Genomic DNA, 134,369 nt, shown 5'->3' on the forward strand with positions numbered 1-134,369 from the left:
AAGACACACACCATATTGTATATGGTTTCAGGGAGTCACGAGCGCTCTGGTCCTCCAGGGAACACATAGAATCATCAGATCTGAGAGCCGAGACTGCTCTGACAAATAAATGACCCTTTGCCTACCTCAAATACAGACCACTCTCCCTGCAGCACCTGAAACCCACTGCAGTGTGACAGGAAACAAAACAAAACAAAACCCTGGGAACTTCTTTCCTAGTCTTATTTATCTGGAAGGAGCCCGTTATGGTCCAGTCACTTGGAGCCGTCTCCTGCCCCCCTCCACCTGCCTACCTGAAGTGACACTTCCTCCATGAAGCCTTGTTGGAATTCCTGGGTCCTTTTCTCTGTCCTCAGTTTGGCATGGAGCTCCTGAGGCTAACAATCATGCCCAGAGCAGGTATCTAGATGTAGCTTAAAATATATGACTGATGGACATTATGTCAACTGGCTCTTGGTCAACACATTTCCCTGGCCAAATTATGACATCAAACCTTGCCCTTGATTTTTAGTGCTTCCAATTTAGTTGTGAGGATGAGACAAACATCCTTAATAATTAGCTGAGATAGTATTTGTCTTCACTATTTCTCAAAACTCAGAGGCAGGAAAATACATAAGCTTCAGAATAGGATAAAAAAGTATCCATTTTTTTTCCCTTCAACCACAAATAACGTAAAATAAGAGGAAATGAATTTTAAAATAAGTGAAATGAGATAAAACGAATAAAATAAAATTAAAAGTCAATTAATGGCATGAAGAGAAAATAAAAATAAAATAAACAAAAATAATGAAAAATCAGTAAAATCAAAAGAATATGAAATGAAATAACAGACCAAGTAAAATAACGAAGTGGAATAAACGGAACAAAAACGAAATAAAAGGAAATAACTAAAGTAAATAAAACTAAATAATTATAAGAAAATCAGTAAAATAAAAAGGAACGAAATGAATCAAACACCGTGACGACTGGAGGAGAGTGAGCATGTTCCTTGGGCAGGATCCCATTTTTCTGTCTGCATCCCTTGGCCCCTGGGGGTCGGCCAGAATAAAGTTCAGCCCTGGGAAATGCTGGGTCCCCTGCGCACTGCGCCCTCGGGTTGGGTGGCTTTCCAAGCCGGTAAACGTGGAGCATTGCTGGGGAGACCGGGTCCCCTGGGCCGCCAGTGTCTGGGTTCTTCCGGGGCTGGTTCACCGCCGGCAGGTGGCGCTCTGGGCCCCGAAGCCCAAGCGTGGCCCCCGCGGAGCAGGTCCCCTCCTTGAGCCTTTGCTGCGGGACCACCAGCCCGCTTAACTCTCTGGACTCTCCCCTCCCCCGGCCACCTGCGGGCTCTTGGCTGCTCCCTCGGAAGTTAGTTTGGAGCGCCTGCAAAGTGTCACATCAGACGCAGGGTTCTTGCCACGGGAACATCAATGGGAAACTGGACTGGAGGATGTTCATGCTACGCCTTGATCTTCCTCGATGGGATAAACTGTTTCATATAAAATAACTGAAAGCGTTAAATAACCTGTTGGAGTAAAAAAAAAAAATTCACCTGCCTGGTGCCTCAGGGGAAAGGATATTCTTTCAGAAAGTTTCGAATAGCTACCTGTGGCTTTCGCTGGGACTGAATGATGGCAGAGGGCCGTCGCGGGCGGCCTTCCCTCAGTCCCAGGGGTCCCCCGCATAGCCGTGCTGGGGGAGGGGAGCGGTGGGGGTGGGGACGGGGCCGCTCACATGCAAATGCAGCTGTGACAATCCGGTCGGGCGCCTCCGCACCTCCGGGAGGCCGGGGCTGGAACAAAGCATTAGCATTTTCTCCATGTGAAAAGCCCGCATTCCTGGGCGGGGAGGCCGCGAGGGCGCCGCCCCCCTCTCCCCATTCACACTCCGGACCACACAGAGCGCCTCTCGCGCCAAATGCTCGAAGGTTCGTTTCAGCTTTTCTTTTGACCAGGGCGATGCATACGAAATGTAGATATTTCCCTAAACGCCGGCTTTGACATTTAATGCGATCCTAAGTAGTCTGAAATGTGGACGGGATTAGGAGGAGGCTTGGGGCCCACAGGGACACTTGGCCAAATCCTCCTAAATCCTCCAGGACAATTGTTTGTCACCACACGGATCCCCTTTGCCCCAAATGAGGGGGCTAATGAACTCCGCGGCCTCCTCCCGCGACACTCCCACTCCCACCCCAGAGCCCGCATTTCTGCCGTTTTGCCCAGGGGGGAAGAGAAGCTGAGTGTGTAAATGGCTTGCCCGGTGTCTGTACAGGTCTGGTTACTTTTGGCTTGGCCAGCAGTTTGACCAGTAACCCACCCACCCTGGGCCACTGTTAAGCTCTCTCCGAAAAGCTCTGAGGGTCAAGGAAACTGAGGCCCTGTGAACCTTGGGATTATGTTAATAAGCCATCGCCACCTTGAAAGAAGTCACTCTGACACTGCCAGGCCCAGAAAGAAGTCACCCTAACTCCTGCAGATTTCATCGTTCATCTAGAATAATCCACACACTTATAAGGCACAGTCCTGTCTTCAAAGCACTTGCAATCTGGGAAGGGAAGGAAAACAGATGACAGAGAACAGAACAGTGACTAAACCCGAAGGTCCAACAGGTTATAGTTGGGGGGGGGGCTCACCTGAAAAGCTCGCCAGAACAGAACACGCTCCCCTGTAAACTCCTGTGGAATGAAGAGCTGAGACCTAAGAGGTATCTCCTTGGGAGTCAGGGACACGAAGAGGCCAGGATATGTGCACACTGGAACTGGAACAAAGTTTGAGGGGGTGGAGGAAACTGAGGCAAAGCCCTGAGGGTGGGAAGTGGTGACTCCTTTTGGGAGATGCACAGATTCCAATTTGAGTAACACATAGGGTATAAGGGAGGGACCGAAGGAAGCTAAGGGACAGTGGCACAAGGACCAGGTAGAGACCCCTGGTGGGAGTCAGAGCTGTATTATAGGCAGTCAGGCCACAGGTGGAGGTGAGGAGGAAAGGGTAGGGGAAGGGACCTCTTGTCATCAAGGGATAAGGTCTGAGGAAGGCAGGCGAGAATAGGGTGAGAACATAGGATGCCAGTGGACACTGAACAACTCCCACGGCCCAGACACTGGACACATCCAAAGTGAAGGAGGCAATCATCTGCCTCACGGAGTCCCCTGCTCTCCAGCACTCAATTCCACAATGTCAGTGGCTCAGAAAAGCCTCTGCTTTGATAATCCTTTCTATTACATAGTAAAAATTATAGAGTTCCCTTTCAAACATTTGGATTTCAAGGCACATCTGGCAACAGTAATAATGTCCAGCACCTTAGACCTCATTCCAAACCCACGAGGTAGGCACTGTTAGAATCTTGTTTTTAGAGACGAGGACACTGAGGCACAAAGAAGTAAAACAACATGTTCCAGATCAGTCTGTCCCAGCGAGAGAGCTGAGATCTGAAGCCAGTCCAAGAATCTGGCTTCGGGGTCCACAATGTCACTGGTCACTTTTCTCCAGAATGGCTTCCAAGAAGGGGCACGCTGGGAGGCTGAGAGGTGACGCTGAGATGAAGGTGTATAGGGTGACCAGGCTGAGCAGATCTTTCAGGCAGCAGCAGGTTAGGTGAACTCACCTGTAGTAAATGTCCACCAGTTGCTCTTTGATTCATTATCCCATTTCAATCTTCACACTGGGCCCTGAGGAAAGTTACCCTCATTTTGCCAACCCATCGAAAACCTTGAGAGATCAAGTCACTTTGGTTGGTCACAAGGGGCAGAGATCCCAGTGAACCAGTCAGTGAGGGTCCCTGCGTGGTGGGAGCACCAGGCATGCTGCCCTGAGGAGGGTGTGGGGGTGAGTGGTGTCCATGCAGGTGAGGCCGGGGGGCAGGAGAGACCCCAAAGTCACAGGCTGTCCTGTGGGGTGAGGGCCAGGGGCAAAATCAAAGACTACTCCAGCTCCTCTGAGGGTTCATGCCTTGCAGTTTTGGGGATACCTGCAGTCACATTCTCTGTGGGTCTGTGAAGGGGTCCACGCAGTGAACTCTGCCCCGTTTTGCCGATGATGCCGCTGAATAGGTGGCGGAGCTGGAAAAGAAGCTGCTGAGGCTCGTCTCAGAATTCACAACCCATCAAATATCACCCCGCCCTTTGAGCCTCACGCCCACAGCAACCCACCTGTTACACTACAGAAAACCACAGAACGCAAGGGGGGAAGGGTACAGCTCAGTGGCAGAGTGCATGCTTAGCCTGCCCAAGGCCCTGGGTTCGATTTTACCTCCATTAAAATAAAAAGAAAGAAAACCATATACCGTAGAAGAAAAAGTGTGTATCAAGAGAGACACAAAGAGAGGAGAAGTGAGGAGAAATCAGGACAGCCAGGAAAAACTCCAGGGACGGGGCATCTAAAACCTCTCAGCACAGTTTGCTTGCAGAGGCAGTGTGAACAGACTGGGGCAGGACAAACTGGCAGGAGGAGCCTTTCTGGCGTGTGGACTCAGGAGTATGGAGTCACAGCGGCGAGGAGCTGACACTCACTGTGCCTGGATCTGCCCAGGGTGGCTGCGGAAGGCAAGGCTGGGCTGCTCGGACGATAATGTGACAAGGCATCCGGCAGAGTCCTCCAGTGGGAGACACTCCACTGGCCTCTCCTGAAGTCGCGTGGGCTATCCCAGCAACCGCGGCTAAGGATGGAGCCTGGACGCTCCGACAGCAGAAGCAAGCTGGGGTCTGTGGGGGCTTCTGGGAAACTCTGTTCCTGAGGGTCTCCTATCAGCACAGGAGGGCTGCCTCTGCCCTCTTCTTTTTTGCCTTCAATGCAGCTGTACTGTGGGAACATTCTGTGACCACGGGGACAAAAGCCCAAATACCAAGGATGGTGGCATGGAAAAAGAGTTGATCCCTGATGGCATCACTCAGCAAAAAAGCCAAGGCCGCTGGCTGCCAATGTGCCCCCTTCTCCAGTGAGAGGAAAACTCTTTGTTTAAATTATGGGGCCATTTTTTGCCACTTGCAGCCAAAAGTATTCTTATTTAACATAGCACCTAGGGCCTAATCTGCCTCATAGCTATTCCTGCTTTTCCAAAAACCAACTAGGAAGCAGGGAAAGTTCCAATTTCTTGAGGTTCCTCCAAACATGTACTGTTCTCAAGTACAATGACAGGCTTTCCACCACCTGACACTACCTGAGACACTGTGGGATCCCAGCAGTTTACGAAGTGTGTGGACTCTGTCCTGAAAATGCCCAGGCCAAGCAACTCTGCTACCAGCCTGCAGCATGGGAGGGCTGCTGTCAGGGGCTGGGAGAGTCGCAGCTGCAGACCTGGACCAACACCAGTGCAGCTGACGGGTCCTACTCCCATCTCATTTGGAAAAGGCTTCGAGACGCCCAAGGAAACTGGGTCACCTGTTTTCCATATCCTCCCAGAAAGAATCTACTCCGTAAATAAAACAACTGCAATGTGGCAAAAGAGCAATCGAGCTGCACACACCCATCCCGTGCTCAAGCGGAAGGAGAATCCCCCTTCTCTGCGTCAGCCGTGGACAGTAGGTCCAGTCACACCACAAATCCTCAGTTCCGGTGTAGATCCCTAACTCAACTGATGTGAGCAACAGAATACCTCAGGTAACGTTCTGGATAAATCACATGCTTAGCCAAACGCTCCCCTCTCCAGCCGTGAAACCGAGGATCTTGTAGATTTAGCTGGTGTGTTTCCCTACCTGAACTTGGTCTCCAAAGTAGGGAACCGAAGAGACAGCAAGGGATGATCCTAACAACAAGGTTTGATGACTCTACCAAATGTGATCTTAACTAGGGGTCACCCAGTTTTTTTTAAAGCAAGTCTGTAGAGTGTTTCTTTTTCCTACTTTAAAGTTAGTGTATCGACCCTATGGACAAATTTTAGCCATGTCAACCACACAACACATACCTGTCTCTTGGAAAGAAGCTTTTAAATTCTTGTTTGCATTTGCAAAGGGGTTAGCAATGAACCTTGAACTCCCTGCTAACAGACTCCAGAACGATTGCTTCTGCCTCCGGGTACAGGAGGGTGAACAAGTGCCCTGAACACTGTTTGTCTTCATCTGTAATTTTTAAGCAAAACGATTGATTCCTATCAGATCAGTCATCTCTTCTTAACTCGTTTGCTAGCCCTGTGGGTCTTATTATGCATTTTCTGGTCCTTTTCGTCACAACTGTCACAACGAGGCATACAACACATCAGCTGCCCCTTCCCTCGGCCCTGGTCGGCCTCTAGACTGGCTACTCGTCTACTGCTTCTGTTCTGCTCTCCATTTTTAAAACTTTAACTCTAAATCTCAGAGGCCAAAACACTCAGTAGTTTCAAGAAAGATAAAATGCATTCTACAAGACTATTCTAATAAGATTGTGTTTTAATTGCCTATGACACAGGCATCTCATGTAATGGCTCAAAATTAATAGTCTAGCAACGATGAACGGAAAAGAGATGAAAATGAGTTTGTGAATCCTTAATTTTAAGTAAGCTCTGGCAAAACAAAAAATCACGGGTTAGAATCGTTTCAAAATTGTGTCTTCAAAACTAGCACCCTTCATCATCTGTCTTTTATTCATTTTGCTGTGATGCAACTAAAAACGTCTTGTAAATACTCCCCTGGGTCTCAGGTAACAGTTTTCCAAAAGCAAAATATCACTTTCTCTGCACAGTGAAAGTTGGCATTTGGATGGGCTGGATCGGATGGACAGGCTGAAACACTGGCTTCTTTCTCATTTCAGAGAGTGTTTTCACTGCAGGGAGCAGCTGATTCCTTTTGATGATCTGCAAGGCCAGCTGGGTATTACCTATAAAAACACTTCCCATTAAAAAAAGCGTATGACTGTGCCACCCCATACAAAGCCAGCCACGGGAACCCTGCAAGCGGGGCAGTGGTGATGTGGAGGAGCAGTGGTCTGGAGTCACAGAACACCACTGTCCCGTCCCCAGACTCCGAGGGAAGAAACCCAGTGTGACCTGGGCAATGGGATTTTTAAAAGTTCCCCACTGATTTGAGGGTTTAGCCCAGTTTGAGAACTTGCCTACAGGGAGACTGCGCAAAAGGAGGGCGCTAAGACCAGGCGCTGAGCGGTCATGCCTTGCAGGGGGACAAGGCCTGCCGGGGGCCCCTTCTTCAGCTGTCAGAGGGGAGCCCTGTGCGGAGTCCCATGGTCAACAGGAAGGTATGACTAAGAGCCCGTGCTACTTCCATCCTCTCTCCCTTCTCCCATTCGTCTCTCCGTTTCTGCTTCACTCCACCTCTCCTGTGGGGCCCACAGCCTTTCCTCTAGGAAGCTACATCCAGGAGGTGGTATATGCCTCAGAGCTGTGACCTGGATTTAGCTACATTCCTGTTGAGAAGAACTTGATGGGTAACATCTTCAAGGAAGGCAAAGTTTCCATTTTGAAGGGAAAAAGCAGACATCAAAAATCTTGGGCTCTTTGAGGGGATGGATACAGTCCTGACTCAAGAGAAGAACCTCTTACCATTCTGTAGTTCGAGGTAGACTGCCAGTAAGATGGCTTCAGGGGGCACTTCTTTGGGATGGATCATTGAAGCCGCCTTTGCTCAAAACAGAAAGGAGACCCATGAAAAACCAACAGCTTAAGATACAAACTCCAAGTAATGCCACACACACAGACACACACATGTCAGCCTACCAATGAATGACAAGGTAGCAAACTTCTTCAAGCCCACTGGGAACCACTATAGTTCTGCTCTGGTGGCCCTCAGCTGGCTGTCTTAATCCCTACCGATTAAAGCAGATGTAATTTTATTTATTTTATTTTATTTTATTTTATTTTATTTTATTTTATTTGCAGGGGGAGGTAATTAGTTCTATTTATTTAGTTAGTTTTTTGATGGAGGTACTGGGGATTGAACCCAAGACCTCATGCATACTAAGCGTGTGCTCTACCAGTGAGTCATACCCTCCCTCTAAAGCAGATGTAATTTTAAATTAAATATTAATCTCCCCTTACCTAGTCCACACTGAGTTCTTGGTATGAGAAAGCTTTTCTTCCCTCTTGGTTTTCACCTGCCAGGGGTTCTTCTGCCTCTTGGCTGAACTTGGTCGTGAGGTGGGTGCTCAGACACTCGTGACTACACTCCTGTCTGCCGGTACTTCTTCACCGCAGACACAGGAACACCTCTATCAAAATCTGCACGTCTACTTGTCTTCCCAAGTAACAACCCAATATTGTAAGCTGCCAGTTCCCAATGTCACGAGTAAGAATTCAAACTTAGAAGGTTGTAAATACAGGAAAAATATCTATCACTAAGCATGTTTGATGTCTCCCTTCTCAAGGACTGAAACAGCACAGTTTACTCAAATAAAATAATTAATTTGTTTAGGCAACATGCCGTCCTTTCCCGGATCTGAGAGCCAGAGCACCAGCCAGCAGCCACCTCTCTGATCCACTCCTGACAAAAAAGACGCCTGGGCCGCTCTGATTAAAGGTGCTGAGATTTTTGGTTTAACCGAGTCTGGGTCCTCCTGGGCCTCACGCTGCCTTTTCCTCAACTCCCCATCACCTGGTATCGCCCCCTCCAGGTTCAGGTGCTCACGCTTCCAGACTCTGCGTCTCCCCTTAATCTAATCAGAAAGTATCCTTTACAAATATTTACTGACCAGAGGGAGGAGTGAAGGTAAGACAGGGACTTACCCTGACAATAAACAAGCCTGCAAATAACTAAAAATAATCCAGACAAATTTTCCTAACTGTGAGGGAGAGAGGGAAGTGAATGTACTATGAACATGAAGAGAGAAAAGAGCTTCGAGTGGAGGTTTTGGGTGAGGGGAGCCTGCCTTAGTCCTCGCAGGATAGACATCCTCCTGGGAGCAGATGGGGAGGGACAGTACTGCGGGCCAAGGTGTGAACGTGGGAGATGTCTGGGGGCCCAGAAGCAAGCACAAGGCCGGCTCCTGGCAGCATCAGAAGGAATCTCAGGCTAGTGGAGATTCTCATCCAGAGCACATGCTCGCAAGGTCCTTGTGAACGAAGCTGGGAGGCTTTTATTTCTCCTGCCACATCACTGAGGTATAACAAAACTCAACTTAGAAAGTAAGATTTGATACTTTTGGCCTAGCTTTGTACGGGCAAGGCCATCTTTACATCATTTTTGTGGGTACTAAAATCTACATCTCCACTCCAGTTGGCTAGTTAACACAGGTCATTTATTGTTCTTTGCTCTGACCACAGTCTGTAGCTTCTTCTAAAACACAAGAATTCATGGCAACAACTTTACGAGAGAATGGTATTTTGCTTACTGGCTGTTCAGAATGGTTAGTGGTGGACAGGCAACCTTGGAAACATCTACTTGGAGCCCTTTCCAACTCTTCATACATCACTGTTCTGCCCTCCCAGGCACGGGGGGCCTCCCAATTAACAAAGGTCCAGCCATTGGATTAACCTAAAAACCAAGGGACCAAAACAAAACCCCCTTCAGACCCCGAACCAGGCCTGACCCCATCTGTCTCTCTCAGCGCGACAGCCGCCGGGGCCACCTGCTGCACGGGAACCCGAGCGGGACCGTGCACACGGTGACTTCCCATCACAGGCTCTGCGTGCTGCGGCCGCCGCTGTCCACGGGCACTTTCACCAGAGCTGTTAACTACCCTTGCCTTGCCACGGAGAGCAGCGCCCCATTTCTCTCACCCGACTAACTCGGGCACTCAGCTCCCAGGGAGTATCAAACACGCTCCCTGGACAGTCCATCACTTTATAACTTCCCTGATTTTGGATCAGAAATGCTGACCCGATGCCCTAACTTGACTAAATATTCATGGTCATTTTCTACATGGAAAAACTTCACTTCCAGACACAACAAGGTTATCTTCAGAGGAAGGAAATTTCCAAAAGCCACCTTCTCTCCCGAGAACAGGTTTCATCTCAGTTTCTGGTACCCTGGTAAACACCTGGTGAGATGCAGGCTCGCTTATGTGCTGCTGGTGAATACACCATTTGGCATAAACTTTCAACATTAGAAGCAAAATTCTGCACACCCTCTGATCCTGCAATGCCCTTTTGAGGAGGACAGCTCCTCACTGTAAGGTCCATGGGGCAGGGCTGTGCCTCTGCTACTGACTTACTGTCTCACTTCCTGGGCTCAGCCCAGCAGTCAGGGTGCTGAATTACACCCTTCTGAGGAATAAGCCCTTTCCAATTTGGTGAAGTCCTCAGTGGTAGTACTTGATCCCCTACTCCAGGTATGGGTCTCGTGATCAGTCCAGGGTGGGCAGGTGACCTAAAGAAGCCCGATCACAACCTTCCCTGAGACCAGCTGACAAGGCGCCCTTCCAGTGCCGGAAGTCAGAGATCTATTTTGGCTACACATCTCAGTCGCTTCCTTTACTGTATGTGCAATTTCTTTAGAACTGGCTTTGTGAACCCTTCTTTTTAAAAGGTGTAATATAACTTTCTGAATAGACAGAGGTTCATACAATTCAGAATTTTAAAAAGCACATGAGTATCCAGTGAAAAGTCTCCCATTTCAGTGTTCCAGCTACAGAGTATTTACCTTGCCTGCCCTGCAGCCAAGGTTGGCAGTTGCTGGTGTGTCTGTTTAGAGATTTTTTTATGCATATATAGGATTATACAAAACTGCTCTGCATCTTGTTCTTTTCACTTAATATGTCTGGGCTATCTTATCATTTCAGTCCACAGAGTTTACAGCTACACTGTGTTTAACTATATGGACACACCATTATAAGAGATCCCTTATTTGGATGGTTTCCAATCTTTTGAAATTTTCATGATTAAAATCATCAGGAAAAACTCCAATAAACACCCAGGTTCATTTGCAACAAGAATCAGCTGTTTACCTTGCAAGACTATGCTTGGAAGAGCAACATTCAAACGTTTAACAAATTGACCAGAAGCCTCGAACAAACAACGAAGCCCATGAACTCCAACCCTCCGCTGGCTGCCTCACAAGGGGGCTGGCAGCGTCCCTGCCTCACCTGGTGGAGACACTTCCGGGCTTTGTCATACTCGCTCCGCAGGCAGTAGGCGCTCCCCAGGTTGAACAGCATCACGGTCCTGGCTGAGCTGACGGAGCTGGGGTAGCACTGAGGGGCCCGCTTCCCGGCTGCGGAGGAGACCAGACCCAGGTGAAGAGGACGGCCAAGGGCAGGGGAGCAACCCAGCCCACTGCCCCCAGGACCCGCCCAAGATAAAACCCAGCACCACTCCTCTGGTGGCAAAGGAAAGACACAGAGGGTTGAGTGTAAGTGTTTGGGACGCAGGCCCGGCTACTTCAGTATTGACAAAGCTGCTTACTTACAGGATTCCATTGCTTCGTTTTCACCCTTGTCTGATCCTACAAAGACATGAAAATAGAATCTGAGGGGGCAGGATAACAGAATCTGTTTTCTAAAAACCTCCTTTCTTCATGAAATGGAAATCTACTATTAAAGGAATGTCATATCATTTTTCCTTTCCAGGTGCTGGAGGTTCTATTAAAAGACACTGGAATGCTCTCCCACTCACCACCACCCCATGCCTGAGAAATAACCCTGAACAGAGTGAATGCTGGTTTCACTCCTTCAAAAACTTAGCCATGATTGAAAACCGACTTATGAGTGCAGTATTTTTACTCTCCTTGGATTGTGGAATCCCTCCGAAGAGAAAAATACAGTATGAGAATCAAAATGAATTGTTCCAACACGACCAGCCTTTCAAAAGTTAGAATTTAGACCATGTGATAATCAGCTCCTAGGTCTACTTAGCAAACAACTAGTACAAAGTATAGCCCATACTGTAGAGTGCCGACCTAGAATTCCCTTCACTTCACAACCGTGCCCTTAAATTTCCACACATCCTAAGTTATAAAAGAAAGGCAGTGGAAATGGTGAACAGTTTTGATCAAATGTGTCCTCATTAACCTTGGTCCTGCTCATTTGAAGAGATCCCCAAGGAGACATCAGTGACATTCTCCGGGTTCAAGTGAGTAATAGCATCAGATATTCTGTCCAGAGAGATGAGGGCTTCTGCAGCATATAAATGGCCCAAAAACCTAAAATTTGGGGGGGGGAAAAAAGATTCCAAACTGAAAAGTAGATCATCACAAAAATACCCAATGCGTAATAAAATCTGGTGTTGTGTACGTTTCACATTTCACATATTTCAAGTATTTGAATTGAAATTTAAGTTTATAAATGGATTAAGAGTCACTTAAATTTTCTCTCTTTAAAAATATCTTAAAATATACAATAACTTTTATGTTAGCTGAGTAGAGGCAAATGACACATACTCATTAAGACAGCAAATTTATGCTGTTCTATGTATACAGAAAATAACACGAACAATTCTGAAACGAGAGGCATGACCGAGGATGGAGGCCCTCCAGAGGAACATCACAATTAGGGTCCTCCAGCCTCCGGTGCTGGAACACTCAAAAAGGCACGAGGCCTGGGTGGGATTAACTTCACAATGGCTTCCTGATGCCCACTTGGCAGATGTCCTGCCTCCAGGCTTCCAAGAGTCTGCTCCTTCCAGTGTCTGACTTTGAGCCATTTTCCCCATGATCATCTGATCGATTTTTCAAAATTAAACTAGTCTTAGACATATTACACCCTTACTAAAAATCTTAAATAACTTTTTCTACTTGAGAACAAGACAGAGCAAACAAAACTAAACTTTGATGGATTTAAAGCTCTCCACAATTCGGTCCCAGTTTCCTATATTCAGTCCACCCTCACTCCTCCGGAGTCCTCTGTTCCCACCAGACACAGTGTCCTGGGCAGGACACCCTGCTGCCGCCATGTGAGGGCTCAAAGCCAGGCCAAAATCCAACTCCTCCCTTTAAAGGACAGCTCAGGTGTCACCTCCTCTAGCCAGCCAGTCTCAGCTGCATCTGTCTACATAGATTTGGGTCCTTGAATCCTAGCGTCTTTATAATTTGACCATTTTTCTGGGATGTATGCACATCAATCACACAAGAGCTATTTCTTTTTTTAAAAAAATTCATTATTTTTGTTGTTGTTGTGGGGGAGGTAATTAAATTTGTTTATTTATTTATTTTTAATGGAGGTACTGGGGATTGAACCCAGGACTTTGTGCATGCCAAGCATGTACTCTGCCACTGAACTATATACTCTATCCTCAAGAGCTATTTCTTTACGAAGTAGTTTCTTCTAATGTGCAGTTGTAATGACCTTCTATTTTGCTTCCCCACCAAACACTCTTAACAGAAATGACCAAAAAACAAAAACAAAAACAAAAACAAAAAGTAACTTCAAATATATTCTGAAGTAAGGTATTTCAAAAATTTCATTAAAGCAGCATCCATAAGCCAATAATTATTACAAAACACAAACATATTCAAAGAACTACTTCAAACTCTTTTCTGTGAATTTACTTAAAATTAAAAAAAAAAAAACCAAATTAAATGCCTTCTTGACATTCAAAGCGCAGAACTCCTTGATGAGGTGTGTGGGAAGCAACTGTGGTATCTGGGCTGCCAAATGGAGAAATATCTGTTTATTTTCACTGGAAAGACAGTGGCCTGGCTATTAATCAGAAACCAACGCTAGGATAGAATAGTTAAGAGAATTAAAAATGAAACGATCAGACATGCCTTGGCCAATCCCTCAAAGTTGGCTAAGAAATCACATAACCTAAGAATTTTGTTGCTTTGACATTCAGAGGAAAGAAGCTGCTAAGTGAGGTTAAAAACCCTCCAACAAACGCCAGGTAGACAGTCTAATTGGGATTATCTGAGAATAGTGGCCACAATTTCAGCCAGAGGATTAAAAAAAAAGCAGCAAGGATCTGTGTTTCATTTTTGTTCAAAAGGAAAACACAAAGCACTGCTCTACCGATGCCACGCACACCACAGCCCGAGCGGTGCGCTCCTGGAGGGGCAGAGGCCACGGTTCTGGCCAGAATGCGCAGGGCTGGGTGATGGAAAGGAGCGGAGGAGCCGCAGACGCAACCAAGTGCCCGGCACTCAGCTCAGGCCCCTCCAGGTCTCGATATGAGACAGGGTTTTCTCTCAGAAGAGCACTCCTATCTGAATCAGGACAAAGTTTCTTACGTCCCTGGATGCTTTTCATTATCTTTTTAAAAACAAAAACAAAAACACAAGGCATGTTTGGGGAACAATGACCTGAAACAACCTTAATCAATGTTAATTTTAGATGTTTGTATAAAGTAACACATTTTTTAAAGACAAAAATAAATTTTTACAGACTTGCTCCTCAGAGTATGACCTCACAGTTCTAAGTGTTGCATGTTATACACAAGGCTACTTTTAAAAGGCAAAGGAACGTATTTTGCAGATTTTAAGTACATACCCACAGGGTGAGTGGAAAAACAATTGCCCTAATTTAATGCTATGCAGAGGACTTGTGGTCCTAGATAAAATTTCTAGTATCAGCATCATACCAAGATGAAAGAATGCTGCAACTTACTCTACTTCCATACAAGGAAGAATGAAGTGCTTTAGAAAAGTTAGAATGACAGTGACACTGCTGCTGAGGAGGCATCTGAGGAATCCGAATACAACTCATGTACTCAGGAAATGGTACAGTAGTTTGGAAAATTATTTTAAAATTCTTATTTGTTTACTTGAATTGCATTCCTCAAAGTTGACCACACTCCTTCTGGTGTGGGACTTCTCCCTGAGGACTCATCTTGTCTGGAGAGCTAACATGTGACAACATGCTCCGGCTGGGCCCAGCAGCGGACACTAGGGAGTCCAGAGTCCCTGCCTCCAAATGCTCAATGCAGCAAGTGCCACTTCCGCTAACCCCTGAGGTGCAACAAGTGAAAAAAATTTCACTATCAAATAAACAATTACCAAATCAAGAAACTCTGATGGGGAGGGTGTAGCTCAGTGATAGAGCATGTGCTTAGTATGCACGAGGTCCTGGGTTCAATCCCCAGTACCCCCATTAAAAATAAACAACCTAATTACCTCCCCTCTTCAAAAAAAAAAAGAGTAAGAAAAAAACCTTTGTGCTTTCTCTATAACATATATTCCAATGGGAGAGTTAAAAAAAAAAAAAGCAACAGCAGCAGCAGCAGCACACCACACACTAACTGAAGACCTCCAAACAAAACAAACGAGGAACATGCAGGGCAAGTCACACTTACTTAAGAGACCCTGACAGCTTGGGCTGCTGAAGGAGTTTATCTGCGTGATTCAGAGCCATGAGGTTATCACCCAACGCCAGAGCCACGTAAGCACTGCAGGCGAGAATGGAGCATCTGCAACACAAAAGGCAAGGGCTGAAAACCAGAGTTACAAATGACGATGACAACGTCTGTGAATCGGGAAAGGACGCCCTAATTACGGCTGTGGCAATCTGGACACCAGGAAAGAAGACAGGAAGCCACAATACTAATGGCAAGAATCAGAATGATGGCAAAAACTACAATCTGAGGCTCAGTTTAGCTATTTACCTAAATCATCTTTAGCTTTCATCCAACTGGAAGCTATAATAATCAACAAAATAACCAAATAGTTACAATATATATTTAGCCTGTAAAAAAAAAAATAATGTAGTTAATGGCCTAGTGACAAGTTCCTTTAACATCCAAGAAAGAAAGCTATAGAAGTACATCTGCTGCTCTAAGGAACAATTACCTTACTAAAAAACCCACTTAGCTCCACTTACTGTAAAGCGTTCTTCTCTGAAACTATTAAGAAGTCTATAGCTCTTGCTAAGCACCAGTGTTCAAAGTAACAGAATTTCATTCACATAGGTAGGTACTACTGTCCTATATGACTATTCAGGAGGGAAAAAAAAACACACACACAGGCTGAATAAATACACGCAAAGATAAAAAATTTAAGTTACACGGATTTTCCTAAGTTGTGTTGGAAACCTAAATTTCCGTTTGGTTTTCTACTTAACAGGCAGCTCATTTAAAACAGTACCAAGACACTAATAGATCATTTGAATGTTAAACAACCACTCCACAAAGCAATCTTAAAATAAACCCCTGTCAAATAGAAAAGGGGTCTGAATGGCCGACCACAAATGACCTGACTTAGATACAGGGTTTTGAGTGTTTACAAATTACAATACATATGTATATCATTAAGTGCATCTGGGTTGTAATTTCAGGCTAAGGAGGAATGTAAGCATCACAGAACCAGAGTTTTCTAACACTGAAATCCTCCGACTGCAAATGCCCATCTAGGAAAAGCACAGCCAGGCAAATTCAGAAGTAGCCTGCCGTTTCCCCGTCACTGGCTCACTTCTGGTTGCTGGCACCTTAGAAAATTATCCACTAAAGGAGAAAACAGGCCCTCGACCCCTAACAACACAGCAGAGTAGACTGGCACAAGGAAACAGATTGATGGCCTTACGCTATGATGTGAAGGGCTGAAAGATCGCCTACTGCGGTGCCTCATTCTATACGTGAGACCCAAAGTGATTAAACACATCCTCGAGCGTAGAGCGTGTGGTGAGTCAGGACCCACACCCCACACTGCGGACTCCCAACTCACTGCCCTTCCTGTCCTACCACACTGCTTCTGGGTCCATTCATAAGCCTGCCCTACCAATATAAAAGTAGAAAGAAAAGATTACATCATGATTTTCCCTATGCACACGTATGTAATCTAACCCGTCTTTTTTAAAAGGAAGAAAACAGAATTTAACTGAAATATTTCAAGTTTGAATTTTATTACTGAGCCCATGATTTAAAATCTGAGGAGAGTAATTAATTTAAGAGCAGGCAAGTAGCGTCATTTCCAAAGGGATTTTCCCGACACGTCTACTGTCACCCCCATGTCTTCAGTAGCAAGGCGACCTTGTGGCCACGGCCCCTGGAGGGAGTCCTCTCCCTGATGGAAGACTCAAGGGCCCAAAGGAGGGAGGCACTGGCTAGTTCTCTCCCCTTTCCAGACGCACTTCAGTGGTTGGCTCTGTGTGGAGAGATCAGGGTGACTTAATTACTCTTTTGGTTTATTTGTAGTCTTATTTTTAAATGGCAATAGACATTCACTCATCAGCCAGGTATGCACTGCTTACGAAGAAAAGGAATGACCTGGAAAGGCCTCCATCTCCAGAGGCCCTAGACCATCCTCAGCTCAGATGAGTATATGACTGACAGTCACAAAATTTAAAATCCATTTTCATTTATGACTTTGCCAAAGGCCAGGGCAAGACAAGCTCCTTAAAAGCAGAAGTCTGCATCTTTTGTTTTCCACATAAAGATGTGAGTAATCTCTCTGTGCTGCAGCAGGTGTTTAACAGGTAATCACCAAAGACAAGTTTTCAACGTTTTAGATTTACCTCTCCAGGAACCCAGACCTCCACCGCCTGGTGGTAGGCCACCTTGCTGACAAAGCCACCTCCTTCCTGGCCCTCAAACACAGGAGTCTCCTGCTCCCTCCAAGTCCTGGAGTCCAGGACTGGCCTCACCTCAAGGCAGGCTTGCTGGGAAAAGCCTGCCCCAGCCTCTCCTGACAGTAGGGGGGCTATTACTGCTCTAGCCCACTGTCAAGCCCACTTTGGGTCCAGAAATCAGTCATGTACGATTTGCAGCAGGATTCTGTTTCCCAAACTATAATTATGTACAAGGGAAAGATCTGTTTTCCTTAGCTTTTACCTCCTTTCCCGTTAAGATACTGTATCAAGTTACAACAGGGTGAAAGATTCTAATAATAACATAAGCTTCCTATTAAAACATACTTAAATGTGTGGGCTGGCATTCTGATCAAGAGTCATTGGATTCAACCAGTTTCACTACATGAAACTAAAACTAACACATGTGCCCCTCTTCTCAGGGCACCTTCCCCTCCAGCCTACCTCATCTCCCACCACCCTCTGGCTTTTGCACTCTGCATAATTTTCCACACTGCATAATTCCTGCAGACGAGAACACTGGAAACACGCACGGCACTACCTACTAAGCTTCTGGAAATCATTTTACTTCTGATAGTTGCTACTTAAAATATTGACCCCCCCAACCCTGCCCCACTGCTTCCTCGAGTCACTGTCCAATCTGCTTTAGCAGCCACTCAGTGGATCTGACAGTTCATCAGACTGGAAGAACTCTAGCTCAAGGGAAGGGACACCCCATCTCCCCCCGCAGATCGTCTGACACAACCCCACACTCCCTGCCACAGGCTGGAGGAGCTAGGTCTAGAACAGAGCACCAACCCTTGGAAAAGGAAAGAACAAAAAAGCTGAAGAAGAAGAAAGAAAGGTGAGACATGGGGAAGACATGTCTTAAAACAACCAAACTCTAGCAGCAAGCTATGTAAGACTTGGCGTTAAAAATTTGTCAAGCCATATATTCTGTGAGTAAAATGAATCTAAACCAAGTGTCTGAAATAGCTTAACCTGTATCAAAAGAAGCTAAAATGGGGTAAGTCCAGTCGGTCTCCATTTGTCAAAGGAACCTCATACAAACGTTATTTGAAAAACTGGCTCATAAAAATTCTATGAAGAATTTCTTCGAACAAAATGAATATGGTACTGGATTTTAAAATTTAAAATAATATATTTCAAGCTGTTTCCATTTATCTACAACAATCTAGAAAATGTTAAACTTGCCAACTTTTAATTGTTCAGAAAAATTTAAAGTTTTGGATAAGTTTTTCACTTCATGTCTTCCGTAAACACTCTGCTTTCTAGTAACAGTTCTGTACAAAAAGCATCTTACTGACAAACACACCCCAAACCCAACACTAATAGAAGCCCAGCTCAAACAAGCTGAAGAAGTTTTTCTCTTCAACCAAATCTAGCATCTCAAGGAACCCAGTCCTACTCCAGACAGAAAATAAAATGCATAAAGTCACAGACCCAGCATTTTATACATGTGCAGGACCTTAAGATCACTCACTCCAACTTGCTTATTTGACAAAAGGAAAAAGGCCCAAAGGGGTTAAACAATTTGTCCAATGTCGGCAGGAGCCCCATGGGGTTTCTACAGAGTGGGAGACCACTGAAGAATTATTCTAACCCTGGCTTGTGACCAGTCTGATCACCAGTTCATCTAAATGGGGTCCTGGGACTCTGATGTGAATTGTGCCATCATGAACACAAGCTGCTGCTAAGGTGAGGGATATGTCACACAGGCAGGTTCCCCTCTTTGGTAGAGTTTAGTAGATGAGCAACTTTTAGTAGGACCACATTCAGTTACAAGACTGAAATGGGGATGGGTCTCTAGCAAGAGCAATATGAGATTCAAAAGATTATTAGCCATATTCCTGCTTTTGGTATATCTCACGGGCTAAGACCAAAAGAAATATGATTCCTTAAGTACACTAAAACTGTCTGCAATATTTATGTTATCAACCATTTGTTTGACTCATCTTCTTTTATAAACACTGGGCCATGTGAGGTCCCTTTTAACTGAATGGGAAATAATTCACTTGAGTGTCACATCCGAGTCTAAATGAACTAATTAATTAAGGCTCCATAATTTATACTTGTGGAATAAGTGGGCCTAATTAAATTTTGGCTGAACATTTCTTTTTAACCATTTTGAGACTCTTATTAAAGAAAAAGACAAACTGAAGTTTCATTTTTATTTTGTATACTTTGATTTTAATTTCTCATACACACTATTTCCCAGGTTGGCCCCAACATTATTTCCTACCCTTTTCCAGTTCTGTTATACTCTTTTCCAGGTTCTAGAGAAGCCTCCAATTTAGTTTTAGAAATTAAGTTAGCTAATATCACAATCTCAGAATAAATAATAAAGACGTCCTGCAATATGCAACACGTAAGACTTCATACATACCCATGACAGTTATAAAAACACTGCGCAACTAGAAATGTTAATGTGACTAACCCTATGAATGTATTTCCTTACTATTAATAAGATACTAGAATGCAAACAATTAATTTGAGCCCTTACCTCATACCACACATAAAAATTAACTCAAAGTGGATCAAAGGCCTAAATGTAAGCACTAAAATTACAAAACTTCTAAATAACAACATAGGAGTAAACCTCATGACCTTGGATTTGGCACAGGAGTCTTAGACATGACATGAAAAGCAAGATCAGTAAAAGGAAACACAGGTATACCGAACTTCATCAAAATGTAAAATATCCGTCATTCAAAGACCACCTCCAAAACGTGAAAAGACAACCGACAGAAGGGGAGGAAATATTTGCCAATCACTTACCTGATAAGGGTCTTGGATCTAAAATACATAAACTCTTACAACTCAATAATAAAAAGATAAATCACACATTTAAAAAATAGGCAGAGGATCTCAATAAATATTTTTCTAAGGAAAAGATACAAATGTCCCATAAGCACATGAAAAGATGTTCGTCATCATTAGTCCCCAGGGAAACGCAAATCAAAGCCACAAAGAGATAACACTTCATACCCATTTCAATGTATAACCGAAAAGATGACTAACAAGTGTTGGTGAGGATGCGAAGAAATTACAATGTTCATACACTGCTGGCAGGATTGTAAAGTGGTGCAGCCGCTTTAGAAAAGTCTGGTCATTCCTCAAGTGATTAAACAGTTACTTATGACCCAGCAATTCTACGTCTAGGTATACAACCAAGAAAAAAAATGTGTTTACACAAAAACTGGTACATGAAGGTTTATAGCAGCATTATTCTAAGCAGTCTAAAGATAGAAACCACCCAAATGTCTATCAATGAATGAATGAACAAAATGTGATATATCCATACAATGAAATATTATTCTACAATGAAATGGCAATGATACATGCTACTACTTGGATTCACCTTGAAAACTTTATCCTAAGTGAAAGAAGTCAGTCATAAAAGCCCACATGTTACGTGATTCCATCCACAGGAAAGTCTAGAATGGGGAAAGCTACAGCGACAGAAGGTAGATTAATTAAGGCTGGGGAGCAGACCCGGGACAAAGGGGTCACAGCTAAAGGGTACAGGGTTTCCATCTGAGGTGATGAAAATGTTCGAAAACTGACTGTGGTGATGATTGCACAACACTGTGAATCAACTAAAAAACACTGGATTGTACACTTTAATTGTATAGTATGTGAATCAGATCTCAAAGCTGTTTTGAAAATATTATCAGTAGTCAGTCAATAAATGTCTCACTTCAAAAAAATAAGATATTAAAAGTACATCCTTATAATAAAAACCAATCACTGGATAAGAAAATCATTATCTCCCAAATGCTTGTGGAAACATTAATATTTAAATCAGCATATGTCCAAAATATCAATCACGCACATGTGTCTACATTCTAAGATTCATTTGGATGTTAGGCCTTTTAAAGACAAATTTTTCTGAAGAGATATTCAGCTAAATTTTGTGGTATGTGAGAAAAATGGCACGGCAACAATACCACACATTTGTAGAAACCACATAGCGACAAACACAGGCCCTTCAAACGTGTCTGAAACCTTAGAGCAGTGCTGCCCAACAGGGATTTAATTGGAGCCATAAATATAATTTTGTATTTTCTAGTAGACACATTTAAAAAAAACAGAAACAGATGAAAAGAATTAATTTAAATATATTTAAATTAATCCAGTATATCTAAGATATCATTTCAACATATGGTCAAAATAAAAAATTATTGATGTTTTGTATATTTTTTTAAGTTTTGAAATTCTGTGTGTATCGTACACCTGAACAGTGTAGCTTTCATGAGTCACATTTCCTGCGCTCAGGAGCCTCCTATGATGACTGGTGCTGGCACTGGACACTGCAGCCTTAGGGTCTGATGAATACATGATAAATACGCAGAGAGATGTTTCTCTGTTGTTAAGAAACCAAGTTTTCCATGTCATGTCACCTCTAAGTGATATGTAAGAGAAACTGACCATTTATTGATCATTAGTGATTAACTCACATTTTCAAAAATTATAAATTTACAATTATATTAACTGAAAAATTTCAAAATATCTTAAAAATGTTCAGCTAGGTATACTTTTTATGTATTAAAACGTATCATTTTAAGTGTAGAGTTTGAAGGGTTTGAATATACACATGTAACCACCGGCCCAATGAAGATACAGAACATTTCTTTCACCTCAGAAAGATTCCTTCCAGTCAATTCTCCAACCACTGTTTTGATTTCTATGACTATAAATTAGTTTTGTATAGTTTTGCCTGTTATACAAATGGTATAAATGGAATTATACAGTATATACCTTATACTGATTAAAGAAGAAATGGGAAATGTTTTGAGATTCATATTGCGTTGACTTGTGTACCAGTACTTGTTCCTTTTTTTTTTTACAGCTGAGTAGTATTCCAATATATAGAGTGGACTACAACTGAGTTGCCCATCCTCCCACTGATGCATACCAAAGGGCTAGTTCTACTTTTTGTCTATCTTAAGCAAAGTCGCTGTGAAATTCTTGTGTGGACAAGTCTTCATCTCTCTTACACAAAAAACTAGAAACAGAATCATCTTTTACTTAAAAAATTTCAAGTCATAGCATTTATTTAATAAGGCTACTATGTATATGTGTTCTTAATCAAAAGAAACTGATAGCTTTGCAAAGCTTTGGGTAGTTCGGGAATTGAAGCAACAGTCTAACAGTGTCATTATATTGTTGATCCATTGTATCAGTACCTCTAAGTTCATGTGAGCCTCACAATGTAACTATTTCGTTGATTTCTGAGACATCTTCCTGTTTTGGGGACAGATTTCTGTTTTAATTGTGAGAATATTTTTCTGAAAGCTACCTCGTTTTAATACAACATCTCACAACTGCTTCAGGTATCTCATGCCTTCTAAAGACATACTTGTTACTTGGTTAGAATAAAGTTTTCTTAGATCCATCTCCTTTTATGTACAAATGAAAAGAAAAAAATGAAAATACTCAAGAGGCTCAACCCATACGGTAAGAAGTGGCCATTAGAACAGTCATGATAATTTACTGCATATTAGTTATGCTGGAAATAGGAAATGAGGTTTTGCATTGGTGTCTTGGGTATTATAGAGCGCAAAGGGTCAAACATAATAGTCCATAAAAACTAAACTATATACTAGTCACACACATTTCCAATCACATAAAAGAATTCAGGTCAGAAGTGGATGAAATCTCTAAATTCCAGGATCTTAACAGAGAAACAGTGTGCTCAGCCTCCTCCCTTCTGTGGAAGACAGCTGGCTCCTGCCTCCAAACTGCCCTTTAACACACCCAACTGCACTGTGAGCTTTTATAGCTTTGAAAATCGCGACACAAATCTTTTGCGACTCCTTCCCCCACCCCATTTGTCTCCACATCACCATTACCACTGTCCTGCAGAGCAGTTCTTTTTTTTTTTTTTTTATAAATCTACCCTAAGGCTCCTTCCGTCTTGTTCCATTTCCTTTCTCCCATCTGCTCCATAAGAAAAAAAGGTTAATCTACATCAGCAAGCCCATCTTTACCTCACTTTATGATGATGGAATTCCCTATGGAGACCCTTTGCCCCTTCCCACAAAAATAGGGACATAATTTTATTTTCTCTGAAAAGCACCACTCCTCCTACAAGGATATGTGGAAAGCAAAGAGCTGTTGTGCCATGAAAGGCCACTCTGCTGGCACCCTTCTCTTTAATGCCATCTTCAGAAAGTAAAGTTAAATCACACAACTCTGCAGCTGTTCAACGGTATGAGATAATGCATGCATACATAAAGCAACCCTAAGGTTAGTACTCGTTCAAATAAATTTATAAAAATTAAATCAAGTTTAAAAATCACTTCAAATAACTTCATCACTAAGAGTTCCCCTTGAAAATCATGTCCAGTGATATACACTGCAGCATTACTTGTAATAGCAAAGACTGAAAACACCACAAAGAGCTAAATATAAATCAGTGTGAAATGGCGGGGGGAGGGTATAGCTCAAGTGGTAGGGCACAAGCTTAGCATGCAGGAGGTCCTGGGTTCAATCCCTAGCACCTCCTCTAAAAACAAATATGTAAACCTAATTACCTCCCCCTCCAAAACCAAAAGACCAACAATAAATCAATGTGAAATGAACTGTCATATCTATACACTGCAATTCTGTACACCCATTAGAAAAGGATGCAACAGAGCTCCGTGTACTGATACAGAACAACCTTGAAACCTCACTGGAAGGACACATAAGAAGCGGGTCAGTGGTTGCCCCTCAGAGGAGAGGAAGCAGAGGACCTGATGGGACAAAATTCACTTTACACTGTAGAACCTTCTGTCTTACTTGGATATTTACCATATAAAACAACCTATAAAAAATAGATGAACCCTGAGATAAATATGAAATGCAGGTGGCTCTATAAACAGACACCTACAGAAAATATTAGGCATATGGTGGAGGGGGATGGTATACTATTCTTGGCCATATCAAAGTGTTCTCTCAAATGCAGTCCTGGCTGAAGTTTACAATCTACCCCTTCTCACCAGCTTATTTTATACCAAATCCAGTTTAGCTTTACTTAATTTGCTTTATTCTTACACATTGCCACTCAGGACAAAAATCCAGCATAGTGAATTTATTTTAGTTCTATGTTTGGAATTTCGTTTTTTTAAATTCAATTTTCATTCAACAGCAATATTCTTTTGCATATTTTGTTTCTGCCATTGTTTCACTGGTGATCTGTCATAGTATTTTTTATTTTCTTGCTTCTTATGATTCATACAAGAAATAAGAAATCAAGAAATTTTAATATAACTGAAGATAATTAAAAAAAAATTTAATTACCTTTGCCAAGTTTTAAAAAACCAAAACACTGCTTTCAAAACCTTAAGTGATCAACTCCTCATTTCTAACTAAATTTGAGATTTTAGATTTTCCTCCACATAATTAGAAGATTAATGCTTTCCTCCAGACAATACAATACAGTAGGGATATACATATATATGAAACCCACGATAGAGAGGGTATTACTGCAAAGTGGGAATTTATGGCATATTTTGACAGAATGAAATAAAGAGGTAAAAAGCTATTGTTTTGTTGAACAGGGTGCCTGGAGCCCTGAGCTCGCTGACAGTCATACCCCTCTGTGAACCCACTGGTCTGACAATACAGGACCAGAAAAGGGCACATCTGCTGGCCAGTCTTTCCTCCAAAGGGATTCAGTAAGATTAATGAAGTATCTTCATCTTTTAAAAGTTGGAAAAAACAGATATGCAATAAGAAAATAAAAATCATCAGTTATCCCACCATTCGGGGCTAATCACCTTGAAAGTTTTGACATAGATCCCCTCCAGACTTTTAAAAAATGCAAACAGAAATACATATATGTTATCTTATAAAAATGTAATTTAAACCGTTTAGACACAAAATCTTCACATTTTATACCTGTTTCATGTTTTATTCGGAAAATTCAATGAAGCTATTAATCAAATGAATGTTTCAAACAAATATACTATGAAAAATCACACAAAATAAGGATAGATTTCCTACCTTATTTGCTTAGATAAATTCTAAATGAAACAAAATTTAGATTGGTGGTTATGACAGTGTAACAGTAAAAAAAAAAAAAAGCTAGAAAACATGGCTAAATTATTTTTTAAATCTTGGAGATAAGAAAGGCTTTTCTAAACTATGCACAAAAAGGAAAAAAGTAAAGAAGACATAAATATGATACTTAAAAAATGAAACTCTCCTTTAAAACTAAATGTCAGAAACAATGTTTCAGGACAAATGATAGAGGCCAATTTCCTTAATATAGAAGAACTCTTATAAAAATGAAAAGGATGAAAAAACCCAGTATGAAAATGATAAATCCTACAATCACAGAAAAGGTAACACAGGTAAACCTCGGCAGCAGACTGAGCACCTTGAATGGACTGGAAGAAGGGCAAAATTTTAAATGGGTCATTTTCCACTCGTCAGGGTGATCAAATTCTCACCAGAAGAAAAGAGATGCCCCAAATCTCACCACCTAGTAACTAATCTAACTAATATCATTTTCTCCTAAGTGTCTGCCATCTGCTTTTGAGGGCAGTGCTGCTTCTTTTACCTCTGATTCCCCTCCAACTACTACAAGACTAGCACTAACGTTTGTGGAAAAAAGAGGAGTAAACAAAATGCTTTCCAAAAGTAATGCATCAATTTACAGTACTACTAGCAACGTATTAATGTTTTAACTGTACCCATGTCATTTTTTTGCAACTTAATAGGTGAAAACAACTGATGATGGCTCTCTTTCCATTTTAATTTGCAGTTTCGTTATTGAAATTATTCTTAAAAGTAACGCTGTACCATTAATCCTACTTCCAAAAGCAACATGAAAAAATCATGGTAAAAGATATCCCAAATTTATTGAAAGATAAATTTATAGATTTAAGAAAGTCAGCTAACCCCAAGGAAGATTAAAAACAAACAAAAAATCACACTTAGACTCATCATAGTCTAAACTGCTGAAAAACAAAGACAATCAACGTTGACAGAGAGACGGCAGCTACAATACAGTGGCTGTGATCAGAGACAGTGGACAGCAGACAGCACAGTGACATGCTGAATGAGCCGAATGAAAGGAAAGCAAAAACAAAACCAAAACCTAGAATTCCATACTCAGTGAAAACATCCTCCAAGAGTGAAGCTGAAATAAAGACAATTCTAGATTTAAAAAAGAAAAAAAAAAAAAAACAAACAAAACACCGAAACTCTAGGAAAACCAACACCTGTACTATTAGAAACACTGAAGGAAGATATTCAGACTGAAGGGAACTACCTCACAAACGCTCGAGTCATCAGGAAGTGGTAACTGTGTGGCTAAACATAAAAGAATACTCTGTTCCTTTCAACTTATACCTGACTGTTCAAAACAAAAATAATGGGGCTTAGAATCTACATGGACAAAAACATAACTTACCCAAACTGACACAGATGAAATAGGAAATCCAAAAAGCCCTCATCTATTGAAGAACTTGAATTCATTACCAAAAATTTCCCACAGAGAAAACCCTAGGCCAGATGGTTTCACTGGTGAATTCTATCAAACATATGAGGAAGGAGAAATACCGATCTTACACAAACTAAAAAACAGAGGAAGCAGCACTTCCCAGCTCATTCATATGTTCAGCATAACCCTGAAACCAAAGCCCAGCCAAGACATCATAAGCAAAGCATGGACCACCCTTCCTTGTGAACACAAAATATTAACAAATCCAACAACTGAGGAAAAAGGTAATACATTCTGACTAGTAGGGTTTAATCACAAGACTGAAAGGCTGGTTTACCATCTGACAGTTCATCAGTGTAATTCACAACATTAACAGAACAAAGGAGATAATGTGCTCACGTCAACAGATGCAACGCTAATTTTGTGTAGATACTCACTTTAAGTTTTCTAATTCCTGTTTTCTCAATGGAGAAGAAGGTGGAGCTGGAATGAATTTATCTCCATCGTGGCTTTTACTGCTAAAATAAAGACAGATTCCTAACTATGAAGAGGATAAATAAACAACTAAATGTAAATTTTTGTTTCCCCATTCCCCACTCCCAATTTTTTATGACGAAAGTGTAAAAGAATCAAAACATTGAAAAATGTTTAGTAACTTGGTATCACTAACATGTTAAAGTGATACTGTATATTAGCCTCTTTTCCCCAGTACATACTACTTTCAAAAATCTCTAACAGAAAACATCTCTGCTATACAAAGGAAACCATTCCAGTACCTTCACACATTTCTCATTCTTTTAACTGTCTTTTACCAACTATAATAAAGCACAACCTCTTGATGGAGGGAAAAAAATTACACAATTTTGTTTTAATTTCCTACAATAAACATGTATTTCTATTATAATCAAGAAAAAATGTTGGAATGGGAGACCTGACTTTAAAGGTGCTGTGTGCAAAAAGAACTTTCTACATATAATAGTGTTTGTTTTATTACTACATAAACTCTCCCAATTTCTACAGATTAGCGTAATATGTAATTTATACTAGGAAACTAGAAATACATAGAAATATTCTGGAGGTTAGTGGCTTACAGTACGTTAAGAGAAAAAGTATAAGATAATAAAAAATGAAAAGTTTTAGGGATTTAAGTATTTATCTCAATAAAAGTTAAAAAAAAAAGCTGTCTCGTAGCAAAATGATTTCTTGCAACTATTCCTATTAGGGAAAAGTTGTTACTTTCCACTTTTCTCTTTCAAGGTTCTCTCCTCACTTAAGCCTTCACCTTATTTCTCTCTTCCAGAAATGCTTAAACAGTCGTATTTTCCTTTCTTTTACTCCAAACAGAGAATTTTGGAAACTCAGGCTGAAGATTTCAGGAACTCCTGTAAAGGCCAAGGGCTCACTCTGCCCAGGAAGGCAAAGGGCTCAGGATACCTGCAAGTTTCGCTGCTCTCGCTGCTCTCTGTGTTACCTCCTAACTGACTGCTATTTTTAGACCCATTTTCCTGCTTTGGATCTTGCTGTTCTTCAGGTAACAGCAACAAGGCGTTTCTGAGACAGATGGCTGCAAACTCCATACTGGCTACCGGAATGGCTGAAGACTGTCCATCACTGAAAAGAACAAAACCAGGTTAGCAGAGAAAACAACAAAACTAAATAAGACCTCTTCATTATCAGGAATGAAACCAATATAATTGTAAAAATAAAAACTTTGCCGTCTGATAGGTAGACATTTTAATATAAGTAGTTGTAAGAGAATGCTAAAGAACCCAAATCCTAAATGTTACACAGGCACACCTTAGACATATTGTGGGTTCAGTTCCAGACCACCACAATAAAGTGAATACCGCAGTACAATAAGACACATGAATTTTTTACTTTCCCAGCACGTATAAAAGCTATGCTTACACTATGCTGTAGTCTATTCAGTGTGCAGTAGCATCATGTCTAAACAACATGACGTACATACCTTAAAAAATATTTTATTGCTAAAAACTGCATCGTGAGCCTTCAGCGAGTCATAATCTTTTTGCAATACTATCATCTTTGATCACTGACAACAGATCACTGACCACTGACCATAGCAAGCAATAATGAGAAAATCTGAAATATTCTAGGAATTACCATAATGTGACACAGAGACATGAAGTGAGCAACTGTTGTTGGAAAAATGGCACCAATAGACCTGCTCTATGCAAGGATGCCACAAACATGCAGTTTGTTAAAAAAAAAAAAAGCAACATCTGCAAAGTACAACAAAGTGCAATAAAAGGAGGCATGTCTGTATATAAGATGAATGAAGTGTAAATAGTAGATTGCAAGTATACATACACATTATACACCACAGCGTGTCTGCAGGAATGGGACCAAGGCTAGGAGACAACGTGAGAGATACTTGCAGTATCAATGTTAACCCAACACAGGAGTTACAGATGGGAAAACTGTGAGGCCGGCCAGGATAGGTACTCTGAGAACTGGTCTTTTCAGGTAAGGAAATAGATTTTCACATTTGAGCCCTGTCTTGGTTGATGCTTGGTTTTGAAAATGCCTTATTGATAAGTTTTGAAAAAGCAGTGTTATCTGTCTTACAACTTTGCTGAGATTTTATGTTTCTATTGGTTTTATATATCAAACTGAGTCAGCTTTATTAGGGGAAAAAAGTAAAAAGCAGTAACAATTTTGAAATTGTCGGAATGTTTTAACTTGTCTTTTGAAAGAAATCTGCGTTATTGCTGAAATAAATCAAGAGCAAAACACTGTGCGCCAGAAACTTCAAAACTTTGGAAAAGTGAACAGCTTTTTGGAAAAGAAAGGAGTGAATTTTGTACAGAGCTTACTACTTTAGAAATAATAGCAACTCCACTTTGGAATCGTTATAAAACATAAACATATTTACACTGAAAAGCTGTTCAACTGCAAAGTTGTTCTACATGTGACAGCTTTATATTACTTGGGTTGCTATACGTACTATTACTTTTTTCTCCTAATACAAAGAATCAGCTTTAGGACTATGAGAAAATAACTAAATGAAAAGTACCATAACAAATAATAAACTATATAAAAAGTTAACCTCAAGATGCCCTCTTCTGGACATTCTGAATAACGGCACTGAATAGACCAGGGCGTCTCAGGCCACCAACAATTTTAGCACCCATGGATGTAATAAACCAAAATCAGATGTCAAATAACATTCCCTGTGGAGCTAGTATCAGGGTCTATTTATTGAAGGAGCAATAAAACCTAGTTACAAAGTGGGCCCTCCTAAGGAATAGTTCCGAAGACTATTTTTTATACACAAGTAACATTATTATGAAATAGCACTAACTATATACACTTATTCTTTGCAAAATACTTACTTATACACAGTATTCTGTATGGACTGTGATGCCAGGACGATTTTCCGATGATAGCCTTGACCAACAATAGATTGTACAATTCCCTTTTTACTTGGAAGACCTTTAGTTTCTTGTTCAGAAGTCTACAAAATACAAATCATTTCCAATTAACTTAATGGAGCTGTAAGATGGGGCATGAAAATTAATCCAATACATTTCATAATTACTCTAAGAAAGTTCTTAAGATCCATCAACGGGAGTTTCGAGTGATAAAGGAAATACGTTTGATGGCGAAGGGAAGAGTGCGTGAGGCTCAGAGTCTGTGATAGACGCCACATTTGATTAGCATGAGGCCAAAGGTAATCCTGAGGATAAAAAACAATTCAAGAATGACTTAAGCATTTATGTAGCATGATTTACACAGACCACTCTGTGCCCTAGGCACCATGCTGCATATTACCGGCACTTTGACATCAGAGTAAGGAAAATAAGAGGGCCCCAAATACACAGTGAAAAAGAAAAGGGAAGCAGCCCCACTTTCTAAAACACAGATCTTTTTCGTCTTAACTGAAAGCATCAATTAAATTGTCAACAACACAGAAACACTAACAAGCTACATATGTTAAAATTTACATGGGCGCAATTCTTACCTTGTAGGAAATATAAATCCTAAAGCCCCATTCGCAAACTGAAATACTAAAAGCTGCCTACACATTACATAGTATTTTAGGGATATCTCACTAAGGTACATCATCTCACTATAGAAGCTCACTGGTGCCAATTTCCTTTCTCTCCCCCTTCACGCTAAGGCTCTGATTTACCCGCAGGTAGAATCCCAACTAGTCATTTTATTAAGCCATGCAGAGTCACACACACCGGAACAAACTTGCAGAGGTAAACTCTGCCCTGCAGAAAGTCCTCCAAACACAAATGTTCCTGTACCGTTACTTCTTGCTCCCTAACATACCTTTACTATAGCTGTACTTCCACTGATGACCAACAAAACAAGGATTCACTTAAATATTCATTTTAGAGAGAAAATATTACACAATGCTTAAACGATACAATAAAACTGACTGGAACTAATTTTGTGTTGAGGAGGCAGCCAAGCAATATTAATAAAAAATAAGAGTGGATGTTCTGAACCATGATGGGAAGGCTCCCCATTCTGACCTCTTTTCCTAGTGGTGGTGATAAATTTGTAATATTTCATCCATATACTCTCTTTCCTGATGCTTAAGGCCATACAAATTAATCAGATGGCTAGATCTAGATGGAACAAAAAATCCACAATAATAAATCGTATCTTCAATAATACACCAATAGCCAGAAAGTGTGCCAGAACAGTCTTGATGTAGAACAGTAATATGTAATTAAGATATTTCTGATTTTACAGTGCCTTGGCAGCAACTGCACTCAAAAAATGTTTCAGAACTCAGAAAAATAAATGGCAAGTTTCCAGAGAATATTTTGATTTTTAAAGTAGCCTTCTCTTAAATACTCTAATTGAGTCTGGGTTTTTTTGGGGAGGGTGGGACTTAATTCGCTTTATTGGGTGATTCATGAATCAGGCAATGTCCCATCTAACAACTAGAAAGGGGTTCCAGGAGTGGTACAAAACAGAAGGTTTTACAGAATGGAGGGTGAGGCAAGAAAGTTATCAGCAAAAGAAAAGGGTTATTTTGGGCCAGGTCATCTTCTTTTTGAGGGGAAGGGAATAGCAAGGTTCTTTTTTCCTTTTCCTCCTTTACGCAGTGAACATTTATTGAATAACTTTAATATATCAGGTGCAAAATCTGCTATTTCTCCTCTCGCACTATCTCAGATGATAGCCACACAGAAATCATTTTTCTCTTCTGTGCACATAGACTCTTGTTAATTCCACCCCGGAAGTGTCTCCGGATTGGCACCCTCTTCTCACGTCTCCCAGTGAGATGAATTCTCATCTCTGTGTTCCAGGAGTGGGAGTCTGTTTTTAATTTAGCAAATCTTTTCTTACATATTATACACTGCCCAGGTAAACATGAACCCTGCATCTGCCAAAAGAGGTCTGAAACAACTTGCATCAGATAATCAGGACAAAATGACCTAATCATCACTAATTTAACAATTAAATTTAACAATTAAACTGGTTCTGTTTATTTAAAAATGGGTTTATTTTGGAAGGTACAAACTGCTTTGTTCAGCATCCCTTCTGTCCTGATTAAATGTTACGAAATTTTATTTTGGGTTTACAATCCTTCCTGTTGGGATTGTGCTCTCTGATTTTATTCAAGAGTCTTTTTTTTTTCTTTTCTTTTCTTTTTTTTTTACTGTCTTTTAGGTCACCTCAGGTTTTAGAAGGTGCAGAAGCACAAAGAGAGATAATTATTTCTGGCAAATTTCCTATTAGAAGCACAGACTGTGAGTATTCTGGTATCCACCAAGTTATGGTAACCAAGTCATCTTTATTATTTTTTAAAAGTTCCAAATTTGTAACTTTCTAGAAGAAAATGGGAGGAAAAAAAATCTCAGAATGCAATCCACTGAACAAAGACAATCCTAAAAGTACCGTTTCTAAAAATAATTTAAAAAGAAAATATTAAACCTTACTAAGGCCTCCAACACTGATCAAATTAATCAAATTAAAGAGAATAAGCAATTTCTAAAAATCCTTTTGTTTTCAAAAAAAGTATAAATTCTGCCTAGAGCTGTTTATCAGTTAATTTAAGAATTATCCAATTCAAAGTTGTCCCTTAAAAGGAAAAGTACAAGGAAATAAATTATTAAAGCCTTTCAGAAGACAACATTCATCTCTTTCCCCCAGTGGGGTACTCTCTTAATCATAAACTATTTAAGTATCAAGTGTGAAAGTCAGCAGGCAAACACACCTCTTTAATTCCTTTAGTTCCTGTAGCTGCTTCTGAGGAAGTGCTATCACCTATGGCAAGCCGGCCAGGCAAAACCTCAGGCTGCCCTACCTCCGGGCCTCCAGACCCAAGGAGCTCGGCAATGGCAAGGGGGCTAGGAAATGGGGTGGTACAGACATCTCGTAATTCTGATACAACCTGTCTCTCCCCTACCCTCTAGTGACCCCACCCAGCTTGAGATTCAAAAGGCTTTCACTAACTGCCATTTGGAGACAACCTAGGCATGGACACTAGCGTAAACCAGCCTATTTCTCATAGCCCTTGTGGACAAACGTGTGTCAGAGAGACACAGCCTGATAATCCTCTAACTCTAAAACATTTACTGAATCTAAAGTAAACCCACAGGCACTGGAGGAAAACACAGGGTAATGTGGCTCTTTCCACACTCACTATGTTATCAGCAGTCCTTCTTTAATCACTGGGCGCACACACCTCTCTCAGGTCAGCTGACGGCACGGCCCCTGCCCCAGCAGCGAGCAGACCACTGTTTCAACAGATACGACCCTAATGGCTTCAGCTTTCCAGTGTGACTGCTGATACAAGTTGCCATACTTACCAGGAGCTGGAAAGTGAACACATGACTTTATGAAACTAAATTTTGTCCAACTGACAGGGGAGATCTTTATGTTTACAAGTATTTTTTGATCTCCATGTAACAAATGGGGTAGGGAGGAAGGGTGAGTTCAAAAAGACACTCACCCCCTTATTGGCGGCAATGCAGCACTCAGCCAACCGCAGCCAGAGGCGGGGGTTTGCGTGATACACCTGAACGGCTTCAATGAGACACTCGAACGCAGCCAGAGGCCGTCCAATGTGGAGGAGCTGAATCCCACAGTTATACAGCAGCTCATACCTCTTGTTGGTTAGTAATGTACACATGGGTCTTCCTGAGAATTTTTTGCCTGATGATAAAAAAAAGTACATGAGAATAAATCATTAAATTTAAAACAACAGTTCCACTGAAAACACTTGCTCCACCGAGTACTCAGCCTCTACCTTGTTCAACACCAATGACCCCAATCTCCAATCTGAAGTTGTCAACAGCTCTCACCACAGTGATGACCTCTGCCCCCTAACTTCATGAATACCCTCCAGAGTCATCTCAGTTGTCTGCTGGGGGAGCCAGAGATGTGTCTTCTCATTTGCCAGCTCCTCAGGCCACAATGTTCCAGGAAGGCAAAGGAAAGAGACAGGACCCGGTCCCACTGCAGTGAAACTTACACTACTTTTCCACATTTTTAGAGCCTGTAAGATCCCACAATTTCACTTTCAGTTTAGCTACCCTTTTTAACATTATGCGTTTTCTTAACCAGAAGTATTTAGGTAATGTTAAGGTGTTAGGGAACTTTATTATGGAAATAAAAATAAAGGTACTATACCTACAGTGACTACTGTTCACTCATTCTGGGTTTCACAGGCCATGATAATACCAGACTATTTGTGGGGTTTTTTTGGATACATTTTTCATAAATTAAATAGTTTTTAAAATATTTTAAAAAGCTAAATAATTGCTTGATTTCAAGCATTTCAGATCAAGGATCCATATACCATGAGTATAAGAGGAACAGACTTCAGGAATTTGCTTAAAGACTGTTAGGTGCTGCCAACAGTATAACATGAGAAATTCTGAAAAGAAGCTATAATAAAACTAGTTTGGCACAGTCAAGAAATCTTAGCAAAACATTTTGCTTTATAACATTACCATATGGAATTGCTGATTTTCAAATCCATGAGAAAGTGAATGTAATTTAAACTTCTTTGATTATAATTCCTAACACTTTGCTATTCAAAGTAGCAATACCTACTAAAAATCCCCAGAGTCAAACTGTTGGAGCAGGATCAGTGTTAAGTGTATGCAAGTACACAAGGCATGTATTTTGACCAGATGCTTGCTCTTTAAAATCACACTTTTCTCAAGTAGTAAAATACAAACTGTACCCCAGTGACGGGCTTACCTGGATCAGGGCTGCCTGCACTGAGCTGCGCACAGACATTGTCATTCTCCTGCAGAGCCTTTTTAAAGTAGAAAATTCCCAAATTGTGTTTGCTCATGGCAAAATGGATACAACCAAGATTATTCCAGAACATGCATCTCAAGCATTCACCTGAGAAAAGCACAAATGAATTTACCCACAGATTAAAATTCTACTGTTGATACATGTCATACAAGAATCAGGTTTATCCAGCATGAGTTAACGCTGCATGCAATTCCACTCAGTCCCTACAGAACAGTTTAAAAGGCACTGGAAATTCAGGGAACATCTGAAAATTTTGTAAACTCCTTTTCTCTTAAAATATTTTATTAAAGGTGATGAACCAATCCTGCACATTGATTTTGTTAGCCCGTTTAGCTGGTTTTTTTGTTCTCATTTAATTTTTAAAAATCATAAGCAAATGATATAAAAATGTTAAGAACAAGAAATATTCTCAATTATATAATATGTGTGTACTGCATCCACACAACAAAATACTATGTAGAAACTGGAAGGAATGATGCACGTGTTTCGGAAACAGTCAAAACACTATGGTTTGACCATCTACCTTCCCGTGTTGGTTGGGCATTTGTATAATCCTGTACACTGCTCTTCACACTCATTTAAAAAATCTGGTTACAGATGTTTTTCCTATTGGTTACCTGCTAGTGTGTGTTACAGAAGCGTGCTGTTATGTGTTTCAAATATCCCCCTCCACTGCCAGTTTGTCATCTGTCTTGTGACTTAGTTCAGTGTGTGTATGTGCATGCTTACGACTTTAATTATAAAAAGTTTTACTTATTTATGTGGTCAAATTTAGTAATCTTTTCTAAACCGTATAGTTCTTAGATTTTGCATGATGTTTAATCATGGCTTCCCCACCACACAAATAAAATATTCATCCAAGTTTTCTTTCACTGTTTTATGATTTTATTTTTACATTTTAATCCTTCATCTGTTTGGGTTTTATTCTGGTGTAATGAAACCAATCCAGTTTTCTTTTTCTAAATGGTTTCCCAAATATTCCAAAACCATTTACAGTCTATCTTTTCCTCAATGATATAAAACACTTGACTAGGTTGATAAAATTAATAATCAGAATATTTACTAAATGCTTATTAATGCTAAAAACTAAAGGTTGGCTTCTGATATATTTTAAAATTAAGCCATAATATTTAAGAAAAAGAGTGGGAAATACACTAATATGTTCAAAGGAGGCTGTTCCTGAGAAGCAGCACTGTGAACAGTTTAAGAAAAGTTCTATTCCCAAATCTTCCCTAATAAGCCTATTTTTTCAGCAGCAAACACTAAATATGATAAATGGGAAACAAGCTGAAGATTTTAAAAATTAACTATGAAAATAATCAATACATAAAAGTACACAACTATATAAAACGTCTTTCCTATTAGATTATCACAACTGTCGACTAGTCAACTATATGCCCTGCTCCGTTTTACAGACTGAAGTATCAATTTCAGTACCAATTCTGAAATCTGGACTAGTGTCAATCCTAAGCAAAATTTCTGCCAAGTATATTATTTTTTTAGTCTAAGATCATTCCAGTTTGGGTGTCAGAAGGTCTGAGGGGAAATCATGACAATAAAAACGTGAAAAAAAAAATTCAGCAGAATTAGAAATGGGTACTCTGGGGGAGGGAATAGCTCAAGTAGTAGAGCACATGTTTAGCATGCATGAGGTCCTGGGTTCAATCCCCAGTATCTCCTCTAAAGATAAATAAATAAACTTAATTACCTCCCTGCCCAAAGAAAAGATTAAAAAAAAAAAAAGAAAAGAAAAGAAAAGAAAGAAATGGGTACTCACAACAGAGTACCCAAGAGAACTGCAGCAGAACAAACTGCCTTTCTCAGTCCTCTATGACTCCACTGAACTGAAGGGTAAGTGGGGGAAGGTCTGATTATCTGCATGGGTGTTCTGTGCACTGATCTGAGCAGAATCTAAAACAAAACAAACGCCATATTCATCCTTTGCATTTTGAACTTGGTACAAAACATTTTCAATAGTTTAACCTCATTTCTTGAATACACTGATTTTTCTCCTTTCTCCTCGTAAAACAGAAATGATACGAACTTAAATGACAGCCTCAAACTTTACCTTTCATTTTATTATTAACATTAATCAGTTTGGTAAAGCTTTCTAAATAGAGGAAAGAAGAGATAACAGCAATTAGCTTCCTAAGTTTATAAAGATATTTTTGATATAGTTAATGGCCTAAAAATATTGTATTATTCACTGCTTTTATGAGAGAGAAGGGAAAAGTAAAAACCAGTATCATCTCATTTCCTTAAAGGGTCTCATTTTACAAAGCAAAAGCCCAAAGACTTTATGCTCTGGACATAGTTTCTAAGCTGGTATTAAAACCAAAATGATAGAGGGAACATTTGAGGTGAAAGAAAGTAAAAAGAAGAATGAGGCTTCTATTAAAATGGAAACAAGTAATAATAAAATAAAATTCCAGGGATTTCCTGCAGCAGAAATAATAAAACATTTTCATTTAAAAAATTAGCAAAAATTGCTGAACACTGGAATTTGACACAACATTGTAAAATGACTATAAATCAATAAAAAATGTTAAAAAAAATTAGCAAAAATCATTCTGAAAAGCAGCCTAGAAAAAAAACAAAAAAACAAGCATCAAGGCATAGAAGAGTCAGGAAGAAAAAATAGCAAAACTTCCCATCTTTCTTTTACCTGTTTTCATGAATCCCGGATGCTCAGCAATGTTTGAACTATTCAATAGCTTCACAGCTTTTCGATAATTGCCTCTTAAGTACTCAAAATTACTTTTGAGAAACAGAGAAGGTGCAGACTGTAAAGAAAATATAAGTTACTTACAATTTGTTTTCAGATCATAATCATGCTGTGTTGTATGAGCATAAATGAATCACTTAAGTCATAGGCACGAAAGACTAAAGTCTCTGAGTTTCCCACTGCTCTCACAATCTTAAAAAAGGAAACCTGGCAGAGAGCACTCTATAAACTAATTATTAAAGGTCTACCTAAAAAAATACACACAACATATACGTATAAGAATACAGTCTGCAAAGTATCAACTGACTGTCTCTATCTATCACTGTATCAACTGAAAACCAACTCAACAGCACAAACCAGGTCCTTCATTTTAATGGTTATTAGAGAGAACAGTGATCTCTCTTATTTTTTTTGGATACAAATACACCTTCATTAGAACCCAGAGAGGTAGAAATAATCAAACGCTTTGCCAAGTAGGGAAAAAAGGTGTCATTCTATGAATGGAAAAATTTCCAATCAGAATGCCTTGTTTTCAAGGGCTAATGTTGCCATTAGAAAAAATCATGTTTTGGATCGCAGACCACATTTTGCTTCTCCTAAGAATCCTCGTGGTGAGGGTCTCCTTCATAGTAACTAAGTTTAGAATGCAAAAGCACGCAGAGATCTGGAGATCCTGGAGGACACCTGGGATCCTTGCCTCGTTATTCATTCACTTGAGCTTAGCTACAGGTTTTCCTTCCAAACCCTCCCTCATGCTCTGCTCTGCCTCCTGGTCACCAAGGGAACAAGGTATTCAAAGCTGATTCCAGGAGGCAGTGTTTCCTCCTGGAGTTTTCCCTGATTTGGGTGTGACGAACAATTACTTGTTTTCCTATCTGTCTCTTCCCTACGGCTGTGGCATCCTCTGAGGAAGGGGATCATGTCTTTTCTCCTAAAAAAGGTGTGTTAACGGCTGGCTGGCTAGTTAAGCCTTTCCCCCTTAGCCTGACGTCTACCCTACCCCCTCAGGTCTAGACAATAGTTGTTCTAAAACATCACCTAAGCACTACTGACCCAGTGGCTCATCTGGAACCTGTCTGAGGTTCCTGGAGTCACGTTCTTAAGCTGTACCTACTATAAACCATATCTCTTCAGGGTTTCACACTCTTTAATTAACAGGTTTCCTCAAAGTATCTGTCTCTTCCCTCTACTGTCTCAAAAATCATTTATCAGTGGAGGGTTGGGGTGGAGGAAAAGGAAGGAGTAATTATATCTGAAATACCGCTCTAGTATTAATCAAACTGAAGGTACCGTCGGGCCAAAGATCATTTGGAAGGGGCAAGTTAGGACGACAACTAGACTGCTTATTGTTAATAATTGTTTTGAGTATAATCTAAAAAAGTCCTAAAGTGTCTAATAACAGTAAATGTTTAAGTGAACTGTGACAAACCACTCACTGAATACTAGACAGCCATTTAAAATGGTGTTTTGAAGGCTACGTACCAAGGGGAGATGCTTGTTATAACTTTGAGTAAAGTATTGCATTAAATGGCAGACACAGAGTGAGCACTACTGCACAACTCAATATAAAGGTTTACAGCTGGTAGTGTACATACACTATAATCGACTATGATAAACTATTTAAGACTAGCAAATACCTATTAACTAAACAAGAAAATTTTAGGACATAAAAGCCACTAATTGAAGAAAAAAAAAAGTCAAGAAGAAACTTACATTTCCAGCTGTGTTCATGACCGACTTGATTTCCCTTTTGCAAGCCTTCAGGGACTTCATTTGGATATAAGCTCTTACTTTATACTGTCGGAAGGAAAGATGCATGTTTAAAATTATCTTAAATAGTTTATTTTTACTGTACTCTTGGAACATACTTTTAAAAACTAAAACGCGGTAGAGTGAAATTTATACTTCAGTTCCAAGCAAAAATTCTACCAATCCTTATCTGCATATGGCTAACTAACAATGAATTTTAAAATTCTACAAACTGATTTTATCCTCCAGTAGGTTCTCAGGTCATTTCTCTCAATTTTTCATAGAGAATTAAAAAATGACATTGCATTATCATCTTTAGCAAAATATATTTAGAAGGATAAATGTGCTTCTAAACTGTAATACTTCAAAGACAAATAAACACACCTGCCTTGAATTATTTATGGCTTTCCATGACCTATCACATCCTTCATCATCCATAACTACAAGGAAATACATGCGACATGTAGCTTCTTTTAAATTTACACTACCTGATGTATCTTTGACTTTGCAGCTTCTATTAGGGCTCCACTTTCGGCTTTATGATTAGATCCTTCTTTGTTGGTGTTATTACCAGTCTGTAGGGTAATGAAACAAAGTTAACTAAAATTAAATATTTTTGACCATAATTGAAATCACTAAGTTTCAAGAGAATTAATCTGAATCACCCAGAGAACATTTTCAAAATTCCAAATTCCAAGCTCCAGACATTCAGTTGTAACAGTCTGGAGTGGGTGACAGGAAACTCTACTTAAAGAAGCTCACAGTTGAGTGTATAAAACGGGCTGGGTTTAAAAAGCATAGATGAGGGGAGGTATAGCTCAGTGGCAGAGTGCGTGCCTAGCATGCACGAGGTCCTAGGTTCAATCTCCAGCACCTTCACCAATTACCCCCCCACAAAAAAAATTTTATATATATATATATATACACACACACACACATATACACACACATATATAAAAAGCATGGATATTACCTGGGTAAAACTCAGATGACCTTTCTGAAACCCAAAACAGATTAAGTCTTTCCCTCTCTAAAAACTTACTCTGGTATAAACACTACCAACAACATCATACGCTGAGCTCCTGGTAAAGCATTCCAAGTCCTCCATGACAGGACCCATCCCTGAGTCACCTGTCGCATCCCCCATCCCTGAGTAGCCCATCGCATCCCCCGATGAGCTCCACGACATTCTCAGGCACTCCCCACGTCAGATTACCAGAAATTCCAACACAGCACTCTCACGCTCTCTGTACTACCTTCCCTGCCAGGATGGCCATACTGCTCCACCCTTCCTCTCCCGACTTGTTCAGCTATCACATCTTCCGAGGCTCAAAGCAAACATCCCAACTACTCTGAAACATTCCCTAATGTCCTTCCTCCCTGTTCATGAATAGATGTTGTTCCATCTTTCTCTCCCCACAGACCTGAGTTTCTTGAAAAGCAAGAACTGTAATGTTTTCATTTTTGTCACCTTAGTACCCAGGAGAGCACACAAGTATCTGTTGAAACGAGTTATATTTCATAAACTGTTACAAGTATTGAATATGAAAGTGAAATATTTCACTACACAGTATTTGGGAACAATGCCAAGATTATTTAACTGATCTTTCTTATATACACACTTAAAAAAAGTACTGCTAGATTTTTTTTTTGATGTTTATTTTTAAACCTCAAGGGTTTATACAGGTAGAAAGAAAGGTACTGACAACCTGTTTTCTGCAAATACTCTTTGTTTTAACAAAGGAGGAGGAACAGGAAGAAAGGATCATGCCCGGGCAGTTAGAAGCACAAGCAAAATGAAAAAAACATGACAACCAAGACGTATTCTTAACGTGCACCCAGTCTCTTACCGGAACATGGTGAAGCTTAACTGTCATAAATGTGTGCTCTTTCTGAAGAGCTTTAATGATGAAATTTTGTCTAGTGAAAGCTACTCTGTTTAACCAGATTATGGAATTTTGTTATCTTAATTCTAATCTTCACATTCTGTAAAATTAGTATCCCACACATGAAAAGATTTCAACATATATCTCTAGTCATTAGGGAAATCAAAACTATTTTGAGAAACCACTTTACACCCATTAAGACAAAATTCTTAAAAAGACAGGTAAGGGACGGTGAGAATGTGGAGAAACTGGAACCCTCAAATGTTGCTGACAGGAATATAAAATAGTGTAGCTGCCTTGGAAACTACTCTGATAGTCCCTCGTAGTAAAGTTAAACAAAGTTACCGTATGATCCAGCAATTCCATTCTTATATAGATACCCAGGAGAACTGAAACCATATGCCCCCACAAAAATTTGTATCATATGAATGTTCATAGCAGCATTATTAATAATAGACAGAAGAGGAAAACAACCCAACTTTCATCGGCTGATGAATGGATAAAAAAAGTTGGCCTACCTACATAATGGAATAATATGTGGCCATGAAAAGCACTGAAATACAAGAAAAAAGAATGCCACAGGTTACACCACGGTAAAATTTGAAAATAATATGCTACGTGAAAGAGGCCAATCACAAAAGATCACACAGTGTATGATTCCACTTGTGTGAAGTGTCTACAACAGGTAAATCCACCAAGACAGGCAGATGAGTGGCTGCCCAGGGCTGAGGGAAAGAGGGGCAGAAGTGACTGCTCACAGGTACAGGGCTTCTTTCTGGAGGGATGAAAATGTTCTGGAATTTAGACAGTGGTGATGGTTGTACAACTCTGTGAGTAAACTAAGAACCACTGAATTCTACCCTTACAAACAATAAATTCAGTGTATGTGAATTATGTTTCAGTAAAGCTGCTCAAATAATACTTAATAACCACAAATGTTAATCAAACTTTAAATTTTAGCCTGATCATCTGAGAACACTCACCTCATTCTTTCCGTTTTTGTTATTGTTGCCCTGGGAAATCATTTTTTCTAGAACAGCAAGAAGATGTAGAGCTTTCTCAGCTTGGTAGGTTAATATATACAGGTCTACCAGCAAAAAACACACTGCTTGGGCAAATTTTTCTTCTAGGGTAAAAAAAAAAACAGGAAAAGAAAAGTCACAATCCAAAGTGAAGCAGACATCTCAGGTCACTCCCCCAACAAAAAGCTCTAAAAAGCAAAGCCCAAGTCTTTACTTATAGGAATGTTCATTACTGAGAGCCATGGATGGAGGCAAGTTGCAGTGTCAACAATGTGACTCTATGAAGCATCTCAAGGCCTCTCTTATCAGGGGTTCTAGTGACTGAACTTCCTTTGGCAAAATACCTACCAAATACCAGTACATGAAATGAAGAGTATTACTTAAGGTGGAAGAAAATCTCAATTCCAGTACCTGCTTGGCTACTTAACAGACATGCAGCCTCTGCACATCACTGAACTACTTTGATCTCAGCTGGCTGACCTGTAAGATGGGGAGAATACTTTACATGCCTGAAGAGAGGGGACCCCAGGTGACCTCTTGAAGTTCCTTCTAACTCTAAGGTGGTCTATGAGTCTGGAAAACAGACTTCCTCTCCAGGCACAGAGATGAGGAAGAAACACAGGCTGATTATAGAGACAAAAGAAACCAGGTGTGGACTGGAGGATACCAGAAAACTGAAATAGCCAAGAGGAAGAAATAAAGACAAGGACTTCAAAGGACGAGGAGCCTACTGAAGAGAGGAGGGGTAACCTGGCATATGACATAACACTATCTTCTTTTCTTTGAAGAAAAAAGATAAACAGAGAGTCTAAAAGAAGGCTGCCATAGTCAAGAACCAAACATTGCAAAACCCCTTAGGAGCCTCCTAACAAGTCTTCCTGACCTCATTCTTGGAGTGGAATCCGCTCAGAACGAACATCAGTGCAGCCGGTGTGCAAAAGGCCACACATCTCCAAGGGTCTCGCACCACACTTCAACAGTGAGTCCTCACCGAGGCCACAGCGTGCTGCCTGCTCCCCCAACCCAGCTCCAGTCACGGGGGCACGCCTGCTGCTCCTCCCCGACCCTGCTCACCTCCGGGCCCCTGCATGTACTGTTACCTCTGGCTGGGAGGCTTCCCACCCCCGACACTGCATGACTCACCTCTTCCCTTCATTCAAGTCTCTTGTCAAATACTGTCTTATCCCAGGCCTTCCTCAATTACCTTATCTAAAAATAACATCCCCAGTCAACCCTCTTACCCAATTTCAGCTTTTCATTGCAGCATTTAACTGCCTCACATACGCATTTACTGTACTGCTCTCCCTCCCATCAGAATATAAGCTTAATGAGAAGAAAGCCTTTCTCTATTTCATTCAATGTATTATGTATTATCTTCAGATCTCGGAACAGTGTCAGTCCATAGCACATGCTTGATAAACATACGCTGTATGAAGAACCAAGTAATAAAGTTAAAAAAAAAAGTTTCAAAGAAGAAGAAAAACGGTTCTGAACACTGACTCGCTGGTTGCCATATTCTGCTCAGCCATGGTACAGATTAACAGGATTTCATCAACTGCTCTGGAAATTCTAAAAACCAGTTTTATAGAAAAGATACATCTGTGCCATCCTAGAAGTGTAATTCTGATTTCCAGCTTTACAGGAGAAAGGAACAGGTCACTAGCGACACAATCTTCCACCCCTGATGGGACACTCCTGCCCAGTGTGTCAGCCGAGTCCCCAGGGCGGAGGGGAAGGAGGGCTCCCTGAAGAGGTGTCCAGCCAGCTGCCAGCAAGAGGGACCCTGGAACTTTCCCAGAGCGGCCATCACACTCCCCCACCTCCCCTTGGTGACCATAACAGCAATCAGGGTCTTATAAGTCAGGAATTGGCACTAGTGTTTTGAATTTAAAAGAAAATAGCCATGGAGAAAAAGCTGCAATCTGACAGCCTGTGGGATGGAAATATTTCCTCTCTAAACACTTCTGGGTCCAGCTTTGCTGCTCTCTTGCTCCCTCTTTCTTCTTTGCCCTTACTTTTCTTACTACTCTTATTCCAGGCTTGTAATTATAAACTAGGTAAGACAACAAAAAAGCTAGCATAGCCCTATACTATCTACTCTATGATTACCCACAAAAATTTCAGTTAGGCAATACACAAAATAAAATACTACCCTGTTCCCTAACATTCCAAAACACTCCTTCCTTCATGCCTACTCAAGTAAGGAGGGATCAGGTACAGTAACGCAGGATTTAAACAGCAAAGGGAACAAAAAAAAGAAATCAGCAAATCTTTCCAATTAGAAACAGCATTTCTAACAGTTATCTTCCAAAACTGGGGTGGTGGGAATGGGGCACACGATGTTAAAAGAAAACCTGGATTCATCTAAAAGTAATATAGTTTTAATTTTTCTGAACTATTATTAAGAAAACGTGACAAAGCTTTCTTTCTCTCTTTAAACACTCACACACAGTTCTGATTTAGATGGTCTAGGTAAAAGTAGCAGGGACCTCAGCAAGTACGAGAAGACAGGCACATTTCTGACTTGACGGATTAACATACCGAAAGGTTCTATGAACTGATAAAGTTTTTCACCGACTGATATGGCTTCTGTGTACTGCCGCAGATGATAGAGAATGACTGCCTGGTTGTAATACAGCATGCTGTTCTCAACATCATCTAATCCGTCCATTTCTTCAACAGCCGAGTGGACCTATAAAACACTCACCAGGAATTATATTCTAATAACACAGTGAAAGAATCTATATGAATAAACAGGCCAACATTACTTTAAAATTTCCCAAATTTTCAACAGGATTGTGCATTTCAATTACTCTCACATACTACAAATCATTTCATTCATAACAAAGTTCTGTTAAGTGAAACATTTTCTTGGGACTTTATTAAGTGCCTTGCATAAGGCAAGGTAAGTCTCTTCCTTGCTATTATGAAGACATCTTCAGTGCTTTTTAACAGCCAACGTGGCATCTGAGTCGGAGCCCCACTTTCTAGCCTCACGTATCAAGAGGCTACAAAGGGACTGGGCGAAACTCAAAATGACCTTTCCTGTGAAAACGTTATGAGGTACATATACATAAGCCTGATTCCATTTTGTACAAACTAAATTTAAACATTAACAAACAATAGCTAACTAATAACTAAGTGGTAGGCCTGCTTCATTAAATCCTTTACAGAGAACACCTCATTTAACCCTCCCCACACCTCAAGGACACAGATCACATTATCAGTTTCATTTTATAAATAAGCAAACCAGCACAAAAAACTTAATTATTCTGCCCAAAGCCATGTGGCTAGGAAGTATATTTTCTAGTTTTCCTATTATATTCAGGTTTTACTCCCATAATAAAAAAAAATAGATTTTTTCAAAGTAATGAACAACAAAAATACACTTTGTCATACGTAACAGTGAACACAGGCTTTAATAGCTTTACTAGAACCCTGATACCACATCTGACACCAAAAGAAAAAAAGTCACAACACTGCATTTTAGAGCTAGTGACTATCTGTATGCCCACTTTCTTTAGGCTGAAGCAATAGGCTTTTACATTTTAATCAAGTTTCACAACCATTCTGTGATTCCATATAGCACATTAAAATGGAATTCTACCTGTATTAAAACGTAACTTTGCCATTACAAACACTGCAATAAATTATTGAGGAAAGTGAAGTAATTAATTCTAAGACTGATATTTCCCTAAATTACACAGTAGAACTTTGATATACAGTTGGCCCTCTGTACCTATGGGTCTGGCATTCGTGGATTCAACCAACTGCAGTTGGGGAAAAAAAATGCCAGAAGTTCCAAAAAGCAAAATTTGAATTTACTGTGCACTGGCAATTTTTTACATAGCATTTACATAGCATTGTAAATGATTAGATGATTTAAATGTAAATGATTTAAAGTATATGGGAATGTGCATAGGTTATATCAAAAGGATTTCAAAAAGCAGTCTTCTTGGCTTAACAGGAAGTTTGGAGAAAACTCTTATTCTACAGAAAGCTTAAGGATGAACTTGTGCTCAAAGACCAAATGCTCCCTGCAAGAAACTGTCTATGGGGTTGCAGAGCACGTGTACCAGACAACAAACATCACTATTCCTTTGATTCTGGAGCTAAGTCATGGCTAACACTACTAGAGTAGTGATGCAATGTGATGACAGACATTTACAACAAAGACTGAGGCAGTTACGAGAACAGGTCCAGAAGTCAGGTCTGGGTCAAAGCCTGCTCCTCCCCTACTCAGCTGTAAGGTTAGGCTCTCCAAACCCCAGTTTAAAATTGAGATAACAAATACCTACTTTTATAGGAAGATTACATGATATACAGTGCAAAAAACACTTTATATGAAATTTGGCATCGAACAGTAAGCATTTAATAAATGTTGGCTATTAGTCTCACTTTTGTTGAAGAACAGTAATAGGGTTAAAAAATTACTTTACTTTTATGAAGAATCATGAAAAGCCCGAAGGGGTCACTTATTTTTAGCCATGTCACATTTCAGGTGATACTCTAAAGCACAGTGGTACTTGTGAAAATAGGACAGGGGCTCAAACCATCTCAAGACCTTTTTCTATAGCATGAAACAGTAATTAAAGGCACAGGCTCTAGCACCAAACAGAACTGGGTTCATGTAGCTTTTTTGGGAGGGGTATTAGGTTGGTTTGTTGGTTTGTTTTTAGACGAAGTACTGAGGACTGAACCTAGGACCTCGTGCATGCTAACCATGTACTCTACTGCTTGAGATATACCCTTCCATGCCTCATGTACCTCTTACTACTTAAAAGTTTGTGTCTTTGGGTTTTAGACTTGGAGGGACACCTGGGTATACTTTTATGGTATGTATTTTGGAAAAATAATCATTAAAAAAAAAAAAAAAGCTTTGTGTCTTCGGACAATTTACACAAGCTTCCCCATCTATAAAAGAAAAACTATAGTAGCTAGTTCACAGGGCTCCTGGGAGGAATAAGCAAGATGCCCCATACGAGGCTCTTAGCTACGTGGCAAGCACTGAACGTCTGCTAGCTGATCTCGTCGTCAGCCCTCCTGAATATCAAGCCTTGTCTAACCTTGTGATGCTGTCATGACCGGCCAGTGACCAAGGCAAGACCTAAACCATATATAAATCAGAGTATCTTCCATGTAATCAATTAATCATCTGAACCAAAATGCTAAAATAATTTAACACTGTTATTAATAATCAGCTCTTTACAGTTATAAATAAGCTATAATCTTAGCAGCTAATTCTTTTCATATGTTTCTATTTAAATTCTTTCTCAAAACTCCAAAGCTCATTCCAATTTGGTATATTAGTCCATTCTGCTCAAGTTCAAAACCAATAGAAAATAAAATAATGTTTCATTTCCTGGAATAATAATTTTATACAAATAAAAATTAATAGCAACAAATGTTTCAGATATATTAGAAACTGTGTTATTAATATCAGATAAGAAGTCACATTAATTTTACTTAACTAATTTTATTTCACAATTTAGAGAGCACCACAATATTTTTAGAGTGAAATTCATTTCTGTATCACCTGATTCTTCAGCTGGTTAAGTGTTTGTCTCAAACTATCTGTTGTTGTTTGGTTACTTTTAAAAAACTCAGCCACTGCTGTATTCAAAATTATTTTATAATCATCTTTGTTTATATCTTGTAGGCAGGCAAGGTGTTGCAGACAGACATCATAATTTCCAGCCTAAAACAAAAACACACAAACAAAATTACACACCAACTTTAAGAACTACACATTCACTTCCAATGTATTCCATTTATCTTTATTTAAAAACTGTTAAAAAAAAAGACAGATAAAATTTCACTAAATATACTAAACCATTAGATTAAGCAAAAGTCACGTCAATTAAGAACCTGTGATATGTCAGTTATATCTTAATAAAACAAAAAAACCTGGATATTCATTTCTTAAGACTCTAACACTGACACATGTGCATTGTATTTACAGGACATACACATACACATATTCGGTATATTATATACCGATATATATTATAATCACATATAATATATGAGTACATATTGGTATATATTGCTAGCAGGATATAATAGCCAAGGCTAGCTAAGAAAGGCAATATGATTAATTACTCCAAATTTTAATTTTTAGTATATTTTGAATACCCAGGTATCAAGTTCTTCTGCTTATATGTATATAACTGGTAATCAAATAAGGTTTCCTTTCATATTGTTTAATGTCAAAAAAGTTAAAGTTTTGACAATAAACTTTTGTTGGGGTTCCATTTTAAAGCACAGTCAAGGAAGAGAACTGAAGAGAGCAGTGAAATGAAAAAACCAACCCCTATATTTACAAATCTAAATTTAAGAGACTTAACAGTGAGAGTTAAAACATTATTTGTGGAAATACAAAAACTTAGGAATGGCTCAAATTACTCCCATTTGTCTTACATATTTAAACTCTAAAATTAAAAATAAAACAATTCGAATTAGTACAGAACAAAAATTATAAATTAAATTCACTGTAAAAAGATTTGCACTTGACAGATGCTAAAAACGGAGCAGACTGAGAGAAACCATTCTTACTGTGAAGGCTTGGAAAGCACTGGTGGACAACTCCTTCTCCTGATCAGTGATCCCAGAGGACTGACCTGTCCCTTCATGTTTCTCTGCTCCCTGATCTGCAAACACACAAGTTTTGTAGTTCTTTAGAAATAACAGCTATTCAGAGAATGTGTCCCTAGTTTTCTTCTTAACTGTCTTCTTCCTAACGAAGGTGCCAAGGTTAGACCTCTGTCAACCACAATGGCTAGTTAGTGTTGTAAGTGAGTAAGATGCCACTGCTTTGAAAACTTAGGAAATGTTTCTCTTTGTTGTGGAAGTCCTTATATAAGGATTACAGCCCTGTCCATCAGGACATTCAGGCTGAGAATACTGTGCTCTCTTGAAAATATTAGATCTGCCCTCCAAGCAATATGCTCCAAATCGCACATATTCAAGAAACTATGCCAGGCCCTGAAGACATAAGGAGATTATAAATATATGTACAATGCCTTCAAAAATTATAATCCAATTGGATTGTAGTAACATTTGACAATGAAAAAACTATACTGATAAGAACTCACAAGTAATTTTCAGGCAAAGAATGCTTTCATAGGCTTAAAAATTCAAAAGCCAAGTTTAATACATTTACAAAGCTTCCTTAACATGTGTTCATATACATTCTAAGATTAACTATATTTGCCCCTTAATTTACTGTTTTAAAAATTAGATTTTGGGTTTTTTTTAAAATTTTAAACAAGAACCCCAAAATAAACGTAAAAATCTCAGCTGAACCAACTCCTAAACTACTCTAGTATGACACCTGTTGAGTGTGAGTAAAAACTGGTACAACCTCCTGGGAGGTAACTGGCAACACATACCTACGTAATGGCCTTGACCAAAGAACCCCACTTCTAGGCATTCACTCCACAAATGCAAAGATGCTCACTGTAGCACTGTTTACGATAGCAAATGTCTAGAAATAACTTATATACCCTTCAGTTAAGAAAACTGCTAACAAAAAAAAAGAAGAAGAAAATTGCTAACTATAGAAAAATAATTGCACACTGAACAACCGTTAAAGAAGTTGAGTCTGCATATGTTGACACAGAAAAATATCTTCAACATCTTCTTAAATGAAAGAAAATAGACTGCCCAAGACATGGAAGCAACCTAAATGTCCACTGACAGATGACTGGATAAAGAAGTTGTGATAGATTTATATAATGGAATACTCTCGGCCATAAAAAAATAATAAAATAATGCCATTTACAGCAACACGGATGGACCTGGAGACCGTCATTCTTAGCGAAGTAAGCTAGAAAGAGGAAGAAAAATACCACGTGATATCACTTACATGTGGAATCTAAAAAAAAAGGACAAACTTATTTACAAAATAGAAACAGACTCACAGACACAGAAAACAAACTTATCATTACTAGTGGGGAAGAGGGTGGGAAGGGATAAATTGGGAGTTCGAGATTTGCAGATACTAACTACTATATATAAAATAGATAAATAACAAGTTTATACTATCAGCACAGGGAACTATATTCAGTATTTTGTAGTAACTTATGGTTAAAAAGAATAGGAAAATCAACATATGTATATGACTTAAGTATTGCGCTGTACACCAGATATTGACACAACATTGTAAACTGACTATACTTAAATAAAAATATATTAAAAATTTAAAATAAAAAAAGATGAGCACCACGTTCCTGGACACTGCTCTGTCACCCTCACCAATAACTAATCAAAAGAAAGTCATACACCTTGCAACCCCTACCGCAAATTTTGCTTGTTAAAAATTTTTCACTGAAAACCATAGGGGAGTTGGAGTTTTTTTAGCACAAGCTACCTGTTCTCCTTGCTTGGCCCCACAATAAATCTTTCTCTGCTCCACACTTTGACACTTTGGTTTGTTTGGCCTCACTGTACTTGGCACAAGAACTTCTGTTCAGCAATTTAAATTTTTATAATGAATACGAATTACTTTTTTAAAAAGTTTTATTTTTAAATGCCTGCCTAAAACTAATATAAGGTTTAGAAGTCAGGAAAGGGGTTACCTTCAGGAGTCTGGTTAGATGCGTCTGGTGGGGTTGGGTAGGTGCTTCTGGGTGTGTGAGAATTCATTAAGCTGTATGTACACCTACAGTGTGGGCATTTTTTTTGATAACTGCCTAGAAACCTGTATTCCAGGAGCACCTCAGAGAACTGATCCTCAGCAGCGCTGACTTTAGGAAGCCCTGGCCTGGCACAAGTCAGCAGTCAGTGAAGACCCAATTTCCCTCTCTTTAGAGGGTAACATGGTATAATGGAAACAAAAGTCTCAGAATCAGTCACATCTTCAGCCTGGTCTCCTCTTGGCCAGCTCACTCTCTGCTTAGAGATGCTAAATAAATATTAGCTCTCTTCCGCCTTTCGTTTTGACAGAACAACTAAGGATTCTTACAGTTTTTTTTTAATACTTATTTCTGCACTTTAAACATACAAATTAACAATGAAATTAGATTTAGTGTGAATAGCCCCTCAGATCACTGTGAAACTCCTATTGTTAGATCAAATGCTCTTTTAAGAATCACCACTTACACTTAAAAACAAAATATAACTTGTTTTTAAGTGAGTTTATCTAAGACTTAGATCTGCCCTAAAAAAAAGGTTCTGGTATTTGGGTTTATTAGAAGTTTATTTTTAGTTTGTTACTTCTGATAATTAAAGTTAGAAAATTAGTATTTCATTTTTTCATACAGATAAATAAGAACTGAGTCCTAAAAAGGAGGAAAAACTAACAGTTTAATAGAGAGAGCTTATCGATTAAAGAGAACCCTGTCAAACAGCCTTTTTTTAGAAAGCCAGTAATAATTAGTTACTGTTAACTCAGCTGTTTACACAACATTTCTGTTTTGCAAAACTTTCAAGTGCATAATAACAGTAAGGACTAATTTCTTTAAAATGTGTAAAACATGGGGACCCACGATTTCAGGATCTTAGGAAGCAAAGTATGAGTTTAGACTGAGACAGAATCCTTAACTCTATGTATATTCATCATAAAATTTTAACAGTAAACATAAATACTTTAAAAATTTTAGGAAACCTGAAGTGCTTTAAAAATGTATCTCCTTTCATAAAGAAGCACACTATGAACTATAACGCTGTGCACCAAAATTGACACAACGTTGTAGACTACACTTCAATTAAAAAAAAAAAAGTGATTTTTAAAAAATGGCATAATTACTAGGTTAAAAAAAAAGTACACTAAATTTAAACTAAATGCCAAAATTCTTAGTTTGCCATCAAGTTATCTCCATGGCTTCTTCTAAAGCATATCTTCTCTAGATTAGATGACATTCAATGGGACTTCCGGGCCCAACTGTCACTTATGAAGTGTGATTTATAAATACAGGGCAGGGGGAACACCCAACAAGTCACTGAGGCTCTGAAGAGGTTAAGCTTCTACTTCCCATCAAGAGCAGACTGGCTTATGGGGTCACTGCTATCATTATCCTCTAAGGACTGTAAAAATCTCCAAAAATCTTCCAAATAAGTAGAGAAGCCAACTTTAATAAGCTAGATTTTAAGGTTGACAAGACTCTGAAATTCCCATTTCTACAGATATTTTAGAGAAGTGAGCTCAATAAATAACCTTTTACATGTTAACCTATCACCTATATTCTTTTACTTCAAGATAAAACTTAGGGAAAAACCCACTTCAATGGGATTACTCTATTTTTATTTCTCTTATCTTTCTGTACTTTTCAAGTTTTCTGCAAGAACAGGTATTATTTTTGCAATTAGTTTTTAAAATACTTTTTTTTTTTGCAACTACTGACTTCTTACCAGAAAGAGTCTGCACATATTTCCACAATGTGTCTTTATTTGTCCAAAAATAGTCTCCATTGCCGATTGAAACAGTGTATGACCGTTCATCCATAAGCTTGACTTTCCTTTTACTCTGGCCTAATGAACACGGCTGACTATCCAGGCGTACAGAGCTCTTCGGTGCACAAACCTTGACGCTTTTTAAGCCAACGGGCTTCATTTCTAACCAAACAATTGCCTTTAGGTTTAAACTAAGTAGGAAAGAAATACACTGCTTTTTCAAAGCTGAAAAAAGTCAGTTAACTGAAAGCCCAGATACATTCCAGTACAGAATGTGAACAATTCAAATCTGATTGGAGGAGGGCTTTCCATAAAAGCTACACTTTTCAAAACACAGCTCTAATGATGCTCAAGAAAAGAGAAACTTTCTCCAAAGAAAAAAGAAATTTAAGGCCTGAGGAAATCTACAGGTACAATCACAAAGTAGTGTTGATGCCTTTGCGAAGGAAAATTTTAAATAAGAAGGATGCCATTTCAGAGAAAAATAATACAAGTTTACTAAAGCCACCATATAGCTAAGGTTCACACACCTCACACGTGGTTTTCTATCACTTGAACAAGTATCCCTGACATATCAAAGCCCCACATATAATGGCTGATTTCCATAGCTGAGAGGACTAACGTGTGACCAGCAACGCTATGGGCTTGAGCACTCTAACCAGCGCTGCAGAAATAAAGGAACAGAGCACCAAGCATCAAGAGTGTCAGTATACTTTGGGGAAGACAGCAAAGGAGAGCACTACCACTGCTGACGGGTATTTTTATTTTCCTATCTGAGAGTAGTTTTTACCTACAGAAAAGAGATTTACTCTAGTTTTCAAATATTAATACTTGACTTATTAATATTACAAATTCAAAAAGCCTAGATTTTCCTCAAACATTTTACATTCAACTTAGACATCTTATTCTATTTGGAGTTTCAAAGGGCTGTGATGCATGTTTGATTTCATTTACAAAGTTAAACACCTTCAAACATAAAATTTTAACTACTTTAAATAATTATATTCAATTAAATTATTTAATTAAATTGAATAAATATATTCCATTTAAAGTACAACTGTTTGACTTAAAAAGGCAAAATTTTCTGAGAACTCAAGTAACTTATAAATCTTAAAAATTAAGCTTATGAAAATAGTGACTCTTAGGTACCCTTAAACCAAATGCCAAAAATGTCCACGGAATAATACAGTAAGGCTTCAACTTACATTCACAAATATAAGTCAATTATTCACTCAATTATGTATTTTAAATTGGAATCTTGAGGCTCTAAATTCTTAAACATTAAAACACTTAAAATATCCAATGTAGGTCACTCCTTATTCTGAAAACCGATAAATGAAAAGGCTAAATTAAGTTTTTGTTTTTATTTTTGGAGGGAGAGGTAATTAGGTTTACTTATTCATTTTAATGGAGGTACTGGGGATTGAACTCAGAACCCTGTGCATGCCAAGCATGTACTCTACCAATGAACAATATGCCCCACCCCCAATTAAGTTTTTAACAATTAACATGCCTTTCTGGGAAAAATTATAGTTCATCCCCAGTTGACATGTGAGAGCTATTCTTTGCAGAATACCAGCTAATAAATGCAGACACAGTAACAGAACTAAGAGAAGTACCGTTTTGCAACTCCCCATGTTATAACTGATTAAGGCAAAGACCACCAATGGTGGATGTTTACATAATGCCAAGTTATTACCCCATAGATTACTTTTTTAAAAAACTGAGATTTAGTGGACATACAAAATTATATTAATTTCAGGTGTACAACATAATGATTTCATGTTTGTGTATATCCCATGGATTACCTCTAACTACAAACGGAAAAACCTGTTCCTATCTCCATTTAACTGATCAAACTGAGCATCACTAATAGTGAACAAAGTGACATTTGTACTTTATATAAAATACATGGCATCACCTACAAAGTACCTCAAAAATATGTTAAATCTAAGTCTATCAAGCCTGTAGAAAGAACTTTCAGTTTACAGAAAATACAGGAGATAAAGAATTAAAGAGTACCAGGAAGAAATAATCAAACAAATCCAGAGTATGGGGTGTTCTATGAGATAGCTGCCTTAGTTTTTCCCAAAAAAAAAAAAAAAAAAAAAATCTGTCATAAAAACAGATATTGGGAATTAAGACACTCAAGAGACATATCAAATACAATGAATGGGCTTTGACTGGATCTTATGTGAAAGGCACAGCTTCTTTAAAGCTTTAAATAACATTTTTGAAACAATTAGGGAAATTTAATATATTCAAATATTAATTTTCTCAAGTATGAGAACGGCATTGTGGTTATGTAGGTGAATATTCTTATTTTTAATAAACGCGTGGTGAAATAGTTAAGAGATAAAGTGTCACAATGTCTATAACTTATTTAGAAATAATTCAACATTAAGAATTGTAGCTAGCAGGGTGGTTATAGTTCAGTGGTAGAGCACATGCTTAGCATGCATGAGGTCCTGGGTTCAATCCCCAGTACCTTCATGAAAAAAAGAAAAAAAAAAAAAAGAAAAGAATTGTTGCTAGAGACAGGGGATGTAAGCATGGCAAAATGTAACAACTGTTGAACTAGGTGGTAGGTATTTGGATATTCATTTTCTTTTTTTTTTGATGTTTGAAATCATTTGCAATAAAAAGTTGGAAAAGATCAAATATGCACAGATTTTTGTAACTATATATGGTGGCAGATGTTAACTTGATTTATTATGGTGATCATTTCACATCATACACAAATATCAAATCATTCTATTGTAAACCTGACTGATATAATGTTATATATGTCAATTATACCTTGATTAAAAAAGGAGAAATATCAACCTACACTACACTACTGAATGTTCACTACATTATTTAAGGACCTGGAAAAGATAATATCTAACTATAAAGCTGTGTAAATCCTACCAAGGATGTTTTTTAAAAAAATTAAATTGATTGACACTAACTTAAAAAAAAAATGCAGAGATTCCTTACTGGACCTTGAAAAAGGCAAATGGCAGGCCAGTATTGCAGTTTATCTCCTCATTTGCATATACACACACTCACAAACATACATGTATATTTAAGTCAACGTGAGCTTGGGTAGGCATAGAAAAAGTTTGGGAAAACACACAGACTCAGTACTGGTTGCCTGGACAGTGGGACTGCGTAGAAGCAACAGAGGACTTCACAGTTCTCACCTTGTACACTTAATTACAACAGAAAGTTTTGAGTGTTTTAAATAAAATAAAAATAGCCTTGGCTTAAAGTATCCCCATTTGTTTGTTCTTCCTACCACCTTACAGTTGTGCTGGCTCACACTTTCAAAGCCACCTTTAAGTACTCTTCTCCTGATTCCCTATTACTTATCTGGTCTTGTCTTTTCCTTATTCACAATGTCATCAACCTTTTCCTAGTAAGTCTACTACCGTCATCCTAGAAGTCCAAATTCCCAGATAAATTCAAATCTAGGATTTGAGGTCCTAAATCCAGCCACTTCCTCTTTTCAAATAACTATCAAAAGTAAAGTCGAATAAATCATCCTAAAATACTGCTGGTATTTTAGTCAAAAATGATATTGGTTTCGCACCATTTTTACATATTATGTAGGGACATGAACCTTGGCACTTTCCACCGCCTCTTCAATCTCTGTCTTTGGTTGGTGCCCCATCCACCCCGGGACACCCCTCCCATTAGGATTTGGTTGAAATACAAATCACGGTGTGAGAACTGCGGGTTGATCAGTCACTAAGAAGCCACATAACCTAGATGCACATGTGAATTAGTTCTCCAGGAGGTGAGTCTTGACCAGTTGGAAACAGGAAATGGGAGAGAGCAGGACAAATAAATCATCCCTTCTTTCTCTCCGGTATGGATTACTCTGAAGTGCAGTTTCTCCTCAAAAACCTTAAAGAACAGTCCTATGTGCAAATGACCTGCTGTGTCTCTTCCCAAGTTGAGGTGGGTCAGTGGGCAGGGATGGAATGTACTGCATCTTCCTTCTCTCCCTCACCTTAACTCTTCTGGGCTGGCACCTTCATCGGGTTCTGCCTCCCAGAGGACGCGGCTAAAATATACCTCACCTCAGCTGATCCTCACAAACTACAATCCTGTGAGGCAGACAAATCAGAAAGCTACTAGGAATACATTAGGGGACTACTAGGCACTCATTTTACAAATGAAAAAACCGAGGCTCAACTTAGGACCTTTCCCAAGGCTGACTCTCTGCTCCCCAACTCTATCGGATCAGCCACAAATCCTGCCAATTTTACTCCCTCAACACTTCTCACATCTGCCTGTCCTCCAATCTCCTCTAAATCCACTACTCTAAAGTACTATCAGCCAGCATTTTTTAAAACCAGGGCCTAAGGTGGTCTCATTTAAGCGTTTACCAACATTGTGGTAGATATTACTACCATTCTCATTCTCCACATAGGAGAGCTGAGGCTTAAGAAAAACAGGTTTCTTAAAATTTGCCCAAGGTCACGCAAATACCAAGTGGTACAGTTAGGATGAACCTAGGCCATCTGATTTCAAACCATGCTCCCAACTCTTCGTCAGCTGGCTCAGTTAAAGCACAAACCAGATCACAGGATTCTAACAGCTTTCCATGAGGTAAAATGAAATTCCAGCCTCTTCTGCAGCTGCGGGGCCTAACTAAAGCTGTCCCTCGACACAGCTCCGACAGTGTCTCTGGCCATGCTTCCTCTGCTCACTATTAAAATGCCCAGCGTGCCTGTGTGCCAGACCCTGGCCTGGGCTCCGGAGACAGCACAGACTAACAGACAACAGCGCCTGTCCTCAAGGGGCCCTCCTGCTGCCTTTAAATGCCTTCCAAGGAGTCTGGACAACTGTGGCATCTCCAATACCATCATTCTTCCCCCACATGGCTTTGCCTTTAGGGTCTCTGTTCCCCTTCCTTCTCTAACCAGTCCAATCAAAACAGGGTCTCTGCTCTCCGTCATCTTCTATCCTCTTACTCATTTTTCTTTTCTTCACAAGATTTATCACAACTTGAAATCATAATTAATTTCTTCCTTTCTTTACAAGTTTCTCCGCCTTTCACACTACACGACAAGCCCTCTGAGGACAGAGACTTCGCAGTGCCTGGCAGAGCAGGCCCCTGGTGAATATTGACTGGATAAATTCCTATCACAACATTACCTGGTCTTAGCTAGTTCCTGGGTTTCCAGTCTTGTTTCATTTAAACCACCCTCTACTGCAGCCAGTGTGACCAGGTCATTTACTTTCTTAAATCCTTTCAAGAAGCTCTTTTCTCACCTAATGAAGAACAAGCTCCAGGATGAGGGCCCTGGGCTCGGGAGCTCAGAGATGAAGCAGCGTATAAACTAGATGGTGAATGAGGAGCATGCTCACCAGACAGAGAAGAGAAAGAAAGGGCATCACCACTCAGAAGAACAGGGGGCTTTCCAAGAGTCATTTCTGGGGAGAACAGCTAGATGTGTTGTTACAGAAGCATCAGCTGGAAAAAGATTGTGGGGAGCCTCACAAATGACATGAAGAACTGAGGACTTGATGCACAAAAAATGGTGTAGCCTTAGAAAGTTTACAGGCAGGGGAATGGTGTAATCTAATTAGCATTTTAGAAATAAAATGAAAAGGCAGCAGTCAGAATGGACTGGATAGGAAGACACAAAGCCACTGAGAAGGCTGCTTAAGGTGAAATAGACCACATCAAGAGAAAAAAGCCAGAACCACAGTAGCTGAAATAAGGATGGAGACCAGGAGCAGAGAGATTCAAGGGAGTCACACTAAACACTCATCTACTTAATGCACATTCAGCCTACTTATCTAGGTAGGAAGTTTCCTACAACGTTGCCTATAAGCTTAAACCAGTCAAAGAGATGGGCCCCAATTCCCCCCAACCTTACTCTTCTACTATACGTATCACATAGCTCTGATTCAGTGGGAGTACCACTGTAACAGGGCTGTCTCTAACACACTGAAGAGTAGGTCTGCAGAAGCAGGGAGTGTGCCATATCCATTTCTTCAACATCTAAGGCAGTGCCTGGCACTAACTCAGTTTTTGTGAACAAATGAATGAACTAGAAGAATGCTTTATGGCTGAGGCAGGACTTGGAAACTAGATAGGTTTTAGGCCTAAAAAGGTCATTCCAGTCAAATGTAGTGGTTTGGGCAAGTAGGAATGGTAAACCCAAGGGAGAGACGGTGCCCCAAATTAAGATGGAATATGATGGCCCCCTTTGTCAGGTCATGCTTATTCCCTGCCTGGAACATTCTTCCACCCACCCCTCACCATTCCATATAGCTCACCCCTTCATTTCACTGAGGTGTCTACTCAAGTATCACCACCAGAGGCTTTCCCTGAGCAGCCTACTAAAATTCTCTAGAACACTCTTTTAGCTTCACTTTCTAAACCTTTTTTGTTGTTTTCCTTCTTAGCAGATTACTGGAAAGATCCCCTAACGATTTTAATCATCTGTACCTGTATTAGTATTGGCTCACTTTAATTTCAAATCAAGTTTATCTACTAAATAAGCCTACAGCACACTGAGATTTTCTTTTCCTTTTTTTTTTAATTAATTCTACAGTAACAACTCTAACCGTTGACCACTTCTAAGTCCTGTCACTTAAGTTACTTCCAACAAAACCTGGATGCCACAGGGAACATTATTTTCTCACAGGAAATATACGCCAGACTGTCCCAGAAGTAGGCAGGAAAGAATTTTACATTCCTTAAAGGAGAAGACTCTAGGGATGGGGCAGTAATCCACAAAGAAAACTGTCGAGATTAAATTAGTTCATCTTGAGAAACTAGGGGAAAATAGGTTCTAAACGCAACATATTAGACGGCACAGACCGAATGAGACACAATAATGTTATGTCCATTTAAATAAGTGGTTTTCACAAAGCTAATCACACTGGACGTCGCTGACCAGAGGCCGGCTATGTGGCCGAAACCACCCAGGTGAGTCCTCCAGGCAGCTGTGTGCTGCGGGGTGAACTTTCTTTGCTCTGCCTTCCCCGGTGGAAAGTCGAAAAGTCTGTGAAGCGGCCACATAGATTTAAGCTTTTTAAACCTGAGATACTCTGGAGAGCGGGGCAAAGGCGGTCAGAAGCCGCTTCATGTTATACTTGGTAAGAAAAAAACAAAACTATCGAACCTGGGGCCCAAAGACTCACATTAGCGACCGCCAAGGAAGGCGAAGGGGAAGAGAAATGCACGCCCCAACTAGAGTCGCTCTCGAGCCCCCACCCTCTAGTTCCCACCTGGGGCCCCGCCGTCCCAGCTCTCAGGGTCTGCCTGCTCCCGCGTGTCCCCCCGCCCCAGCGCGCGGGGCGCGGGCGCCTCACCTGCAGGCTTGTCTGCAGCCATCTTCCCGCCTCAGCTCGGGTTCTTCCCCGCAGGTGGCGTGGCCTTCACCCCAGCTGCCCGGCTGGCTGCTGTCCTGGACCTCGGAGGACGAGTCTGCGCCCACCCCGGCTCCGGGCCCCTGGGTTCCGGCCTGGGGAGTGGGCAGACGGCGGGCTGAGGAAGTGACGAAGGCTAGTTCGCGTCGTCTAGCAACAGCAGCAGCGTCTCCGCCCCGGCGGCGCCACGGCCTACAGCCATACACAGCTTCCGCCCGGCCGCGTCCCCCCAACACTACTTCCGGGAACCGCGGCCGGCGTGGGAACTGCTGCTGGCCCCGCCCCACGCCGGCGTCCTCCGGCGCCCCGCCCCCCGCGGCGTGCGCGCGCGCCCGGCCGGACGTGCGCTCACCCGCGCCTCTGGGCGTGTCCTGGCTGGGCTCGGGGCGTGTCCTGGCTGGGCTCGGAGCGGGCTGAGTGCCGCTGCCTCTTGTTCATCCTAATTAAAATTCCTAAGTATCAGGGCTCTTGTCCCTCGTTTTACATAAATCACAATAACTACACCTGACATTTCTGTGCTAAGCATTGAGCCCTGCACTTGGCCTGTATAATCTTACTGACTTCTCACAGCTGTGTGAGAAGGCACTGTAACGGTTCCCCGTTTAAAAACAAAACATTTTCTTTTAGGATGGTTTTAGATTTACAGAAAAATTGCAAAAATGATACGTAGAGCTCCTGTATACCCCTCACCTAATTTTCCCTGTTGTGAGCATCTTGAGTAATTATTAAATTAGTATGGTACATCCATCACATATTATAAGAAACCACTTTGGTGCTTTACTATTAACTAAACTCGGCTTTTTTTTTTTTAAACCAGTTTTCACCCAGTGTCCCTTTTCTGTTCTGTGTTCTTGTCCAGGATACCACATTAAATTTATTCGTGTCTCCTTAGGCTATTCTTGACTGTGGTCGTTTCTCAGATTTTCCTTGTTCTTGAAGATTTTGACAGCTGTGAAGAGTACTGGCCAGGATTCTTGAATAATGGACCTTGATTTGGTTTCGTCCAGTGTTTTTTTCATGGTTAGACCAGGATTATAGGTTTTTAGGAGAAAGATCAGAGAGGTGACTTGCCTCACATCATATCAAGGGTACATGCTAACAAAGTGACTTGTTGATGATGCAGATCTTGATTACCTAGCTCAGGTTAGCGTTTGCCAGGCTTCTGTACTATAAAGTCACCTCCACACTCCACTCTTTGGAAGTGAGTCATTAAGCGCAGCCCACACTCTGGTGGTGGCAGGTGCTAAGCTCTACCTTAGCAGTGTGGAGTGTGTACATAAATTATCTTCTCTAAGGGAGATTCATCTCTTCTCCCCCATTTAGTCACTTACTCAATTTTTATGTCAGTATGGATACAAGGATATTTATTTTATATTGTGGTTATAATCCAATACATTATTTTGTTGCTCAAATTTTTTCAGCTTTGTTAATTGGGAGCTTCTTCAGGTTTTCTCCTCTGTTCCTTTGACATGGTTGCCCATTAAAAAACAAAAACCTTCTAATTCACATTAACATATCCACAGAAAATGCATACCTCATAAGCACAGGGTTTTGAATTTTCATCAGCTTAACACAGCCACCTAACTAGCACCCAAAGAAAGGGCAGCACATTGCCTGCATGCAGAAGCTTTCCTCAGAGCAGAAGCCTCCCCCGCCATTGCCTCCTCCCCTCCCTCCACAAGGGTAATTACTAACCCCCGGCTAACACCATGGATTAGTTTCACCTGCTTTTAAACATAATAATAGTGGATCATGCAATATATTTTCTCTAGAGTATCGCTTCTTTTGCTCAACTTTCTGAGACTCATCCACATTGTTGAGTGAAGTTAGTTTCTCATTGTTATGTAATGTTCCATTATGTGAATATACCGTAACTTATGTATTCATTTTATTGTTGAGAAATTGGGTATTTTGTCTATATTGTATAAGACCAACATGAATATTCTAGTATGTCCTTTGTTTTCACTGAGGTTGATTTATAATGTTGTTAGTTTCTGGTATACAGCATAGTGATTCAGTTACCCATGTATCTTCTTTTTCATATTCTTTTTCATTATCGGTTATTATAAGCTATGGAGTATATAGTTCCCTGTGCTATACAGTAGGTCCTTGTTGTTTATCTATTTTATATATAGTAGTTTGTATCTGCTAGTCCCAAACTCCTAATTTATCCATCCCCTTTCCCCTTTGGTAACCGTAAGTTTTCTATGTTGATGAATATGTCAGAGCCCACATAAAAAGACACATGAAGTGCTTCTTGATCTTGCCACTATATCTCAATAAGAAAGGAGTTAGGAGGAAACTTACAGAATTTCGGCTTTTGCTGGATGATTTTAAAGCGGGATTAGGGAATTTGGGGGGGTTGGCAATTTTGGATTGGATACAGTCGGGAAATAGACAATTCAGGGATTGAGTGTCTTAGCTTTTATCTAGGAGGTCAGAGGATTAAAGCAAGGCTAGAATTGTCACTGGTAAAGGGGTGGCACCACACATGTCAGAAGAAGGGGGTGTTCCCTCATTTTTGTGGTTGTGGAGAGCTTTGTTTCTGCCTTGTCCCATGCACAATCGTGGTGTAACCATCTCTGACTATCTTCACATTCTATGAATGTTATGTCCATCTGGGAATGTTCTGCTGGCAGAATTGTTCTTTTACTCTCTTAGTCTCCTAGCTTATCAGCAGAGCCATTTTTCACTTTCTCACACATGATCATACCTGTTGGTTCTTGAACCCCATTTCATAGATAAGGAAAACGGGGCACAGATATTAACCCACATTCCCAGGTAACAAGACTAGTAAGTGACTATTATTTTAACCATGACATTCAGCTTTGAAGGTTCCTGAATTTACCTATTTTGAAGACATCTTGGGTCTCTCACCTTTCAATGTAGGCAGCTCTCTCTTGTTCACAGCCAGGCTGACCTCAGTGATGGAGAAGAGTTAATTCAGAAGTGGGAGGTGGAAAATCTCAGTGAGACTTTGCTCTGTCACCAACCACAGCGAGTCACTTTGCCTCCAGCTACTGATGGTACCACTGGGCACCCACAGCACCTCCAACTGGATGTGGTCCTTGCCACTTACGGAAGACTATCTCCAAGGATGGCTGTCATCAGTTACTCCCAACCCGATATGATCATGCTGCTCTTTTCCCTTTGAATCTGAGTTGTGACTTGCTCTGACCAACAGAATGCAGAAGAGATGTGGAGCCAGTTTTGGGTGTAGCCCTTAGAAGGGATGGCATGGGAGAGGGTATAGCTCAGTGGTAGAGCACATATTTAGCATGCACAAGGTCCTGGATTCAATCCCCAGTACATCCACTTAAAAAAGAATTTTTTTGAAAAAAGGCACGGCAGCTTCCACATTTCCCCTTTTGTACTCAGTTACCATGCTGTAAGGCAGTCCTGCTGGAAAGAGACCATGTGAAGTAGATCCAAGATGCCCCAACTGACAGCCAGCACCAAGGTTCCAGACATGAGAATGAAGCTTTCTCGAACTCTCCAGCCCAACCCAACTGCCAGCTGAGTGTAGTCACATGAGTGATCTTAGCTAACATCATATGAAGAAGAAAAACTACTCAGTCAACCCCCAGAATGGTGAAAAATAGTAAGTTGTTGTTGGGGTTTTTTTGTATCTAATTTTAAAAATTGAGATATAATTCATATACCATGCAATTCACCCTTTAAAGGGTATGTTTCTTTGGTTTTTGTATATTCACAAAGCTGTGCAAATGTTACCAATATCTAACATTTTCATCACCCCAAAAAGAAACTCTGTACCCAATAGCAGTCACTCCCCATTCCTCCCAACCCCCATCCAGGAATCTGTTTTCTGTCTCTGTGGAGGGCCTGTTCCAGACATCTCATCTAAGTGGAATCATACAATATGGGACCTTTTGTCTATTCATTAATTGGCAAGTATTTGGGTATTTCCATTGTTTGGCTATTATGAATACTGTTGCTGTAAACATTCATGTACACATTTTTGTCTATACATATGTTTCACTTCTCTTGGATATATACCTATGAGTGGGATTGCTGGGTCATATGGTAACTCTTGGTTTAACTGTTTGAGGAACTGCCAAACTGTTTTCTAAAGTGGTTGCAGCATTTTACATTCCCACCAGCAGTGTATGAGAGTTCCAATTTCTCCACATCTTTACCAGCACTTGCTATTGTCTTTCTGATGATAGCTGTCTTAGTGGAATGTGAGCCCCTTGTGGTCTTGTTTTGCATTTCCCTGACAGCTAATAAGGCTGAGTTTCTCTTCAGGTGCGTAATGGCCATTTGTATATCTGCTTTGGAGAGATATCTATTCAAATTCTTTGACCATTTTTAAATGGGATTACTTGCCTTCTTATTGTTGAATTGTAAAATTCATATTCTTATCAGATATATGATTTGCAGATATTTCCTCCCATCTGTGAGTTGTTGTTTCCCTTTCTTGATAGTGTCCTTTGAAGTACAAAAGTTTTTAATGTTGATGAAGTGCAATTTATCTACTTTTTCTTTTGTCATACTTTTGCTTTTGGTGTTATACCTAATAAACCAGGTCATGAAGATTTATTCATGTTTTCTTCTAAGAATTTTATACTTTAGGCTCTGGCATTTAGGATTTTGATGCATTTTGAGTTAATTTTTATCTATGATGTGAGTTATGGGTCCAGCTTCATCTCTTGCATGTGGATATACAACCTGTTCTTTTAAACTACTAAACTTTGGGATGCTTTGTGGTGTAGCAGTAGATAACTGAAACACCATCTCCCAAGTCTTCATTCCCCATCTGGTTCAACCAATCAACCAAGGTCTGTGGATTCTAACTCCCTAGTATGGTGGATCCTTCCGTTCCCCCTGCCACTCCAGTCCCAAGTCACCATCATCTTTCACTGAGACAAGTGCTGCAGCAAACTTCTCATCGAGTCTCTCTCCCTCCCGAATGCCTTCATTTGGCCAGAGATTTTTTAAATGCTAATCCAATCATGTCCACATCCATTTACAACAATTCATTGCTCTTAGCAGCAAGTCCAAACTCCTTAAAACAACTTTTAAGGCCCTTTATTACCTGCCTATCAGCCCTCTTCAGCCTCCATTGCACATACACCCTCCTTTGTCACACATGTGCCATCTCCATGCCTAGAAACATGAGCATCATTTTTTCAAGAAGACTCTCCTGACTGCCAGAGGCTGTACTAATAACTTTCGTATCTTCTATTACACTACTGGGGAACACACCAATTGTAATCTCTAAATACTGTCTTCAAATAGCATCATTCTACTGATGCTGAGTAAGCACTCCAGTATCTATGAGGTATGATGCCTTTAAGATGATGATAATTCCTCAGTGTTTCAGGGGTGTTGATCCTCACTTTTGTATGGTCTTTCACAGTTTCATAAAAAGGTTTCACAATGATTATCTCTTTTTGTCCTCAACATCCTTTGATATGGATAGTCAAACCCATGTTATGGATGAGGAAACTGAGGCTCCAGAAAGTAAAACTCCTGAACCTGGCATTTAAAATTTTTTGAAAATTTTGTTCTCTGTGGATTTTTGGCATTAATTTTTATTTTAAAGGATATTGTATTAAGATATTATTTATCTTGAAGCTGGGGGTTTTTTGGTTCCTTGTTATACTTTGCACCCAAGGCAAGAGCCTCACTTGGTTCAGCCTATGCCGGGCCCCATATTTAAAGGCAATGTCCCCTGAATATTTGGAATGCGGTGGTATCATCCAATTCTCCAAAATAGTCCCTCTTGATCTTTAACAGATGCATAAGTTAGGATAAATTTTCTTTTTTGTATAGTTGAATGTACAAGTTCCTTTTGGCTTTAAAGCAGGTATCATTTAGAGTTATTCTTGGTATACAGTATACAAGATACTATTTTAAATACAGAATGCCAGGTAAACTTGAATTTCAGATACATAATAAAGGTTTCTGTTGTAAGTATGTTCCAAATATTGCATTATCTGAAATTCAGATTCAGCTGGCATCCTGGTTTTCTCCCCCCATAAATCTGACAACTCTAGGAATACAGAAATTGAGAACTGTTTATAAAATAAATATGAGCAACCGAAAAGTTTCACTATAACTCCTGAAGGTTATAACTAGTGGAGTGGATCCTTTCCGCCCTCCGATCTCGATCTCCTCTTCACCCTGCTCTGTTCTGCTCTCTGTGACAAGCCTGACTCCCCTAGGCTGGCTTTCCCAGTCTCCCACGTCAGTTGATCTCTGGCTAAGTCCAGCCAATGGGAAGCACTGTTGGGAAATCAGAGAAACCTGAGTGTTTCTCCCGTTCCTTCTTGGCTTCAGTCAAGTCTTTCTGATAAGGGCTTCATCCCTCACCAGGCTCCTGGCGGTTCCGGCTTTGCTCAATGACCCCTGGACTCCAGGAACAACTCCTCCTTCCTTCCCTTCCTCCTCCAGCAGAGGGCGGTAGTAGCCTCCGACTGTGCGAAGGTCTGCGTTGCCTCTCTTGCCTGATTCTCACCTCCGTCCAGCTCCCTGCATTAGATCCCCTCCGGTTTTTCTCTCATTTGCTTTAAGTGCTTAGAGTGGTTTCTGTTTTCTTCTTTAGACTCTGACCTGTATAAATCCTTTGGCAAAAGACTTAGGAAAAACATATCAACCCAGATGGTCTCCTGTCTCATCCCAAGCCCTCCTGAAAAGAGGTTTTTTATTCCTTCTAGAAACATCCTACAAAGTCTGTCTTTATCATTATTTCTAAACCACTATTGTGCAACTACAAGATATTGTTGATAGAAATCTTAATAGTATACGTGAGATGTTCACAATTGTATCTAGTGATTTCAGGAATATTCTATGTCAAACCGCCAAGGTAGAGGGTTTTTTTTTTGTTTTTGTTTTTGTTTTTGTTTTTGTTTTAATGACATGTTGGCATCTTCTAGAGGAGATTTCCAGTTTATAAGGGAGGAAAAAATATGTATGTTAAAAATATTTCTATTACTCTCTGAAACATGAATTCGAGATTATTTCAACTATAAATATGGAAAATTTGAGTAATTAAATCTTTATCATCATCGTGATGAGTTATTTCAGAACACAGAAAAGTACAGAATACATTATGACACGTTTGTTTACCACTCAGATTTGACAAATGTCAATGTTCTCCACATTTGCTTTAGGTATTTCTTTTGAAAATCATTACTGGTACTGATGAGTCAAGTTTATGTTCCCTTATTGATTGCATTTCCCTTACTCCCTTCCCAGAGGTAGCCACTATTCTGAAGATGGTGTCTTTCTAGTCTATGTTTAAAACATAATATACCCATAAACAACATTTATTTGTATTCATTCAACTTTACATAAATGTCATACTGACAGTGTCTTTCTGAAATGATTTTTTAACTCAACATTATATTTTTTAGATCGAAATATATATTCATAATATATAATATTTACATTAAATATATATGTTTGTATTAAATTACACGTGTAGTTTATTTTGACTACTGTTAGGTATTTCACTAAATGATTATACTTTTGTAGCATGATCCCCACATAAAAGTCTCATAACTAATATAGGCATTCATAAGTTCTCACTGGAATCTGCGGTAGACTGTTCCATCACTATCTCAATGACCCAGCAATGTCAAGAAGCAATTTGGCATCCATGGGATTCTTTCTGTCTTCCTCTTGTGGTCCCAAGACAATTGCCTCAGCTCTGAGCATCATTCCCTTGCCTCATGATATCCAAAGCAGGAAGAGGAGGAAGGGGGCAAAAAATTTCCTTTTCTAGCCTCATTCTCTAACAAATAGGCACCATATTTCATCAAACGCAAGATGCTATCAATTGTAAGTCACACTTTTTTTTGACTACTAAAAATAAAAACTGCTGATAATTAAACTGACTTAATGCTTTCTTATCCCTTAGAATTTTTACTTTATGCTTAAAAATAGCTCTTTTGGATCTAGACATGAATTTTTTTACATTATATATTACTCTTGAGTATAGAAAACAGGAAAACAGAAATGAAATAAATTGGTTATTTTCAGAACATCTTCTCACCAGAGTTCCACTCTAAATTACTTTTCAATTCAGTGCCTTCCACATCTGTGCTCTCCCCCAAGAAGTCACCCTCTGCGCCACCAGGAACACTGACAGTGTAGTATCTTCCCACAGCATCACCACCGTTGTCTCAAAAAGGCCCATTCTGCAGGCTTTAATTTGGCACTTTCTGAATCTTACCAGAAGATGTCACAAATGGCAGGTTTTTACTTTCCTTTTTTTTTTAAATGGAGTTTCTGGGGATTGAACCTGGGACCTCATGCATGCTAAGCATGTGCTCTACCACTGAGCTATTCCTGCACCATAGCAGGTTTTCAGACCAAGTTTGCACACACACACGGGTAGTGACAAACACACCACAACCGCCATCTGACAGACGGCCAATTGTGAGAAGCCTGCCAATTTCAGAAACGAAAATCGATGTGCGTCTTGGAATCGATGCAGTATGGCGAGTCTTTCCTAGAACCAACTTTCTCCCTGTAGTTCTCGTCGGTCAGATTGGTTGCCTGCCCACCACTGGATCAATTACTGGCAAAAGAAAGGCGATTCCAACTTATGCCTTGGATTCATCACAATGTATCCAGAAAACATCAGGATTTTATTAACCAGGAGGAGCAGGAACAACTGCTGATGGGACAATCTCGGATCACATTATCACTATTTATTTATCTCTTCTTTTATTGATGGGCTCTTCAGTCATTTCCAATTTTCATTTTACAGACACAGCTCCAGGGCCTATTCTTGAACTTGTATACAATTACGAGAGCTTCTCTAGGAGACATACTATAAGGGGGGATTTAGCTGAATAATAATGTACTCATTTTTCTTGAATTTTTGTTGTGAAACTTTTCAGACATACTCAAAAGTAGAAAGTATAACAAATCCCATGACTCCATCCCTGAGCTTCATTTCTTCATAAGCTTGTTTCATCAACCTCTTCCCCCTTCTTGTGTTTTGTCGCTAGAGTATTTTAAAGCAAGTCCCAAACATCATACCATTCACCTCTAAACACTCTGGTATGCAACTCAGAAAGAAATATCCAAATATTTCTTGCATACCCACGGTGCCATTATCACATCTAACGAAATTCAAAATAATTCCTTAATCTCATTCAATTACCAAGCCATATTCAAATTTCCTCCACTGTATAAAAAAATTCTTTTTGTAATTTCTGTTTAGAATCAGGATCGAACAAGGTCCCTTTTATTTGATTATGTCTCTTGTGTTTCTGATAAGTCTTTTAAGTCTTATGTTTCTCTCAATCTAGAACAGCCGCCTCCCCGTAATTTTTTTTTGTTTACTTGTTGATGAAATTAGAGTCCAATATAAGATCCCTCCTCTGAGGTCTGGGATGTTGCTTCCTTGTGGACTGCCTCCTTTAGGCACAATATTCCCAGTGGGCTGGAGATCAGTTTTAAAGGCTTGATTACATTATGACTCAAATTCTTCCTTTCCTGAGAATCCTTCCGAGGCAGTGCTGCGTACTTTTTGCATCCCCATTGAGAAGCACGTAATGTTTGTGGCCTCATTTTTTGTGACATTAAAATTGATCCGTGGGTTCAGAGAGTGACAGCCTGATTTTTATGCATTTCCGATCAGCCCTTCTCCTAGTGGTTTTAGAAGCACTAATAACCATTGCCTTAACCAGTTATTGCACTAATGGTTGGAACAGTTTTCGGATTTGGACCCTCTTGCATTTATTTGATGACTAGAATCAGGACTGAGTGCCTCCATACATTTTATTCCCTAGGCACCTCCCTCTCCTTACCCTGGTCCCAGCCCTAGCTAGAATTCTTCTGCACTGAAAACATTCCTTTGTACACAGGGATATTTGGTTACACTGAAATTCAGTTTGTATCAGAAAGGCAGGATGAATGTTTAGTTCTTTCCCTAGGATTATCAATTTTCCAAGGAGTTAACTTGATGTCTCAGCAATCTTCAGGACTATTTCTTTTCTCAAAAAATTATTCTGAACTCATTTTTTTTAATCTATTCAGTATATTTTAATGAACTGCAGTCCTTAATTTTTTTTTGAAATTAAAATCATTCATGTGTGCCCGTGGGAGCACACAACCCTGATGACTGTCCATCATATACCCCTGCTGTGCTTTTAGTCCCCCAATTACCTGTCGTTGCGTATGTGTTTGAGACATACCCTTATGTTCATCAGCTTCTTTGTTTTCCTTGCTTCTTTTTAGAAAAATATTTGTATTGAGATATAATTCATACGCCATACAATTCATCCATTTAATGTGTGCAGTTTGGTGATTTTTAGTATATTCACAAAGTTGTGCAACCATCCCCACTATCTAATTCCAGAATATTTTCATCACATCCAGAAAGAGCCCTTGTGCCCATTATTAGTATCTCCTCATTCCTCCGATTCCCCAGCCCCTGGCAATCACTAATCTGCTCTCTGTCTCAAATTGACCATTTGAGGATTTGCCCATTCTGGACATTTTGTATAAAGGGAATCAAACAATGTGTGCCTTTTGTGACTGGCTTTTTTCACTAGCAGATGTTTTCACAGTTCATCCATGTTGTAGCATATATCACTATTCCATTCCTTTTCATGGCGGACTGATATTCCATTGTATGTAAATACTGCTATGTTTTGTTTAGTAACTCAGGTGATGTCCATTTGGGCTGTTTCCACTTTTCGGCTATGATGAATAATGCTGCTCAGGAAATAAGTCAGTCAGCAGCATGGATCAGATGGAGAGAAGTGCAAGCTTCAGACCCCAAAAATCTCACCATAGATGTGTGTGCAGCTGGTGGGATGAGGTGCAGCTGGGAACCTCTGGGTATCCAGGGTCACATTTGGCCTTCAGGGAGTTCCCCTCCTCAGCTCAGCCTCCTGTGTGTAAGTGTACCTCGTACGTGTTGGACCAGGTCACCCTCATCAATCCAGGGCTAAACGCTATGCGGTTTTACCATGGGGGACCATTTACATACTCTCAGCAAGACTGGTCATCACCCTGCTGGACCTCAGGTACACACAGCCTGGTCCCCAATGTTCCTGAACTCAGAGCTGTGCATGTAGGACAAGGCTCAGTGCCCCGGAGTCTCTGGGATCATCCAGCAGATCCTTCGACCAGATGAATGACCTGGCTGCAGGCATTCAGGGTCAAAACCTAGAATCCTCCTTGTCTATCAACAGAGGAATGGATAAAGAAGATCAATTTACCACCTACCACTAGGTGGCACCTGACCACAAATTATGCTACATTTAGGATCCATATTTTTAGGAGTGCTTGCTTTAAGAACATGTGATCTGACCAAGATAACACCTCCCTTTGGAGTGTCAAGTTTAAACATTGTGGGTCTAGTTCCAATATGAATTTAAAGAGCTTGGCTGAATGAGATACACAGGTCACCGTATCGTGAGACTGCTCCTCCATTCAGTCTGTACTTGTGAACGCATGTACTTGTTATATGGATCAGCCACTGTCTTTCTGTAGAAATGACTCTTCTGTGGCTTGTCTCTGTCTGGACCACCAGAGACTCTGGTGCACACCAATCTCACGTCTCCTCTCCTCAGTCCAGCTGGGTTAGTCTCAGAGCTTTGCAAACTAGAAGGGATACTGTCCACCTTTGTCTTTTCATTTATCAAGAAAACAGGATGGAAAATAGGGCCACACATCCTTTTCCTTAGGCAGTACAAGGAGGTCAGGGCCACACTATAGCAAGTAATGCAAATGGAAGTAAATCCAGATACTTTCTTCTGTAGATAACTTTGATTGTTCTGGCTCCTTGCTACTGTTTAACTTCCTTTGGTGATTGTAGCCATATTTCATCAAACCTGCATGCAGCTGGACTTTGCTCACTTGCAGCAAATGCTGGGAAATCAGACCCAGCTCTCCTGACATCTTGTCCCACTGCACTTACAAATGGACAATACTTGCTATCTGATTTTCTGTCAAGATAGTTTGCTTTATTTCATGTCCCTACCGTTAAAAAAATTTTTTTAACTGGAGTACAGTTGATTTACAATATTATATTAGTTCAGGTGTACAACATAATGATTCACAATTTTTATAGACTTTACTTCACTTAGAGTTATTGTAAAATATTGGCTCTATTCTCTGTGCCATACAACATATCCTTGTCACTTATTTTACACCTAGTAGTTTGTACCTCTCAGTCCCCTACCACTATCTTGCCCCTCCTCCCCTTCCCTCTCCTGACTGGTAACCACTAGTTTGTTCACTATATCTGTGAGTCTGTGTCTGTTTTGCTGTATACATTTGTTTGTTTTATTTTTAAGATTCCACATATAACTGATAACATACAGTATTTGTCTTTCTCTGTCTGATTTATTTCATTACCCTCCAGGTCTTGCAAATGGCAAGATTTCATTCTTTTTATGGCTGAGTAATAAATATTCATATATATATATTCATATATATATATATATATATATATCCATTCATTGGTTGATGGACACTTGGGCTGCTCGCATACCTTGGCTATTGTAAATAATGCTGCTATGAACATTGGGGTGCCGGTATCTTTTCAAGTTCGTGTTTTCATTTACTTCAGATGTATACCCAGGAGTGGAGTTGCTGGATCATATATATGGTAGTTCTATTTTCAGTTTTTTGAGAAACTTTCATACTGTGTTCCACAGTGGTTGCACCAATTTAAATTCCCACCAACAGTGTATGAGGGTTCCCTTTTCTCCACGTCCTCTCTAGCATTTGTTACAGACTTTTTGATGACAGGTGTGAGGTGACAGCTCATTGTGGTTCTGATTTGCATTTCATAGCCCTACCGTTCTTGATTCAAAGCATTTTCAGCCAGCAGTATTGTCAAGGCTCTGTACTGTACCCTGGCCACTCTGTGAAAGACTTTGTGTGGGCAGAATATTACAGGAGGCAGAGGATTTAAAGTAGGGAAAGGGGAGGGAGGGACTGACAGGTCAGTGTCAGTGAGAAATGGCAGTGCTGCTATCTAATGTGGGTGTCCTCTGCTAGTTTGTATTCCCTTTAACTATTTTGAGAGGAAACACAAAGTGAGAAACCAGCAAGGTGTGAAAAGATACTTAGTGCTAACTTACTTTTGGTTGTGGGATTAAAAAAAATTCTTGTTTTCTGATCACAAACCTCAGGCTTATCTGTGGGTAGTAATTTGCATATGCAAATACTTTCGCTTTATCCAGAGTTTGGCAAATAAAATGACAGTGGCTGAGCTTAGCTCTGTGAAGTCACCAGGCAAACTAGACTGTCCCCCTGACCTAGGGTGAGGAGGAGGCTGGCTGACTGATGATATTAACAAGAAAAGGTCAAGGGGAGGGGTCAGAGTCTACGCAGAAGCAAAGGAACACAGTGACGGGGGGGGGGGGGGGGGGGGGGCGGGGGGAGGATCTGAGCAGGCCAGAAGCAGAGGTCCAGCACTGTCCTGGAGAAGCAAGTGACTGGAGCTTCTGACAGGATTGCCCTTCTTTGTGGCAAATGTCTCATAACAACTGCTGTTTTCGTCTAGGTTTCCTTTTTCTTTTTAAAAATTATTTACTTTCATTCATGCATAGTTGACGTGCAATATTGTATAAGTTTCAGGTGTACAACATAGTGATTCCCAATGTTTAAAGGTCATTCTCCACCTATGGTTATAATAAAATATTGGCTATAGTCCCTAGGCTGTATAATATATCCTTGTAGCTTATGTATTTTATACATAGTAGTTTGTACCTCTTAATCTCCTACCCTGTCTTGCCCCTCCCCCTTCCCTCTCTGCTAGGAAACAGGAGTTTGTACTCCATACTGTGAGTCTGCGTAAACCTCCTTTTCCTTATCTGTGAAATAAGGAGGTTAAACTAGACAATGTAGGGGAAAACAAGAAAGACACTGAAATGGAGCAAGTAGTTTGTGGGTGTCTTCAATGGAAAAACAGGCAGACATTATCTAAACACACCCTGCTGGGTTATCTAATTCTATGGAGTATCTGTGACTTTCATTGTCTTTGAGCTCTTTTGTAAATCCATAAATTGTACATAACTGATAGCAACACAAATGATTCTTGTCCTTAGAGGTGCAAATAAATTCTGACATATGGAAATGCAACTGAATTCCTTCTCGCCCTGTGTTCTTCCAATTTTGCATCAGTTTGTAAGTTCATTATTCCCGACTACTTATATACATGTTTTTTTGAATTATCCTTTATATCAATTGTCATATCTTACTAGTTCTCTAATTTGATGAGTTAAATGAAACCTCTGACCTATTATTATTTTATATTTTTATGAGAGTCATGATTTTACCCTGTTTAAAAGACTAACCTTAAATAATTGCTCAAAAATCCAATGATCACAAAATTATTTGGTCAGAAAACTATGTTTTTTTTGAGGTGGGGAGGTAATTAGGTTTGTTTGTTTGTTTGTTGGATTCAGAGTCCAGAGTGCTCACCATTCCACCATGGAACCGCCGATTTACTTATTTATTAATGGAGGTACTGAGGATTGAACCCAGGACCTTGCGCATGCTAGGCATGCACTCTACCACTGAGCTATACCCTCTCCCCTCTTTTTAAAAAAAATTTTTGGGGGGAGGTAATTTATTTAATTTATTTGCCTGCTTGTTTATTTTTAAAGGAAGTACTGGGGATTGAACCCAGGACCTCATGCATACTAAGCACGTGCTCAACCACTGAGCTACACCCTCCCCATCATAGTTCTTTTTAATAGGATACTGTGGTGAAACTGAACTGCTTCCAAAATTGCTTAATTTAGCTCAGGACACCTCTGGAAGAGGGTCTGAAATGGTGCAGACTTGCCTGATACCCTGTTCCTTGAGACTCATGGTCTCATCTCTGCAGGTGAGGCTGTCTTTACCATCTGCCTCTCCCAGTCAGCTTCATTTCCAAGCAGTTTCCTTCCCCACAGTAGCAAAACGAACACCACAGGCTTCAAGTTTACTTGCTCTCAGCAAGGCACCCCCGGCAGGGACATGCTCTTCCTTAGCCGTTTCAGGACTAAGGAAGTAGTCCCGGATTTTTCTAGATTTGACTAAACACTGATGCCATATTAAAGGAAAATTGTTTTTCTACGCAACACTTTTTCTTCTTCTTTTTTTTTTAACAGAAACTTGGTTATTTAAGAAATATTCACATCAAACATGTCTTGCTTAATTATAATCTTTCATTAAAAATTTTTAAAAGCAATGTATACTGGTTTTATTTTATTTTATTCCATTTTTTTTAATGGAGATACTGGGGGTTGAACCCAGGACTTCGTGCACGCTAAGCACGCACGCCACCACTGAACTATACCTTCCTTCCCACAATCTTTCTTTTAAAATAATATTATCTTCACATATCCACAAGAACTTTATGAAAGTGAGCTGCTTGTTTTTCTTTTTTTTTTCCTTTTTAAAAATTGAAGTATAGTAGATTTACAATGTGTTAATTTCTGGTGTACAGCATAGTGATTTAGGTAGATGTATATATATTCCTTTTCATATTCTTTTTCATTATAGGCCATTGCAAGGTACTGAAAATACTTCCCTGTGCTCTACAGTATGACCTTGTTGCTTCACAACACTTCTGACACCAAATGTGTCAGTGTTTTTTTCCCACACCAACAAAATTTCCAACTCTCTAGACACCAGCTGGATGTCCTATAATTTAACTCAAGTCTGACACTAACTACCTGGAGTTAGGTAGATGCACTTCAGACATCAGTCGCAAGTAACGGGTTCCAAATTTATCCATACTTCTGTCCACCTTGGCTACAAAGGCAGGGGTTCCCACTATCCCCTCAGGATTGATAACCTCCTGGAATGGTTCACAAAACTCAGGGAAACATTTACTGTGTTCAGTGGTTTGTCGTAAAGGATGCAAAGGATACAGATGAAGAGCTGGGAGACGTACAGAGGATGAGATGCAGCTGGGTCCCGAGTGCAGGAACCTCTGACCCATGGAGCTGGGGATGCATCCCCCTCCTGGGACTTGGATGCATTCACCAACCCAGAAATTTCCCCAAATCTGTAGTTCAGAGATTTTCATGGAGGCATCCTGATGTAGGCATGATCGATTATTAACTCAATCTCCAGCCCCTCTGCCCTCCCCAGAGGATGGGAAGTGGGTGAGGCTGAAAGTCCCAAACTTCTAATCATGGCTTGGACTTTCTGGTGACCAATCTCCATCCTGAATCCGTCCACCAAGAGCCACCTCTATATGTTTTATTATGTCACAACATGTGTTTTGTACATGTCCATTTGAGGCCCTTCCTCCTCATGGACATAACGTTGCATACTCTACACACTTTTCTCCATCTCTTCTTTTGTGTGTGTAACGATATATTTTAGATATCACTTCATAGCCTTTATAGGAATCATCCTTATTCCTTTTCATTGCTGCACAGCACCCCACTGTGTAGAGGGATCAGGTCTTCACTTACATTGTATGGTTTCTAATCTTTCGTGCTGCAGTGAGTAGTTTTATGCACAGGTCTTTTCATATTTTTGCCAGAGTGTTTTGAGGTAGATTCTTAGAAAGTCGGACTGTTGGTTCAAAAGGTAAATTCCTACGTCACTTTGCTGGATGTTGACAAATTACCCTCCAAATGGGCTTTACTCGTTTGCATCGCCAACAGCAAACTTTGAGTACCTGTTTCTGCCCAGCCTTGGTTAAGGAAGTGTGTCCCTCAAACTTTTGGATCTTGTCAGTATGGGAGATGAGAAATTGTACGTCAGAATTAGTTTAATTTTCTCTTGTTACAAACAAAGTTGAGTATCTTTTCATATGGTTAAGGGACACCAGCATTTCTTTTTCTTGTGAACTGTCTTTTCACATTTCTATCTGTGTATTTCATGGGGGTGCTGGTCTTTTTCTTCTCTCTGTTTTTCTCAGAGATGACATTGAAAAGATCTAGAAACTGATAAACCCTGGGGAAATTAGCACGCAAAGTGTGGTTTTCAAAGACCATCTCCCACTGGAGGGAGAAAAAAAAAAAGCCCTTTGGGGAAATGGCTGCTTCCAAGTCTGGGATAGAAAACAAAATGTACAAGATAAGCCTGGAGCAGCTTGTCACATGCGCGAGTAAGGAAACCAAAGAGGCTGATGTCAAAAGTATTCAGAAACCAACTTGTAGCAGTTGCACTGGTCAAATGTGAGACAATCTGAGCGTTAAAAAGAAACCCAAAAACACAACCGAAAACACAATGGATCTAAACACATAAAATAAATTTACATTCATGAGTTTACAGTGATGCTCAAAAGAAATTATTTAGTGACTGTTGCAAGATGTTAGTGAACAAACTCATTTGGAAATCTTGAAAAGAAAAGTAAAGAACCAGGTATGAATGCTGCCTGCCCAGTACCTCTAAAGGGTACACGAGTGGAAGGGTTCTTTATAGAAGTATTCTAGCTAATACATGAAGAAGAAGTGACAAAATTAGAATATTAGTATTTTGTGACGTCTAATGGAATAATGGACCTATTACTGATCATCAGCAGCTGATCCTGAGGGACAACAGGCCTTATGTGCCTCCTAATTAAAGAGAATCATATGATCCTTGAAGTAGTCTCGCCAAAAAAACAAACCCAAAGTAGATTAAACATCTAGATCCAGCCCCAGGAAATACAGAGGGCAGAGGAACATGTTAAATACACCACGAGGAATACAATGAGCAAAATCTAGCCAGCAGTGTCTAATAGAACTTGCTGCAATGATGGAAATACACTGCGTTTGCAGCATCCAATGCGGCAGCCATCAGTCAACATATTGTGCAGACCTATCATAGTGTAAACCAGGGACGAGCTTTTTCTTTCTCAGGACCTGATCCTAGGAAACTCCATGAGGCCATGGGTGTGGACGGATGGAGGGCAGCAGTGCAGCAGGAGTGGGTGTCAGAGAAGTAGGTGTTAAGTCAGAGCCATCTGCACACACACCTTGCTTACGCTCCAGTCTGCTCAGGTGCCTACCACTGCTGCACACGCCTGACCTCGTGGCCTGGCACATCAGAGAGCACCCGGTCTACGAGTTACCAGATTTCTCATAGTCAAGCATTCAGTCCTATCAGGGCTTAGTAGCAAACTGTTTCTCAGAAGTAGAATAGTTAATGGCAGAAGAGGGCATGGCTTTGCTCCAAAACCATACCTATCTATGCTATGATTTTTCCCTACTGGGGCTCACCAGAGGCTTTGTCTGCTCCTTTTATTTACCAAAAACCTTCAAGGGATATGCTGTGGCAAAAGGCCCAAGTGTCAGGGTGGCCTGTACTGCAGCCTGGATTCACTGCACAGTGTTTTATCGCTCTGGGACCTCACTGAAAACTGGCTCCTTTAAGGCAAGTGGGTTGGAGCAGCACATTTAAATGTGGCATAATTTTGTCTTCAAAATCCAAAGAAGCTAAAACCCAGGAGAAAACAGAGGTGTGAATCTTTGTGACCTTGGATTAAAGCACAGCAAAGTAAAAACAGATAGGCTGGACTTCATCAAAACTAAAAACTTTCGTGCATCAAAAGACACTATCCAGAAAGTGAAGGTACAAGCCACTGTATACAGAACAGACAAACAGCAAGGTCCTACTGTTGAGCACAGGGAACCATATTCAATAACATGTAACAGCCATAATGAAAAAGAATATGAAAAAAATATATATAGGTATAAATGAATCACTATGCTGTACAACAGAAACTAACAGAGCATTGTAAATCAACTACACTTCAATTAAAAAAAATAATAAAATGAAAAGACCAGTCACAGAATGGGAGAAAACATTTGTGATCATGTATTTGGTAAAAGTCAAGTATCCAGAATATAAAAAGAACTCTTAACAGCGGGGATATAGCTCGGTGGGAGAGTGAGTGCTTAGCATGCACCAGGTCCTGGGTTCAAGCTCCAGTACCTCCATTAAAAAAAAAATAAATAAACCTAATTATCCACCCCCCCAAAAAAAGAACTCTTACAATTCAACAATAACCTAATTTAAAAATGGCAAAGTATCTGAATAGAAATTCCTCCAAAGACATCCAAAGGTCAATAAGCACAAGAAAGAATGCTCAACATCGTCAGTCATCAGAGAGACGCAAATCAGACCATAATGAGATACCACCTCACACCCACTAGGATGGCTATAATAAAAAAGACGAGCAACAAATGTTGGTAAGGATGGGAGAAATTGGAACATACGCTGCTGGTGGAGATGTAGAATGGCGCAGCCACTACCAAAAGCAGTGGGGCAGTTCAAAAGCTTAAAACATAGAGTCATCATATGAGCAAGAATTTCCACTCCTAGATCCATACCCAAGAGAACTGAAAACAAATGTCCTCACAAATACACATGAATGTTTATAGCAGCCTTCTTCATAATATCCCCAAAACATGGAAACAACCTGTCAACTGATGCTTGGATAAACAAAATGTGGTACAGCTGCACAATGTAATGTCATTCGGCCGTAAAAAGGAAGTCCTGGCACATGCTACAGCATGAAAACATGCTAAGCCAAAGAAGCCAGTCAGATTCTATTCATACAAAACGTCCAGAACAGGCAAATCCATAGATACAGACAGCAGACCAGTGGTTGTGGGGCTAGGGGCACGGGAGAGAGGAGTGATGGATGATGGGTACAGGAGTTTTTTGGTGGGGATGACGATGAAAACATTCTGGAACCACAGAGTGGTGGAAGTAGCACACTTCCATGAACAAACTAAAATCCACTCCATTGTACTTCGTTCTTCTTTAATCTGAAAACAGTCCTTCAGCCTGTCTTTGTCCTTCATGGCATTGACAGTGTTGAAGAATGCAGTTACTACTTTGTAAACTGTCTCGCGATTTGAATTTATCTGAAGTTCTTTCATGTTTAGATTCAGGTCGCACACTTGCGGGCAGAAAAGATGCTGTCTTTCTCAGGGTCTCATTTCAGTCTTCCTGGTGTCTGTTCCCAGTATTGGTGCTGTAAATGTGGATCACCTGATAAAGTTGGTGTCTAGCAGATCTTGCTGCTGTCAAGTTACTATTTGCCCCTTTAAAATTAATGTGTAATTTGTGGGGAGATCCTCTGACACTGTGCAAATAACATATTCCTCATGAAACTTCCACTCGCTAGTTTTAGCATCCATTCATGATTTTCTGAATCCTCTAAAGCTTACAACGACTTGTTTCTACTCAGACTAGAGGCTGTTTAAAGATACTGTTGTTTTTACTCCTAAATTAATACAAATTCCTCTACAAAAAGGTTTTTAAACAGGTCCTGTTACTCTTAATATGTATTTCTTGATCACGAGAAAGGCATCCAGGCTGAGAAAAAGTGTGACACAAAGAATTAAAAAACAGCAGGGTGCTTTCTCTTTTCTATTCTCTTTTGTTTTCACATGCAAGTTCTCTGTCTAGACATGGAAATAAACACACGATTGTTCAGGGTAATTATATCTATTGTTTATGGGGCTGAATCAGTCTGGTGGGGGAGGACGGACTAATGAAGAGGTTCAGGCTATTTCCTCCTTCCCATTCAGGCGCCGACTGGGACAAGCACAGCTCTGGAAACGTAACATAATGTTTTCGATGTCTTATTAAACCCATCATTTGATCCCTTTTTACTGTAGTCCTGGTGACGGTGGGTGCACGTTTATGGGGAAGCTAGTGGCTCAGGAGACACTGGAAATAAAATACTACAGGAACACATGACCAGACTCCACTGCCGGATATCAGAGCAGCACTGCTCCCTGGCTACATACAACCTTAACTCCAGTTTCCTGAGCCTCAGTTTTCTCATCTGAAAAATGGAAGGGGGGTAATAATAGTATCCGACTAACTGTTTAGCTGATTAAGTGAGATAATACACTTGGTATAGGGTTGGCACCTTATAAGTACTCTGCAGTGTTTGTTATTAGTATCATTATTCAGCCGTCTCATCTGGGTTAGGGTTATTGCAGTGACTGCTTCAGGAGGAAGAGTAAGCTGCCAGGCTGAGTGCCCAAGCCTAAAATCATTTTTTAAAAATTGAAGTACAGTCGATTTCCAATGTGTCAATTTCCACTGTACAGCATAGTGATTCAGTTTTACATATATATATATATATTCCTTTTCATATTATTTTCCATTATAGGCTATTACAAAGTATTGAATATAGTTCTTCATGCAGTAGGACCTTGTTGTTTATCTATTTTATATATAGTAGTTAGTATCTCTGCAAATCTTGAACTCCCAGCTTACCCCTTCCCCACCCCTTTCTCCCCTGGTAAACCTAAGTTTGTTTTCTATGTCTGTGAGTCTGTCTTTGTTTTGTAAATAAGTTCATTCGTGTCATTTTTTAAGATTCCACATATAAGTGATATCATATGGTATTTGTCTTTGTCTGACTTAACTGGACTTAGTATGATAATCTCTGGGTCCATCCATGTTGCTGCAAATGGCATTATTTCATTCTTTTTTATGGCTGAGCAGTATTCCATTACATAAATATACCACATCTTCTTTATCCAGTCATCTGCTGATGGACATTTAGGTTGCTTCCATATCTTAAGCCTAAAATCTTAACACTGCTGCCTACTAATTTCATCAGTGTAGCCTCAGTCCTTTTGGGCTTTGATGCCCTGTGGGGAATTTGAAAAAGGCAGCAGATTCTGGCTTTGTTAAACCCTCAGGAACTGGATGCATACTAGTTTTCTCTGCCATCCAAGGAGAGCAGCTAGACTGGATTGCATATGTACACAACATGGAACTAGATTGTTACCAAAGGTAGGTGGTGTTGGTAGATATAAAATAGATCTGGGTTAATCTGGACCAAGAAGCAGAAATCCCAAATGGTGGCTTTGATAGTATGGCCATTATTCTTTTTTTTTTTTCAATAGCCAGGCATTATTTAAATTCAGCATCAACTCGAGACTTCACCAAAAGCTTGTGATGTAGATTGTGCTATGTATGATTTCTGTTTTACAGACCAGATGTCTCAGGCACAGAGAGTTCACAGCTAGTAAGGGGTGGGGCTGATTCAAACTCAGGCAAGTTCATGCTTTTCACCAACAGGCTGCCTTTTAATATCCAGAAATGTAGGGAGGGTAGAACCCAATGTCACTAAAGAGTGAGATCATCACAGTCATCAGGCACTTATGTCTTGGTTTATGGAGCCAGGACCTCACTCCAGGGGCCTGGCATCCTGGGAATTCACTGACCACCTTGGGGAACTTGTCCAAGCAGGAACCTCTGTGCAGATATAACACAGCATCACTCCCTCTGGGAGGGTATGTACACGCAGAGGGAATAAAGCTGCTTGGTGCTTTTTAAAACAAAAAACAAAAAACAAAAAGCTGTAAAAATCCATCGCTCTGAGTACATTCTCACAGGCGAAAACAAGCTCAACTCAATTTGCCAAGTCTGGCAACATGAGGCAGCAGCTGTCTGGCCCTGCTGCCCCGTGTGTCCTCCCCGCCACCTATCTTTTCTTCCAGCAGTGGCAGCAGAAACCTGCTTTGGGCAAGAGTAGCCTGACAGCACCTGGACCCAGCTGCCTGCGTCCCTCGCTTTCTGCCCAAGGGCAGCTGTGCGGGGCTCCACTGTGTTCTGCCTTTCTGCTCCTACAGTCTGGACCTGCAGACTGTGTTCAGTTACCCGTCAGCACAAGCTAGACTATGATAAACACTCCTATCCTTGTTCCCATATGGGCCAGGATGGAGTTCCTTCGAGACATATAAGCAGGGACGTGTGCTGTGACAGAGGGTGTGCATATTCTCATGTCACCAAGAAACGCCCGACTGCTGTCCAGGATGTCTGCACCCCTCCTGCCGGCGGGGTCTGCAGGACCCTGTGTCCCCAGTCCCAGCCAACGTGTGGTATTATCCGTCTTTCCAATGTTTGCCAGTCTAAAAAGTGTAGCGTGAACTCTTAATGCTGTTTCATTTTGTATTTCTCTAATTGCCAGTGAGTTCGAGCATCCCTGCGTATGCTGGCTAGCCTTTTCGCTTTGCTTCCTATAAATCGCTTATTTTCCTGTTGGGGTTCATCTTTTTCTTGCTGATCTGCAAGAGTCTCTTGTACTTTCTAGATACTAGTTTACCTGTCAGTTTTAGACATTACAACTGTCTTCTACTTTATTATTTGTTAACTTTTTCCATAGTGTTCTTCATTGAACATAAATAATTCGTCAATTTTTTATCAGTTTTTTTCTTACAATTTGTGCTTTTGGGTCTCATTGAAGTCCATCACAACATAGACAGTGTCTCGCATTTTCTCATTTTAAATCTATATATCATCTTCACATTTAGGTCTTTGATCCACATGGAGTTCACTTTTGTTGTGTAGTGTTAGGTAGGGATCCAGTTTATTTTCCCCCAAAACATGAGCCTTTTTTTTCCAACACCTTTGACTAGACAACCACTCCTTCCTCATTGCTTTGTGGTGCCAGAAGTCACCATGTTTGTCCTGTGCCTTCTTAAGACTACAGACAAACCAGAAGAAGGCAGAACTGAGTTGGGGATGGAGGGGAGAGACGCTGTTGTTTGGGCTCCAGATGTTTCTAAAGCCAGAAATCCTCCCCACTCCTACTTTGTTTTTGCTTTAGTTTTTGTCATTTGCAACTAAAGTGACTATTACAACCATGATGCCCTAATCTAGCTTCTACCTAGAAGAGCTGTTTTCATATCCTGCTGAGATTCAAGTGATCATGATAATTCCAGTCAACACAATTTATTCTTTTTTCAAAACATTTTTTATTGAGTTATAGTCATTTTACAATGTTGTGTCAAATTCCAGTGTAGAGCACAATTTTTGATTTATTCTTACATGTATCAATTAATTGAATTTGTGTTATGTTTGGTTGGATTATTTTGTTCCCTTTTGTTTCCCTTCTGAGACAGAAGAATGTTACGCAGTTGAAAATGTGGTTTAATTTTGAGATAACTGGACACGATTTTGAGAAACTGACAGTTTAAAAGCTCACAGAGAAAATAAAGGAGAAAAATCTGACTTTGGGTTAGGCAAAGGTTTCTTGAATACAAAACCAAAAGCATAACCCATAACAAAAACTGGTGGAGTTAATCAAAATGAAAACTTTTCTCCTTTCTGAAGTATACTGTTAAGAGAAAGAAAACACAAGCAAATAGCCTGGGAGAAAGTATCTGTAAAACACTCATATCTGATAAAAGACTTGTAGCTAGAATATATGAAGAAATCCCAAACTCAATAGTAAGGAAACAACCTATGCAATAAAATATGGGCAAAAGCTTTGAACAGACACTTCTAAAGAAGATACATGGATGGCAAATAAGCACACTTGAAAAGATGTTCAACATCATTAGTCATTAGGGGAATTAAAACCACAATGTGATACTACTATCCATTCATTAGAAGGATGAAAATGAAGAAGACTGATAATCCCAAGTGCTGGCGAGGATGTGGAGCTGGTGTGATGGCTGGTGTGAATGCGAAACGGCACAAACACTTCGGAAACTGTTCAGCATAAATTTCCCAAAAGACACTGTGCTAGTTTCCTAGGGATTCTGTGAAAAAGTATCACAAACTAAGCAGCTTAAAAGAACAGAAATTTATTCTCTGACAGCTCTGGAGACTAGAAGTCTGAAATTAAGATGTAGGCAGGGTCGGTTCCTTCTGAGGGCTGTGCGGGAGAATCTGTTCCACATCTTTCTCCCAGCTTCTAGTGATGGTCAGCAATCCTTGGCTTTTCTTGACTTGCAGATGCACCCCTCCAATCGCTGCCTCTGTCTCCACGTGGCCATCTCTCCCCTGCGTGCTCTGTCTCTGTCTCTCCTCCTTTCCTTATGAGGACAGCAGTCACGGGTGCGGGCTCACTCTTACCAAGTACGCCCTCATCTTATTTCCAAACAGGGTCCTGTTCACAGGTACCCGGGTTAGCACTTCACATATCTTTTTGGAGGACACAATTCAATTCGTAATATACATGAACTGAAATAGTCATTGAGGCACTATCTACAATAAGTGTAAAGCTAGAAGCTATCCAACTACTCCTTAACAGTCAAATAAATAAATAAATCATGGCCGATTCAGGCGATGGGGTACCACAAAGCAACAAGGATTAACAGCCTATAACCACGGGTAACAATATGGGTGGATCTCACAAACGTAATGCTGGAAGAACAAATAAAAACCAAAACAGTATGTACTGTATGATTCTATTTATGTAAAATACAAAAACAGGCAAAATGGTTAGATGCTTCTATTAGGTTAGAAGTCAGGAGAGTGGTTATTCTTGGGAAGGATTGGTGACTGAAAAGGGAATATAAGACTTTCTGGAAATCGTGTTTCTTGATCTGGGTGCTGGTTACATGGTGAGTTTAGTTTGTGAAAATTCACTAAACTGTATGTTCATAATATATGCTCTCCTATACGTGTTAATGCTCAATAAAAAAATCTTTTTCAAAAAGTCATGGTCATGATTTTAGGTTTTCTCTTACATATCCAGATCTAACTTCTACACTAAGACTATTTTCCTAAAGAAGCCATCAGCATTGTCAGTAAGTCCACTAGAAGTCAAGTGACAAATATCTATTGGCATCAACTATATACTTGCTGACTATGAAGATTACTATGAATCAAAAAGGGGAAACACAACCTTTACAATAATTATTTATGCTCTGCACAGATAATTCAGACACACAGTACACAATTCAAATGGTCAAAAGGGTATCAAGAAAATTTTTAAAAACTCTCCTGGCTTCTTTAGCAATAACAATCTTTCCAATAACAAGTGAGGTCTAGGAAGCTATAAGTACTGTAATGGGAATGAACTTGGCTTACAAAAATTATTCTTTTTCACAAGAATTCTTAGAGTCCCTCAGAGATTAAGACAGGCCCAGGGCTACTATTTTCTGAAGTTCTTAATATATGTATGAAGAAATGCCCAAACAGGATGACAAATATTGTGTGATACGTTTTGTCACATATTTTATGGTTTCACATGTAATAAATTTAATCATTTTCAACACAAAACAATCCCAAACAATGTAACTGTGCGATTTATTACAGATGATGCCGGAAGTCCTAATAGAGGTTCTTCTGACTATGAAGGTGCTAATCCAGCCGGTGGTGACACACCAGAGAACAGAACAGATAAAAATCCCTGCCCCCAGAGAGCTTGCCTCTTAGCTGAAGGAGACAGACAGTGAACAGTCATCATAATAAATATGCTGATTCTGTGGTACGGTAGAGATGAAGAGTCACCATCTAAAAGTAGAGCAAGATGAAAGTGTTCAGGCTGCAGTTTTAATAGGGTGAGCAGGTTAGGGCTCCTGGAGAAGGTGAGTTGAGTGACAACGAAGAAGAAAAGGGAATGAGCCATATGGATATCTGGGGTGAGATCATTTCAAGTAAGGACACAGATGTTGCAAAGGACCTAAGATGTAGCCATATTGGTTTGTTTGAGGAATAGCAAAGATGCATGTCTGGAGAGGAATATTAGAAGATGAGTTAGAGAGGTAAAGGGGGTCCAGATTATAAAAAGGCTCTTTAAGGCAGTGTAAGGACTTTGCTTTCACTCAGAGAAATGGGAGCCAGGGGAGGGATTTGAGCAGAAGGGTGACTCTGACATGCTGACTGTGCCTGCCATGTTGAGGATAGCTTTTAAGACACAAGGATGAAAGTAGTGAGCCCAGAAAGGAGGCTAATTAAATAATCCATGTGAGAGTTTATGGGGTTTAGGTCAGAATGACAGCAGCACAGGTGGTAAGAAATGGTTGTGCTTGGATATGTTCTGAACACAGAACCAGCAGGATTTGCTGACAGACTGGATGGGGAAGAGGCAGGAGGAGAGAGAGAAGCATCAAGGAGGATGTTGAGCCAAGACTGAGATGGAAGAGGTGGAGGGCTGAAGTGGAGGTTCCTGGAGTAGAAGCTCAGTCTAAACTTGTTAAGATTGAGACATACTTTGGTCTCAACTGGAGATGTCTGGGGCCCAGTTGGGTACATGGCTCTGGAGCTCAGGGAAGAGGTCGGAGCTGAGATACTTCTGAGAGTCATCAGCATCAGTGGTATTGAAAGCCATGAGATTGGATGAGTTTGCATGAGACTGAGTGAGAAAAGAGGAGGGGTCCAAGGTCTTAAACCCTGAAGCTCTTTACTGTTACGAGGTTTAGGAGCTGAGGAAGAACAAAGGAATGGGGAGAGAACCATTGAAGGCAGAGGAAAACCTGGACACTGTGGAGTCACAGAAGCCAAGTGAATCAAGTGTTTCCAGGAGGTAGGAACAAACAGCTGGATCCAACATTGCCAATAGATCCAGAAAGATAAAGACCGACAGCTGGCCACTGGAACTGACTATGTAAAGGTCGTTATTGGCTTTGACAAAGGCAGTTTCTGTAGAGTGGTGGGAACAAAAATCTACCTAAAGTAGGTTTAAGAAAGAAGGAGAGGAGAGGAATTGATAAGACGCCCTGTTGTGAAGGGGAGCAGTGAACTGGGGCAATAGTAGAAGGGGAAAAGTCCTCCAGAGGGATTTTTTAAGATGGGAGAATTGTGAGCACGTGCAGTGGTGCATTTGGGCCCCATTCCTCCCTACCCTTTAGGCTCTGCGTGAACATAGATTACAACAAAGATGAAACACTTAGGGAAGCTCCATGATTTTAGATATCCTTGATATTCTAGGTATAGAAGTCAGCATCCAAAAAGCCCTACTTATTTCAAGTTTTAATCCTGTTCAGATAGCCAGATTGGGTTTTTTGGTTAAAAGCCAAGTCCTATAAAACTCTAACCCTGAGTTCTTGCTTCAAAGTTGGGACCTCTTCTGCATTCTGCTGAGGATCTAGGAGAATAGCCTAATTTCAGCTTAGAGTAATTATTTTCAGAGCATACCACCTTGATTAAAGCAAATCCCAGCTCCACCACTAAGTAGCTGTATGACTTTGTACGAGTTATGCAGTCTCTCTGGGCTTCAGTTTCTCTGTCTGATAAAATCAGGGCAGTAATGATACTTAATGCATAGGATTATAATGAGGATTAAATGAAATAAGACTTTAAAGCAGAACAGTGCCTGGAATGTGGTAAATAATGAATGTTCCTCACTTACGTAGTCCTGTGTTCACTTGCGTAGTTCCTGTGAGTAAATTAGGTTTTGATGTATCTGCTTATATTCTAACTACATTTAGAAAGATAATTTTCTGTCATACAAATTACCTCTTAATTGATCTGTTTAAAAAAAAAAGAAACAAAATAGTCCTTTGCCCACAACGCTGTCTTGGGAACTGGGACAATCACTGTCACTAGGTAGGTGTTGCCTGAGTGGGCTCCAGGGGTGTGTAATAAGGGCCCTTAAAGAGCACCTGACCCAGTGTCAGCCCACCACCTGCCACACGGATTCATAAATGAGGTTAATTGGAACTGCAAGGAACTCACAAAATGTTTTAAAATGTATTTGCTAACATTCAAATATCAGGAGACTTCATTTAAAAATCAAATTTCCGGTTTCTTGATAAGCAGGAATATCTGGTGACCCAGGGCCTGCAGTGGTGCCTCCGTCAGGCTGGGCCGGCTCCTGCAGCCCAGCCCAGCGCCATCTTCCCCGGCCCTCCTGGGTCTCTCCCTTGTCCCTCCCTGGCTCCTCTAGGCATTTGAGTCTACAACCCCTAGTTAGTTCAGTCCTTTCCTTTGCAGACGTGGAGGCTGAGGTCCTACAGAGAAGTCAAGGGCTGGAACTGGAATCTGAGCCTTCAGACCGGGGCTCTTTTTTATACCCATGTTGTTTCTTTGGTTGTTTTCAGAAGCTTAACTGAAGCTAAAAAGCAGTTAAGAAATAGTGGGAGAACTGAAATTTAGGGGTTTGGGGGCACCAGTTAGATGATTAAAATGAGATGTGGGAAAAAGCAGAGATCCTAGTAGGATTCTTTTTCTTTCCCTTGTGGAAAACAACTTCATTCGTTTTTGGGGGAAATGATATACGTTCAGTGCAAGAGATTCAAAGGATACAGAAAGATATAAAGAGGAGGTAAAGGTTCCACTGAATTCCACTTTCCATTTATAACTTCCATTCATTTTGGTGTGTATACTTCCAGCCTCCTCTCTGTGTACTTATAGATACACTTAATGTAGGCACTGTCTGGGCCAGGGAGCACCTGGGAGTACGGGGCTTGAGCACTCCCACATAATCTTCAACTACCCTCCACTAATCCTTGGATATGGTCAACTGGGAGTTTTTTCTTTTCCTTTCTTTTTTTTAAAATTTATTTATTTATTTATTTTTCACACTTCTGTCTGATAGGTTTTATTCTTTTTTCAACATTTTTTATTGATTTATAATCATTTTACAATGTTGTGTCAAATTCCAGTGTTCAGCACAATTTTTCAGTCATTCATGGACATATACACACTCATTGTCACATTTTTTTCTCTGTGATTTATCATAACATTTTGTGTATATCTCCCTGTTCTATACAGTGTAATCTTGTTTATCTATTCTATAATTTTGAAATCCCAGTCTATCCCTTCCCACCCTCTACTCCCCTGGTAACCACAAGTCTGTATTCTCTGTCCATGAGTCTATTTCTGTCCTGTATTTATGCTTTGTTTTTGTTTGTTTGTTTTTGTTTTTGTTTTTTAGATTCCACATAAGAGCGATCTCATATGGTATTTTTCTTTCTCTTTCTGGCTTACTTCACTTAGAATGACATTCTCTAGGATCATCCATGTTGCTGCAAATGGCATTATGTTGTCGGTTTTTATGGCTGAGTAGTATTCCATTGTATAAATATACCACATCTTCTTTATCCAGTCACCTGTTGATCGACATTTAGGTTATTTCCATGTTTTGGCTATTGTAAATAGTGCTGCTATGAACATTGGGGTGCAGGTGTCATCCTGAAGTAGATTTCCTTCTGGGTACAAGCCCAGGAGTGGGATTCCTGGGTCATATGGTAGTCTATTCCTAGTCTTTTGAGGAATCTCCACACTGTTTTCCATAGTGGCTGCACCAAACTGCATTCCCACCAGCAGTGTAGGAGGGTTCCCCTTTCTCCACAGCCTCTCCAGCATTTGTCATTTTTGGATTTTTGAATGACGGCCATTCTGACTGGTGTGAGGTGATACCTCATTGTAGTTTTGATTTGCATTCCTCTGATAATTAGTGATATTGAACATTTTTTCATGTGCTTTTTGATCATTTGTATGTCTTCCTTGGAGAGTTGCTTGTTTAGGTCTTCTGCCCATTTTTGGATTGGGTTGTTTATTTTTTCCTTATTGAGTCGTATGAGCTGCTTATATATTCTGGAGATCAAGCCTTTGTCGGTTTCACTTGCAAAAATTTTCTCCCATTCCGTAGGTTTTCTTCTTGTTTTATTTCTGGTTTCCTTTGCTCTGCAGAAGCTTGTAAGTTTCATTAGGTCCCATTTGTTTATTCTTGCTTTTATTTCTTCTAGGAGAAAATCTTTGAAATGTATGTCAGATAATGTTTTGCCTATGTTTTCCTCTAGGAGGTTTATTGTATCTTGTCTTATGTTTAAGTCTTTAATCCATTTTGAGTTGATTTTTGTATATGGTGTAAGGGTGTGTTCTAGCTTCATTGTTTTACATGCTGCTGTCCAGTTTTCCCAACACCATTTGCTGAAGAGACTGTCTTTATTCCATTGTATATTCTTGCCTCCTTTGTCGAAGATGAGTTGACCAAAAGTTTGTGGGTTCATTTCTGGGCTCTCTATTCTGTTCCATTGGTCTATATGTCTGTTTTGGTACCAATACCATGCTGTCTTGATGACTGTAGCTCTATAGTATTGTCTGAAGTCTGGGAGAGTTATTCCTCCAGCCTCTTTCTTTCTCTTCAGTAATGCTTTGGCAATTCTAGGTCTTTGATGGTTCCATATAAATTTTATTATGATTTGTTCTAGTTCTGTGAAATATGTCCTGGGTAATTGGATAGGAATTGCATTAAATCTGTAGATTGCCTTGGGCAGTGTGACCATTTTAACAATATTGATTCTTCCAATCCAGAAGCATGGAATATCTTTCCATTTTTTAAAGTCTTCTTTAATTTCCTTCATCAATGGTTTATAGTTTTCTGTGTATAATTCTTTCACCTCCTTGGTTAGATTTATTCCCAGATATTTTATTACTTTGGGTGCTATTTTAAAGGGGATTGTTTCTTTACTTTCTTTTTCTGTTGATGTATCGTTACTGTAAAGAAATGCAACTGATTTTTGAACGTTAATTTTGTAACCTGCTACCTTGCTGAATTCTTCAATCAGCTCTAGTAGCTTTTGTGTGGACCTTTTAGGGTTTTCTATATATAGTAACATGTCATCAGCATATAATGACACTTTTACCTCTTCTTTTCCTATTTGGATCCCTTTTATTTCTTTCTCTTGCCTAACTGCTGTGGCTAGGACTTCCAGGACTATGTTGAATAGGAGGGGTGATAGTGGGCATCCTTGTCTTGTCCCAGATTTTAGTGGGAAGCTTTTGAGTTTTTCACCATTGAGTACTATGCTGGCTGTAGGTTTGTCATATATAGCTTTTATTATGTTGAGATATGTTCCCTCTATACCCACTTTGGCGAGAGTTTTTATCATAAATGGATGTTGAATTTTATCAAATGCTTTTTCTGCATTGATTGAGATGATCATGTGGTTTTTGTCCTTTCTCTTGTTGATGTGATGTATTACATTGATTGATCTGCATATGTTGAACCAGCCTTGTGTCCCTGGGATGAACCCCACTTGGTCATGATGTATAATCTTTTTTATGTGTTGTTGGATTCTATTTGCTAAAATTTTGGTGAGGATTTTGGCGTCTATGTTCATCAGTGATATTGGCCTATAATTCTCTTTTTTTGTAGTGTCTTTGCCTGGTTTTGGTATCAGAGTGATGGTGGCTTCATAGAATGAGTTTGGGAGTATTCCCTCCTTTTCAATCGTCTGGAAGAGTTTGAGAAGGACTGGTATGAGTTCTTCTTTGTATGTTTGGTAGAATTCCCCGGTGAAGCCATCTGGTCCTGGACTTTTATTTGTAGGGAGGTTTTTAATTGCTATTTCTATTTCCTTTCTAGTGATCGGATTGTTCAAGTATTCAGTTTCTTCTTGATTCAGTTTTGGTGGACAGTATGTTTCCAGAAACTTGTCCATCTCCTCTAGGTTATCCAGTTTGGTTCCATATAGTTTAAATTTATTTTTAATGGACTTTTTTTGGGGGGGAAGTTCACTTTTGGGGGGCAAATTAGGCTTATTTACTTTGTTTTTATTTACTTACTTACTTACTTATTTATTTATTTATTTATTTATTTATTTATTTATTTTAATGGAGGTACTGGGGATTGAACCCAGGACCACATGCGTGCTAAGTACACACCACCACTGAGCTATACTCTCCCCTGGGAGTCTTTTTTCCATTATACCGAAGTGCTATGCAAATGTAATGTCAAAACTTTTTGCTCTCCCCAACCGTCTTCCAAGCAGATTGCTATTCCACCCACCTATGTAGAAATTCTACATAGAAATTCTGGAGCTGCCACAGGGCACGCTCGAAATTTTCCTAAATGACAACATATAAGTTGTTCTGTAAATGGATTGTTCCACCAATAATATTCCTAGAACATCAGTCCCTAGTTTATAAATACAGACTTTAAAAATGAATACATAAATCTCACTTTCGAGAACACCCTCTGCATCCTCAAGACAAGCCCACTGGTCTCTTAATCAGACTTTGCTCCATCTGACTAATGCCTGGGAAGATGGGGACCAGCTAACTGGAACCTAGCATTCACGTTCTTAAGTCTATGTGACTGCTCATGGTAGGCACTGACAGGAACAGCCCCAGTGATTGCAGCACCCAGGTTTTGCTGTAATAACATTACATAGCAATCAACTCCCAGATGTCAGTGATTCATAACAACAGTTTACTTTTCTCACTGGTCTGTGCACTGCATGTGGGGTGGCCTGGTTTGCCCTGGACTTAGATTCGGGTCTGCTCCACGTGTTTCTCATCCAGGACCCAGGCTGAAGGGGCAATGGTTGGAGGGCATTCTTTCCTCATGGCAAATGGCAGAAGTGTAGGAGGCCAAGCCAAATTTCACAAACCCCTACAAAGCCTCTGGTCAGACGTGACGTTTGTTACATCCACCCACTTTCTGCAGACCAAGCCCAAAGTGAATGGGTTAGAGAAGTGCTCTGTCCACCGTAAACCCAGGCGAGGGTGGGGAGCAAAGAAAGAATCATGAACAAAAATACTGTCTGCCACAGGGACCAACCGGGGTGGAAGATAAAATGCAATTTAGACTGAGATCTATTGGGAAGCCTTATAAATGCAATTTGAACCTACATCGCTTGAGAGTTGCAATGGCTTCATCTAGTGTGTCCCTTAATCGAAGACTTTTTGTCCTCAAAAACCTTTAAGGAAGGTTCCTCTCTGATTGTACTCACTCCGCCTTTATATTTTATATGCTTTATGCTTTTGTATAGTATATGCTTGTTATGCTCTTTAAAGTTATGAAGACCTATCAATTTTTGATTGTTGAGAGAACGATTTTCTCCTTTCCCTTCCCCCACCAAAAATAAATTTCCCTGTGAATAAAAACAAAGGGTACTGTTGCCAGGCAACAAAAAAGAGAGCATTATTTTTATGTTTTTTGGAGGGTGTAGCATCTTGCCCCACTGTTTCCATGGAGAATCCCAATTGTCAAGTTTAATCAAGTGCTGGAAAACTGAAATTTTAGAGACTAGCTTAGTGAGCAAATTACTAAGGCACAAGTAGGAGAAATATTTAGATGAAACTTCTTACCACAAGTCAAGCATTATCTTTTGGCATCAACCAACTCAAGTTCATACTTTCATGTGTGTCAACAGCTTTTCTAAAGCTTGAAAAATACTTCATCATCCAACAATATTTCATCAAAATCACAAACTGCATGTACACCATTTCCAATATAAATCATCACTGGATCTTTAGAGCATGTATGAACTGCAGCAGAATGTTATTAGGAATATATAAAGAATGGCTATCAACAAAAGTGTCTCTTTTGAATCTTTGTAAACAAAGGTGTCTCTTTTGTTAGCATGATAATGTGTCAGTTTCTAAAGTTCTTTCCAAGAAAATAATAAGAGAAAATACCCAAATCACAACTTTGAAAACAAAGGATATGGAGGGAGAGTTCAGAGAGTAGTCCTAACAGATATTAAAACATACAGGATAAAAAAGAAAGGTATGGTTCTGATGAAAGAATAGACAGCTAAATGGAATAGAATAGGTAGATATGATACAGAAGATGTAAGAAATAATTGGGTAAAACAAGATGTACAAATGACCAATAAGCACATGAAAAGATACTTAACATTATTGGCCATCAGGGAAATCAAACCACAATGAAATACCACTTAGCATCCTTTAGGAGGTCTACAATAAAAAAGATAATAGTAAGTATTGGCCAAGATGTGGAGAAATACCAGTTTACGGGAATGTAAAATGATGCAGCCTTTTTAGAAAACAGTCTGGAAGTTCTTCAGAAGGTTAAACATATAGCTACCACTTGACCTAGCAATTCCTCTCCTGGGTATATACCCAAAAGACCTAAAATGTACGTTGACACAAAATTTCTACACAAATCTTCACAGCAGCACCAAAATGTGGAAAAACCCAAATACCCATCAATTGATAACTGTATAAATAAAAGGTGGTATATCTATACAATGGAACATTATTTGGCTTTAAAAAGAAATGACGTGCTGACACATGCTACAATACGGATGAACCTTAAAAACATGTTAAGTGAAACAAGCCAGTTACCAAAAACACACAATCATTATTATACGAAATGTCTGTTATAGGCAAGTCTGTAGAGACAGAAAGTAAATTAGTGGTTGCCTAAGACTGGGGTGGTTGGGAGAAAATGGGGGAGTGACTGCTATAGGAAATAGTTTTTTCAGGGTATGAAGATGTTATAAAACTGTGGTAATGGCTGCACAATTCTGTGAATATACTAAAGATTACTGTGTTGTACACTTTAAATGTGTATATTGTATGGTATGTGAATTACATCTCAATAAAGTTCTTACAAAATAATCGGGGATGGCAAGGATATTGCTTTGGGAAATGGAGTAGTAACTTGAACTAAAATCCACTTAGACCTTTAGTCAATAGTAAACTTCAAAATCATTTTGAAATAAGGCAGAGTTAAATATAAAAAGTTAAAACAAAAAGGTAGAAGAGGAAAACTCACATGCAAAAGAATGAAGTTAGATCCTTACCTTATACCGTGTACAAAAATTAACTCAAAATGGATCAGTGACCTAAATGTAAGAGCTAAACCCATAAAACTCTTAGAAGAAAGCATAGCGGAAAGGGTGCACGGCAGTGGATTTGGCAACGATTTCTCAGTTATGACACCAAAAGCACAGACAACAAAAGGAAAAAAATAAATAAATTAGACTTCATCAAAATTTAAAACTTCTGTGCATCAAAGAACACTGTCAACAGAGTGAAAAGGCAACCCATGAAATGGAGGAAATATTTGCAAATCATATCTGGTAAGGGATTTCTATCTAGAATATAGAAAGAATGCCTGAAATTCAGCAATATAAAAACAACTTGGTTAAATTAGTATTAACTGGTAAAGCCTAATAAAAGTCAACATAAGGCACTATGAAGCAGGAACACAAATCTGTGAATATAGACTTGCATATGTGTTGTCATAATTGAATAGTTAGTAATAAACAAAGAAAAAATGATTATCTCCCTATTTCAAGCATGTCTCATTCACATTTTTCTATGTAATTTAAAATTATTCATCTTCAAAACATTTTAAACATTATTAAATCTAATGGCAATCTAAACTATTTTAAATTAAAAAAAAAACCCTCACCTGATTAAAAATGGGCAAAGAACTTGAATAGATATTTCTCTAAAGAAGATATACAAGTGGTCAATATGCGTATGAAAAGATGCTCAATATCACTAATTATTAGGGAGATGCAAATCAAAACCACAATGACATACCACACACACATTAGGAGGCCTATTATCAAACAAGCATAAAATAACAAATGTTTGGTGAGGATATGGAGAAACTGGAACACTTGTGCGTTGCTGTTAAGAATGTAAATGGTACAACTGCTGTGGAAAACAGTATAGTCATAGAAATACCATATGATTCAGCAATTTTATTTCTGTATATACCCCAAATAATTGAAAACTGGGACTTGAACAAATATTTGTACACCCAAGTTCACAGCAGCATTATTTATAAGAGCTAAAAGGTAGAAACAACCCAAATGTCCATCAATAATAGATGATAAACAAAATGCAGCATATACATACTATGGAATATTATTCAGCCTTAAAAAGGAAGGAAAGTCTGACATATGCTACAGCATGGATGAACCTTGAGGACATTATGCTAGATGAAATAAATCAGACACAAAAGGACCTGAATTTTTAAAATCCTAAATGCTTCTGCTGTGTTACTGCCATATTTATTATAATCATGGGCTTTGTTTTTTCCTTCTCCAGGCAAGTTCTGCTCCCAACAAACTGAAGACTTTTCTCTCTTATTATAGTTAAGTGATGTTTAGAAGATGAGGTCAGATAATAACCCAAATTGTTTCAAAACTGAGGAGAGTTATGCAGACGGGGACACAAGAGACAATACACCTATTAGAAATATATATGAAGTAAAAAAAGGAAAAAGGAATCCAAGAAGTTGTGTGTGAGGGGTCCTGTCCCTGAAAAATGAAAAGGAGTCGTGGTCTAACACCAGCCCAGGCAGCCGGCTATGAACCACAGTGCTTTGGGGAGAGGAAGTTCCGAGAACAGAACCTCCAACCGCAGGCAGCCTTTGTCACTGCTGCGGAGCCACAGGAAAGGGGATTCTACATCAAGGTCGCGGTCCTTCTTATGAGAGCCAGTGAAGGCCAATCACTGGCAGAAGGCAACACGACAAAACACGCTGATTACTCAGGAAGAATGACCCTGTGTGGACAGCGCACGGCACAGCAGCCCAGAGCAGAAAGTGAAACCTTGGATGTCCAGAGCGATTCACTGATGGAGCAAAAGGAAAGGCTCAGGACTTGACTAAGAGGGACCAGAAGGAACCAGCCCTAAAACACCCCCTGCCACATGTGCCCGGCCAGATTCTGCACTAAAGCAAAAACAGAAAACTGAAAGAGAGTTCTAGGTTGTCTCAAAATACACGCATCATAGGCTCAACGGCGCCATGTGGTAGAACACCCGGAGGGACTCGGATGCCTTTCCTACACAATCTGCAATTATTCTACCTGGTGGCTCCTTCTTGGGCTGACACATGAACACTGAGGGCTTAGAGTGTTGGTGAGTTAGTTGCTGACACCACTTTCTGACTATCAGTTTAACCAACTTGTTTTCCTGAAATTGAGCTGGGATTCAGTGAGGGGATAGGCATTTTAAAGGGCAAGGAGGAGAAGGCAGGGCAAGGAAAGAGAAGGAGGATGGAAAGATGTTCAGAGAGGGAGGTGTGAGAGGGAACAGGAGCAGGAAGGAAGTTGGGAGGAAGAAAAGGCAAATGGGTAATGGGAAGGGAGGGGTACCCACCCACAGGTTTTTGCTCAGAAAGACTTGTCTTAACAACCCTCACACAGCAAGAAGATCATTCAAACCTTGACTTTGTGTCCACTGAGTTAGACTTGCCATAGTGTCTGGAATTATATCCGAACTACAGAAAATGGGTTTCTGTGTCTTTTATTTAGACAGATATTTCAGCCCATAAATGTATTGGTTTTACTCGTACGATACCAAAAAACTAAAACAAAAATCTTGCTTGACTTAATTTTTTTTCTCGTGAAATAAATGTGGTTCTACAAAGACCCAGTTATATCTCCTTCTATTTAGAGGAATAATGCCTTGTTTGGAGGTCTGGCATTATTCCAAACAATGCTGTCATGGCTAGAGGTGCCCATGATGGTCTAGAAATGGTCACAAACCTGGCTAAAAGCAGAAAGTGGCTTTGGAACTAATGGAAAATACCTGACCCAAATAGCCGAAATAACCTTGAAAAAGAAGAACCAAGGTGGAGGATTCAAACTTCCTGATTTCAAAACTTACTACGAAGCTACAGGAATCAGAATAGTATGGTATTGCCATAAGGACAGACAACAGACCAATGGAGCAGAGTCCAAAAATAAACCCACATATTTAAGGCCACTTGATTTTTGACAAACGTGTCAAGATCATTCAATGGGGGAAAAAATAGTCTCTTCACAAACGGTGCTGGGACAGCTGGACGTCCACATGCTGAAGAATGAATCTGGGTCCCTATCTCACACTGTACACAAAAATAACTCAAAATGGATCCATGATCTAAATATAAGAGCAAAACTATAAAACCCTTAAAAGAAAACATGGGGTAAATCTTCATGACTTCGCATTTGGCAATGGATTTAAAATAAAATAATGTTATTTTAAGGTTCATGTAATCTTTAGCAGAGTGCTTCTTCATGTCTTCTCTGACTACTACATAATTAGAACCAGGTCAGCCAGTTCTCTGCTCAGAACCATGAGGAAGGAGGCAGTTTAGAATCATTTTGGAAAAGAAATAAACATATGACTCAAGCTAGATGACAGCCGCACCTGCCTCTGGGCAAAATATAAGAGAATATGGTTATGAGATTAGAACCAAAAGATCAGAATAAACACTTCTTTAATCTCTTATGAGAGTAAGAATTTTGAGCCTCTTTCTGGAGCTTTGTACACGATAATAAAATGGCCAAATCTTCCATGATCTCTTTTCCTAGTATGCTGTTTTTATCAGCTATGTATATCCATACGTCAAAAAAATATCAAAAAGTTCTAAATCACCCCTCCCTGTCCTTCAGTTCTATTCAGCAGTAGCAACTGCATTTAATCCTTTCTTTATTCTCTTATTGGTTGCATATTTCTAAATAACTACATGAATATTTTATTTATCAAATTTAGACATACTTTACAGCTTTCTGAATCAATAGTTTCAAGTCAGAGAAATAAAACCCCCATCAGATTATTTAGTAAAGAAAATATAATAAAGGGGTTGGAACTACAGTTCTCAACTGGGAGTGATTTTGCTCTCCAGGGAAGATCTGACAATGTTCTCACAATGTCTGGAGTCTTTTGTTGTCAAAACTGGGCAGAGGCTACAGTATCTAATGGGTATAGTCTGTCCATGGATGCTGTTAATCATCCTACAATACACGGGACAACCCCCACAAAAAAAATCATCCAGCCCCCACCCTTCTCTCTCTCTCTCTCTCTCTCGTGTCTCCCACATTTTATTTACATTTACATTTAGGTCATTGAGAATGTAGAAATGTTTACTCATTAATGTTGTCAATCATAATTTAATAAATAATGTTTATTCATGTTGTAAATGTTGTTAATCATAGTTACGTTTCTTTCCTTGTACTTTTTGTTTTTCTTGGAATTAACAGTAGCCTCTATTTCTGTTTGCTTAGTTTTCTACGCATGTATCACTAATTATTCTCAAATTCCCCATTAGGTCTATAAGGTTTCTTTAATATTGTTTTTTTCTGATTCATTTCTTCAAATGCATTAGTAAGTCTATTCACTTTTTTTTTTAGTGATCTTTTCTCCATAACATTTTCTCCTTTACTGCCATCCTTTTGACTATATCCATAGTTTCATTACCTTTTTCTTTTAAAGAAATTTTACTTCTTACTGTCTGTTGGTGTCTTTCTGTTAATTACATTATATTCCCAATGAGACAGTCACACAATAATCGATCCCTTTCACCTGATTCATTTCAGAATTAACTGCAGTCCCAGGATTATTGCACCAGTCTACAGATGGGAAGCCCTGGACTTACTAAATCAAATCCAAGTACTTTGCCTTTATTTCTGTGGTTATAGTAGACACTGTTGGTGACCGGTCCTGATCCCCTTTGCTGTGCTAGTGCCCCTTTCCCCAGCTACACTAAGTGTTGCTACTAATGGCTCAAACTTATACCCTTCTCTGGAGAATTATTCTTGGCCAATGGGAGCCCAGGGAAATGCCTGGGAGGTGACATTTCCTCTCAGGGCATCATGCAGCCAATGACTGACTGATATGAGGATGCAACAGCTGGGACCCCTTGCCTCAAAGGGGACAACTCTGTGCTGTCATTCACACTTCAGAGCTCCCCATGGGATCGGCTGAACTTAGACCTCAGCTGAAACCTCACTGTTGTTTAGCCTCTTCCCCTGCTCTATCCTGCTCCCTTATCTTCTTAAGAGTTTCTCCTGAAAGCACAACTTCAGGATGTCTCTTGCATAAGAATCCCTGCCTTAGTCTCTGCTTCTGGGAACCCAACCTAAGACAATGGTGAATGTTTTTTGGCTTCCTTGCATTCATTTTCCCTTCCTGATAGCATTCGAGTTTCTCTTTGGGAAATGACCTTCCCATCACCCTACTGTGGACAGTCTTGCCATGACTAAACCTTGGTACCTGCCCTTCCACTGTGGAAGCCGAAGGGGTTTGTGGAGGCTCCTTCAGCAGACCCTGCCTCTCACTGCCTTGGTACAGCAGGCTCAGGCTTGAGACCTAAAGGCAGCCAATTCACCATTCTCTCCAGGGATTATGAATCTTGAGTGAGTAATACAAAGATATTTGCAGTTGATTCATCTCATCATGGGCTCCTGCTAGCCTGCTTTTCCTTCTCAGCTTTTCTGCGGTTCCTGCCTCTTAACTTCCAACACTCTGGTTCCTGCCCACTTCCAAGCTATTTGGCTAGCCTTTTGTGAGTTATCCCAATCCTTCCAGTATCTTCTCTTTTGTGTAAGGTCTCTCACTCAGGTTCTCTTGTTTATAACCAAAAGACTCATTAGTGATGCAGTGACCTTTCTTTTATTCAAATGCAGAGAGAAAAAAGATCTGGGACCAGTTCACCAATTCAGAAGAGGGTAGACTTAGGGCTTCCGAGCTTGGTAAGTAAGAGCCGACCTGGACTGCTCTCCTTGCTCCAATGAAGAGGCAGGAGTTTGCAAAGCATCTCCCAGTTGGGTAAATTATACTTTGATCTTATGTGAGATTCTGAATTAATGTCTTCTCTTAGAAAGCTGGTGCCTGGCTTTCAGCTCAAAGCACACATCTCAGTCTGAAACCTCCTCTCAGTTGGCATTTTCCCTTTTCTTATATGTTAAACATTTTTCCTTTTCTTCTCTTATATGTTCACGTAACAATCCTGAAAATAGAGCAATTCCACTGCATGGAGAGAGCTGTATTTCTTAAAAATATCTTCTGAAGGCAAAAAGACTTTCTTCTGTGTGGAATTCCCCTCCCCCCAAACTGTTCAGTTTTTGGATTACAGGGAAGGAAATGAGCTCAACAGAAAAACCAAAATAGATATACAAGATTCCAGAGGAATCTAAAGACAACTCTCTGGTCTGAGTTACCAGGCAACTGTTTCTCCAAGGATGTCGTCACTTTGATTTTGTAGAATAATCAGGTGCCTGAATTTCTGACTCAAGAGATTTTGGGATAATAATGAATTCATCTTTTATGATTTAGAAAAAGTATAAGAAGGAACCTCTCTCTTGCTTGGCACATGTTTCACTGCTTTTCTTTCACAGTTTCTTTGTTGTGTGTCTTCAAAGCAAATAGGTTTCCATGTGTTTGGGATGTTTCCGTGAGGGCCCGCTGACAGGGGGGAATGGATGGAAGACCATTCAAGATGTCGATTTTTAGCTGCTTCAGATTCTGATCTCATGGCTATTAAGATGTTTTATCCACAAAGAACAAAAGAAAAAGTTGCAAATAAACATCACCTAAAACAACAGTCATGGGAAACTCAGCCTTATGCCTAGAAACCAGGTCACTGCACACAGGTAAACAAACCATTACTGGATAAAGAGCTGGACAAAGAAACAGACACATAGGTGAGTCTTTTTCCTCAATGTTTGAAAAAAAAATTGCAGTAACATTTGTCTGCTCAGGTACTTGTATAAAATCTCAGAATAGAGTTTTAGAAAAAAATCGCATGGTTAATTTTCCATTAGCTCTTTGTACCACAATTTGTTGCTTTTTATTCATTTGCTTATTAGTGAAAGCCTAAATTGTGCAAGGGTCTCTGCTAGACATGAGTCTACTCCAGTGGGAGAGTCCACAGTCCCAGCCTTCAAGGCATCTACCTTCTAGAAATGGAAAGACACGGGCCAACAACACTTGAACAATGATACATAATGGAAAGTAATGAAACAGAAGGGGAATGTAGGGGAAGGCTATCAGAGGGAACCAAGTCTGTATGGCCAGGCATGGAAAAGGTGCAGCCTAGGGGCTTCAGGGGGCTGGGCAGCGGGAACCCCAGCAGAGGCCACACTCTGGAAGAGTGTAGTCAGCAAGGAGTGACCGCCAAACCATCTCCACCTTCAGGTGTCACTCGCTCCAAATTCCAGACTCTAGGAGGGAGCACCCAGCTGATCCAGAGGTTCGAGCTCTCCACCTGTGTCGGGGCCGATCAGGAGGACCTTCCTTTTGGAAAGCTGCCACGACTTTCCACTAAGACCACACACGTGGAGGGGGTTCTCCCAAACAGAGACCAGTGAATAGAAAGGTAAGGTTAGATTCTAGAAACAAAGAAAAAGAGCCAGGTGTCCACTGCACGTCTTATTTACCTTTGAATCTCAAAATCTAGGCAAGATCTAGAAACAGTGAAGACATACTCATAATGTCATTAGGGGAGAAATTCCCTGCAGAAAGTTGGACGTAGCATCATCTACTTCAACTCCTTTTTATTTTACAGTTAAGGGAACCAATGCCTTAGATGACCGTGACCTTCTCCTGTCATCCAGCCAGCTGGTTGAAGAGATTGGACTCCTATTCAGACTGTCTCACTCTCTGGTTGCCAGACTCTTCACTGAATCATTTTTAGAGCTGACATCAGGCTGGCACACACTTGATTAGCTGTCCTGTTTGTTAAAATGCTGAAATACTTCTAAGCCAGGTGGGAAGCGGCCACTGCCCCAATCCCACTGGCACAGACAATGTCGGGGCTCCATCCTCCCCGATTTTCTGGGTGGTTTCCGCAGCAGCTGCTCAGCCACAGCCACAGAAAGCCAGAAGAGCTTGAGGAGGTAGATCCCTGCCCACTGTGGCCAGGAAGCTGCGACTAAGAGGTGCTGAGTGTCCTTGCCTCTGGCTGGGAGAAATCTGCAAGGTTCACGTACACTCCAGAACTCCTGCGTGGGATCAGGCTAAAGCTGTCCTGAGGGCTCTGCCTGAGAGGGCAAGTGTGGTGGTCAATTTTAAGTGTCAATCTGACTGGGACGCAGGGCGCCCAGATATTTGGCTGAACGTTTGTCTGGGTGTGTCTGTGAGGATATTTCCAGATGAGATTCGGATCTGACTAGGCAGACTGAGTGAAGCAGACGGCCCTCCCCAGTGTGGGTGTGTATTACACAACTTGTTGAGGACCTGAATGGAATGAAGGAAGGGAGAACAAATAGGTGGAGGAAGGGAAAATTCAATCTCTCTCATTGCTTGAGTTATAACATCAGCCTTCTGCCCAAGGGCTGCGAGTAAGCCACCAGTGCTCCTTGTTTCCAGGTCTTTGGATCTTGACTAGAAATTATGCCACCCATTCTCCTGGCTCTTGGGTTTTCAGACTCCGATTGGAACTGGCCTTTCTGGGTCTCCAGTTTTCAGACGGCAGATGGTGGGACTTCTCTGCTTCTATAATCATGTGAGCCAATATATATATAGGAATTGTGTGTGTGTATGTGTATAAATATATATATATATCCCTTCCTCAGTGTCTAGGAGCCCCCACATGTACCAAAATCTGAGGATGCTCAAGTCCTATAGTCGGCCCCTTTGTATCTGTGGTTCCACGTCTGTGGCTTCAACCAATCTGATTGTGTAGAACTGTGTAAGTGGACCCACACCATTCAAATTCGTGTTGTTCAAGCGTCCACTGCATCTGTATATTCTGTTGGTTCTGTTTCCCTGGAGCACCCCAATACAGCATCCTTGCTTGGCTTCCTCTTCTTCACGTCCTGCTTCATCAGCTTTCTTAATGGCCTTTCCTGGGAACATTTCCTTAATAAATCACTTCCACTTGAATCTGCATCTCGTGTGTCTGCTTCAGGGGCACCTGGCTTTCTAGGAGAATTCCCCAAAAGCCCACCTCTCCAAGGCCACCCTGGCCCCTCCCATAATATGTCCCATATCTCCCCATGACCTAGTAACTACAGAGTTAATGCCTGACATGGCAAGGAGGCTCCTGGACCCTGTTTCTAGGCTACAAGTAGCATTTGCTCCGATTAGTTAGTGTCTGGGTCATAGCAGCTGTTAAACATTTTGAATATCAACCCTGAACCTATTTAAATGTTAGGGTGACATAATACAGGAACTAATTAGAGTGTCTGCTCTACCCACTTTCTGGGAAGATTCAAATATACAGGGGCAGGTTCAAGCCACATGAGCCTGCCATTCTGGCCATGGTTGATTGGCCCAGGGACAGACACCTCCCCTAAGCTGGGACAATCAGTTTCTCTGCTCAGAAGCTTGAAACTTGACCTGAAAGATACAGCAGTTGGGACTTGCTGGGGCTGAGTCATTATAATGGCATCATTGTCCAAAGGGGAAGGACCATGAATTCCTGGCCCTGCCCTATCCAGGGCTTGGATGTTTAGCTCTTTCAGTAGTAGCTTTCCAATAAATTCCCTTTTCTGCTTCCTTTTGCTAGAGTAGCTGTTTCTTGTAACCAGAAGACTCTTAACTAATATCCTCTATTAACACATGGAATGAGCGCTACTTGTTTGTCTTGTTCACAGCCTCCAGTACCTAGCATAGTGCCCAGCATGGATTAGACACTCAAGAAATATTTGCTGCCTCAACAAACAGCTCTTTATAGGAAGGAGAAGAGCACATCTTGAAGCTATCTATCTATCTATCTACATGATTTGGGTAAATATACAGACTTGAAAATGGGAAATTTCATCAACATTGCTTGAGTATGTATAGTCTCTGAAGGAAAAACAAACTTACATGCCTCTTGCTTTTGCTTATATTTTTTTCTTCATCAAAGTTTCCTCCCAATAAGCACCTTATCTCATGGCCTAGTTTTATTTTTTAAACATAAAACATTTAACATACTAATTAGTGTCAAATAGCTGTAGGGTGAAAAAAATCTTAATTCACCTTGAATTTAGGAGGTTTCAGAAATACGTATCACGTTGGTGAACACATGTTCACAGCTAGTGAATAAACCTTTTGGGCACCATCTTTGATGTCTATAAGGCACTAGTCAGCATTATTCCACTGGTTTCCTTTCCTTCTTAACAACTCTAAACTCCAAACCTCCCACTGTCTAGTTTTGATCTTTTAAGTTAGAAAGTATAGCAACTGTAGTTTAAGTATTTTGCTGAAATGAAGAGAAAATGTGCTCATGAGGTAGTCTTTTTTTTTTTTTTCTTTCTTTCCCTCACTGGGAAAACAAACTAGCTCTATAAGTAAGGAGAAGTAAGTTAATGAATTAACCATAGAGCTGTATCCTCTTCCTAGGCATCTTGAGAGAGACAGCGAGAAATTTCACCTGCGGAAATGGGGTTGTCGCCTGATTTTCTCAGGTCAACTTGAAGGCTGTTTTCAGGCACAAAACAACTGGTTTTGCTGGTGGTGGCTTCCGTTGAATCATCAGCAAAAGTTAGACAACATGTGGGTATAAACTGCAAAATGGGCAAAAACCCAGAGAAAGAAATCTGGGCAGTTCTATCTTCTGCCTGACAGCAGAGCAGTCTACGTTATTTCAAGGCAATTTGAGTAGAGAAGGGTATAGCTCAGTTGTAGAGTGTGTGTTTAGCCTGCATGAGGTCCTAGGTTCAATCCCCGATATCTCTGCTGAAAAAGTAAATCTAAATACTCCCCCACCAAAAAATAACGATCAAAGGAATCTGAAAGTTCAAGCAAACAGAGTAAGCCCTTTAAGGGATTTGCAGGTATTGCCACTTAATGAGGGAGTCTAGGGAAGCCGGAGGCTTGGTTATGGAATGGGGAACAGGGACCCACAGAAAATGCTTGTGTGTGTGTAGGAGAAGAAAAGGACCTGAACCCATGAGAACTGTGAAATGTTTTCATTTTCTGCCACTGGAGAAGGCTCCGAGAAAAGATGTCACATAAACTAAATAATAGAAAACAGCCTATGAAAGACACCATCACATCTGAGGGTGTGACAGCTAATGAGAAAGAGGCCTTCTCTTCATGATTCCATTACCTCATTTTGCCCTTGGGTGGCTCAAGTGTACCCATCAAAGCACAGAAGCCGCCTGAACACGGAGCATGCCCGCTGACACTGCTGTTTATTAACATCAGACCTGTGAAAACAAAGCCACGTCCTCAACTTGAACACGGAAAAGCTGAAGATGTCGGGCTCCTGCTTAGTTAGGTCTCTTGATTCCACACTTGTAATTGGCTGGGCCATCCTCCACACTGTCTCAAAACCTCCCGGACAATTAATTCAGTAGGGCAGATGTTAACCCCACCCCCTCTTTACAAGTGAGGAAACTGAGTCTCCGAGAGGTTAAGTGACTCTGCCTAAGACCACCCTGCGGGTAGAGAGCAAAGATTAGAACACAGCTCCAACGGTCCCCAAAGCCCAGGATCTTTGTTGCAAGGAAAGGCCTGTAAAAACCGGGGGCTGCTTGCTGTCTCTCAGTGCTGCAGGAAGAGGTCCAAAGCTTGTCCCTCTTTCTTTGCTACTTAGTAGCATTTCCTTGGTAAGTGTGCTCCCCATATGAGCAGCATCAGCATCTTCTGAAAGCATCTTGGACGTGCAGAGACTGAGGTCCCAACCCGGCCCTGCTCTCTCAAGTTGGAGGAGAACTGATCAGCTTCCTCACTCTACATTCATTTCAGGCCTTTGATAAAATGCTAATTATCCCATGAGACATCACAGAGCAATTCTGAGAAACAGTTTCTGTGCCCTTCATCAAATCAATGACTTTCAAAGTGCATTTCTTCTGCTAAAAAGGGGTGTCACTTCTACTGATCTACATCAAACAAGCAGGGGAAAGAAACAAAGGAAGCATTTCATAAGGTTGTATTGACAAGGCTGTGGGTGGCACCTGCGTATTACAAGGCAATGCTAAATATTAACACCTAAGAAGATTAGCAGAGATTGCAGGAGGAGGACTGTCACTGGGTTAAAGGTCACTTGCTCTCAAACCTCTCCTTGGGGAGGAGCCTCACAGTGGAAGTGCCAAGGCAGGAGGCCAGAAGAAAGGGAACAGTTCTAGGGGCCTCCATTGGGGTGTAAGTTCTGTTTCTCCCGCTTAGGCGGTGATCAGTTACGGGGATGAGGCTTAAAGAGACTTCTCTTCCAGAGGGAAAGGTGGATGACCATGGGAAGGCCTTCTTGAGGCTCCAGATTTTGGATGGGACAAGGGGTTACCAGGCAGAGGGAATTAGTAACAGAGATAAGAAGAGAAAGACTAAACTTAAAATATAGCCAAGAGGTTGGCAAATAGAAGACAATAATTCAAGATGGAAGAGACGGATGAAATTCTTCACTCGTGGAACCACCCAATAATACCTATTTCTTCACTGGAATCACATTATTTTGAGATTCCCACTTCTGGTTCCTTGGAAGTCTAAAGTCCTCTCCAAGATTTCTTCAGGCTACCAGGAATTTATTTTCTCATGGTTCACATCTTTTTTTTTTCCCCGGCTTTTTGATGGAGGTACTGGGGATAGAATCCAGGACCTCGTGCATGCTAAAAGCATGTGTTCTTCCACTGAGCTATAATCACCTCCCCCAAGATTTTCGCATCTTAATAATGCTTGAGTTCCTTCTATGAAACCCCATGCAGTGATTATTCCTAGCATAATCCATGTTTTTCTTATTCAATGCAAAGTGTGATTCTGCCCAGAATTATATCCTGATTATTTTATCGACAAAGAAGGTAATGGTGACTCAGAGAAGTTAAGCAATTATAGGCCAAGGAAATACAGTTAGCAAGCTGAGGAGTCAGGATTTGGATTCATATCTGTCTGACTCCATGGTAATCCGTTACATTGGTAGCTGCCAGGAATCAGTGCCTCCTGGTGTTCATGCCCTGTGTGTTGTTCCCTTCCCCTGGAATCTGAGCTGGGACTTGCTTTAGGCAACAGGATGCAGCCAGAGTTCCAGGTCCGAGCTCCTAGGAGCCCTGAGCTGCCATGCAAGAAGACTGACCACCCTGCTGAGAGACCATGGAGAGAGGGAAAGGCTCTGAGGCCACATGGAAGAGAAGCCAGGCCCCCATTGGCCGGAGTAAGCTAAATCCCCAGACACGCCATCCCAAGGTAACCATTCCTGTTTGCCCATGACCCCAGCCAAGACATCAGATATGGTGGACACTGTGCTCCAGCAGACATCACCTGGAGCAGAGATGAGGGGGCTATGCCTGCTCAAATTCCTGAGCATTTCATAGAGCTGTGGAAAAATGATAAAAGTGGTGGTTTTAAGTCAGTAAGTTTGGGGCAGTTTATTGTGCAGCAATAAGTAACCAAGACACATGCTATAGTCCTGCAGCTGAGGAGAAAGAGACAGTGATCAACTTACGCAGTTCTTGGACAAGACAGAAGGAGAGGCGGGGAAAGAGTGGGTTAAACACAATTGTCTGGGTGGAGAGAGGGAAAAACAAAGGGCATAATTACACACAAACCTTTACCAGCCAGCATTTCTGCTCCAGAGCAAATCCTCACAATAGAATTACTGCAAGGAAAATAAAAAGACAAAATACAGAACTGTTTTCAAAAGTGTTTAGAGTGGCTGTCTCTGAGTGGGGGGATTACAAATAATGTTTTGTTAGTTTTGTTTTTCCCATATTTTCTACAATGACTTTTAAGTTTAATTTAAAAAATTTTAGTAGAGAAATAAAAGCATATGAGTGTGGAGGGCACAGCTCAGTAGTAGAACGTGTGCTTAGTATGCACAAGGTCCTGGGTTCAATCCCCAGTACCTCTGTTTAAAAAATAATAAATAAATAAAGCTAATTACTTTCCTTCCCCCACCAAAAAAAAGAAAAAGCACATGAATTTTTCAAATTTCCATATACACAAGGGCCACAGTACAGTACCAGCCCTCTGTCCCATTCTTCCTCTCTGCATTTTGAACCCTGCAGGCAACTCCTTAACTATTTCTAGTTTTAGTTCTTTGAGTGGTTAAGTCCACATCCCTAAATAATGTGCTTGGACCTCTGTTATTTGGCTTATTAACCTGAGGCATCTATTGGTTTCCTGCCTTGAAAGTCTTATTATTTTATTCAACAAATGTGTTGAATACGATGTGAGATTGTTACCCAGCAAGGGCTCTTGCGCGTGTGGTGCAGAAAGCCAAACTCTGACAGCGGGTGTCTGCAGCAAAGGAAGGGTTTATTGCAGGTGCCAAGCAAGGAGAACAGGCAGCTCATGCTCCAAAGACCTGGACTCCCTGATGGCTTTCAGGGGAGGGTTTTTAAAGTCAGCGTTAGGGGAGAGGGTGGTAAGACACGTGGATCAGCTCATGGACCTTATTCTGACCGGTTGGTAGTGCAGTAACAGGGTGATGTTTCAGGAATCTCAGCCTTCTGGTTCCAACCAGTCTGGGGTCCCTATGCTTATGGTCTGCAGGTAGTCACCATTCTCTACCTGCGTGGCAGGGTGGGGGGTGTTTTAATTTCTACAGAACAACTCAAAGATCTGCATTAGATTGTTATGAACCTCCCTTCAGGAGAAACTAGGAGTCCTGCAACTCCATTGTCCTAATTGTTAACTGCTCGAGTCTGCTCTTTGGAACTCAGGGAAGACCTAGTAGACAAAAGCCTTTTTTTCTACAAACAAGAAACAGGGAACATGGAGGGGCTCTCGTACCTGGGAAGGCCCCATAGGGTCCTGCTTGGGTCCAATCCCCCCTGTTCATTTAGTTCAGCTTTTCTACCTCTTCCTCATCACTGGTTGCCTTTGCAAACTTAAATAATAGACTTAAATCTCTGTTTTTTGTTCCAAAAACTGTTCATAGCTTTTTTTTTAAACTGAAGTATAGTTGACATATAATATTGGTTTCAGGTATATCATGTAGTGATCTGATATTTATATACATTATGAAATGATGTCCACAGTAAGTCTAGTAATCATCTGTCACCATACAAAGTTAGTACAGTACTGATGACTATATTCCCTATGCTGTGCATTACATTCCCATGACTTAATTGCATGATTCAAAATTTGTACCTCTTAATCCTCTTCACCTATTTAGTCCAGTCTTCTACTTCCTTCCCTGCTGGCAACTATCAGTTTGTTCTCTGTACCTATGAGTATGTTTGTTTTGTTGTTTGTTCATTTGTTTTTTAGATTCCACATATAAGTGAAATCATATGGTATTTGTCTTTCTCTTTTTGACTTATTTCACTTAAAATAATACCCTCTAGAGTACATGTTGTTGTAAATGGAAAGATTTCATTCTTTTTCATGGCTCAAAAGTATTCCATTGTATGTATATACACACACACCCCCCACATCTTCTTCGATGGACACTTACGTTGCTTCCATAGCTTGGCTACAGTAAGTAATTCTGCAGTGAACACAGGGGTGCACATATCTCTTCATATCAGTGTTTTTGTTTTCTTTGGATACACAAGAGTACAATTGCTGGATCAAATGTTAGTTCTACTTTTAAATTTTTGAGAAACTGCCATACTGTTTTCCACGATGGCTGCACAAATTTACATTCCCTCCAACAGTGCACGAGGGTTCCCTTTTCTCCACATTATTGCCTACACTTGTTATTTGTTGTCTTTTTGATAATAGCCATTCTGACAGGTGTAAGGTGATAACTCGTTGTGGTTTTGGTTTGCATTTCCTTCATGATTCATGATGTTGAGGAACTTTTTATGGGTCTGTTGGCCATCTGTATGTCTTCTTTGGGAAAATGTTTATTCAGGTCCTCTGTCCATTTATTTATTAATTTTTAATGTTGAGTTATACGAGTTCTTTGTATATTCTGGATATTAACCCCTTATCGGATATGTGATTTGCAAATAACTTTTCCTGCTCAGTACGTGGCCTTTTCATTTTGCTGATGGTTTCCTTCGCTGTGTGTCAACAGTCCTTGGTTCTACCAGTTAGGAGAAACATATTGGTGCTGCTGTGGTCACTGCCTCTCTCTCCAGCCCTCTTTTCACCCTCTAGGTTTTTTTTTTTTTTAAACTGTCCTTTGTTCCTTCCCTCCTTAACATAGGCACTGGGGATTGAACCCAGGACCTCATGCACACCAAACACGCACTCTACCACTGAGCTCTACTTCTCACCCACTCTGTCCTTCACATTTTAGATTGATAATAGTTACATTCTTTTCTGTAACCATAATGGAGTTTTCTGGGGTTTGTTTTAAGTTATTCCTAAATGTTGAAGTCCAAGAAACAGAGTTTACTTAAGACAGTGTAAAATATTGTTCCTGGCTGAGTCAAGTGGGATGATTTCCTTGACAACAGGGCCAATATCATGACCTCTGTCACTTGAAGAAGAATATTCTCAGCATCAGATCAAATAAATTCTCTTTTGTTTCTGTATCAGCTATTGCTGTACCTGTATAGCTACTGCTGCATAACAAATCACCCCTAAACTCAGGCTCCTGAGCACAAGAAAAACATAGCCTCCCTCTGGCTGGGCATCCAGTGTCTGGCCATTCCATCTTCTGTGTTATGATGTGATTTAATTTCTAAAAACAACCCAAGTCCGGAGCCTGATGACCTGGCCAAATCTGATCTCAGACAGGCTTGTCAAGGGCTTACATGTATGCCAGAAGTGGTCGATAACTGCCAAAAATTGCAAGTGATTTGACTTAACTCTTTGAGGTTCAGTTTCCTTACCTGAAAAACAACACAGCGGGTGTGGGAGGAAGGTTCTCTAGGGTTCCTGCAAGCTCCAGGACCCCTTCTGGCCTGCAACTCTACTGCCAGGAAAGTCACCTCTGTAAGTCACAGACTCCCAGCAGGGACTTCTGGGAAGAGGCTGCCCCTTCACTCGGCCCCCAGACTTTTGGCCTCATTTCCTTTGACTCTGTGACCCTGCACCTGAGAGCACAAGCTGACGAAATACCCAGAGGTCAGGTGGTCAGCACAAAGATGTTCACCACAAGTTCACAGAAGAATGGCCAAATGGTCTGTGGCACGTCCAGGTGGTGGACTATGATTCAGGTGGCAGAGAAATCATGAAGAATTGTCACTGACATACAGATTCACACAACCCAAGACATGCTATATGAAAAACAGAAATTAAACCATCTATGCAGGCGGATCCCAACTGGTTCTAATATATGATTATATTATAAAAGATCTGAATTTTCTTTACATATTTATAAGCTTATTTTGTTTATATATTTATAAAAGATCAACATGTGAATTACAATTGATTTTTTTCCTTTCTTTACCTTATTCTATATTTTCTAAGTTTTCTACAATGACCGGAAGTATGTGTTTTTTTTTATGAACAACAAGAAAACCCCAAAGTATTTAAAAGAGCACATATTTGGGTCTTCTTATTCGTCTTCAGGGGCTCTGATGTAGGCACCAGGCACGTGCAAGACATCTTTTATGGGTTGGGCTTACCTGTCACCGCCATCAGAGGTATTTAACTCTGCTACCTGCACTGCCTAGATATAGATGATGGAGTCTGAGCCCCTGTTCTTTCCTGTCTCTTGCACATGCTGCTGTCTCAGTTTTCAGCTTAGTGTCAGCGGTGTCATATTCTGCCCAGACTTGTGCTGACTCTACAGGGAGAGGGTGACCTCACTGGCTCTGGGTAAAGTTAGAGAAGGGGGGTGGGAACTGCAAATGGAAACTTCAGTTCCAATTTGCTCTTGCTCCACAGCCAATAGCTACAGCTGGATTTTCTGCTTCTTTATTTAAAAGCAAATAGACCTTGCAAGGCAAAAATGGTTGTTCAAAACAGACTATGGGTGCCAAAGGGGAAAGAGGTGGGAAGGGATAAATCAGGAGTTTGAGATTAGCAGATACAAACTACTACGTATAAAATCGATAAACAGCAAGGTCCTACTGTAGAGCACGGGGAACTATATTCAATACCTTGTAATGGCCTACAATACAGAAGAATATGAAAAGGAATATATGTATATATGTAACTGAATCACTTTGCTGTACACCTGAAACTTAACACAACATTATAAATCAACTATACTTCAATTAAAAGAAAATAAAATTGGATAAAAATCTACCATGTTGCTAGTATTTTAAAAAAAAAAAAGGTCATTCAGAAGATCACACTATATATTTTAAATGTAGAACACAAGGCTCATTTATGAACTGGACTCTAATTCTTACAGCAGAAGCTGTCAGAGCCCCATCCATACGTCCTTTGCCTACCTGGAGGACTTCCTAGTCTCTCTGTCTGAGATATTCTCTCACCCTGGAAAGTGGGGCTGTTCAGTCCAGTCTAGGGCAGGCCAGAGGTGTCAACGAGTTAATACCCCAAAGCTGTCCTTGGTCAGTGAGAGGTGGGCGTGGGTGTACACAGACCCCACCTCTCGGCCCTCAGTGGGACAGCTCTGAGGCCCGTTCCAGCAGACCTTCAGAGTCTTCAGCAGGATGAAGCCCAGCCAGAGACCTGCTGAAGAGCATCTGCTTCCTTGCTCTCTCTGCTCAGTCACTGTGGTCCTCAGTAAACCTCATGCACCAAAATCCTTGCCTCAGGGCCTTTGTGGGGATCTACACTAAGAGAACCGCACTCCACATGTACCTGACAAAGCTCTGAGAAGTTTGGAACAAGAGACATCACCTTTATCCTCCCAAAACCAAGGTGGAATTAGGGATATCAAGTTTGTTTACTGCATAGGTCATAAAGCAGGAAAGTACCTTAAATTCCAATGGTCCAAAACTCTCTAAGATGGATATGACCAGTTAAAACCCTTAACACAACATTGAAAACTGACTATATTTCAGTTAAAAAAAGATAGTCCCCCCAAAACAAATGAAAAAGAAAAAACCCTTGGTGCTGGTAAGCAGTGACTCGTTTCCTGTTCCTACAAAGAAAGAACTCATACTGTACACTGGCTGGAAAAGAAAAGAGAATCTACTTCATTTCCCTAAAGCATTGAAGACATTTCCCCTCAGGCCAGCAAGAGCTTTTAAATCATTGTGCCCTAAAAATAACATTCTCACTCCTGAATGGGTTATAAGAACTGGAGTGGTGGGTTATTTCCATCCACCTCCAGAGCAGCTGCTCAGGAATTCCGAATGTTGGAGGGGATTATGCAATGACTCGGTGCTGTGTGCTGCCTGGCAAAGCAAATCATCACTCAGTGATGGGCCTTCAAGGCAATGCAAGAGGACATTTGAGGATCCGTGCAGGGAGAGAAGGAAAGGAGTGAAGAGCGGGGAAAACAAAGAGGGGATTGGAAAGGGGATTGCACGCAGGGCCTGCCCGCCTTCCTGCTTCCCTTGGAGAGCCCCCTGCACTCAGCCTCTGCACCATGCTCAGGAAGGCCCGGAGCCTTGGTTGCCCTGGCTGTGACTTTCCCCACACTACCCCTGGACTTGATCACTGGCCTAGAGTTGACGCTGACCTACAATTCACTACTGACCTAAGGTCCACCCTTGACAGGTACTTGGAGAACACACAGGCTTTCCAATTGGCTACTGCTATGGAGTCAAACACTCCCAGCTTTGTGGAAAAAGCCACTGAAGCCACAGTTGATCACAACTTAATCCACACAGAGCTTTTCCACTGAAGATTATGCAGACGTCACTGTTGTTGATCATGACTAGAGCACCAGATCGGCCCAACACCTCCATCAGAAGTGATGAGTCCTTCTCAATACTTGTCCAAAATGAAGCAAATTCTCCAATTAGCTGTGACCATCTCTCGGCTACCCACCACTTTCTAAGATGATTCTGAGCTTCTAAACAAATCTACCATTACATTAGAGGAGAATGCATAATTGCAGAAAACTAATGAGACATAGGATGTGTCCAGCTAAAAGAGCAAAGAGGAGGGGATTGTACAGAGATGGGAGGGGGGCATTTCTTAACCACGTCCCATTTAACATGGGCTCAATAAATGTTCATTTGAATTAGGACAAAAAATATCTGGGTGGAATGAGGGCTTTGTGAGGCCCTCAAAAGAGGGTGACCCAAGACTGTCCAGATTTATGCCTGTCATCCCAGTGTAACTATTAGTAGCACCCTCTTTCACTCTCAAAAGTGCCCTGATTTGGAATAAATCAGATGGACACCTGACCTAAAAATGACAATTCAAGGATGCATGTGACTTGTTTAGCACTATCCATATGTATATCTCTGGAGTAGCTTTTACTGCTCATTGTCTGCCAACTCTGAGCACATCCAGAAGTCACTCACCTCTCTATCCTTGGTGCCTTGGAAATGATGGGTGTAGAAAGATGCAGGCTGAAGGAATGAATGAACGGGGGAAGGCTTTACCTGCGGATGGCAATTGGGGCCTGGGTTCACAGAGTTAGAATGGGAAGAGACCTTCAACTCATCTCACTTGTGGGTGAGGAAATGCAATCTTACAACTGTGAAGTCGCTTGTTGACTTGAGGTCTCCAGATTGTTACTACTCAAAGTGTGGTCCAGATGTAGTAGCACCAGATGTACCTGGTAGCTTGTTAGAGAGGCATAATCTCAGGTCCCAACCACGGCCAGCATCAAGGACTGGAGATTTTTTCCTATTTTCAAGCTAATGAGTTAGTCTGTTACTGTTTCATGGATGCTGACAGAGGACACAAGACTTCTGGTCAGAAACAAAGCATTCTGCTACTCACACAAGCAGCATGAGCATGATGCGGGTTTGCACTGGCTCCCCTTGACCCCCAAGTTCCACAAGGCAGATGTGGAAAGGCCCAGGTGATGCTGTTCATATCACAGCTGGAATACTAAGCATAAGGAATTCACTGCTTTTGTACTGAGCAGTGAGCAAGCCTGCTTTTTGTTCTTTTTGGAGGGAGATATCAGCTCATCTGTCTGTTGCTCATTGCAAGAACAACCCTAAGAAATGGCCCAGGTAAGAGCAGTCAGGGCCTTGTGTTCTCGGCATACCCAGCAAGAACACGCAGGGGCACTCAGGGCCGTGGTGCGCTGCTTCTCCCTACAACCCACTGATTCCGAAACTGCATTTTAGCAAGGTGCCTCGCTGCTTTATTTGTACACTGAAGTTTGAGAAGTGCTGCTCTAGACTGCTTGTCCAGAGCATCTGGTGCTTACTAATTAAGCCACTCTTAGATGTACCATTAGCCTAGAATTCACACCAGTGCTAGAATTCATGGCTTTTCCCTTACACCCCTCAGGTGATGTGTTGCCTTTTGGGAACTCATTTTCTGATCATGTCTGCCCGCATTATGCATTTTCAATATTCCTGATTTCACAGTATAACAATACAGGGGAATGTGGAAGGGAAAGAGTGAAGAGTGGAGAAGGAAAAGTGAGGCTCACACAATAAGCCCCAAATAATGAATTATTTTTCTCATTTATCAAGAATTTCAGAGGTAAATAGTTTAAGCCTAATATGGCAAATCCACAATGCCATTAGGAACCCAGATCTCTTGCATCTTTCTGCTCTTCCATCCTTAGCATTTGACTTTCATCCTCTAGACTACAAAATGACTACTCCACCTCCAGGCATCACATCTGTATTCAAAGAAGGAGCCAGAAGGACAAAACCCATATGTCAGATGAGCCCTTCCTTCTCTATCATTAAAATAATAATCTTGCTGAAGCCCCCATTCAGCAGACTTTTGCTGCCTGCGACATGGACATCATGACTGACCTTTAGCAGTCATCTTGGAACAGGAGAAGACCTTGAGGATGGAAGTCACAGGCTTAGGATGGCAGAAAGAAGGGTAAAAGCTTATGTCTCAGAAGCCACAGTAAAACTATGATATCAGCCTGGAAAAGCTGATAACAGTATCATGTGCTATATCATATGTTGTACATACCCAGACTTTTTTATGAGAAAGAGAAACTTATATCTTGTGTAAGACACTATAATTTGGTAATTTTGGGTTTTCTGTTTTAAGTAGTTGTTATTTGGGTAAGTTTCTAGAACTTTTTGGCAAAAAAAAAAAGTGAATATTCAGCCCCCTCAGCAGTTAAATATCTCCTTATAACTTAATAAAATGAGATTCTGGCTTATACATCAGTCTCCCTGAACTCTAATAACTCTGATAATGTGAATCTGTCCTGAGAAACGACCTGGTGACTAAGTGTTGGGGGCATTGGGAGAAGGGCAAAGAGGGCACAAGGCGAGGAGGACCACCAGGTGGACAGCTGGTCCCTTTCCAAGCAGCACCCCTCTCTCCTTTGCTTTTCATTTTCTTCTAACCTTAGTATGTACCATCAGCAAGACAAACAAGGAGAAATAAAAAGCTTAAATTATTCCAGACAGAATAATCCATTATTCAATCTCTAATCATCAACTTATATGCAAATTGTTTTCAGAGTTACGAAGAGTTAATTCATCTTTGTAAACACATCAATGCTCTAGACAGAACATTCATCTCTTTTGAAGACTACTGTCCTATTATTATTAAGCATGGAGAATGTCACCATGATTCTGACATCTTAAATTATGTCCCAAACTACAGTGATGAATAATAGTAATATTTGTTATATGCTTTCTACCTTATGAAGCCTCTTCACATACTTAGTTTAACTTAATCCTCAACAGCCCTGTGAGTAGGTATTCAACCCATCCATTCACAGGTGAGGAAACTAAGACTCAGAGAGAATAAAAGTCACACAGCTAGGAAGCGGCAGAGCTATTTCACCAGGCTCCCTGCCGTGGTGCCACCCTGCTGTCCTAGGCCGGGACTCACTGAATGCAGCCAGAGGAGATGTACCAGGGAAGTTGCACATAGCATCCTCTTCAACCACACCATGCAGACTTTGCATATTTAAATGTGCAACTGTCTTTTCACAGCTGGCTGCAAGCTGGTTTAACATTTCCTTTCTTTCAGAGCTAGAAGGGACATGGGATTATCCACTACTACCACCTCCCATCCCTGAGATGGAGACTCCAAAGCCCAACGAAGTGAAACAATTTTCTCCAAGATCTCAGAGTTAATTAGATACAAGTCCTAGACTGCACTCCCAAGCCCCTCACCTCCAGGAGAGTGAATGTTCCTCCTAAAATGTCACCATAATTCTCAGTAAGTTGTGAGCACATCACGTTTTGACCAAAATAAAGAAGTATCCTTGGTTTATGTAACAAGATGCAACTCTGGTCATGCCAGTTAAAGCTGGCCCAGACACCAGAACGGATCACTGGCTGTTCTGGGACCCGCACAGTACAGGAATTAGTCCGCCCAGAAGCCTCAGCCAGCACAGTAGCTATGGTCTTAAATCAGCACATGATTAACCTTTGAACAACCAGGAATTAATATTTGAAGAAAGCTGAAATCAATCACTGCATAGCTTTAGACATAAATGTTACTCTACAGAGCTGCAGACACAAAACCGGTTTTCTATGTGAGCCCCAAACAACCAGTTTTCTTACTATGTAGGAACAGCTACCTATTTCTTCAACTGAGCACTGATGAAGTAAGTGACTCACACTTAGGTTTCATGTTTTACCAAAAAAATCCATACCTTTAGATGCTAGAAGCACATTCAGTGTGCCAAGACAGTGCACCACAAGAGGCAGGTAAGCAGTGACGCACTGGGTGTCCGGCTTTCTGAAATGAAGCGTCCTGAGCTGCAGCACTGCTGACATCCATGGGGTGAATACTCCCGCCAGAGCCAATTCCAAGCTACCGACGTGATGTCACCCAACGCAGAGCTGGAAAGAGACGTGCACGTTTGCTCCAAGACCCGACGGAGAGGCAAGGACTGACTTGCCTGACTCAGAGATCAGTAAATTCACACCCGCTTCTTCTCTCATTTCAGGATTCCAGGGCATACGCCCAGAATATCAGACACAATTAACTGCACGATGTAATATTTCTGTTCTTTGAGTTTTGTTTTTTGGTCAAATGCATTAAATTGAGTCAGTGCAAATGAATTATAACTCTGATTGCTCTCTCTCTTTTAGTTGGGAACAGGAAAAATCCCTTATGTTTCCATGCTCAAATAAAATGAGTCATTTGGATGATATTTATCCAGATCACTTGGGAACCAAAAGTTCTTTGTGATGGCTGGACTGAGCTTGTGAAATGCAGAAGAACGTGCTCTCCTGTCTCACCTCGGCCTCTGCAGTACTCCCAGATCCCTTATCACCTTGGTCTCCTCCTGGGACCAGAAAGAGGAGCAGTTTTAATATCCACTCCCTACATAAACGTGGTGATGTTGAAACTTTTATTTCCCACCACTTTTGGTTCTGTTGGTGGATATTATTTATGCAAGGTAATAAAAAGAAATTATATAAGCTATATCACACTAAAAATAAAAATTAGAATTAGTGTAAAAGCAATAAAATTTTTTTTGGCAAGAGGCATATTCTTTTTTTTTTTCCTTAAATTTTTTTCTTTTTAATGGAGGTACTGGGGATTGAACCCAGGACATTGTGCATTCTAAGCATGAGCTCTACCAGTGAGCTATACCCAACCCCAAAGAGTCATATTCTTGATGTTTTTATTGAGGTCAATATGCATAGATTAAAGTGTATATTCTACATTAGTCTTAAATGTAGAGCCTGATGATTTTTCTACCTAGGTATATACATACAACCACCATCCAGATCAAAAATAGAACATTTCCAAAACTCTAGAAGTCTTCCTCAAGCTCCTTTTGTGCCAATATATGCCCCTTCCACCTGCCCCAGGTATTTTAATGTTTGTTGGTATTTTTTAAAGATATTTCTTAATTGTACACTTATAAAATGGTAGAATTGATCCAAACGCTTATTGTACCAATGAGGCAATGGAAACCCAGAGGCCAAGTCATCCTCTCAAAGTCATTAATTTGTTGTCTGGGCTGATTCTAGGACCCAGGACCCAGTTCTAGACCAGCGGTTCTTAACATGTCCCCAGACCAGCAGCAACAGTATCACATGCGAATTCATTATAAATGCAAATTTGTATCCCCTGCTACTCCCACCTACTGAATCAGAAGCTCTGGGGTGGGGCTCAGCAATCTGTGCCTGAACAAGCTCTCCAGCAGATTCTCAAGTTTGAGAACCACTGGACTACACCAAAGTCTGTAAGTCACATATTAGAATTAATAAAGTTCTTGTTCTTTGTGACATTCTATTTAATCCCAGACACAGAAGAGTTTTAAGGGGTACTTAGGAAGCCTGGAGGCCCCTATATAATATTTAATCAATACAAAATACCCACCAGTAGCAAGGTATGGATAAAAAATATGGACTCAGTTCTGACATTCATTAGCTTGAGCAAGGCACAATCCTTTTGAGCCCTAGTTATTTTCTATTGGAAAATAATTACTCTGGTATGTTAGCCCCTGGATTGGACCCTAGACTGTGTTTGTATTTTGTTTGATTTGTCCAGAGATTTTGCTAGTTTGTTTGTTTTCTCTGAATTAATTGCTATGATAGGAACAGTTAATGGTCATCAAATGTCCAACTGCTCCCCTTCACCTCCCTGCCTTCTTTAGACTCAAGCAACTCCATCTGACCAATGGACTGTGAACTGAAATGATGTGTGCCATTTCCTGGCCAAGGCACTTAAGAGCTGGTGTGCATCTTCCATCACTTTCTTCCCCTACAGTGGGGACCTTGGAAACCGTATGTTCAGGTGGCAGCATCACAAGAGAAAGGGATCCTGGCCCTCTGAGTCACCACATGGAAGAGAACCCTGCTGACCTGCATTTGACTCTGTACGATGCACTAAACCAGTGATATTTGGGGGTTTATTTATTGCCACAGCATAGCTAGCCTAGTGTATCCTAACTGATACAGTTGGTGACATTGAAAGTTGGGAACTTTTACATGAAAAATCTGGACTCCTGACTTGTCTTAATAAACAGAAGATCTAGCAATGCTGGGCTTGACTTCCTAAATGGCAATAACTGTCGGGAGCTGAGTGACGCGTCCCTGCCTTGGGTGGGCATGGACTCACCCCGAAGGAAACTCTGACAATACAGCTGAACGTCAGTTGCCACTTGACATCACTCTTATGTAGCCGTTTTCTTAGAACCAAGAGAAAAATGAAATATCTCTGTATGCATATCCCTAACAAAAGTGGGAAAGTCAAATACAGACCATGAGGGCTGTGTACTGAAAGAAAATTGTAAGAGAGCAATGCTCTTTGTGGAAGAGAATATTTATTAATGTCTAAAGTGTAAAATGTGTCTATGTCAAAAGAAGACAAAGTAACAGGGTACTCTGAAGTGACCCACAGGAAGAGTTACCATGGGTGTAGAGCAGAGATGCCTGCTGAGAAATTTACTAACTGAAAAATGGGGCTGAAATTTCAACAGGGGTTCCTTTTGATTGTGAATAAAATAAATGGTACTGCTGTGAAATGCAGTCATATCTGAACAGAGAAAACTACAATATTCCACCCTCTTCACTCACGTGCCTGCCTCATCCCTAGAGGTGTTTGACAATATATGAAGAACCCCTAATGTGGTATGAAGAACATGTAGCTTGGTGCTGGGTGTGTAGTTGATTCCAAAAATGTCAGCCTCCTTTCACTTTGTTTACTACTCTTGATTGCAGAGGATATTCCCATCTATTTCCAATGTGTACATATAATCAAGAAGGCCAACAAAATGGGTCCCATCTAACAAGGTTAGGAGACCAGAAGGCAGGGCAAAGCAAAGCACAAAGGCAGTGACATCTTTATCAGGAGAGAAGAGACTGAAATTCTTCCATCTAAAAAAATAAAGGCTGACAACAAGGTCCTACTGTACAGCACAAGGAATTATATTCAACACCCTGTAATGGCCAATCATGAAAAAGAATATGAATAAATATTCACTAATAAATAATAATAATAATAATAATAATAATAATAATAATAATAATAATAATAAATAACAGTGCTGTATACCAGAAATTAACACAACATTGTAAATAGACTATATACTTCAAAAAATAAAAAAATAAAGGCTGAGAGGAGACATGATAAAAACTACAAAATCTTAGACAGGAGGTGTGAAAAGTGAGTTTTTTGTTCAGTACATATGTCCCCCGTCCTTGCCCCACCTTCATGGGAAAATAGTACCTTCCCATCCCATGGATGTTGGACTTGGCCATGTGGCTTGTTTCAGCCAGAGGAATGCAGGCAGAACTGACAGTCTATCAGCTCTGCACCCAGGCCTCTGGAAGCTTTGGACTTTCACTAGGAGAAGAACATGACCCAGGTAGCCACTAGCCCTCAGCCTGGACCACAGAATGAGCCCTGTGGAGCAGACCCACAGTCTGGAAGCAATCTCGGCTGACCTGCAGACCCACTGCCATAAACACATGCTTAGTGTCATGTGCCGCTGAGCTGTGGGGTGCCCTTTTGTGTGGTATTATTCAGCAAAAGCTGACCACTATGGAAGGTACATCTGGTGAAGATCTTTTATAATCCACCAAATGCCAGGACCTGGCATCTAGACATTTGTTCCACCTGAAATGTCAAAAGAGAAAACATCTCAATCTGGTACCTCTTCTTTAAAGCCTCCATTCTCATTCTGGATGTTCCCTTCCCTCCACTGCCCCCGATTGTATAGTTTCAGTCATACACTGTGGGTAGAGTATCCCCATCTCATTGTTGCCTCAAAATAAGCCATCCTTTGGGCCATTCCACCAGTTCTGCTTCCTAAAGATTAGTACTTAAGGCCAAAAATAAATAGCACTTTCTACAAGGTAGGGAGTGTTCTCAGTGCTTGAGCATATTTTAACTCATTTAATTTTCATAGTCACCCTATGTGGTAAGCACTATTTATTATTCTCTGTTTTATAGATGAAGAAACCAAGGCAACAGAAGTTAAGTAATGGCCCCAAATAACACAGAGTTAGTAAGTGGAGGAGTGAGGATTCAACTTGGGTAGTTGGACTGTGGACTCCAAGCTGTTCCCCATTGTCTTCTCCTTTTTAGTGATGGGTTAAATGAATAAACTAATCTATATTAACATTTAGTTTATTATTTCCTCAGATAACATAAGGCTATAATTTATTACTGTGTAGAGGGCCCTGAGGAACTGAATCTAATGATGGAATTTTGCCCTATGACAAGCTGTGAGGGAGATAATTTCAAGATGATTCTTTTTCTCATGCCTCTCAGATCACAAACACTCTAATTCAAGGAAGGCCAAAGAATTAGCAAACTCAAACCTTGAAAGAAGAAATTTTGGGAAAAAAGTGAGTGAATCCTGCCTTTTGACAGTGTGGACCTCACATGGGGAACATGCAAGTCGGATGACTGTCAAAGAACACTGAAAGTCAGGTGCCAGTCAGGAGGGGGCTCTCCTACCCTCGTGGTTTAGGAAACGCGGCTTCAATTCTCCTTCCTGGCGCTGGGCAGCTCCAGTGCCTTCCAGCACTTCAGACTCTACCTCCTCCTGCTTGTCTGGATCCTGGCAGCTTCAGTTCTATGGTCCCTGCAACATGTCTGGATACAAAACTTCACCTTCTCAGTGGTTCCTGCGAAAATACCGATGAGACTCAGCAGGTGATTGTTTTGTTTTTACTGAGAACATGTTAAGACACAGGGGATCATCACATCACAGATGATGCAGCCTCCACCATCTCATGAGACCTCAACTAGTGCCTCAGGTCACATCCCTTCCCAAAACCACTACACTTTCTGAACACAGAGCTTTGGTAGGCAGTCCCCCAGCTCCAGCTGCCCCTCTCAAGAGGAATGGGCCCATCAAGCCATCTGTTTCTCTAGCTTTCAGCCACCCTTTACCCTAGAATTTTGATAAATCCAAATTTCTCTATATTGTTACAGTAAGAAATACTAAGGAAAATGATGAGCTAAGATACCATTCCTTCACAAGAAAATCTACTTGAAATGAATAAAAGTTCAGCAAAATTGGTGGAGGCAGAATCAATATACAAACATTCAAGTGCATGCTGATATACCAGCAAGCAACAATTATATAACTTAAATTTATTATTATTCCAATACATAATAATAAATAATAAACGAATCAATACATATTTACAAGGATGCCATCTAGCCTATTCACCAAAACTATAGGCTACTTAGTGGTAAGTCTAACAGACGGTATCTAATAGAACTGTTCCTCTGAGGGAGAGTGGATTAAATAAACTGTGGGTTATCCATAGAGTAGAATTCTATAGAGCAATTAAAATGAATGATCTAAGATCCACCTCTGTATCTACATGGCCCAACCCTGAAAATACAATATTGAGTGAAAAAGGCAATTTGTAAAATATGCACATGGTATAAAATTCATGTAAAAATTTAAAACATACAAAATAATTGACTATATGAATATACATCTGAATGAGAATGAAATTCACCTATTTTTAAGATGAAGGCTATCTCTAAGAAAGAAAGGCCTGGAAAGGGATGGGAGTAGACTGGGCTTTCTTTAAAAAAATTCTTGGAGGATTGTATGCTTTAAATGTATACAAATGTTATATGTCAAATATATTCAATAAAAAAGGTCTAAGAGGGAAAGACATTCTATGGTGATATTATATTACTTTTATACAGTGTGCATATTGTTAATACATATTAATATAATAGATATTACTTTTTTGTATTTATATGTTAGAAATGTTTTATAATTAGAAATGACAATGGAAATTTTATATGGGTTCAAGAAGGATTTCAATAACACTGAAAAACCTTTCATTTTTTTTAATAACTTTTTTTTTGCTCTAATCTAATGTATATCTCTAAATGTCCAAGATGAAAAAAGAAAGTTTAGCCCTTAGCAGGAAGTTAGAGAGACTAACCAAATATAAAATAAGATATAAAATAAACTCCTTGACTGAAATTTCACCATTGCAGAAAGGTCAGATTAGATGTGCAATAATCTGCCCTTATTTTGAGAGGTTTTTAGGTAATCCCAAGGTAAAGCAAGTCATTTAGCATGGCTGCGCCTTAGTTTTCAGATCTAGTGGCAGAACTAAGTGCCTTCCAGGTCTATCGTTTTATGAGATCTTAGAACTCTAAGCTTTTTCTGAGAGTGCAGAACTCAGATCGGCTTGCCTGGAGTGACTTGCTCCTGGCAAAAGTTAAAAGCAGTCTCTTTGCAGCTGGAGAGAATTAAGCAGGGAAGGCTCAGAATACAGAGGACAATACGGAAAGGAAATCAACACCTAGACATGGCAGATCAATGAAGAATCAGCTGGAGCAGTGAGGGGAGGGATGTTGAGGATGGCAGTCCTGCAGGTCAGTGGATGCTTGTCCTGCCTACTTTGACAACAGCAATGTTTAGGGAACTAGCATATTTGCTTTGTGCTTTAGTGTGAGGCTGTTTTGAATTCTACTTTAACGTGCATATGCATCTCATTAACTGTAGTGAAAACTGGATGGTAATTTAAATTTATGTTATCAATTCAATAGTTGCAGTTTTGTTTGAAATAATTATTATAATGGTATTATGGTTATATTTTTAAAGAAAGAGCGTCCTTGATTTAAAGATACGTTGAAATACTTATGCGTAAAATAATACCGCCTTGGATTTGCTTTAAAAGAATTCAGGGATGGAGGAAGAGGGTGGAAGTCAAACTAAAATAAGACTGGCCATGTCCTGGTAACTACTGAAGCTGAGTGATGGGTTCATTATACTGTCTCCATACTGTGATGTATGCTTGACATTTTCCATATTCTTAAAGGTAAAAATACTACTAGTAAAATAAAACACTTCACAAGCTGGCTTCTTTCCTCAGTTATCTCGGTTACTCGCAGAAATTCTACCCGCTCTGACTTTAGGCCCTACCACGTGCCTAGGGCATTTTCCCCATCCGTCCCCACAACATCTGCTATGCATTGATTTGCTTGCCATGCAATGATAAATTTTCAAATCCGTGTTGACACTGATTTCATAATGATCAAATTCTAAGAATTTCCCAGGGAAGACTGAATTTTCAGCTTTTCTAGGAATGAAAACTGTCATAGTCTCCCACACTTGATACTGAACTTAGACTTAAGTACTTAGAATATGTCAGTTATTGTCTGAGTTCACTATTGTTTATTTAAAGAAAAATGATTTCATTAGAAATACTTATTACTATCTCCATCTTAGAGATGAGAAAGCCTGACCTTGCCAAGGTCATATTGCTAACATGTTTGGAGCCAGGATTTCAGTCTGCAGAAGGATGAATCCAAAGCCTGTGTTCTTTCTATCGCATAACTTTGTCCAGCAGTACTGATACTCACCTGACAGCTTGTTAGAGATGCAGATTCTCAGGCCCCATCCCAGTTCCACTAAACCAGAATCTGCACTTAGACAAGGTTCCCAAGGAATTCATGTGCACATTTAAACACTGAGAAACCTTGCTCTCCAGAACACCATATACATTTATTTCAAATAAAAATAACAGTAAATATTTCTGCTAACGTTTAGAGTTCTCACTACATGTCAGGTTTTATTTGTTTACCTCTCATAACTCTATTAGAGGTGAGGAAACTGAGGCTTCAGAGTTTAAACAACTGCAAGGTTGCACAGTTAGTAAGTGGGAGAATCTAGATTTTAATTCAATTTGGTCAAATACTGGAGCTTGGACTGGAACCTATGGACCCATGTACCTTACTCCAAATGCTGAATCCAAACATTTTATTTCATCTAAACGATGCAAATTAGCTGTCTATATCACTTGGTTTACCACTAATATTATTTAACCTCATACTTAGATTTGATGGTGTGAACAGAGTCTAAAATGTCAGACACAGTATTGCTGCCATTTAAAACAAAATTTTAAACCATGAGATCATGTGGCCAATATACTTCTTAGACTAGAGCCACTGTATTCAAATATATACACGTATCAGCTTATACAGAGTAGGTTATCTGGCTATTCCGCCTTTACCAATGAACTGAAACATAAGATGACTTTGACTCTTCAAAACAATCCTGAGATTTACCGAGGAAGGATCAGAAAGGACATTGTGCTTCCGGATTTCACTTTCACAGTACTAGGAAACTCGATCTTTCTCTTTCCTAATAGTACCAAGTTGAAGATCATTAGAATCTCCTTAAATATCTTCAAATAAGCAGCACTTTAATCTTATGCAGTGTAAAATAACTCATTCATTTTGCTTATAAGACACTTCCCACTGGGCAACTCTTGCAACCTCTTTCCCACGTGGGGAAAAAAGAAACACACATACTGTTTTTGTTGGTGCAGAACATAGTAGATTAGACTTCCAGGCTTACTTTTAGTAAAAGCAATAAGAAACCATAATTAGCTCTAAAGTAGACTAAATTGTTATGAATATGAAATCACCTGCAGTTCCAAAAGACAGCACATTTCTAAACCTACCATGGAATTTCATACTTTTTTCCATTTTGCCTGATTGTAGGGCCTCCCAAGCAGAAAAACTTAATGACCTTAATGAACTAGTGTTGGCAGATCTCAATCTGTAATGTTGGTTATTAGATATCTTCTCCTTTAGGAAGCAAAGAGGGTGGCAGAGTATAATTCTGGAAATCTAAGAAGTAAGTGGCACTGAAATCACTACTTTTTAAAAAAGGATATGGACTTGAACTTCAGAGTACCTGTTACAAGGAAATGAGATCCTCCAAAAATACAAGCAGTAAGTATCCAGCTAACAATACATTAATCCATGAACCTTTTTTTCCCTTCCTTTTAGTGGTAGAGAACAGATGAAAACAACAATGACAACTAAGCATTCTAAAAATGCTATTTATTCTATATTAAAAACGTATAAGCAGCAGGGGAGGGTATATAGCTCAGGGGTGGAGTGCATGCCTAGCATGCATGAGGTCCTGGGTTCAATTCCCAGTACTTCTATTATATAAATAAATCAATCTAATTACCTCCACCCTGAAAAATAAATAAATAAAAATTAAAAATCTTTAAGTAGATAATTAAAATACTTAGATGAAGACTAAACATTCTTCTGGCCCCATTTGTTTTCCCTGTGCATGTCACCAAGTGTCTACTCCAGGTGAATGGGAATTGATTGACAGGTTATTAACCTTTCATTCATTACTCATTTTCCAGGAATGGACATGGGGAAGGATGCGGCCTGTAATGAAAAGACAATTCTAATTAGTGCCTTATTGTGGAATTTTTAAAATATCCAGGGGGTACTATTTTTCAGTGATACATTTCTAAGCAAATGAAACATTTCTTTTCTCTGTAAAACTTAATCCTAAGGAATGCGTGTACACAAACACACACATATGCATACAGTTTTTAAACAGGAGGGGCATGGATTTCACTTCAGATCTAGAAATAGAGGAGATTCTTTTTCTGATGTTTTCTATGAAGAAAAAAAAGGGAAAAAAAAAGGCCACCAGGGAAGTCTATTTCTACCTTCTCTTGTCAGGTATTTCCCTATCTTTTTCTTTGTCTAAGATGTAAGTTCTGTGAGAGCTCACCTGATAAAAATGCTAGGTGAGTAGGAGAGAAGGTAGGTCTGTAATTAGAGGCACTGGTGACGGAAAAGTGAATTAAATACCCATCATTGCATTCATTCTAAGGAGGTACTTAGGATGAGATAAACAAGACTCACAGGAAAACAAAAAACCCAACATTGGGCACCTGTTTTCCCTCTAATTGGATCCCTGGATCTCCTGCGGGGAGAGGTTGTAAGCAAGGACTCTGCCAATTCTAACATTACTGTTTTGTCTCAAATGTCAGGGATGTTACAAAAAAAAATTCATATATTGTGGAGGGGAGGGGACTCTTTAACCACTGAAGTTCCTTCCAACATTGTTTTATTATTTGAGTTGTTCATAGAGTCAAACTTTAAGGAGCCACTCGTCGCCTTGCTTATTTCCTTTTTCTTTTGGCTTTGGCTTTTCAGCTGGCATCTGTATCAACTGTGATTGCCAGCATTTGGTGCAGTGGATGAAGCAAGTCTTATTTGAAAACCTGCCAGAGGCAGCCTGTGGGAGCTGGTACAACAGGAAGCAGAGTGCGGGGGGGGGGGTGCTGTTTTGTCCCAGTTCTCAAACACAGAGGGAGGCATCCCCCGCAGAAAGAGGAAGTGGCCTGTCTCCCCCACCTCAGCCCTACGGAAGGTTCCTCTCCCAAACTAGTTTTCTGCGGAGCTCTTGTGTCTGTCAAATGATTGCTCTTCTTGAGGTGGAGAAGTACTTAACAAAAGCCTTCAGGAAGCTGATGAGTAAGCAGGGCTGATGGTCCAGAGGGAGAGAAAAGACACAGCTCCCTGGGCTAAAGTGGAAGGGAGACAGAAGCAGGAGAGAGGGTATTTAATTCACTTTTCAGTCACCAGTGCCTCTAATTACAGACCTACCTTCTCTCCTACTCACCAACTAGAGTTCCAGTTCCCACTTCCAGGCCCCCAGGCTCAGCTGCATCAGAAACTTAACTAAAAAGGACATCTGGGGGAACACCCCGGGGTATCCCAGCAAGATCTGAGACTTCCCCGTGTAACCGCAGGGCCCCTAAGGAGGCCCAGAGCCTCCAAGGAGAGGTAAATCAGCATTCAGACAACCTGGTAAAGTAGCAAGAGAATGTGTAATACATTTCAGAAGGATTTATATCAGGAAGAGTTTAAAATATCGTACAAGAGAGCCCCTGCTTTCAGGTGTTGGAGTGAAAAAATTTTTGTAACCCCTTCACCTCTTAAGACACACATACACCACCATCCTCATCATCATCCTTAAATTGTAGAAACCTGGTGACAAGGTGTAACTCTGTTCATTTATTCATACCATCAACAAATCTTCACTGAATGTCTGCTATGTCCTAGGTACAAAGTACTTGGGATACATGAGTGAAGCCCTCACAGAGCTTAAGTTCTTTTTTTTACAATTTTATTTTATTTTATTTTAAATTCAAATAAGTAAATTCTACACAGTCAGCCCTCCATATCTGTGGGTTCCACATTTGCAGATTCAACAAACCTCAGGTTAAAAATATTTGGGAAAAATGTTCCAGAAAGTTCTAAAAGGCAAAACTTCAATTTGCCATGCACAGGCAGCTATTTACATATCATTTACACTGTAGTTACAACTATTTACATAGTATTTACAACTATTTACATATCATTTACATTATACTATGTATTATAAGAAATCTAGAAATGATTTAAAGTATAAGGTAGGTTAAGTGCAAAAACAGCGCCATTTTATTTAAGGGACTTGAACATCCATGGATTTTGGCATCTGTGGACAGGTCCTGGAACGAATCCCCCACAGATACCAAGAGATGACTGTACTATGTTAGGAGATAATAATAAGTATGTTTTATACTATGTTAGAAGGTAGTGTTATGGAAAATAATGGCAAGTAAGGTAAGAAGAACCTGGAATTCCAGGGGTGAAGACTGAAGTTGCAGCATCACATGGGGTGGTCAGGGTGCACCTTATTGAGAGGCTGAGAAGTGAGCAAAGACATTGGGGGAGGAGAGGGAGTGGCTATCTGGGGAAAGATTTTGGTTTGGATAGCTCCTTACCTCCTTCAAGGCAGAGGGAACAGCTAAAGCAAAGGGGTACACAATACGTTTTAGTAACAGTGGTGGGGCCAATGTGGCTGGATGGGAGAAATGGAGGGACAGAGTAGAACAGAAAAGTCCAGAGAGGCAATGGGGGGCCAGATTCTGTACGGCCTTGTGGGTCATTGTAAGGACTTTGGTGTTTACTCTGATTGAAATGAGGAGCCACTGTAGGGTTTTGAATAGAGGAGTGACATGATCTGGCTTATTTTTTAAAGGATCCCTCTAGCTGCCATGATGAAGAGACTTTCACAGTGGTTCAGGAAAGAGATGACAGCTCAGACCAAGGTGGTAACAGTTGGTGAGTGATATGAAGTTGGGTCATGCGCATATTTTGAAGGTAGAGATGCCAGGATTCCTCACGGATGCAAAGTGGGGTGTGAGAGGAATGGAGAAGTCAAGAATCACTTGGGCAACAAGGAGCTGCTACCTAGTGGGGAAGGCCATGGGTGGAGAAGCATTTTGGGGTAGAGATCAGAAGCTCAGTCTGGGGTATGCTGAGTTCTAGATATGCTATTAGACATCCAAGTGGAGATGCAAAATAAGCAGCTGGATGTATTAATATGGAGTTCCATATGGAGCTCTGGCTGGAGAGAGAAATCTGGGAGTTTTAATCATACACATGGAATTGAAAGTAATGAGACTGGATGAGATCACCAAGGGAGTGAGTATAGTCAAAGAACAGGAACAGAGACTGAGCCCTGGAGTCCTCTAACATTAAGTGGTCAGGAAAATGAGGAAATGGTGGAGGAGACTGAAAAGGAGTGGCAAGTGAGGCAGAGAAAGAACCCAAGAGAACATGGTGACCAGGAAACCATGTAAATAAGAATATCCAGAAGGAGTGACCAACTGTACCATGTGCTGCTCAAAGGTTAAGAAAAACAAGGAAGGAGAATTTACCATTGGATTTAACAGCAAGGAGATAACTACCAACATGGATAAGAGCAGTTTCTTGTGGAGCCACGGGGTAAAAGTCTGATTGAAGTGGGTTTGGAGGGGGAAGGGGAATTGAAGACAGTAAAGACAACTATTTTAAAGAGTTTTGCCATTAAAGAGAGGAAAGGAGCGGGAGGGTATAGCTCAGGGGTATAGCGAGTGCCTAGCACACACGAGGTCCTGGGTTCAGTCGTCAGTACTGCCATTAAAAGAAAGAAACAAACAAACCTGATTAGCTCCCCCCAAAAAATTTTTAAAAAGAAATACAAATTTTTTTTTTTAAAAAGAGAGAGGAAAGAAATGTAGTAGTAGCTGGTGAAGGAGCAGGAATGAGGAAATGATCCAGTGGAGATCAATAAATGATTACATAGAGAAAAAAGGGGGTAGAATTGTGGCAGCGATGTCCTTGAGTTGAGAAAGGAGATGGAATGTAGTGTATGTGGAGAGACTGCTTTAGTCTAAGAGTATAGATTATTCTGCTATGATAATAACAGGAAAATTAGTATGACAGTGTAGATATTGGAAGAGGGTATATGTGCTACTGGAAATCTGTGGAAGTTCTAAAGGCCTCCAAGTAGGGGGAAAAAAAAGAACACATAACAAAGGATTAGGAATCGGAATGGCTTCAAATTTCTCAATGATAACACTAAAATCAAGCAGACAAAGGGTCAAGGTTTTTAAACCTGAGGGAAGATAATTTGCAACCTAAGAATTGTACACCCAGCCAAACTATCACTGAGTACAGACTACATGCATTTTCAAACAGACAAAGTGAGCTGGGTATCTTGTTTGCCTCCCAGGTCCACTCTTCACCCTTCTCTATCCTTCTTTGTGCTCGGGAAGGTAAATGTGCACGGATTGCTTCGCTTGGGTTCCCTTGCTGTCTGCCTTCTGGTTGGTTTTGGCCAACAGTGATAGGATACCACGGGGCAGAAAGAGAGGTCAGTGCTGGGTTCCTTTACTGCAAGTCACAGAGCTTGCTGGGATCGCCTTCTCCTGTAGCTGCAGCTCTCTCTGGATTCTGGGGAACGCTCCTGCCTCTTTCTCCTTCAGGCCTAGATCTTCCTGCTGTTGCTAATCCCCATCTCTTAGTATCGTTCACACCTTTACAAACAGTTCCTTCATTAAACATTTATCTAGCACTCCTATAAGAATGCCTTCTTTTTTCCTCTTGGCTGGGCCTTGACTGGACACACAGGTCTCCAAAAATGTATCCATACACTTTTTCTCAAACTATTGGAGGAAGTTCTCCACTAAAATAAGAAGAAAGAAGAAGATACAGGAATGAGGCAAAGGACATCTCCAGAACAATGGTAAAAGGAGATTCTAGGTCATGACAGCTGTGTGTTAGGTACAGAGAACAACCACTTCAAATTAGAGCAGACTAGAAAGTTCTTAAAGATGTCTTCAAGAAGATGAAATTGTTATCAGATCTAATGGGGAGTTTTACATAACCAGTTGAGATTGAATTAGAGATAAGGACACAGAAATCTAAGCAAATAAAAGCCAAGGCAGTTGTTAATTTTAGATGGAACAAAAAGTTGGGCAAGTAAGAAAATTAATCATAGTATAGGAAATAGCTCAATTGTAAATAGCATTTATGTAACAAAATTTCCAAGGGACTGCTTAATTCTTTCCTTTTATAGACTTCCTTATAATACATAGGTTTTCTATTTTTGTCATGTAGAGACTTCCATAGAAGGTATTCACAGTAACAGGATCTAAGTTACCAGGACATTTATTCTAACATAATTTGACATAAGCTGTTAGACAAAGTGGAAAGTAAAAACATCTCAATTTATCACCTCTGACCTGTTTTACTTGGCTGATCCCCTGTAAAGTATGAGGCCTGCAAGTCACAAAACGTGGAGTGCCTGGCACGTAGTAGACCTCTCTTGTTAGTCATCTTAATGGAACAATGCTGGACAGGGATATTATAAAACCATAAGGAATACAACTTTGAATGCTGTATGAGGGAGTAGTTGAGCATCTGAAAATCATGGGGCATTAGAAGCCTGACACTATTATTAAGTGAATACTTCCCAGACTAAGTAAATACGGAACTGACAACTGTGTATAAACAAAACTGAGGAAAAGTGCTCTGAGGGAAAAAGATGGCTTAAGAGGTTAAAGAATTTGTCTGAGCTTACATAACCAGTAAATTAATAGCGCTGGATCTGAACTCAGATTTGCCAGCCTCCAAAGCCTTCTAGGCTTCTAACTGCAACGTCAATGTATAGAAAATTCAGTCTTTAGCTGTGGATTTTCTCACTAGTCTAACAGCATTGATGAGATCATGTATTAACAAGTGATTTTCAAATACTAAATAAGGGCTGTAGTATCCAAGGGGCAGCCTATTTTAAGCAACTGCTCTTCCAAGGTGTACTTAAGATGGAGCCTTAAAACCATCAACTTTTTCTGGATAGGAGGCTCAGACATTGAAATATGTTTAACCAGTAAGGTTCTGACAGAAAGGGAGTTGTTTCAGGTTCTCTCTTTTCCATCTGTGTATTCCCAGTGCCAACTGTGCCTGCCACAGTGCGTGCTGAATAAACGTCTGCTGACTGGATGGATAGATGACTCACCTAGTGGGTCTTTTCAAGTCTCACGCAGAGTATCTCAAACAAAACATTAAAGCAAGCGCCGTCAACGCTCTTCTCGTCACGCAGCTGCTCAGGGGCTGGGGGAACCTGCTTCTGAGGTGGGGCCAAGATCTGAGGAACAAGTCGCCACTTGAGAATGAACAGAAGCCCAGAAATCTGGGGCCAGAGTAACACTCCAGCCCGGGCTGCATAAAAGCCTCTCTGGCAGCGGGGCGGCCCATTTCCTTCCTGGAGGCGCTGGAGAAGCGTCGGTGTAAGAGAGGGACCAGCGCTCAGCCTGGATGGTGGGCGGG

At 40.4% G+C, this 134,369-nt stretch overlaps 1 protein-coding gene across 9 annotated transcripts; it reads right to left on the bottom strand.

Annotated features, from left to right (window-relative positions):
* Nucleotides 1–6,511: 6,511 nt before the first annotated feature.
* On the bottom strand, nt 6,512–60,374 carry CNOT10 (CCR4-NOT transcription complex subunit 10). Of its 9 annotated transcripts, none has more exons than XM_015236233.3 (19): nt 60,078–60,374; nt 48,921–49,015; nt 47,902–48,063; nt 44,907–45,057; nt 42,327–42,469; nt 39,946–40,032; nt 39,422–39,505; nt 37,649–37,766; nt 34,921–35,070; nt 33,665–33,867; nt 30,078–30,199; nt 28,156–28,332; nt 27,159–27,236; nt 15,061–15,174; nt 11,847–11,977; nt 11,246–11,281; nt 10,923–11,050; nt 7,447–7,522; nt 6,512–6,767 (listed from the first exon to the last, which is right to left on the bottom strand). In XM_015236233.3, the coding sequence occupies exons 1-19, from the start codon at nt 60,097–60,099 to the stop codon at nt 6,616–6,618; spliced, it is 2,229 nt and encodes a 742-aa protein (XP_015091719.1). In that variant the 5' UTR covers nt 60,100–60,374; the 3' UTR covers nt 6,512–6,615. The 9 variants fall into 9 exon arrangements, 7 of the variants coding, with proteins under 7 accessions (XP_015091719.1, XP_006200673.1, XP_072797038.1 ...); XM_006200611.4 differs by having other exon boundaries at nt 27,159–27,239; XM_072940937.1 differs by lacking the exon at nt 60,078–60,374 and adding an exon at nt 52,716–53,003 and having other exon boundaries at nt 27,159–27,239.
* Nucleotides 60,375–134,369: the final 73,995 nt, after the last annotated feature.

The sequence above is a fragment of the Vicugna pacos genome, chromosome 17 (genome assembly GCF_048564905.1).
Source record: "Vicugna pacos chromosome 17, VicPac4, whole genome shotgun sequence".
Taxonomy (NCBI): domain Eukaryota; kingdom Metazoa; phylum Chordata; class Mammalia; order Artiodactyla; family Camelidae; genus Vicugna; species Vicugna pacos.

Bases quoted from the DNA above. Each gene is read 5' to 3' on its own strand.
- CNOT10 (XM_072940937.1), bottom strand. From the start codon at position 52,917: ATGAAGCCCGTTGGCTTAAAAAGCGTCAAGGTTTGTGCACCGAAGAGC. The intron at 35,071-37,648 runs GTAAAAGAAAGA...TGCTTTTCTCAG, and splicing joins TCCGGGATTCATGAAAACAG to GTGAATGCTTGAGATGCATG. The intron at 7,523-10,922 runs GTGAGGCAGGGA...TTTTGAGCAAAG, and splicing joins CCCGGAAGTGTCTCCACCAG to GCGGCTTCAATGATCCATCC.